At 44.0% G+C, this 144179-nt stretch overlaps 6 protein-coding genes across 11 annotated transcripts; 3 read left to right on the top strand and 3 right to left on the bottom strand.

Annotated features, from left to right (window-relative positions):
* The first annotated feature begins 22655 nt into the window (after positions 1-22655).
* Positions 22656-28341, top strand: LOC125372220 (nuclear pore complex-interacting protein family member B4-like). Its single transcript, XM_048381442.1, has 2 exons — positions 22656-25664; positions 28336-28341. The coding sequence occupies exons 1-2, from the start codon at positions 22656-22658 to the stop codon at positions 28339-28341; spliced, it is 3015 nt and encodes a 1004-aa protein (XP_048237399.1).
* A 3933-nt stretch (positions 28342-32274) lies between these two features.
* Positions 32275-42365, bottom strand: LOC124128647 (RING finger protein 24-like). The gene is made up of 6 exons (XM_046492076.2): positions 42257-42365; positions 37770-37897; positions 37246-37285; positions 35319-35357; positions 35136-35215; positions 32275-33274 (listed from the first exon to the last, which is right to left on the bottom strand). The coding sequence occupies exons 2-6, from the start codon at positions 37868-37870 to the stop codon at positions 33163-33165; spliced, it is 372 nt and encodes a 123-aa protein (XP_046348032.1). The 5' UTR covers positions 37871-37897; positions 42257-42365; the 3' UTR covers positions 32275-33162.
* A 1195-nt stretch (positions 42366-43560) lies between these two features.
* LOC124128646 (F-box/WD repeat-containing protein 4-like) lies at positions 43561-56977 on the top strand. The gene is made up of 9 exons (XM_046492075.2): positions 43561-43941; positions 45134-45226; positions 46504-46686; positions 48027-48162; positions 51305-51402; positions 52949-53014; positions 54286-54426; positions 55053-55188; positions 56618-56977. The coding sequence occupies exons 1-9, from the start codon at positions 43721-43723 to the stop codon at positions 56750-56752; spliced, it is 1209 nt and encodes a 402-aa protein (XP_046348031.1). The 5' UTR covers positions 43561-43720; the 3' UTR covers positions 56753-56977.
* A 20319-nt stretch (positions 56978-77296) lies between these two features.
* On the bottom strand, positions 77297-116813 carry LOC124126760 (glycerophosphocholine acyltransferase 1-like). Of its 3 annotated transcripts, none has more exons than XM_048381516.1 (9): positions 116451-116813; positions 104350-104516; positions 93816-93936; positions 93016-93176; positions 92221-92292; positions 91285-91446; positions 90552-90672; positions 87109-87233; positions 77297-81709 (listed from the first exon to the last, which is right to left on the bottom strand). In XM_048381516.1, the coding sequence occupies exons 1-9, from the start codon at positions 116520-116522 to the stop codon at positions 81475-81477; spliced, it is 1236 nt and encodes a 411-aa protein (XP_048237473.1). In that variant the 5' UTR covers positions 116523-116813; the 3' UTR covers positions 77297-81474. The 3 variants fall into 3 exon arrangements, with proteins under 3 accessions (XP_048237473.1, XP_046346230.2, XP_048237474.1); XM_046490274.2 differs by lacking the exon at positions 116451-116813 and adding an exon at positions 112420-112586; XM_048381517.1 differs by lacking the exons at positions 104350-104516; positions 116451-116813 and adding an exon at positions 96232-96826.
* LOC124126758 lies at positions 112556-139005 on the top strand. Of its 4 annotated transcripts, none has more exons than XM_046490271.2 (6): positions 112556-112690; positions 122407-124358; positions 126749-126863; positions 129637-129735; positions 133978-134143; positions 137830-139005. In XM_046490271.2, exons 2-6 carry the CDS (start codon positions 122463-122465, stop codon positions 137882-137884), a joined length of 2331 nt encoding a protein of 776 aa, XP_046346227.2. In that variant the 5' UTR covers positions 112556-112690; positions 122407-122462; the 3' UTR covers positions 137885-139005. The 4 variants fall into 4 exon arrangements, with proteins under 4 accessions (XP_046346227.2, XP_048237472.1, XP_046346229.2 ...); XM_046490270.2 differs by lacking the exon at positions 112556-112690 and adding an exon at positions 114380-114738; XM_048381515.1 differs by lacking the exons at positions 112556-112690; positions 133978-134143; positions 137830-139005 and adding exons at positions 114378-114738; positions 132325-132522.
* On the bottom strand, positions 138012-139586 carry LOC125372219 (uncharacterized protein FLJ40521-like). The gene is made up of 2 exons (XM_048381441.1): positions 138734-139586; positions 138012-138607 (listed from the first exon to the last, which is right to left on the bottom strand). The coding sequence occupies exons 1-2, from the start codon at positions 139584-139586 to the stop codon at positions 138012-138014; spliced, it is 1449 nt and encodes a 482-aa protein (XP_048237398.1).
* Positions 139587-144179: the final 4593 nt, after the last annotated feature.

Genomic DNA, 144179 nt, shown 5'->3' with positions numbered 1-144179 from the left:
CTTCCCCAGTCCCATCCTCTCCCTTCCTCTCTCCCATCATCTCACCTTCCCCACTCCCATCCTCTCACCTTCCCGACTCCCATCCTCTCCCTTCCCCACTCCCATCCTCTCCCTTCCCAAATCCCATCCTCTCTCATCCCCACTCCCATCCTCTCACCTTCCCCGCTCCCATCCTCTCCTTTCCCAACTACCATCCTCTCTCTACCCCAATCCCATCTTTCCCAGTCCCATCCTCTCCCTTCCCCACTACCATCCTCTCACCTTCCCCACTCCCATCCTCTCACCTTCCCCACTCCCGTCCTCTCCCTTCCCCACTCCCATCCTCTCCCTTCCATAATCCTATCATCTCTGATCCCCACTCCCATCCTCTAACCTTTCCGACTCCCATCTTCCCCCTTCCCAAAGCCCATCCTCTCTCTTCCCCGCTCCCATCCTCTCACCTTCCCCACTCCCACCCTCTCACTTCCCCGCTCCCATCCTCTCACCTTCCGTACTCCCATCCTCTCCCTTCCCCTCTTCCATCCTCTCCCTTCCCAAATCCCATCCTCTCTCTTCCCCACTCCCATCCTCTCACCTTCCCCACTCCCATCCTCTCCCTTCCCCGCTCCCGTCCTCTCACCTTCCATGCTCCCATCCTCTCACCTTCCCCACTCCCATCCTCTCCTTTCCCCACTCCAATCCTCTCCCTTCCCAAATCCCATCCTCTCACCTTTCCCACTCCCATCCTCTCCTTTCCCAACTACCATCCTCTCTCTTCCCCAATCCCATCCTCTCCCTTCCCGAATCCCATCCTCTCACCTTCCCCACTCCCATCCTCTCCCTTCCCCACTCCCATCCTCTCCCTTCCCAAATCCCATCCTCTCCCTTCCCAAATCCCATCCTCTCACCTTCCCCACTCCCATCCCCTCCCTTCCTCACTCCAATCCTCTCCCTTCCCAAATCCCATCCTCTCCCTTCCCAAATCCCATCCTCTCTCATCCCCACTCCCATCCTCTCACCTTTCCCACTCCCATCCTCTCCTTTCCCAACTACCATCCTCTCTCTTCCCCAATCCCATCTTCCCCACTCCCATCCTCTCCCTTCCCGAATCCCATCCTCTCACCTTCCCCACTCCCATCCTCTCCCTTCCCCACTCCCATCCTCTCCCTTCCCAAATCCCATCCTCTCCCTTCCCAAATCTCATCCTCTCTCATCCCCACTCCCATCCTCTCACCTTTCCCACTCCCATCCTCCCCCTTCCCAAATCCCATCCTCTCTCTTCCCCACTCCCATCCTCTCATCTTCCCCGCTCCCATCCTCTCCCTTCCCCACTCCCATCCTCCCCCTTCCCAAATCCCATCCCCTCTCTTCCCCGCTCCCATCCTCTCACCTTCCATACTCCCATCCTCTCCCTTCCCCACTGCCATCCTCTCCTTTCCCAACTACCATCCTCTCTCTACCCCAATCCCATCTTCCCCAGTCCCATCCTCTCCCTTCCCCAGTCCCATCCTCTCACCTTCCCCACTCCCATCCTCTCACCTTCCCCACTCCCGTCCTCTCCCTTCCCCACTCCTATCCTCTACCTTCCATAATCCTATCATCTCTCATCCCCACTCCCATCCTCTCACCTTCCCCACTCCCATCCTCTCACCTTCCCCACTCCCATCCTCTCCCTTCCCCGCTCCCGTCCTCTCACCTTCCATGCTCCCATCCTCTCACCTTCCCCACTCCCATCCTCTCCTTTCCCCACTCCAATCCTCTCCCTTCCCAAATCCCATCCTCTCACCTTTCCCACTCCCATCCTCTCCTTTCCCAACTACCATCCTCTCTCTTCCCCAATCCCATCTTCCCCACTCCCATCCTCTCCCTTCCCGAATCCCATCCTCTCACCTTCCCCACTCCCATCCTCTCCCTTCCCCACTCCCATCCTCTCCCTTCCCAAATCCCATCCTCTCCCTTCCCAAATCCCATCCTCTCACCTTCCCCACTCCCATCCCCTCCCTTCCTCACTCCAATCCTCTCCCTTCCCGAATCCCATCCTCTCCCTTCCCAAATCCCATCCTCTCTCATCCCCACTCCCATCCTCTCACCTTTCCCACTCCGATCCTCTCCTTTCCCAACTACCATCCTCTCTCTTCCCCAATCCCATCTTCCCCACTCCCATCCTCTCCCTTCCCGAATCCCATCCTCTCACCTTCCCCACTCCCATCCTCTCCCTTCCCCACTCCCATCCTCTCCCTTCCCAAATCCCATCCTCTCCCTTCCCAAATCTCATCCTCTCTCATCCCCACTCCCATCCTCTCACCTTTCCCACTCCCATCCTCCCCCTTCCCAAATCCCATCCTCTCTCTTCCCCACTCCCATCCTCTCATCTTCCCCGCTCCCATCCTCTCCCTTCCCCACTCCCATCCTCCCCCTTCCCAAATCCCATCCCCTCTCTTCCCCGCTCCCATCCTCTCACCTTCCCTACTCCCATCCTCTCACTTCCCCACTGCCATCCTCTCCTTTCCCAACTACCATCCTCTCTCTACCCCAATCCCATCTTCCCCAGTCCCATCCTCTCCCTTCCCCACTACCATCCTCTCCCTTCCCCACTACCATCCTCTCGCCTTCCCCACACCCATCCTCTCCCTTCCTCTCTCCCATCATCTCCCTTCCCCTCTCCCATCCTCTCCCTTCCCCAATCACATCCTCCGTTCAGCTCTTTTCTCCACTACCATCCTCTCCTTTCCCCACTGCCATCCTCTCCTTTCCCAACTACCATCCTCTCTCTACCCCAATCCCATCTTCCCCAGTCCCATCCTCTCCCTTCCCCACTACCATCCTCTCACCCTTCCCTCTCCCATCCTCTCACCTTCCCGACTCCCATCCTCTCCCTTCCCCACTCCCATCCTCTCCCTTCCCAAATCCCATCCTCTCTCATCCCCACTCCCATCCTCTCACCTTTCCCACTCCCATCCTCTCCCTTCCCTCCTCCCATCCTCTCTCTACCCCAATCCCATCTTCCCCAGTCCCATCCTCTCCCTTCCCCAGTCCCATTCTCTCCCTTCCCCAGTACCATCCTCTCACCTTCCCCACTCCCATCCTCTTACCTTCCCGACTCCCATCCTCCCCCTTCCCCACTCCCATCCTCTCACCTTCCCAAATCCCATCCTCTCTCTTCCCCGCTCCCATCCTCTCACATTACCTACTCCCATCCTCTCCCTTCCCTTCTTCCATCCTCTCCCTCCCCAAATCCAATCATCTCTCTTCCCCACTCCCATGCTCTCACATTCCCCACTCCCATCCTCTCCCTTCCCAACTACCATCCTCTCTCTACCCCAATCCCATCTTCCCCAGTCCCATCCTCTCCCTTCCTCTCTCCCATCATCTCACCTTCCCCACTCCCATCCTCTCACCTTCCCGACTCCCATCCTCTCCCTTCCCCCACTCCCATCCTCTCCCTTCCCAAATCCCATCCTCTCTCATCCCCACTCCCATCCTCTCACCTTCCCCGCTCCCATCCTCTCCTTTCCCAACTACCATCCTCTCTCTACCCCAATCCCATCTTCCCCAGTCCCATCCTCTCCCTTCCCCACTACCATCCTCTCTCCTTCCCCACTCCCATCCTCTCACCTTCCCCACTCCCGTCCTCTCCCTTCCCCACTCCCATCCTCTCCCTTCCCAAATCCCATCCTCTCTCAACCCCACTCCCATCCTCTCACCTTCCCCGCTCCCATCCTCTCCTTTCCCAACTACCATCCTCTCTCTACCCCAATCCCATCTTCCCCAGTCCCATCCTCTCCCTTCCCCACTACCATCCTCTCTCCTTCCCCACTCCCATCCTCTCACCTTCCCCACTCCCGTCCTCTCCCTTCCCCAGTCCCATCCTCTCCCTTCCCAAATCCCATCCTCTCTCATCCCCACTCCCATCCTCTCACCTTCCCCGCTCCCATCCTCTCCTTTCCCAACTACCATCCTCTCTCTACCCCAATCCCATCTTCCCCAGTCCCATCCTCTCCCTTCCCCACTCCCATCCTCTCCCTTCCCCGCTCCCATCCTCTCACCTTCCATGCTCCCATCCTCTCACCTTCCCCACCTCCCATCCTCTCCCTTCCCCACTCCAATCCTCTCCCTTCCCAAATCCCATCCTCTCTCATCCTCACTCCCATCCTCTCACCTTTCCCACTCCCATCCTCCCCCTTCCCAAATCCCATCCTCTCTCTTCCCCGCTCCAATCCTCTCACCTTCCCTACTCCCATCCTCTCCCTTCCCCTCTTCTATCCTCTCCCTTCCCAAATCCCATCCTCTCTCTTCCCCACTACCATCCTCTCACCTTCCCCACTCCCATCCTCTCACCTTCCCCACTCCCATCCTCTCCCTTCCCCACTCCCACCCTCTCCCTTCCCAAATCCTATCCTCTCTCATCCCCAATCCCATCCTCTCAACTTTCCCACTCCCATCTTCCCCCTTCCCTAATCTTATCCTCTCTCTTCCCCGCTGCCATCCTCTCACCTTCCCTACTCCCATCCTCTCCCTTCCCCTCTTCCATCCTTTCCCTTCCCTAATCCCATCCTCTCACCTTCCCTACTCCCATTCTCTCCCTTCCCCTCTTCCATCCTCTCCCTTCCCTAATCCCATCCTCTCACCTTCCCCACTCCCATCCTCTCCCTTCCCCACTCCCACCCCCTCACCTTGCCCACTCCCATCCTCTCCCTTCCCAAATCCCATCCTCTCTCTTCCCCACTACCATCCTCTCATCTTCCCCACTTCCATCATCTCCCTTCCCCACTCCCATCCTCTCACCTTCCCCACTCCCATCCTCTCCCTTCCCAAATCCCATCCTTTCTCATCCCCACTCCCATCCTCTCACCTTCCCCTCTCCCATCCTCTCCCTTCCCATATCCCATCCTCTCTCTTCCCCGCTTCCATCCTCTCACCTTCCCTACTCCCATCCTCTCCCTTCCCCACTCCCATCCTCTCACCTTCCCCACTCCCATCCTCTCCCTTCCCCACTCCCATCCTCTCCCTTCCCAAATCCCATCCTCTCCCTTCCCAAATCCCATCCTCTCTCATCCCCACTCCCATCCTCTCACCTTTCCCACTCCCATCCTCCCCCTTCCCAAATCCCATCCTCTCTCTTCCCCACTCCCATCCTCTCATCTTCCCCGCTCCCATCCTCTCCCTTCCCCACTCCCATCCTCCCCTTCCCAAATCCCATCCCCCTCTCTTCCCCGCTCCCATCCTCTCACCTTCCCTACTCCCATCCTCTCCCTTCCCCACTGCCATCCTCTCCTTTCCCAACTACCATCCTCTCTCTACCCCAATCCCATCTTCCCCAGTCCCATCCTCTCCCTTCCCACTACCATCCTCTCACCTTCCCCACTCCCATCCTCTCACCTTCCCCACTCCCGTCCTCTCCCTTCCCCACTCCCATCCTCTCCCTTCCATAATCCTATCATCTCTCATCCCCACTCCCATCCTCTCACCTTTCCGACTCCCATCTTCCCCCTTCCCAAAGCCCATTCTCTCTCTTCCCCGCTCCCATCCTCTCACCTTCCCCACTCCCATCCTCTCACTTCCCTGCTCCCATCCTCTCAATTCCCCGCTCCCATCCTCTCACCTTCCCTACTCCCATCCTCTCCCTTCCCCTCTTCCATCCTCTCCCTTCCCAAATCCCATCCTCTCTCTTCCCCACTACCATCCTCTCACCTTCCCCACTCCCGTCCTCTCCCTTCCCCACTCCCATCCTCTCCCTTCCATAATCCTATCATCTCTCATCCCCACTCCCATCCTCTCACCTTTCCGACTCCCATCTTCCCCCTTCACAAAGCCCATTCTCTCTCTTCCCCGCTCCCATCCTCTCACCTTCCCCACTCCCATCCTCTCACTTCCCTGCTCCCATCCTCTCACCTTCCGTACTCCCATCCTCTCCCTTCCCCTCTTCCATCCTCTCCCTTCCCAAATCCCATCCTCTCTCTTCCCTACTCCCATCCTCTCACCTTCCCCACTCCCATCCTCTCCTTTCCCCGCTCCCATCCTCTCACCTTCCATGCTCCCATCCTCTCACCTTCCCCACTCCCATCCTCTCCCTTCCCCACTCCAATCCTCTCCCTTCCCAAATCCCATCCTCTCACCTTCCCCACTCCCATCCCCTCCCTTCCTCACTCCAATCCTCTCCCTTCCCAAATCCCATCCTCTCCCTTCCCAAATCCCATCCTCTCTCATCCCCACTCCCATCCTCTCACCTTTCCCACTCCCATCCTCTCCTTTCCCAACTACCATCCTCTCTCTTCCCCAATCCCATCTTCCCCACTCCCATCCTCTCACCTTCCCGTCTCCCATCCTCTCCCTTCCCCACTCCCATCCTCTCCCTTCCCAAATCCCATCCTCTCCCTTCCCAAATCCCATCCTCTCTCATCCCCACTCCCATCCTCTCACCTTTCCCACTCCCACCCTCCCCCTTCCCAAATCCCATCCTCTCTCTTCCCCACTCCCATCCTCTCATCTTCCCCGCTCCCATCCTCTCCCTTCCCCACTCCCATCCTCCCCCTTCCCAAATCCCATCCCCTCTCTTCCCCGCTCCCATCCTCTCACCTTCCCTACTCCCATCCCCTCCCTTCCCCACTGCCATCCTCTCCTTTCCGAACTACCATCCTCTCTCTACCCCAATCCCATCTTCCCCAGTCCCATCCTCTCCCTTCCCCACTACCATCCTCTCACCTTCCCCACTCCCATCCTCTCATCTTCCCCACTCCCGTCCTGTCCCTTCCCCACTCCCATCCTCTCCCTTCCATAATCCTATCATCTCTCATCCCCACTCCCATCCTCTCACCTTTCCGACTCCCATCTTCCTCCTTCCCAAAGCCCATCCTCTCTCTTCCCCGCTCCCATCCTCTCACCTTCCCCACTCCCATCCTCTCAATTCCCCGCTCCCATCCTCTCACCTTCCCTACTCCCATCCTCTCCCTTCCCCTCTTCCATCCTCTCCCTTCCCAAATCCCATCCTCTCTCTTCCCCACTACCATCCTCTCACCTTCCCCACTCCCATCCTCTCACCTTCCCCACTCCAATCCTCTCCCTTCCCCACTACCATCCTCTCACCTTCCCCACTCCCATCCTCTCATCTTCCCCACTCCCGTCCTGTCCCTTCCCCACTCCCATCCTCTCCCTTCCCAAATCCTATCCTCTCTCATCCCCAATCCCATCCTCTCAACTTTCCCACTCCCATCTTCCCCCTTCCCTAATCTTATCCTCTCTCTTCCCCGCTGCCATCCTCTCACCTTCCCTACTCCCATCCTCTCCCTTCCCCTCTTCCATACTTTCCCTTCCCTAATCCCATCCTCTCACCTTCCCTACTCCCATTCTCTCCCTTCCCCTCTTCCATCCTCTCCCTTCCCTAATCCCATCCTCTCACCTTCCCCACTCCCATCCTCTCCCTTCCTCACTCCCACCCCCTCACCTTGCCCACTCCCATTCTCTCCCTTCCCAAATCCCATCCTCTCTCTTCCCCACTACCATCCTCTCATCTTCCCCACTTCCATCCTCTCCCTTCCCCACTCCCATCCTCTCACCTTCCCCACTCCCATCCTCTCCCTTCCAAAATCCCATCCTTTCTCATCCCCACTCCCATCCTCTCACCTTCCCCTCTCCCATCCTCTCCCTTCCCATATCCCATCCTCTCTCTTCCCCGCTTCCATCCTCTCACCTTCCCCACTCCCATCCTCTCACCTTCCCCACTCCCATCCTCTCCCTTCCCCACTCCCATCCTCTCCCTTCCCAAATCCCATCCTCTCCCTTCCCAAATCCCATCCTCTCTCATCCCCACTCCCATCCTCTCACCTTTCCCACTCCCATCCTCCCCCTTCCCAAATCCCATCCTCTCTCTTCCCCACTCCCATCCTCTCATCTTCCCCGCTCCCATCCTCTCCCTTCCCCACTCCCATCCTCCCCTTCCCAAATCCCATCCCCCTCTCTTCCCCGCTCCCATCCTCTCACCTTCCCTACTCCCATCCTCTCCCTTCCCCACTGCCATCCTCTCCTTTCCCAACTACCATCCTCTCTCTACCCCAATCCCATCTTCCCCAGTCCCATCCTCTCCCTTCCCACTACCATCCTCTCACCTTCCCCACTCCCATCCTCTCACCTTCCCCACTCCCGTCCTCTCCCTTCCCCACTCCCATCCTCTCCCTTCCATAATCCTATCATCTCTCATCCCCACTCCCATCCTCTCACCTTTCCGACTCCCATCTTCCCCCTTCCCAAAGCCCATTCTCTCTCTTCCCCGCTCCCATCCTCTCACCTTCCCCACTCCCATCCTCTCACTTCCCTGCTCCCATCCTCTCACCTTCCGTACTCCCATCCTCTCCCTTCCCCTCTTCCATCCTCTCCCTTCCCAAATCCCATCCTCTCTCTTCCCTACTCCCATCCTCTCACCTTCCCCACTCCCATCCTCTCCTTTCCCCGCTCCCATCCTCTCACCTTCCATGCTCCCATCCTCTCACCTTCCCCACTCCCATCCTCTCCCTTCCCCACTCCAATCCTCTCCCTTCCCAAATCCCATCCTCTCACCTTCCCCACTCCCATCCCCTCCCTTCCTCACTCCCATCCTCTCCCTTCCCAAATCCCATCCTCTCCCTTCCCAAATCCCATCCTCTCTCATCCCCACTCCCATCCTCTCACCTTTCCAACTCCCATCCTCTCCTTTCCCAACTACCATCCTCTCTCTTCCCCAATCCCATCTTCCCCACTCCCATCCTCTCCCTTCCCGAATCCCATCCTCTCACCTTCCCGTCTCCCATCCTCTCCCTTCCCCACTCCCATCCTCTCCCTTCCCAAATCCCATCCTCTCCCTTCCCAAATCCCATCCTCTCTCATCCCCACTCCCATCCTCTCACCTTTCCCACTCCCACCCTCCCCCTTCCCAAATCCCATCCTCTCTCTTCCCCACTCCCATCCTCTCATCTTCCCCGCTCCCATCCTCTCCCTTCCCCACTCCCATCCTCCCCCTTCCCAAATCCCATCCCCTCTCTTCCCCGCTCCCATCCTCTCACCTTCCCTACTCCCATCCCCTCCCTTCCCCACTGCCATCCTCTCCTTTCCGAACTACCATCCTCTCTCTACCCCAATCCCATCTTCCCCAGTCCCATCCTCTCCCTTCCCCACTACCATCCTCTCACCTTCCCCACTCCCATCCTCTCATCTTCCCCACTCCCGTCCTCTCCCTTCCCCACTCCCATCCTCTCCCTTCCATAATCCTATCATCTCTCATCCCCACTCCCATCCTCTCACCTTTCCGACTCCCATCTTCCTCCTTCCCAAAGCCCATCCTCTCTCTTCCCCGCTCCCATCCTCTCACCTTCCCCACTCCCATCCTCTCACTTCCCCGCTCCCATCCTCTCACCTTCCCTACTCCCATCCTCTCCCTTCCCCTCTTCCATCCTCTCCCTTCCCAAATCCCATCCTCTCTCTTCCCCACTCCCATCCTCTCACTTTCCCCACTCCCATCCTCTCCCTTCCCCACTTCAATCCTCTCCCTTCCCAAATCCCATCCTCTCTCATCCTCACTCCCATCCTCTCACCTTTCCCACTCCCATCCTCCCCCTTCCCAAATCCCATCCTCTCTGTTCCCCGCTCGAATCCTCTAACCTTCCCTACTCCCATCTTCTCCCTTCCCCTCTTCCATCCTCTCCCTTCCCAAATCCCATCCTCTCTCTTCCCCACTACCATCCTCTCACCTTCCCCACTCCCATCGTCTCACCTTCCCCACTCCCATCCTCTCCCTTCCCCACTCCCATCCTCTCCCTTCCCAAATACTATCCTCTCTCATCCCCAATCCCATCCTCTCAACTTTCCCACTCCCATCTTCCCCCTCCCCAAATCCCATCCTCTCTCTTCCCCGCTCCCATCCTCTCACCTTCCCTAATCCCATCATCTCCCTTCCCCTCTTCCATCCTCTCCCTTCCCTAATCCCATCCTCTCACCTTCCCCATTCCCATCCTCTCCCTTCCCCATTCCCATCCTCTCCCTTCCCAAATCCTATCCTCTCTCATCCCCAATCCCATCCTCTCACCTTTCCCACTCCCATTTTCCCCCTTCCCAAATCCCATCCTCTCTCTTCCCCGCTCCCATCCTCTCACCTTCCCTACTCCCATCCTCTCCCTTCCCCTCTTCCATCCTCTCCCTTCCCTAATCCCATCCTCTCACCTTCCCCACTCCCATCCTCTCACCTTCCCCACTCCCATCCTCTCCCTTCCCCATTCCCATCCCCTCACCTTGCCCACTCCCATCCTCTCCCTTCCCAAATCCCATCCTCTCCCTTCCCAAATCCCATCATCTCTCTTCCCCACTCCCATCCTCTCACCTTCCCCACTCCCATCCTCTCCCTTCCCCACTCCCATCCTCTCCCTTCCCCACTCCCATCCTCTCCCTTCCCAAATCCCATCCTCTCCCTTCCCAAATATCATCCTCTCTCATCCCCACTCCCATCCTCTCACCTTCCCCACTCCCATCCTCTCCCTTCCCAAATCCATCCTCTCTCATCCCCACTCCCATCCTCTCACCTTTCCGACTCCCATCCTCCCCCTTCTCAAATCCCATCCTCTCTCTTCCCCGCTCCCATTCTTTTTACCTTCCCTACTCCCATGCTCTCCCTTTCCACATCCCATCCTCTCCCTTACCAATATCCCATCCTCTCTCTTCCCAGCTCCCATCCTCTCACCTTCCCTACTCCCATCCTCTTCCTTCCCTTCTTCCATCCTTTCCCTTCCCTAATCCCATCCTCTCACCTTCCCCACTCCCATCCTCTCACCTTCCCCACTCCCATCCTCTCCCTTCCCCGCTCCCATCCTCTCACCTTCCCCACTCCCATCCTCTCCTTTCCCCACTCCCATCCTCTCCCTTCCCAAATCCCATTTTCCCCCTTCCCAAATCCCATCCTCTCACCTTCCCTACTCCCATCCTCTCCCTTCCCTACTCCCATCCTCTCCCTTCCCCTCTTCCATCCTCTCCCTTCCCTAATCCCATCCTCTCACCTTCCCCACTCCCATCCTCTCACCTTCCCCACTCCCATCCTCTCCCTTCCCCACTCCCATCCCCTCACCTTGCCCACTCCCATCCTCTCCCTTCCCAAATCCCATCGTCTCTCTTCCCCACTCCCATGCTCTCACCTTCCCCACTCCCATCCTCTCCCTTCCCCTCTCCCATCCTCTCCCTTCCCCACTCCCATCCTCTCCCTTCCCAAATCCCATCCTCTCCCTTCCCAAATCGCATCCTCTCTCATTCCCACTCCCATCCTCTCACCTTTCCGACTCCCATCCTCCCCCTTCCCAAATCCCATCCTCTCTCTTCCCCGCCCCCATTCTTTTTACCTTCCCTACTCCCATACTCTCCCTTCCCACATCCCATCCTCTCCCTTCCCAATATCCCATCCTCACTCTTCCCCGCTCCCATCCTCTCACCTTCCCTACTCCCATCCTCTCCCTTCCCCTCTTCCATCCTTTCCCTTCCCTAATCCCATCCTCTCACCTTTCCGACTCCCATCCTCCCCCTTCCCAAATCCCATCCTCTCTCTTCCCCGCCCCCATTCTTTTTACCTTCCCTACTCCCATACTCTCCCTTCCCACATCCCATCCTCTCCCTTCCCAATATCCCATCCTCACTCTTCCACGCTCCCATCCTCTCACCTTCCCTACTCCCATCCTCTCCCTTCCCCTCTTCCATCCTTTCCCTTCCCTAATCCCATCCTCTCACCTTCCCCACTCCCATCCTCTCACCTTCCCCACTCCCATCCTCTCCCTTCCCCGCTCCCATCCTCTCACCTTCCCCACTCCCATCCTCTCCCTTCCCAAATCCCATCCTCTCCCTTCCCAAATCCCATCCTCTCTCTTCCCCACTCCCATCCTCTCACCTTCCCCACTCCCATCCTCTCCCTTCCCCACTCCCATCCTCTCACCTTCCCCACTCCCATCCTCTCCCTTCCCCACTCCCATCCTCTCCCTTCCCAAATCCCATCCTCTCCCTTCCCAAATCCCATCCTCTCACCTTCCCTACTCCCAACCTCTCCCTTCCCCTCTTCGATCCTCTCCCTTCCCAAATCCAATCCTCTCTCTTCCCCACTCCCATCCCCTCTCTTCCCCGCTCCCATCCTCTCACCTTCCCTACTCCCATCCTCTCCCTTCCCCTCTTCCATCCTCTCCCTTTCCAAATCCCATCATCTCTCTTCCCCACTCCCATCCTCTCACCTTCCCCACTCCCATCCTGTCCCTTCCCCAATCCCATCCTCTCACCTTCCCAACTCCCATCCTCTCCCTTCCCCACTCCCATCCTCTCCCTTCCCCCCTTCCCCACTCCCATCCTCTCCCTTCCCCACTCCCATCCTCTCCCTTCCCCACTCCCATCCTCTCACTTCCCAAATCCCATCCTCTCCCTTCCCCACTCCCATCCTCTCCCTTCCCCCCTTCCCCACTCCCATCCTCTCCCTTCCCCACTCCCATCCTCTCCCTTCCCCACTGCCATCCTCTCCCTTCCCCACTCCCATTCTCTCACTTTCCCGAATCCCATCATCTCCCTTCCCTACTCCCATCCCCTCCCTTCCCCGGTCCCATCCTCTCACCTTCCATGCTCCCATCCTCTCACCTTCCCCAATCCCATCCTCTCCCTTCCCCACTCCCATTCTCTCCCTTCCTAAATCCCATCCTCTCTCATCCCCACTCCTATCCTCTCACCTTTCCGACTCCCATCCTCCCCCTTCCCAAATCCCATCCTCTCTCTTCCCCGCTCCCATCCTCTCACCTTCCCTACTCCCATCCTCTCCCTTCCCACATCCCATCCTCTCCCTTCCCAAATCCCATCCTTTCTCTTCCCCACTCCCATCCTCTCACCTTCCCCACTCCCATCCTCTCCCTTCCCCACTCCCATCCTCTCTCTTCCCCACTCCCATCCTCTCCCTTCCCAAATCCGATCCTCTCTCTTCCCCACTCCCATCCTCTCACCTCTCCTACTCTTATCCTCTCCCTTCCCCACTCCCATCCCCTCCGTTCCCGAATCCCATCCTCTCTCTTCCCAACTCCCATCCTTTGACCTTTCCCACTCCCATCCTCCCCCTTCCAAAATCCCATCCTCTCTCTTCCCCACTCCCATCCTCTCACCTTCCCTACTCCCATCCTCTCTCTTCCCCACTCCCATCTTCGCCCTTCCCTACTACCATCCTCTCCCTTCCCCACTACCATCCTCTCCCTTCCTAATATCAATCCTGTCTCTTCCCCACTACCACCGTCTCCCTTTCCCACTACCACCCTCTCCCTTCCCCACTGGCATCTTCTCCCTTTTCACCACATCTCCCTTCTACTCCAATCATGTCCCATCCCTATTCCGTTCAGCTCCCTTCTACACTCCCGTCATCTCCATTCCCTACTCCCATCAGCTCCCTTCTCCACTCCCACTTTCTCCCTTCCCCACTTTCATCCTCCCCATTCCCCACTCCCATTATCTCACCTTCCCCGCTACCATCCTCTCACCTTCCCCGCTCCCATCCTCTCCCTTCCCCACTCCCATCCTCTCCCTTCCCCAGTTCCATCCTCTCGGCTTCCCCAATCCCATCCTCTCTCTTCCCCGCTCCCATCCTCTCACCTTCCCTACTCCCATCCTCTCCCTTCCCCTCTTCCATCCTCTCCCTTCCCTAATCCCATCCTCTCACCTTCCCCACTCCCATCCTCTCCCTTCCCAACTCCCATCCCCTCACCTTGCCCACTCCCATCCTCTCCCTTCCCAAATCCCATCCTCTCTCTTCCCCACTACCATCCTCTCATCTTCCCCACTTCCATCCTCTCCCTTCCCCACTCCCATCCTCTCACCTTCCCCACTCCCATCCTCTCCCTTCCCAAATCCCATCCTTTCTCATCCCCACTCCCATCCTCTCACCTTCCCCTCTCCCATCCTCTCCCTCTCCAAATCCCATCCTCTCTCATCCTCACTCCCATCCTCCCACCTTTCCCACTCCAATCCTCCCTCTTTCGAAATCCCATCCTCTCTCTTCCCCGCTCCCATCCTCTCACCTTCCCCACTCCCATCCTCTCCCTTCCCCACTCCCATCCTCTCACCTTCCCCACTCCCATCCTCTCACCTTCCCCACTCCCATCCTCTCCCTTCCCCACTCCCATCCTCTCATCTTCCCCACTTCCATCCTCTCCCTTCCCCGCTCCCATCCTCTCCCTTCCCCACTCCCATCCTCTCACCTTCCCCACTCCCATCCTCTCCCTTCCCCACTCCCATCCTCTCCCTTCCCAAATCCCATCCTCTCCCTTCCCAAATCCCATCCTCTCTCATCCCCACTCCCATCCTCTCACCTTTCCCACTCCCATCCTCCCCCTTCCCAAATCCCATCCTCTCTCTTCCCCACTCCCATCCTCTCATCTTCCCCTCTCCCATCCTCTCCCTTCCCCACTCCCATCCTCCCCCTTCCCAAATCCCATCCCCTCTCTTCCCCGCTCCCATTCTCTCACCTTCCCTACTCCCATCCTCTCCCTTCCCCACTGCCATCCTCTCCTTTCCCAACTACCATCCTCTCTCTACCCCAATCCCATCTTCCCCAGTCCCGTCCTCTCCCTTCCCCACTCCCATCCTCTCCCTTCCATAATCCTATCATCTCTCATCCCCACTCCCATCCTCTCACCTTTCCGACTCCCATCTTCCCCCTTCCCAAAGCCCATCCTCTCTCTTCCCCGCTCCCATCCTCTCACCTTCCCCACTCCCATCCTCTCACTTCCCCGCTCCCATCCTCTCACCTTCCCTACTCCCATCCTCTCCCTTCCCCTCTTCCATCCTCTCCCTTCCCAAATCCCATCCTCTCTCTTCCCCACTCCCATCCTCTCACTTTCCCCACTCCCATCCTCTCCCTTCCCCGCTCCCATCCTCTCACCTTCCATGCTCCCATCCTCTCACCTTCCCCACTCCCATCCTCTCCCTTCCCAAATCCCATCCTCTCTCTTCCCCGCTCCCATCCTCTCACCTTCCCTACTCCCATCCTCTCCCTTCCCCTCTTCCATCCTCTCCCTTCCCTAATCCCATCCTCTCACCTTCCCCACTCCCATCCTCTCACCTTCCCCACTCCCATCCTCTCCCTTCCCCACTCCCATCCCCTCACCTTGCCCACTCCCATCCTCTTCCTTCCCAAATCCCATCCTCTCCCTTCCCAAATCCCATCATCTCTCTTCCCCACTCCCATCCTCTCACCTTCCCCACTCCCATCCTCTCCCTTCCCCACTCCCATCCTCTCACCTTCCCCACTCCCATCCTCTCCCTTCCCAAATCCCATCCTCTCCCTTCCCAAATCCCATCCTCTCTCATCCCCACTCCCATCCTCTCACCTTCCCCACTCCCATCCTCTCCCTTCCCAAATCCCATCCTCTCTCATCCCCACTCCCATCCTCTCAGCTTTCCGACTCCCATCCTCCCCCTTCCCCTCTTCCATCCTTTCCCTTCCCTAATCCCATCCTCTCACCTTCCCCACTCCCATCCTCTCACCTTCCCCACTCCCATCCTCTCCCTTCCCCGCTCCCATCCTCTCACCTTCCCCACTCCCATGCTCTCCCTTCCCACATCCCATCCTGTCCCTTACCAATATCCCATCCTCTCTCTTCCCCGCTCCCATCTTCTCACCTTCCCTACTCCCATCCTCTCCCTTCCCCTTTTCCATCCTTTCCCTTCCCTAATCCCATCCTCTCACCTTCCCCACTCCCATCCTCTCACCTTCCCCACTCCCATCCTCTCCCTTCCCCGCTCCCATCCTCTCACCTTCCCCACTCCCATCCTTTCCCTTCCCAAATCCCATCCTCTCCCTTCCCAAATCCCATCCTCTCTCTTCCCCGCTCCCATCCTCTCACCTTCCCCACTCCCATCCTCTCCCTTCCCCACTCCCATCCTCTCACCTTCCCCACTCCCATCCTCTCCCTTCCCAAATCCCATTTTCCCCCTTCCCATATCCCATCCTCTCACCTTCCCTACTCCCATCCTCTCCCTTCCCTACTCCCATCCTCTCCCTTCCCCTCTTCCATCCTCTCCCTTCCCTAATCCCATCCTCTCACCTTCCCCACTCCCATCCTCTCACCTTCCCCACTCCCATCCTCTCCCTTCCCCACTCCCACCCCCTCACCTTGCCCACTCCCATCCTCTCCCTTCCCAAATCCCATCCTCTCCCTTCCCAAATCCCATCCTCTCTCATCCCCACTCCCATCCTCTCACCTTCCCCGCTCCCATCCTCTCCTTTCCCAACTACCATCCTCTCTCTACCCCAATCCCATCTTCCCCAGTCCCATCCTCTCCCTTCCCCACTACCATCCTCTCACCTTCCCCACTCCCATCCTCTCACCTTCCCCACTCCCGTCCTCTCCCTTCCCCACTCCCATCCTCTCCCTTCCATAATCCTATCATCTCTCATCCCCACTCCCATCCTCTCACCTTTCCCACTCCCATCTTCCCCCTTCCCAAATCCCATCCTCTCTCTTCCCCGCTCCCATCCTCTCACCTTCCTCACTCCCATCCTCTCTCTTCCCCGCTCCCATCCTCTCACCTTCCCTACTCCCATCCTCTCCCTTCCCCTCTTCCATCCTCTCCCTTCCCAAATCCCATCCTCTCTCTTCCCCACTCCCATCCTCTCACCTTCCCCACTCCCATCCTCTCCCTTCCCCGCTCCCATCCTCTCACCTTCCATGCTCCCATCCTCTCCCTTCCCCACTCCAATCCTCTCCCTTCCCAAATCCCATCCTCTCTCATCCTCACTCCCATCCTCTCACCTTTCCCACTCCCATCCTCCCCCTTCCCAAATCCCATCCTCTCTCTTCCCCGCTCCAATCCTCTCACCTTCCCTACTCCCATCCTCTCCCTTCCCCCTCTTCTATCCTCTCCCTTCCCAAATCCCATCCTCTCTCTTCCCCACTACCATCCTCTCACCTTCCCCACTCCCATCCTCTCACCTTCCCCACTCCCATCCTCTCCCTTCCCCACTCCTATCCTCTCCCTTCCCAAATCCTATCCTCTCTCATCCCCAATCCCATCCTCTCAACTTTCCCACTCCCATCTTCCCCCTTCCCTAATCTTATCTTCTCTCTTCCCCGCTCCCATCCTCTCACCTTCCCTACTCCCATCCTCTCCCTTCCCCTCTTCCATCCTTTCCCTTCCCTAATCCCATCCTCTCACCTTCCCCACTCCCATCCTCTCACCTTCCCCACTCCCATCCTCTCCCTTCCCCACTCCCATTTTCCCCCTTCACAAATCCCATCCTCTCTCTTCCCCGCTCCCATCCTCTCACCTTCCCTACTCCCATCCTCTCCCTTCCCCTCTTCCATCCTCTCCCTTCCCTAATCCCATCCTCTCACCTTCCCCACTCCCATCCTCTCCCTTCCCCACTCCCATCCCCTCACCTTGCCCACTCCCATCCTCTCCCTTCCCAAATCCCATCCTCTCTCTTCCCCACTACCATCCTCTCATCTTCCCCACTTCCATCCTCTCCCTTCCCCACTCCCATCCTCTCACCTTCCCCACTCCCATCCTCTCCCTTCCCAAATCCCATCCTTTCTCATCCCCACTCCCATCCTCTCACCTTCCCCTCTCCCATCCTCTCCCTTCCCAAATCCGATGCTCTCTCATCCTCACTCCCATCGTCTCACCTTTCCCACTCCAATCCTCCCTCTTTCGAAATCCCATCCTCTCTCTTCCCCGCTCCCATCCTCTCACCTTCCCCACTCCCATCCTCTCCCTTCCCCACTCCCATCCTCTCACCTTCCCCACTCCCATCCTCTCCCTTCCCCACTCGCATCCTCTCCCTTCCCAAAACCCATCCTCTCCCTTCCCAAATCCCATCCTCTCTCATCCCCACTCCCATCCTCTCACCTTTCCCACTCCCATCCTCCCCCTTCCCAAATCCCATCCTCTCTCTTCCCCACTCCCATCCTCTCATCTTCCCCGCTCCCATCCTCTCCCTTCCCCACTCCCATCCTCCCCCTTCCCAAATCCCATCCCCTCTCTTCCCCGCTCCCATCCTCTCACCTTCCCTACTCCCATCCTCTCCCTTCCCCACTGCCATCCTCTCCTTTCCCAACTACCATCCTCTCTCTACCCCAATCCCATCTTCCCCAGTCCCATCCTCTCCCTTCCCCAGTCCCATCCTCTCACCTTCCCCACTCCCATCCTCTCACCTTCCCCACTCCCGTCCTCTCCCTTCCCCACTCCTATCCTCTCCCTTCCATAATCCTATCATCTCTCATCCCCACTCCCATCCTCTAACCTTTCCGATTCCCATCTTCCCCCTTCCCAAAGCCCATCCTCTCTCTTCCCCGCTCCCATCCTCTCACCTTCCCCACTCCCATCCTCTCACTTCCCCACTCCCATCCTCTCACCTTCCGTACTCCCATCCTCTCCCTTCCCCTCTTCCATCCTCTCCCTTCCCAAATCCCATCCTCTCTCTTCCCCACTCCCATCCTCTCACCTTCCCCACTCCCATCCTCTCCCTTCCCCGCTCCCATCCTCTCACCTTCCATGCTCCCATCCTCTCACCTTCCCCACACCCATCCTCTCCCTTCCCCACTCCCATCCTCTCCCTTCCCGAATCCCATCCTCTCACCTTCCCCACTCCCATCCTCTCCCTTCCCCACTCCCATCCTCTCCCTTCCCAAATCCCATCCTCTCCCTTCCCAAAGCCCATCCTCTCTCATCCCCACTCCCATCCTCTCACCTTTCCCACTCCTATCCTCTCCCTTCCCAAATCCTATCCTCTCTCATCCCCAATCCCATCCTCTCAACTTTCCCACTCCCATCTTCCCCCTTCCCTAATCTTATCTTCTCTCTTCCCCGCTCCCATCCTCTCACCTTCCCTACTCCCATCCTCTCCCTTCCCCTCTTCCATCCTTTCCCTTCCCTAATCCCATCCTCTCACCTTCCCCACTCCCATCCTCTCACCTTCCCCACTCCCATCCTCTCCCTTCCCCACTCCCATTTTCCCCCTTCACAAATCCCATCCTCTCTCTTCCCCGCTCCCATCCTCTCACCTTCCCTACTCCCATCCTCTCCCTTCCCCTCTTCCATCCTCTCCCTTCCCTAATCCCATCCTCTCACCTTCCCCACTCCCATCCTCTCCCTTCCCCACTCCCATCCCCTCACCTTGCCCACTCCCATCCTCTCCCTTCCCAAATCCCATCCTCTCTCTTCCCCACTACCATCCTCTCATCTTCCCCACTTCCATCCTCTCCCTTCCCCACTCCCATCCTCTCACCTTCCCCACTCCCATCCTCTCCCTTCCCAAATCCCATCCTTTCTCATCCCCACTCCCATCCTCTCACCTTCCCCTCTCCCATCCTCTCCCTTCCCAAATCCGATGCTCTCTCATCCTCACTCCCATCGTCTCACCTTTCCCACTCCAATCCTCCCTCTTTCGAAATCCCATCCTCTCTCTTCCCCGCTCCCATCCTCTCACCTTCCCCACTCCCATCCTCTCCCTTCCCCACTCCCATCCTCTCACCTTCCCCACTCCCATCCTCTCCCTTCCCCACTCGCATCCTCTCCCTTCCCAAAACCCATCCTCTCCCTTCCCAAATCCCATCCTCTCTCATCCCCACTCCCATCCTCTCACCTTTCCCACTCCCATCCTCCCCCTTCCCAAATCCCATCCTCTCTCTTCCCCACTCCCATCCTCTCATCTTCCCCGCTCCCATCCTCTCCCTTCCCCACTCCCATCCTCCCCCTTCCCAAATCCCATCCCCTCTCTTCCCCGCTCCCATCCTCTCACCTTCCCTACTCCCATCCTCTCCCTTCCCCACTGCCATCCTCTCCTTTCCCAACTACCATCCTCTCTCTACCCCAATCCCATCTTCCCCAGTCCCATCCTCTCCCTTCCCCAGTCCCATCCTCTCACCTTCCCCACTCCCATCCTCTCACCTTCCCCACTCCCGTCCTCTCCCTTCCCCACTCCTATCCTCTCCCTTCCATAATCCTATCATCTCTCATCCCCACTCCCATCCTCTAACCTTTCCGATTCCCATCTTCCCCCTTCCCAAAGCCCATCCTCTCTCTTCCCCGCTCCCATCCTCTCACCTTCCCCACTCCCATCCTCTCACTTCCCCACTCCCATCCTCTCACCTTCCGTACTCCCATCCTCTCCCTTCCCCTCTTCCATCCTCTCCCTTCCCAAATCCCATCCTCTCTCTTCCCCACTCCCATCCTCTCACCTTCCCCACTCCCATCCTCTCCCTTCCCCGCTCCCATCCTCTCACCTTCCATGCTCCCATCCTCTCACCTTCCCCACACCCATCCTCTCCCTTCCCCACTCCCATCCTCTCCCTTCCCGAATCCCATCCTCTCACCTTCCCCACTCCCATCCTCTCCCTTCCCCACTCCCATCCTCTCCCTTCCCAAATCCCATCCTCTCCCTTCCCAAAGCCCATCCTCTCTCATCCCCACTCCCATCCTCTCACCTTTCCCACTCCCATCCTCCCCCTTCCCAAATCCCATCCTCTCTCTTCCCCACTCCCATCTTCCCCGCTCCCATCCTCTCCCTTCCCCACTCCCATCCTCCCCCTTCCCAAATCACATCCCCTCTCTTCCCCGCTCCCATCCTCTCACCTTCCCTACTCCCATCCCCTCCCTTCCCCACTGCCATCCTCTCCTTTCCGAACTACCATCCTCTCTCTACCCCAATCCCATCTTCCCCAGTCCCATCCTCTCCCTTCCCCACTACCATCCTCTCACCTTCCCCACTCCCATCCTCTCATCTTCCCCACTCCCGTCCTCTCCCTTCCCCACTCCCATCCTCTCCCTTCCATAATCCTATCATCTCTCATCCCCACTCCCATCCTCTCACCTTTCCGACTCCCATCTTCCTCCTTCCCAAAGCCCATCCTCTCTCTTCCCCGCTCCCATCCTCTCACCTTCCCCACTCCCATCCTCTCACTTCCCCGCTCCCATCCTCTCACCTTCCCTACTCCCATCCTCTCCCTTCCCCTCTTCCATCCTCTCCCTTCCCAAATCCCATCCTCTCTCTTCCCCACTCCCATCCTCTCACTTTCCCCACTCCCATCCTCTCCCTTCCCCGCTCCCATCCTCTCACCTTCCATGCTCCCATCCTCTCACCTTCCCCACTCCCATCCTCTCCCTTCCCCACTCTAATCCTCTCCCTTCCCAAATCCCATCCTTTCTCATCCCCACTCCCATCCTCTCACCTTCCCCTCTCCCATCCTCTCCCTTCCCAAATCCCATCCTCTCTCATCTTCACTCCCATCCTCTCACCTTTCCCACTCCAATCCTCCCTCTTTCGAAATCCCATCCTCTCTCTTCCCCGCTCCCATCCTCTCACCTTCCCCACTCCCATCCTCTCCCTTCCCCACTCCCATCCTCTCACCTTCCCCACTCCCATCCTCTCCCTTCCCCGGTCCCATCCTCTCCCTTCCCAAATCCCATCCTCTCCCTTCCCAAATCCCATCCTCTCTCATCCCCACTCCCATCCTCTCCCTTCCCCGCTCCCATCCTCTCACCTTCCATGCTCCCATCCTCTCACCTTCCCCACTCCCATCTTCTCCCTTCCCCACTCCCATCCTCTCCCTTCCCAAATCCCATCCTCTCTCATCCTCACTCCCATCCTCTCACCTTTCCCACTCCCATCCTCCCCCTTCCCAAATCCCATCCTCTCTCTTCCCCGCTCCAATCCTCTAACCTTCCCTACTCCCATCCTCTCCCTTCCCCTCTTCCATCCTCTCCCTTCCCAAATCCCATCCTCTCTCTTCCCCACTACCATCCTCTCACCTTCCCCACTCCCATCGTCTCACCTTCCCCACTCCCATCCTCTCCCTTCCCCACTCCCATCCTCTCCGTTCCCAAATACTATCCTCTCTCATCCCCAATCTCATCCTCTCAACTTTCCCACTCCCATCTTCCCCCTCCCGAAATCCCATCCTCTCTCTTCCCCGCTCCCATCCTCTCACCTTCCCTACTCCCATCCTCTCCCTTCCCCTCTTCCATCCTCTCCCTTCCCTAATCCCATCCTCTCACCTTCCCCACTCCCATCCTCTCACCTTCCCCACTCCCATCCTCTCCCTTCCCCATTCCCATCCCCTCACCTTGCCCACTCCCATCCTCTCCCTTCCCAAATCCCATCATCTCTCTTCCCCACTCCCATCCTCTCACCTTCCCCACTCCCATCCTCTCCCTTCCCCACTCCCATCCTCTCCCTTCCCCACTCCCATCCTCTCCCTTCCCAAATCCCATCCTCTCCCTTCCCAAATATCATCCTCTCTCATCCCCACTCCCATCCTCTCACCTTCCCCACTCCCATCCTCTCCCTTCCCAAATTCCATCCTCTCTCATCCCCACTCCCATCCTCTCACCTTTCCGACTCCCATCCTCCCCTTTCCCAAATCCCATCCTCTCTCTTCCCCGCTCCCATTCTTTTTACCTTCCCTACTCCCATGCTCTCCCTTCCCACATCCCATCCTCTCCCTTACCAATATCCCATCCTCTCTCTTCCCAGCTCCCATCCTCTCACCTTCCCTACTCCCATCCTCTCCCTTCCCCTCTTCCATCCTTTCCCTTCCCTAATCCCATCCTCTCACCTTCCCCACTCCCCTTCTCTCACCTTCCCCACTACCATCATCTCCCTTCCCCACTACCATCATGTCCCTTCCCAAGAAACACCCTGTCCCTTCCCCATTACCATCATGTCTCTTCCTAATATCAATCCTGTGTCTTCCCACTACCACCCTCTCCATTCCCCACTACCACCCTTTCCCTTCCCTCCTGGCATCTGCTCTCTTTTCACCAAATCATCTACCTTCTCTACTCCCATCCTCTCCCTTCCCAAATACCATCCTCTCCCTTCTCTACTCCCATCACCTCCCTTCCACACTCTCCTCTGCCCCCATCATGTCATCATCACCACTCCATTGCCTTGTCCTCCCTCTGCCCCCATCATGTCATCACCACCACTCCATTGCCTTCTCCTCCCTCTGTCCCCATCATGTCATCATCACCACTTCATTGCCTTGTCCTCCCTCTGTCCCCATCACGTCATCATCACCACTCCATTGCCTTCTCCTCCCTCTGTCCCCATCACGTCATCATCACTACCCCATTGCCTTGTCCTCCCTCTGCCCCCATCATGTCATCATCACCACTCCATTGCCGTCTCCTCCCTCTGCCCCCATCACGTCATCATCACCACTCCATTGCCTTCTCCTCCCTCTGCCCCCATCATGTCATCATCACCACTCCATTGCCTTGTCCTCCCTCTGCCCCCATCATGTCATCATCACCACTCCATTGCCTTCTCCTCCCTCTGCCCCCATCACGTCATGATCACCACTCCATTGCCTTGTCCTCCCTCTGCCCCCATCATGTCATCATCACCACTCCATTGCCTTGTCCTCCCTCTGCCCCCATCATGTCATCATCACCACTCCATTGCCTTCTCCTCCCTCTGCCCCCATCACGTCATGATCACCACTCCATTGCCTTGTCCTCCCTCTGCCCCCATCATGTCATCATCACCACTCCATTGCCTTGTCCTCCCTCTGCCCCCATCATGTCATCATCACCACTCCATTGCCTTCTCCTCCCTCTGCCCCCATCATGTCATCATCACCACTCCATTGCCTTGTCCTCCCTCTGTCCCCATCACGTCATCATCACCACTCCATTGCCTTCTCCTCCCTCTGCCCCCATCACGTCATCACCACTCCATTGCCTTGTCCTCCCTCTGTCCCCATTATGTCATCATCACCACTCCATTGCCTTGTCCTCCCTCTGCCCCCATCATGTCATCATCACCACTCCATTGCCTTGTCCTCCCTCTGCCCCCATCATGTCATCACCACCGCTCCATTGCCTTCTCCTCCCTCTGCCCCCATCATGTCATCATCACCACTCCATTGCCTTGTCCTCCCTCTGCCCCCATCATGTCATCATCACCACTCCATTGCCTTGTCCTCCCTCTGCCCCCATCATGTCATCATCACCACTCCATTGCCTTCTCCTCCCTCTGCCCCCATCATGTCATCATCACCACTCCATTGCCTTCTCCTCCCTCTGCCCCCATCACGTCATCACCACTCCATTGCCTTGTCCTCCCTCTGCCCCCATCATGTCATCATCACCACTCCATTGCCTTCTCCTCCCTCTGCCCCCATCACGTCATCATCACCACTCCATTGCCTTGTCCTCCCTCTGCCCCCATCATGTCATCATCACCACTCCATTGCCTTGTCCTCCCTCTGCCCCCATCATGTCATCATCACCACTCCATTGCCTTCTCCTCCCTCTGCCCCCATCATGTCATCATCACCACTCCATTGCCTTGTCCTCCCTCTGTCCCCATCACGTCATCATCACCACTCCATTGCCTTCTCCTCCCTCTGCCCCCATCACGTCATCACCACTCCATTGCCTTGTCCTCCCTCTGCCCCCATTATGTCATCATCACCACTCCATTGCCTTGTCCTCCCTCTGCCCCCATCATGTCATCATCACCACTCCATTGCCTTGTCCTCCCTCTGCCCCCATCATGTCATCACCACCGCCCATTGCCTTCTCCTCCCTCTGCCCCCATCATGTCATCATCACCACTCCATTGCCTTGTCCTCCCTCTGCCCCCATCATGTCATCATCACCACTCCATTGCCTTGTCCTCCCTCTGCCCCCATCATGTCATCATCACCACTCCATTGCCTTCTCCTCCCTCTGCCCCCATCATGTCATCATCACCACTCCATTGCCTTGTCCTCCCTCTGCCCCCCTCATGTCATCACCACGCCATTGCCTTCTCCTCCCTCTGCCCCCATCATGTCATCATCACCACTCCATTGCCTTGTCCTCCCTCTGCCCCCATCATGTCATCATCACCACTCCATTGCCTTGTCCTCCCTCTGCCCCCATCATGTCATCACCACCACTCCATTGCCTTCTCCTCCCTCTGCCCCCATCATGTCATCATCACCACTCCATTGCCTTGTCCTCCCTCTTCCCCCCTCATGTCATCACCACGCCATTGCCTTCTCCTCCCTCTGCCCCCATCATGTCATCATCACCACTTCATTGCCTTGTCCTCCCTCTGTCCCCATCACGTCATCATCACCTCTCCATTGCCTTGTCCTCCCTCTGCCCCCATCATGTCATCACCTCTCCATTGCCTCATCCTCCCTCTGCCCCCATCATGTCATCATCACCACTCCATTGCCTTGTCCTCCCTCTGTCCCCATCACGTCATCACCACTCCATTGCCTTCTCCTCCCTCTGCCCCATCATGTCATCACCACTCCATTGCCTTGTCCTCCCTCTGCCCCCATCATGTCATCATCACCACTCCATTGCCTTGTCCTCCCACTGTCCCCATCACGTCATCACCACTCCATCGCCTTCTCCTCCCTCTGCCCCATCACGTCATCACCACTCCATTGCCTTCTCCTCCCTCTGCCCCATCATGTCATCACCACTCCATTGCCTTGTCCTCCCTCTGCCCCCATCATGTCATCATCACCTCTCCATTGCCTTGTCCTCCCTCTGTCCCCATCACGTCATCACCACTCCATTGCCTTCTCCTCCCTCTGCCCCATCACGTCATCACCACTCCATTGCCTTCTCCTCCCTCTGCCCCATCACGTCATCACCACTCCATTGCCTTCTCCTCCCTCTGCCCCTCACCAGGTCCAGAACAAACCCGGAGACAGGAAAGTGTAATTATTTTATTTAACTGCTTTCAATATTTACATGCAATACATGCAGCATGGTATGGTTTAATAATGCAAGACAATCAAAGAATACAAAGTATCTGAAAGACACATGGTTACAAAGAAATCAAGTCATCACAACATCACTAATAACAGGCAGCGTGGCCTTGTACCCCATTGATATCACCGGAACTAAGAGTCAGAGAACTGTACTCAGACTGTACTGTTACTCCTTCACTTGGTAAGCAGCTTTCCCTTGAACCTGATATTATCTGATTGCAGCAGAATCCTCAGAGAAACAACAACTTATCCCCTTTTCTTGGTTTTGACAAAATAATACAGAGGTCAGGGTTTTGCCTTATTCATTTCTAGGGTCCATACAGGAGATATGAGTCTATGAAATTGTGTAGAGTACTGAAAGATTAGAGAGTTACTTTAATTACAGGAGCTTTATATGTCTTGTCAAGAATTTGGTACAATGAATATTATTGTCTGTCCCTCTGAATATATTTCAGGGGGGTCCATTTTACACATTTGTGTGTACAGGATGCACATTTCTGCATCGCATAGAATCCTGTGAGGTGATTGTCAGGGTTACTCTTCCAATATGGACAAGAATCAGCACCTCAGTGTAGATGTAGCATGACCACTGGATGTTTGTTTGTTTGTTTAGTTTGTTTAGTTTGTTGTTTAACGCTGCACTCAGAAATATTCCAGCTGTATGACGGTGGTCTGTAAATAATCAAGTCTGGACCAGACAATCAAGTAATTGACATCATTGATCCACGCAATTGGGATACGATGAACCAAGTCAGCGAGCCTGACCACTTGATCCCATTAGTTGCCTCTTACAACAAGCATAGTCGCCTTTTACGGCAAGCTTGGGTTGCTGAAGACCTACCGGTATTCTACGCCGGATCTTCATGGGTCCCACTGGATGTAAAATGGCTGTGTCACATTTATGGTAAACAACATTGCAAAATTACAGACAGGATTGTATGATACATGGATCAACTTGATGAAGTAAATAGTTCTACAATTTGCCATTCAACTGACCTATTGGAAACTCAGTGATCACAAACTCAATGCCACTTCTAGGCTGGTTACCTGCCCTTGTGCATTACACCACAGTGAGACAAAAACAGGATGTGATGAACATGAGAGCCATTTCATTAGGGACCGGTCATTTATTACAGAGGGTTGGGTGTAGGTCAGATGTGGTTGATGCACTAACGTACTGAAAATAATGACCCACACCTTATTCTTATCATATTTTTGGATGACCCTCCCCATGTCCTTGTACATTTTTTTCATGACCCCCCGAACATGAAAATGCAAAAGCACTATATATAAGCCCCACCCCCCACGCCATGACAAAATGACCAGTCCCCTTAATATATATATATGAGGATACTTAGGATAGATATTATGTAATATTTAATGCAGGTATATACAAGAGTTCCAAAGACACGGCTACTGTGTTTGACTCACTTTTACTTGACCATCTTTTGTTTGGGACTCTTGATGCTGGCAAAAACCTCATCAATGTCCAATGTCTAGTTTCTGTATTCTTGTGTATTATTTTGAATCACTCATGCATCATGTTTTATCGTATTGCCTCTATATTAGTGACATACGGTTGTATTGCGAGTGTTTTAGAAGTGCCCTTGTCGAAGGCTTCATTGAGGTATTGTTGTTTCAAAGATGCAAATCTAACACTAAGATTAAATATATTACAAAACAACAATGGTGTTTCAAATGAAGTTGCGATGTTACTGCAATGTCATTATGACTGTTATCAGCATTACTTCAGCCATTTCACAGTGACTGTAGTCAGCAATATTTCAGCCATGTCACGACGATTGCAGTCAGCAATATTTCAGCCATGTCACAACGATTGCAATCAGCATTATTTCAGCCATGTCACGACGATTGCAGTCAGCAATATTTCAGCCATGTCACGACGATTGCAGTCAGCAATATTTCAGCCATGTCATCGTGATTGCAATCAGCAATATTTCAGCCATGTCATGGCGACTGCAGTCAGCAATATTTCAGCCATGTCACAACGATTGCAGCCAGCAATATTTCAGCCATGTCACAGCGATTGCAGTCAGCAATATTTCAGCCATGTCACAGCGATTGCAGTCAGCAATATTTTAGCCATGTCACAGCAACTGCAATCAGCAATATTTCAACCATGTCACAGTGACTGCAATCAGCAATATTTTAACCATGTCATGGTGATTGTTTCAGCCATATTTCAGCGATTGTTCTCAGCAATATTTCAGCCATTGCCTGTCATGGAAAGTTGTCTGAGGCAGACACACTGGTGGATGATACTGTCATACCATAGGCAGTACCTTCAAGCCATACATTACCACTGGCCGTCCCCTGCCTTGGGAGACATCAAACACAAACTGCTGCTGCTACAAGCACATACGATGATGGGTGATGCAGCTGAGACACACAGCTACAAACATGCGGCTGCACTGATGACAAGTGTTCACACACACCTAGTTTTGAAAGCTGTGTTTTTTATCAAATTGAAAAACAGATCATATTACAAACATATTATTCACAGATAAACGTTACTCCTGGAAAACCCACACATGATAATGATCGGCACCATGTTACTCTTTGATGGCCTCAGTGATAACATAATCCTTGTTCACAGATTTAGCAGCAACTGTATGTGTTTTCCCATCTCAAGTATAAGGTGGAAAAAGAAAGAGATTATATTTTTTAAATCTAGTCTCCATGAACTGACACTGACAAGGCCAGGTAACATCTGGAATAAGCACAGAAATTTAGTATGGAAATTTTAAAATGTTGCACTCATGTGAGTAAATTGGTTGGACGGCCAATCCATTGGTTAGCCAATCAAACGTCATGGAATCACTTGCAATGTATGTATTACACTGGAGCCATCATCTGTCAATCCTGAATTTGGTTATCCAGACAACTTGGGAACAGTGGTCTGGATAAACAGTGTAGATGCAAGAACCCAAAAACTCTGAAACGCTCGCATCACAGGGAATTTATTGTCAGTGTCATATCGTTAAATGTTTCACACTGAAAGTTTCGTTTGCATCACGAACTGTTAACGTTGAAATGATGCTTCCAGTGACGAAGTGACGAGGTGACGAGGTTTAGAAAAATTTGTGCTCCAACATACTTTCATACAGACTGTGACAATCGGCAGGCAACATGGAGGATCACACAGCACATGAACATCTAATGCATGGAGATTGTGTGCTCAGACCTGATCACATGACAGGAAGAAGTGAAACTGAGGCTTCAATATACATTTCAGATTATACAAAAAAAACTCATTGCTGAAACCTGGGTTTGAACTCACAACCAGCAACCTTACTGGAATTCAAGTCTACATCTATATCCACCGCACCACAGAGAAGCATGAGAGCTCCTGAACAAATTAACATCATAAACCTAATCAATAGAAAAAACTTTCATCTTGGCATATTCAAACAGAGTCTCACAATATAGATCTTTACAGAGGCCATGACCTCTACTAATATATACACTACCCAGGATGTACTGGTAGTCTGGGTTACACCACAATACAAATAACAAATAACAGTACATAACAACTATATACATGGGGTACTACAGAAGATATGAATAATGGCCAGATGTTTTTTGTTCCTTTACAGCATCAACCTTCATTCAACAAAATGTCACTGGCCAATTTGTTGAAAAGTATTTTGGCAATTTTATATGGTTTCTATATCACATGTGGATAATTTGTCTACAAACGATTTATATTGTTTGTAAAAATATTGAAGTATTGAACCAGGATCGTCATTCAGCATGTTCATATAATGTTTGTCTTCTATTTTTTACCTTGCTTATTGTCAAATATCTTACAAGAGACAACAAAATAGAATTAATTATTCTATGGTCTCTGATCTAAGAAAGGAAACTGTAAACAGGAAATCCCCAAACACATCTTGAAAATACACAACCTCAAAACACACAACTCAAAGTTTTCAAATTTGATTAGGAAAAGCAAGTTAAGAAATACCTAAGTAGGAAATGTTTCACCTGCACTGGTGTACCCCAATATGTATTCATCTTGATAGGATACACGATACGGTTCTCCTGTGTTCAGAGAGTGGCATCACAGCACAGCTGCATTAATTTAAACTATGTAGCTTTTTGACAAGCACGAATATATATCATGCAGCATCTGGGCGTATAGTTAATAATACATAAGATGATCGTAGCTCTAAGATCAAATATTATTTAACTTCTTATTTTCTAATTTCGGAGGTTTTTATCATTGTATTCTAACACTGCATTCAATGCAATAACTTGACATATCTACATATAATTATATAGATATATTATTTAGATATATAAACATGAACTGGGAATATCTTAATTCCTATTTGAGAATTTTTGCAGACATTTGCTGCGGGCTTGGAGTGAATAACGGCCTCTGAGCAGGTCGAGATAAATCCCTCTGTATGATAACATATCTTAATATGGTGCACAAAAAACACTCAAACCTTCAATTAATGTCAAAAAGAATTTGGATCAGCAAAATTCAGTTGAGAGAAGTCTGGAGAACGTTTTCACATTGAACAGGTAACAGGTTTTTCCACCGGTGGCCATTGTGAGTTATGTCCCTCCTAGTGACCAAACCTCTCATATCACTTGCATTTGCTTTAAACAAAATGGCGGCACCCAGTTAAGATGATCTGATCGATAATCAAGATCAATATTGTAATATAATGGGTCTTACCCTGCAAAGAGCATCAAATAATTTGAGCACCTTGATTAAAAACTTGAAATGATTTGCAAATTTTCTGTCGACGCCAAGTTGGCGGTACGCATGCTTTGCAAATTCCTGCAGTTGACCAAATTCTGCACATTTAAATCCATGTTATTTACGAACTAGAAGTCTAGTTCATTACATGATTTTGACTGGACTATGCATAGTCTTGTTAGTCCAGGCAAAATGTAATTCCGGAATTCCAGCAAGGGTGGAAACTGGACTTTTATAGTCAGTGTTAATGCCCTTGCATCGGAAAGATGCAGGTTTTGTAACAAATAAACAGTAACAGCTAAACAACAACTATTAATGATATACACAACAAATGAATGAGCCAGTCCAACAACCTACACACAGACACCTAGTTAGTCTGGACCTCGTTAATCCGGAAACCTTGCACTCCAGAATGTCCAATACATACAAAGGACGTCACTGGCTTACAATGATTCACTAAACCAGGCACTTGTTAATGCAGATGGTCATACTTGCAAAGGTACATCCAGAATAACAAGGGTTCACTGTACATCTAGACTTTTCTACTGGTTGTAAAAATATGTCAACACCCATGTTTTCAGCGTATTCTTCTCTCACTGTCGTACTTCTAGGTGTTCAGAGGGCAGTACAAAAATAGTCAGCTTCTGTATATGAATAAGAGTGAGTGAGTGAGTGAGTATGGTTTTACGCCGCTTTTAGCAATATTCCAGCAATATCACGGCGGGGGACACCAGAAATGGGCTTCACACATTGTACCCATGTCGGGAATCGAACCCGGGTCTTCGGCGTGACGAGCGAACGCTTTAACCACCAGGCTACCAGACCGCCCCTTATATGAATAAGAGGCCAAAGAAGTATGAATGCAGTTATTGAGGATAAAGTTTACGATGCATGATAATTGTGGTTCTCTCAAGGTTTCATGTTTTAGCCATAAAAATAAATCACTATGAGCATTTTCTTTTGTTACTTGATAGAAACACCAAATGCTGAGTCACACCAAACAGTCCTGCTTCATGTGAATCACATCTAATGTACTCAGATGCCTTTAACAGTTGGTTTTAATATATACCTAAAAAATAAACAAACCTCCCATTTCTCCTTTTGGAAATATTGGGATGAAAATATAATTAATTTATTATGGCCTACTGTTAACATATACCGTATTCGACATAATAAGTGCCCAGGGCGCTCTCAAAATTAGAAATAGGGAGCTCTTATTAGAATATAATTTTGGTGAGAGATCGTATATTTTGTGGTTTATGCTGACAGCCTGAAATGATACAAAAGAAAAGTCTGTGCATATTATACACGACAAATATATTTTTCCAGAATTTAATTGCCCGTAATTAAGGGTGCATATAACACACGATTGTGTTTTATACACGAATAAATAAGTCTTGTGTACATTGATCAATCGGAAGATCGGATTGTTCACTATCCAATATACATGTATTAGCAAATATCGCCCTGGGTGCTTATTACAGCGGAGCGCTTATTACGTTGAACACGGTATTAGTAATCTTGTCATCAACCAGGGCTTATGCCCTTCATTAAATGTCAGTGGGTAGCCTAGCCTAGTGTTCACTCACCCCACCTAAGTCCGGGGTTCACGTCTCCACATTGAACCAATGTGTGAAGCACAATCTTGGTGTCTCCTGATACAATCTTGTTTGGGAAAATACAACTCACTCACTCACTCTCTTGACAGAGCACCTGCTGGACATTTCCGCCATTATTAGACAGTTGGACTAATTACATGAACATTAACAATTAACTAAACTATTTTATGTTATTTTCTGATTGTGTTTTTTGGCTGTTTGGTTGAATCTGTAAAATAAAAATATGTTGCCTTATTGTTACTCATACATCCTTCACTCAGGATACATATCTGCAAATTAAAATGACTCAATAAAATAATCAATTGTTATCTTATTTTCTAATTTCACCTATACTCAGCTAAATAAATCTATGAACAAAAACACCTGACACATCCTCTACTCTACTGATACAACATCCATTACACATTTAGCACCTTTAAAATCACTTAATTCCATTTTATATTTTATATTTACATATATCAACAAGAACGGTCACCACTCTGTCCACTGTACAGGGAGTTGATTTTTATGTCTCACTTCAAAATTCCTTGTAAAACTGACAAACAGATACTTTTCTTTCCCAGCCAAACAGAATCAACCATACAGGTGAACATACATAAAGTTCTCCTCTGTTCTAATTTACACTGAAGGAATCGTTGTCGTCGTGGTTACTACAGATATTTACCCCAGGTACATTTCATTATACAGAAATGTTCCCTAACCAAAATTAGAACACAGATATACAACTTGAACCGGTTTGAGGAATGGACTCGTATGCCACTTTGGGTACACGGTACTATTCTGATCTTGATCAGGGTACATTTGTGTATGGGTACATATCTGTAGTACCCGTGCCGTCACCCCCTTCAGTTGTAATGTACTGTACAGCAACTGTGAGATACATCTAAGCAGGATATATAGAGGTTATCACGCTACCCATTATATGATATAGTGGATCATTTCCAAACAAGACCCATATCATTCCGTATGACACACGTTGCATAGGTTCTCAACACTTGTGATGTCTCCACCGCCTCCTTTCCAATTGTCTGCAGTCTAGCTTGTCAGGCAGTAGCCTAATAGCACGTTCAAAATGGAGGCTGGACTTGTTTCACAAGGGTGTTGCGCCCTCTATCAAGCTAGTTGTCTCCCCTGCGTTATACTGGACTTTAGCTTTACACATGGGACAAATGTTCCGGTGCTGCAGCCACTGAGTCAGACATCTGGGAAGTAATAAGATAACAAATAAATATCAGTTAAGCAAACCATGAACCAAACTAGTTTCAATATCAAAATGCCTTTTTTGGTCTCTCTGTGACCACCTATTCGTTTAAAACCACGAACTTGCACAATCCAACAATATGACACTGGAATAGTTTTTGTTTGTTATCATCTATAGATATACTTTGTAACTTGTATGTATTTAAGATTGCATGTGAACTATATTCTGTAAACATATTGTTTGTGAACTCCAAAAAGAAATACAATAATATGAAAAAAAATGCCTTTATCCTTCAATTTTAATTAAAAAAAACAGATAGTGTAAACAAAAACACTTTAGCTGGCATATTTTATTGTGACCTTGTCCGTTGACCTTCTCATGACATGACTTTCATTGTTGTTATGGTTACAAACATCAAAGGTGAATTATAGCACATTTGCACTAAAGATTCTGAGTATAAGCTTATTTTAGCAAAACTGGATGCATTGAACAAACTTAAATCAAAATCAAACTTAGGTTTCAGCTTTTTTTCAGAAGAAAACGTTCTAACATTTAATGAAATTTGAAGAATTTCTATTTATTCTTCACCTAAAAGTAAAATCATAAAACTTCAAGAAACATATATGACGTATTTCTGCTTCATCAGTCAAACAGTTTCTGTATTACCCATAATGCAATAGTAAACATGCATGTCACAGACATACCCTACAGGAGATTGGAAGGTTCACATCAGGGCTGGATTTAAGGAACTTGATTTAACTTGCACAATGTTGCAATGGAACCCAAGTTGCACCAAACAAAATCAGGCTGCACCCTGGTCCCATTAATTTATCAAAGTTGAAACATTGGCTGTCCTGTTGCCAGTGTAACATAAATTAATGTTACATTGCTGTAAAACGTAAAGGAAAATGTGCTTATCTTGAAGCACCCACAGTTTGATTACGTCAAACCTAAGAAAGATGAGAAATTACACATAACAGGGATTAGTGATGTAGAATGGTAAACAAACTGTAGAGGTATTGAGTTCAAAGATGGATTTTGTGTGGACACAAACTTGAAATGTTTTGACATGCACTTGGTGAATGTAGACATATATATTTAGCTTGCACTTTTCAAAACTGGGTTGCAATGCTGCATGCTTCACATAGCTAAATCGAGCCCTGCAAACTCCATTCACCAAATGCATGCTTATTAAGTGAATTGCCTATGCAGCGTAATCTGGGCAGAAGAGAGGATATTGTTTATTCACAACGCTTTTGTCGGCTATGTAACAATGGTTGTATTGAGGACGAAGTCCATTGTGTGTTTGTCTGCCCGTTTTACGCATCATTGAGACAAAAGTATATTTCTGTAAGATTCTATAACAATCCATGTATTAATACTTTTAGCAATCTCTTATACAGCCAAAATGACTGTATACTCAGAAATGTAGCTAAGTATGTGAAGGAAGCTCTATTATTATGTACAAAGACCTAATATTATACCCTTGGTATTGTTTTCAATGTAAATTGCCTCAATTGTGTGTTACCATATATAACTGAAATGTACATGGGCCTATGGCCTCCCATACATGAAGAAACATAACGTTGAATGCTCATGCGGTATATTATTATTACCCTGGCTTGAGATCAGTGTGCACTAAAATTACATTCTCAGCTCCCTGGGGAGGATCAGGTGGCACGCTCTGTGACTTGGCTGAATGAGTGACATGTCCCAATGACGTGGATGTGATCTGTTAGCCACTGGTTTGTCTGGTCCAGGTTCAAATCCCAATCATATTTCAAGGTCTAGACATATAATTGAAATACTGTTGAAAGCTAACTCACTCACTCACTCACTCAAGAAACAGCAGTAAAACTCACTTTTGATGGAACTTGTGCTTACAAGGACAGATGGCCAGTGTTTCTTTGTACTTGAACTCCTCCAGGCAGACGGCACATGTCTGAAACAAAGATGGTGGTTTCACAGCCAGAAGACTTACCCTCCATTAGGCCTCTTGTCAACTCTTTACTGATTTTACGATGTTTACATGTTCATAATCTTACCTCAGTTTCAGCTTTCTTCTTTACCTTCACTGTTCGAATCTGTAAAGAAGATATTGGTTTTGATATTTTAATTAAAACAAGAAAACAGCGTTATCCCTAAACCCTGCAATAAGGCACATGAGAAATTTGTTTGCTCATATAGTATTGAATATAAACTATAAAAAAAAAGAGTCTTAAAAAGCCTTGAGAAGAGATTGATCGGTTTATGTTATCAGAAAAAATGATCAAATGTAAAATTAATACACACAAAATATAACTCAGTCATGGTAAGTGTCTGTCAGATAAACTAACTCAGTAGTTTCTGAGAAAACTTGTCCCCATTGCAGACACCTTGTACCAAGTAAAATAACATGGATCAGGGGCCATAACTCTGTAAACAAATGATTTATGGGACCAATTTTGGAACTCAGTCTTGACAAGTATCTCTTAGATAGGCATGCTAACTTTTATTGAAGTAACTGTTTCTGAGAAAACTTGTCCCCGTTTCACACAATATGCACTAAGTTGAAAAACACGGTGCAAGGGCCATAACTCTGCAAGAATTGAATTTACAACACCAATTTTCAAACTCACTTGAGATCATGACCAGTTTGTGTACATTTCATATCTCTGTCTTCAATAGTTTTTGAAAAAATTGGTCCCCTTTGAGAACCGGACAGACAAAGTTCGTTCCAATATCCCCCCATTTTTGTTGTATGAGTGAGGTTTGTTTTAAGCTGCTGTCATATATGAACAGTATTTCAGTTATGTAATTATGTATCATCACCATATATGTATTGTATCACTAACAAAGTATTAACTTTGTATAAACTTTTGTGTTCTATTTCCTGGGATGTGACACTATCACATTTGCAGATGTTGCATTGAATAAAACTCTTAATGTGACAAACTTCTCTTTGCATTGAGCTATTCTTAACCAAATCAGTGGCTTTAGGAGTGTAAAACATTTGGTTATAAACTTCGCGTACATTAATGGAGTGACCATACAGTCAACTACATACAGTGAACTAGGGCAGGGACGGGTAACTGAGGTACCCGGGTCAGGTGGGTACTGAGAAGGACCCAGGTACCCACAAGACGGCCCGGACCCGTGGTTTGTCACGTGATATATTGTTTAATGGCAAAACTGATCTAGAACTCTATGGTTACACTACAACTCACTAATGTTCGCATTTCTTTCTGACTACATGGACTATGCACCCATTTCTTCTGATCTTTATATATTTTGAATAAAGAATTTTGATAGAACTTCAGTCAACTTCAGTGTTTCCATGACCAGATCATTTCATACGCGTATCTGAATACATTTTGCCAGGGCTACGGTCAAACTAATCCCAATCAGACATTTTGTACCCATATCTTAAGACCTATAGTGGGTAGCCAAGTAGTAACTTAGGACTTGTCCCAGCCCTAATATGAACACAACAAAGTGAGCTCCATCAGGCGCGACATGGAAATTTGCAAAGCCTGGTACAATGTAACAATATGCAAACAAATGTTCTAATTGGTTATTTATCCAAAAATAACAATCCTTCACACCTTATCCTTATATTGTCCAAATGAATCATTTTCAACTGTAGAAAAAGTAAATATCTACCAACATTCCAATTATACAGAAGGAGCTCCCCTGAATTTTATTAGTTAACAAAGTATTCATTAAATGTAAACTTTAAAAAGCTTTGGTCAAGATGTAATGCTTTATTTATTCGTGTATGATGTTTTACATATCCATGGTAATGCTCTAGATAAATAACAAATTATAAAAAAATATATTAAAAATTCCATTCATTTTGGGGAGAAAAACTCCCATATAAATTATTTCCCTGTGAAAATCCTAGGCTGTGTTTCAGTCTAATACTGAATAAAGCATTGCATGCACACAATGAAAGGATATTTGTTTCTGAAAGTTATCATTGGAAGCACTTACATTTCTGTACCCCCTCGCTCTCCGCCCGTCCCGCTTCAATCTGTCAACAGAGGTTTATGCAGCACCAGAAACAGTTGTTCACTAAAATTCACTATTAAATTGCTCTGGGAGTTTAAAGATTGACAAAGGGGGGCAAAACCATACCCAACATGTTAAATTTCTTTCAAGAATGATGAAACTAAAACGCCTTTGATAATGGCCACTTGGCAATTATATAGGCGTTTCACACTACACAATATTTCAGTGACCATGGTGACAGTCCTATTGTTCAGGAATCAGGAAGGCTTAGTTGTATGCCATATAGTATGGAAGTCCATTAGGGCCACAAAATTATTATTTTTATCTTGAAAATTTAAGACTAGGTGTCTTGAATTTTTGAATTACGAAAAAATGGTATAGCACTTAAAGGCTTCCATGACAACGACATTTTAAAGACTTAAATATTTTATGTGGTAGGATTAGTTTGTGGAATAGTTTTTTATAATTTGTTGAATTAGTAGAAAGGCAGCTGTGTGTGAACTTACTTCCACATGTAGCAGCAGAAGAGCAGGGAGAGAAGCAGGGTCATGACCCCTACCCCCAGCAAAGGGAGCGACACGTTGAAGGGGATCTGGGACATGTTCATGGCAGCAGCATCGTGGTGTTCCCATAGCTGGAACACAATAACACACATACAGTGACACATTTCTTTAGTCATTGTCTTCCAAAATTCCGTTGCATTGAACATTATTTGATAAAAACAGACAAACAGCTCCGTTCAGGGTACTGACAATTTCTTATAAAAATGTATAAAAATTGCATCCACAGGTCATTATACATAATGATGCCTCCATTTCAGAATGCTGACATATCAGAGGAAGGAGTAAATGCTGGTAACTCGCTCCTTTCGAAACTGACAAGGAACTCCAACCAAACCATTGATCAGGTCAGGTCCCTGGAACAGGTGGTCATTGAGTGACTCTTCACGATACCTCACACTGCAGTCAAAGAACACTCTGATTTTTCCTGGCTTCTTTGGGTTATATACTCCGTGGTGTGGAAGATACCATACATTATCATCATTGAGTTCCGAAGCTGGCACCTCTTCTGCGTGTCCAGACTTGATGATAGTTTCCATGAAGGTGTAATAATCCTTCCAGTATTTGGGGTTCGATAGGAACCTCTGTTTTTGTTGCATCAACCTTTGCAACACCACTGATTTGTTGTTTGGAAGATTGGGTTTAGAGTTTCTGAATGGTGTCACACTCGTAATGATCATCGGCTCTTTGATGGATGCTTTCCTTCAACTTGGAAAGGAATTTTCTGTCATCACAGGACAACATAACATGTTCAGACTTGTGTTCACAGAAATCCAGTTCCATCATTTGTGTCACAACATGTGGCACAATCTCTTCCTTCCTTGTTGTCTTGAATGACACAAACACTCGTTGGACATTCCCTTTCTCCATCGTAGGCGCACGCAACTCAGGGGGAACTTCACATGCCAATACTCTATGGCTTATTCCAATATCATCGCAATTCTCAACTTGTTTGTGATCAAAATTCCCACTATACCCAAGCCTAGATCTGTTCGCTCTCCGTAGGGCTCATTGTCGTTGATAGAAGGAATGACATCGCGAGGCGTCAATGCACGGGAACAGTTATAACCTATTAATAGGCCAACATCAATGTCACTCAGTGGCATGAGCTCATTTGCAATTTTCTGCAAGTGAGGCCATGATCTCGCCTTCTCTGGAGTTGGAATATGATCTTTGTTTGCAGGCATAATTTCCCTTGAATACGTTGTAGGCAAAGAAATGTTAACCCCACAGTTAAATCCACGTACAGTTAGACCACTGATCCTTTTGCTCTCTATTTCTTGGTCCTTAGATGACATGGTAGATAACATCAGATTAACACGAGGACCATCTATGTCCAAAGTATCACAGATACTGTTTAGCACAAAGGTTGTGTCCGATTGAGTGTCCAAGAGAGCGTAAACAAGTCTTTCATGTTCAGGCCGATCACAATGAGACACCCAAACTGGCACTATCATTGAACACTTGTCGCACTGTCCACTGTCATTGTGGTGAGAGACACTTGAATGAGCACTAGTTGCTTTCACAGGTAAAGATACCTGGTTCGGGTGGGGGTAATCGGCTTAGGTTAATCTGTTGTGCAAAGGATTTTGTTATATCTGCCAACTCCTGTGGAACAAATTCCCTGGCAGATGCATCAAGTTTGTAGATGGAAGTAGACCTGGGGTAGGTCTTGGGGTTTCAGTATCAAGATTCCTGCCTGCTGTCTGAACTATAGGAGTGTTCAATTGAGGTGAAGAGTCAATGTCATGTGTGTGCTTCAGTTGTGTGGGAATAGACTCAATATAGTTTGAGAATAATCCATCGCATCCTGGGCCTTAGACACATGTTGGTCAACTGGTGAAATATGCTCTGTATTATCCCTGCCATACATAACTGTATCTTCCAGATGAACTTGTGTAAGGACATGCAATCTAGCTTCTGCCATTGCTAGATTTTTCATAGTTTCAACTTTCCAATTCCGATCTTGTTTTTTCCTCAATACCAACGTACTGTAACTTCCCCTAATGCTGCCACATCAGCAGCCGCATCCGCACGAGATTTACTACTGTGGCTGGATTTCAGACTGGATATCACAGATATCTTATCACTCATTTTGATAGTCCTGTACTGTTGTCAAACAGTAATACATATGAAAATGCTGTTGTCATAATTTGGAATGCCACATGACAGTCAGAAACGAAGTTGAATTGTACTATTCACAGCAGATGAATCACATCATTCCGAAAACAGTCATGTTTACAACCTGCACAATATCCCCTATGCACTTCACGGCAGATTACTGTAATCCGTAACTCTTCGTAATGGGTGAAATAAGCTTTCGCATTCACAGAAAAATAGTTCACTACAAAGTGTTCGATGTAATTACTCACATCCGACAATGTTTTTTACTGTAACGTTTCTTGATTTGGTGGTTTTAGCTTATTGCACATATCTGGTTGATGTTCCATGCTCTTCGTGATGTAACCATGAGACGCAACACTTCATGATTTTTGATGGATTTATTACTGAGACCCGTCATCGTTGGCCACGTAAAAAACATTGTTAGGATTCAGACAAGCATAATACATCATCTCAAACATACACTTTCACTTGACAAGTTCAATGTGTAACGCAATCGTTTTCGCAAATCCCGCACATTTCACCGTATCGCATTCTTCAAATCATAACATGTGCTCTTCCCTACTTCCCAAGCGCGTGACACCTTCGTTACACTCTCGGTAACAGATACATGTTACCGAGAGTAGTATAGAGAGCTCCGCGAACGTGCTATCACTGGGAATGGCTTGCCCACTTCCGTTCAAAGGGATACAACTGGTCCTCGCATACCGCTAATAATAAAATACACATTGCTATATCGTAACACTAAAATATAAATCAACCAACATTACATCTATATTACTTGGCGTATAATGCTTTCATAATTAATCTATTGTGATGTTTGTAAGCCCTTTTGAATGTCTTAAGGTGTTTCAGGTGTTTCACATAGGTGTCAAGTCTCAAAGGTCAGCTGAGAAAGCCCACGTGACAACTATTTTCATAATGTCCACGGTTCTTAAAAAAAATCCATTGAGTTAGATAACAATGAGCAATCAATCAACGTATTATCAGTTAACCTTTTGAACAAAGTATGTTGTTTTTACATTGGCACTTCAAGCCATGATATGAGTGTATTCCGTCTGCTTTAATAAACCTACACATGTAAACACTTACTTTTGACATATCCACTGTGCAAGATAACAGTGATTAATCTATCAATGTATTTTCTGTTGACCCTTTGATGGCTAGGAATGATCCTTTGATTTACAAAAGAGTAAATTGACTGATCATTCATCTCTTGCTGGGCTGCCAAGTGCATATTACATAACACACATTTCACCTCACTTCAAACCTAGATTTTGATTGAATAATTACCCCAGACACAAGAAATGCCAAATGGGAACCTTTCACAGGTAATCTGAGTGGTCCTACCACTAATTATACCTGTAATAACTTCGTTAACTGAGCATCAAGTGAATGACGACAAATACACAAGTGTAGGGTTATCATGGTTATACCAGAAGATATGGATGACAACAAGGGAGTAGTAATCGTGTTGACAACGCAATTCCGAAATCCGAAACTGCTTTCACTGCATGGATACTTTTTTTTATTATTTAACTATAACCAGCAGTGGTATTTCCAAATGACGACATCCAATGATCTCTGCCATTCTTTTCGTCTGTTTTGTTTATGCTGAAGAAATTTATTAACATGCGCCCTCTGTCAAAATCTTCATAGATCACAGGTAAGTTATCAGTGTTCAAAAGTGCTTTAACAAATATTGCCGCCAAGTTTATTTAGCTGTCCTTGCAGATGGTAGCCCAGTCTCTTTGTCACGCTCAGATGCATTAGCAAGCAAATCAACTCACGGCAGCTATGCTCATGATGTCAACCACTGGATTGTCTGGTCCAGACTCGATTATTTACAGACGACCGTCATAAAGCTGGAATATTGCTGAGTGTGGCGTTAAACAACAAACAAACAAACAAACAAACAAACACAGACAGCCGAGAAGAAGCTAGAGATTAGTGCCCCTTTACGTCTGTCACTGGCTGATCACAGCTGATCACAAAAGGGGTGTTTTTAGGCAAAACGAACATTTATAAAGCTAAACACATCATCTCAAAACACAGTACAGTTATGTACATCTAGTGTCATATATGCAGTGAGGACACCCCCCTACTGTTTCCCAACAAGGGATTATCCGATAATCAGCTGGTGAACGCGGTCATCGTGCATCAGCATTTGCAGTTGCACCACGAAACATATAGTCTAACAAGCAGTTAATGCGAAATCAAAACCAAAGTGCATATTGTCAGTTGTCGACATGGACAAAGTTACCATTACTGAAATATCATACACGAAGTAAGAGCCACATTTCTTTACATACCCCTTCAATTGGCAAGTTGTTGGTTTTATAAGCATTCCCATTTGAGCAACTGGCACAGTAAACGAGTCATGTGACCTCGTTGGATTTCAAAACACTGGAACGACAATGTATTGTTGCCATAAATAATATTATCAACTTGATCAAAGTTTATTTTCTGCCAAATATCACGTAAATGGGTTATAATTGTCAGTATAAAATGGTATAATCGATTGTATGTGACACCTTCATTCTTACGATAAACAAAAGGTTTCTGGTAATTCTAGGCTGAACATAGTATCCGCACAACTTCTATCAGTAAAAATCTGACCGCACCAAACGTCTGTTGATTTATGTAAAAGTTTTATGCGACTGTCACTTATTTAAGCGAAGCACTTCAGCGAGTTCTAAGTGAATATTGTTTTACGCCGCATGCAGTCAGTAAGAAACCAGCACCACCACAGTGACCTGGAATGATTTGAATCCAGGCAACATGGCTGACAGCCTCCACAAAAATCACAAACACTCTGTATACCATAAATTTTACTTTAGCAACAAAATCAACATCTTATCATGATAGACAATGCACATACAAAAATGTCATCAGATTTTAGAAAAGTTTGGTTCTGAATTAGCATCCGGACTGCCGATTCTTACCCGGATTTTAACCACGTGGTCAAAACTTGATTATGTTTATCAAAAGACGTGTATATAATGTCTTTGGTTTATCGCAAGCAAAATGAATATTTCTTGGAAAGCACACTCAAATTTGCAATTTGGGTCATTACTTTAAAGTAATATTACTGATCGGTGGAATGGCTTGTTTTCACTTTATAAGTGTTAGCTCACATGCAAGCTGTCTTCGTTAATTTGTGATTCTAGCTGGTTCTAGTGGCGATGACTGCAAAGATCGAAGAGGCACGCGAGATCTGTGAAGCGAAAGCCACAGCAAGCAGCCTATGCCTAGTCGAGCTATATAATTTGCCCCAAGTAAACTGAATTGTTGCCCCTGCAGTTTTTTCATCTACATTCGTACTTCTGTATTTATAATATATTTATCGATAACAATAATATCACTGTTGTTCTTTCTTAGGCATCATTCAGAAGATGAAGAAACACGGTTATTTTCAATAACAAAATCTTAAATCCAAATTTTATTAGTTTCTAATTCCATTTACCGTGGCCATGCCAATGACCAAGAGATGATTATCAGGTAAAATAAGTGAAAAAGTAAATGGTACAAGGACGTACAAATGAAAACATCCCGTATTTTGTTGAATATATGTTATGTTGGAAGCAAATAGTATGATCTATTCATGTCACATGACGTAAACAAGGTGAAAATGGCGGAACGTCTTTCAACATTTTAACTTATGTTTCGAAATATTTCTAAAAATAGAACTAAAATGAACAGATCAGATCTGAAAATTGTCCAGTTTTATTCCTTTGAATATACTCTCTGGTTAAGCACGCTCACAAGCGATTATAATGAAGAAAACTGCAGAAGCAGTAACGAATGCTATGGTTGTCGGGTGGTCAAATCTTACGGTGACAGACCTTCCTGATGACGTGATATTTCTCATTCTGTCCTACCTGGACGTCCCGTCATTAGGCAGAATATGTCAAACATGCACATATCTGAGGGCCCTTGCGTCTTCAGACAGCATTTGGTTGCGATACAGCAAACGACATAACATTATCAAGGATCGGTAAGACACCTGACGGCATATGTTTGGACATGTTGAAATCGCTATGAAAACTAAACATCACTGCAGTGTTGTGTGACACGTTGTTTTGTCAAAAGATCTTTTGTCAAGTTTTTAAAACACTAATATAACTGATTAAAAAAATCTGAAAAGATTCCCGCACGTATCCCCCTCCAAAGATATATACAGAGTTCATTGGTATACTATATGGTCTTGATAATATATTGACATATAGCATGTTTCTTCCAATTGTATATGTTTTTGAGGATGGGATATCTTATGGAATCTCTATAGTATAAACTAAGCATCCCCCTTTGTTAATTTCTCAACACCCAGGGTGCTTATCATAGCAGATACAGTGTGTTAAATTGCTCTCCTTAAAGGGCCCGAACATTGACAGTTCTGAAGCATTGTTTGTTTCCCCTAAACTTACACGGCTGTACTTGCCTTATTCCAGGAGAGAATTATTTTTTGCTCCAGTGAACATTTATTCATTTTTAAGCGTACATTCTTATCCTGAATTAACAATTAAGAACAGACAGGCCTAATGTAAGCCTTCCGGTGCGCTTCACATATTGTTTTGCATAATTATATAGATATTCAACAATAACTGTGACAGTGAAATGCATGACAATTGAGCTTCAAATAAATATGCCAAGAATTTTTTTACATTTTAGTATATTTCCTGGATGAAAGTTATACATTTCATGACATGAATTGTTTATCTAAATTTGTAGTTGAAAGACATATGCAGATCTTGAATAGACTTGGTAAGATATGATGATGTGGCAGAGGTATTCCGGGTTGGAGAGTGCAACGTGATTGACTTCATATGACTGAGGCATTTATGGTGTAATCCAGGCTTTGATACACTGGCTTCTAATCCAATCAAGATGGCAATTGGAATTTTGTGACTCATCCATAAGAACACAACACAAGCTTTCCCTTCAGTTTGCATCTTATAACATGACCGAAGCCAGGTATTCTGTGCAGTACTTGGATTGTCGGCCTCGCTTTGAATCATGCTGGAACTAACTGTGTGAAATCACACTCGGAAATTATTTCTTGCAGGATTTAAAAATACCCAGAACTGTCAAGGTTCTGACCCTTCAATACATATGCTTGTATCACAATGCTAACAACAGAGACAGTTATAATGCACCTGACCATTTATGTTTATCAATTGTTTCTTCAGCTGCTGTGATTCCCTGAAGAACAAATGCAGAGTTGCCCAAAACTGGGCTCAAGGAAAGTTTCAGGAAGTGACGCTGATAAAGAATCCAGTCAGGTAAGCAATCCAAGTTTGTCTGCAAGATGTGCTCGAACATAATTAGACCCATGAACATCCGGGTTAGAACTGGCCTTCAGCAACCTATGGTTGTCGTAAGAGGCGACTAACGGGATCGGATGATCAGGCTTGCTGACTTGGTCGTATTCCAGTTGTGTGGATCGATTCTCATGATATCAAACACTGCATTGTGTGGTCCAGACTTGATTATTTACAGACCGCTGTCATATAGCTGGAATATTGCTGAGTGCGGCGTTAAACAACAAACATTTTTTACCCTGTTATGATGCCAAGGAAGAATGAATTACCGTTTCCCATAAGTGCTAGTCCGCTAGCCCGAGACTACTAAATTGTGCTGAGGGCAAGTAAACATTCAATGATGGTCACCGTCAACTAGTAGCACTTGAGGGCTATCATTCCGAACCAGTTCTCAATGCTTCAGATGTGCTACAAGTTGGAACTGTCTATAACTGGCAGAAAATGTAAACATTTTTTTTCTTCAAGCAGGACTACCGGTAGCTACAAACTCTGAAATAATGTTTAAACTATTCCTCTTGACTAGTCTTGAAAAAAATGAATTTCTAAGACTGGATTATCTTGGATTGCCCTTAGACTATTTTCTTAAATTTGGGTTTTGTTAATATTTCATTGAATGCTAAATTGTCAAACTAAACTTTAAAGCATCTTCTTGTTTATTGGTCCTGTTAGTTGTGAAATGCTAAGTTATAACTGTAATAACATGACTTGGATGTTTTTTCATTCGATTGTTGAAAATTTTACTGACATTTGCTTCAGAACAGGGCCGATTATCAGTCTCTGAGCAGTTCTGGAGAAATCCTTGATTCTAGGCTGACGTGAGTGAGTCGGGTTTAACGCCGCTTTTAACAGTATTCCAGTTATATCGCAGTGTGTCAGCTTAATGTGGGAGGGAAGCCCGAAGTGATGCAGATCTCAGATGTTTACCACTTCGGTGAAACCCACGAGCACAGGTATGGTGACAAACCTAGAAACATAATAAGGATGAACTGGGATTCGAACCCACAATCATAGGTTTCTGACGTGCCCAAGGGACACAACTCTGCACAGCGAATTGCGGTGCCTTAGACGACTGGGCCACCTGTGCCCCCCTAGGCTGACTGCTATAGCTGAAGTTTGGTGACCATGTTGACAGCGACATTAAACAACACTAGACAAGACACTTGACCAGCTCTGACTTGTGGTTCCATGTTGTAGTTGTCAAGCTGACACAGAGTAAACACGATGTTAGTGTTTTGCAGGTTGTTGCCTTGGCTACAGCATGATGACTCGCGGCTGTTTTTTTCATCCAAGAACTGTATCAAGCAGTATCAGGTCCTGAAAAATGGTCACCTCCGAGAGAATTCACAGCGCCATCTACGTGGGCCTAAAGAAGATGTGTGTCGCTTTGTTAACAAGAATAATCTCACAGTCTGTGGATGCAGGTAGGTTTCAGATTTCCAAATGGCTCTTATCAAGTCATTCCATAATTCTATACATTGGTGATTCCAGGATAGGTTAGGTAGCCTCTACCCATGCTTGTTATAAGAGGAAACTACTGGTTGATAAACCCCACAGCAAGGGACGTTGCTCATGATACAGCACTCTGGTTTGTCTGGTCCAGACTTGATTATTTGCATGCCTGGATATATCTTATTGCTGACTGATTGCTGGTGTTACACAACAAACAAACAACTGTGAGAAACTGTTCCAATTCAGGGGATTTTATATGAATGTAAATGTGATTGTTTTCTTGAACGGTTTATAGCTGATAAGTTGTAACTAGAAGTCTGCACTATCGCGTTATCTACAATCAGGTCAAATTGCAAGATGAGATTATCAAGTTTACCACATTTTACCAGTAATTTTACTTTATATGGGAAAACAATCCATGAATATGTCATCAGCATGATGATTGCCAAGCTGTGTGAGGGGCGGTCGGGTAGCCTAGTGGTTAAAGCATTCCCTCATCACAGCGAAGGCCTGGGTTCGATTCCCCACATGATGATTGCCAAGCTGTGTGAGGGGCGGTCGGGTAGCCTAGTGGTTAAAGCATATCCTTGTCACGGGGAAGGCCTGGGTTCGATTCCCCCCATGTGTTCAAAGTGAGAAGCCCGTTTCTGGTGTCCCCTGCCATGATATTGCTGGAATATTGCTAAAAGCGGCATAAAACCATACTCACTCAATTACTCACCAAGCTGTGTGAGATGGACGGTGATGGATGTCAACTAAAATAAGTTCATCTGTAAGAATCCTGTACACATTCTGAACATGGAATGGTTAAAACCCACTTCAATTGACCTCACCACATGTAGATTACGTTTAGGAACAGTCCCTCGATCTTCATCCATTAGTCAAGTCGGGATCTGATGATCGGGGGTGCAAATTCCCTGATACAGGGAGTACAGTCCCTGGTCAACGCTAAATCATGTGTTTCACCAAAGTTATACCATTTACATAAAATCTATGACTATGCTGACTTGCCCTGACTGCACCACGCCATGTGCCCTGCTTTATTTGTTTTTGGTTTGATCAATTTGCAGGGATGAGTATTAGTTGGAAGATGTAAACAAACTTTTATAAGAAACCTTATTTGTCTCGCTCATGTTATATGTACATACGCAATACTTCAATAATTATGAAAATTTCTTCTCGCCGTGTTGATCCTCTGTATCAAAGTTACCTTGTGTATTATTATGAAATACTGTTCAAACTGGCAGTACACAAACTCCCTTAAGTTAACGAGAGTTATCTCCCATTGACCTCTGTTGCTCTCACGACACAGGGATGGTACTGTCATGGGATGGGAGACATCTTCCGGCTGTCAGTTATTCAACTACAAGCTCCACTCCAGTGATGCACAGTGTGTGGACATCATCGAGACCCTGGTTGTGTCAGGATCCAGGGATGCAACGGTCAAGGTAGATAACTCATGTCACTCTGTCAATGTTTCTGCCAAGATATGCTATAAGGCTGTCTGTATTTATTTCTGTTTCCCATCTCTGCTCGCATTAAATTTCTGTTCTAAATAGTAGGGCTGTGTATTGGCAAATATATTGTATTGCAGTATATTGCGAAACAGGTATCTATGTTGCAATACGTATTGCAGTATATTGGGAGCTGAAATGTTTGACAGTGATTGACACTGATCACATGCAGATTCTATTTTTGTACACACTTAAGTAAATATTACTCAACATGCGCAGTCGCCGCCATTTTGTAGTCATGGATACAGGGCAAACAACTTTCTCAAACAACATTCTCAAACAACATGAGAGAAAAATTACTTCTTCCTTTCAGCCATTTTGTCAATCAATTTTGAAGGGAAACATCTTTTGTGAATGAATTTCTGTGTAGGTTAAGCGATACAAATGGTAATTAACCTTGTTATACCCCCGACCGGGGTATATAGTTATACCAAGGTTCCGTCTGTCCGTACGTCTGAAAACTTTGTCCACGCAATTTCTCTTAAACTAGTCAGTGGATTCATCTCAAACTTAGTACATATAATCTGTGTCATATGGAGGGGTGCAGTCAAAAGAATTTTTTTTTTTAATTTTCCATTTTTTTATGAATTTTTCAAACCCTAACCCTATCCATTATTTACTTTGAAACTACTGACACACTAGGCGGGTCGGGGTATTGGTGAGCCACGCCCACTTTTGCCCTTGTTATACTTATTTTACCCAGTATTCAAAACATGGAGAATGTGTTACAATCCCAGTCAGTTGAAAAGTGTATTGCTCTATACCTGCAGTCCTACTGATCAGAAACCAGAAATTTTATGTCAAGCTGAGAATAAAAATGTCCTCCAATCATTTAACAAAATTAAAAATGCAGGTCAGCCTGATCTCTCTTGAGCCATACCGGGGTATTTGTTTTTGAATTTGAATTCACTAATATGCGTTCTTAAACTTATGTTGTGAAATAAATTACGCATTTAGTCGTTTTGTACCCTGTGACTAGCAGGGAAACAGAAAAACTAATCTTTCAACATCTTTTCACTAGATTTAAGTCTTTAAGTGTATCCCCTGCAGGGATTTGCCTGAACCTGCCCAAAGGCAGATATTTGGCCCCAAGTTGGCAGCACAGCAAATGTCAGTAAATTCCCAAATGGAATTTGAATTTCTCAGTCGATTAAAACAACACTAAAAATAGTTGTCCAATCATATTACACTGTTCTTCTATGATTTAAACAAGCAGTAATATGACCAGTACTTGCAACGACTTTGGTGTGCTGTTACAAATACAGATCGGAATGTCTTGTGGCAAAAGAATTCGTTCCCTGTCTTTGTCCACCTACAAAGTCACTCATTGTGTCAGTCATGTGACTTGTTTAAATACATGGAGTGCTTGCTTTTTGAGACCACAATTTTAAATGTAGATCTATGCCAAATCAGAAGAGGGGTTTTGATTGGTTGTTCAAGCTGCCCAAGTGAGAGAGATTCTGTGCTAAGATTGTGATAAAAGGGTTGGAATTGGTGACGCCACATCCAAAATGAACCCGTGGTGATGCCAGTATTAATCATAATAGAGTGGGGAGATGATACACTGGATAATCAAGGATATGCTAGGAAATATAAGCAGACTTGAGTGTTAGACTGGTTTCATTGCCCGTGTGTATGTGTGTGACGTCAATACGCTGTCTCCCTGATTGTGATGTAGGAATGTTGACAGACAGTGTAAAGCTGTACTGACTGGTTTCATTGCCCGTGTGTATGTGTGTGTGAAGTCAATACGGTGTCTCCCTGATTGTGATGTAGGAATGTTGACAGACAGTGTAAAGCTGTACTGACTGGTTTCATTGCCCGTGTGTATGTGTGTGAAGTCAATACGCTGTCTCCCTGATTGTGATGTAGGAATGTTGACAGACAGTGTAAAGCTGTACTGACTGGTTTCATTGCCCGTGTGTATGTGTGTGAAGTCAATACGCTGTCTCCCTGATTGTGATGTAGGAATGTTGACAGACAGTGTAAACCTGTACTGACTGGTTTCATTGCCCGTGTGTATGTGTGTGTGAAGTCAATACGCTGTCTCCCTGATTGTGATGTAGGAATGTTGACAGACAGTGTAAAGCTGTACTGACTGGTTTCATTGCCCGTGTGTATGTGTGTGTGAAGTCAATACGCTGTCTCCCTGATTGTGATGTAGGAATGTTGACAGACAGTGTAAAGCTGTACTGACTGGTTTCATTGCCCGTGTGTATGTGTGTGTGAAGTCAATACGCTGTCTCCCTGATTTTGATGTAGGAATGTTGACAGACAGTGTAAACCTGTACTGACTGGTTTCATTGCCCGTGTGTATGTGTGTGTGAAGTCAATACGCTGTCTCCCTGATTGTGATGTAGGAATGTTGACAGACAGTGTAAAGCTGTACTGACTGGTTTCATTGCCCGTGTGTATGTGTGTGTGAAGTCAATACGCTGTCTCCCTGATTGTGATGTAGGAATGTTGACAGACAGTGTAAAGCTGTACTGACTGGTTTCATTGCCCGTGTGTATGTGTGTGTGAAGTCAATACGCTGTCTCCCTGATAGTGATGTAGGAATGTTGACAGACAGTGTAAAGCTGTACTGACTGGTTTCATTGCCCGTGTGTATGTGTGTGTGACGTCAATACGCTGTCTCCCTGATTGTGATGTAGGAATGTTGACAGACAGTGTAAAGCTGTACTGACTGGTTTCATTGCCCGTGTGTATGTGTGTGAAGTCAATACGCTGTCTCCCTGATTGTGATGTAGGAATGTTGACAGACAGTGTAAAGCTGTACTGACTGGTTGTGATGTAGGAATGTTGACAGACAGTGTAAAGCTGTACTGACTGATTGTGATGTAGGAATGTTGACAGACAGTGTAAAGCTGTACTGACTGGTTGTGATGTAGGAATGTTGACAGACAGTGTAAAGCTGTACTGACTGGTTGTGATGTAGGAATGTTGACAGACAGTGTAAAGCTGTACTGACTGGTTTCATTGCCCGTGTGTATGTGTGTGAAGTCAATACGCTGTCTCCCTGATTGTGATGTAGGAATGTTGACAGACAGTGTAAAGCTGTACTGACTGGCTGCAGGTGACGTCCATGCAGCCTGACGGCAACTACAGCCGATTGAGGAAGACGCTCAACGTGGGAGCCCGAGTTTGGTCTTTAGCTGTTTCATCTCATGGAAGGTATGTCCTGATGGTATTAATAATGTTAATAATGGATACTAATGCATTAATTTTGATGAAGATGGTATCTGCTTTTGAAACATTTTTAAATGTTGATTTCCCGTGACCTAACCAGGTGATCTACTGTGACTACATTGTAGCCTCTATTGTCTAGTGAATAGAGCTTCTGCCTGGCGTTATGGGTTTGATCCCAGTTCGGACTGAACACACCTCTGTAGTTAATAGTTCGGACTGAACACACCTTTGTGGTTAATTGTTCGGACTGAACACACCTTTGTAGTTAATAGTTCGGACTGAACACACCTTTGTAGGTAATAGTTCGGACTGAACACACCTTTGTGGTTAATAGTTCGGACTGAACACACCTTTGTAGTTAATTGTTCGGACTGAACACACCTTTGTGGTTAATAGTTCGGACTGAACACACCTTTGTGGTTAATTGTTCGGACTGAACACACCTTTGTGGTTAATTGTTCGGACTGAACACACCTTTGTAGTTAATTGTTCGGACTGAACACACCTTTGTAGGTAATAGTTCGGACTGAACACACCTTTGTAGTTAATAGTTCGGACTGAACACACCTTTGTAGTTAATAGTTAGGACTGAACACACCTTTGTGGTTAATAGTTCGGACTGAACACACCTTTGTGGTTAATTGTTCGGACTGAACACACCTTTGTGGTTAATAGTTCGGACTGAACACACCTTTGTGGTTAATTGTTTGGACTGAACACACCTTTGTAGTTAATAGTTCGGACTGAACACACCTTTGTAGGTAATAGTTCGGACTGAACACACCTTTGTGGTTAATTGTTCGGACTGAACACACCTTTGTAGTTAATTGTTCGGACTTAACACATCTTTGTAGGTAATAGTTCGGACTGAACACACCTTTGTAGTTAATAGTTCGGACTGAACACACCTTTGTAGGTAATAGTTAGGACTGAACACACCTTTGTGGTTAATTGTTCGGACTGAACACACCTTTGTAGTTAATTGTTCGGACTGAACACACCTTTGTAGGTAATAGTTCGGACTGAACACACCTTTGTAGTTAATAGTTCGGACTGAACACACCTTTGTAGTTAATAGTTAGGACTGAACACACCTTTGTGGTTAATAGTTCGGACTGAACACACCTTTGTAGTTAATTGTTCGGACTGAACACACCTTTGTGGTTAATTGTTCCGACTGAACACACCTTTGTGGTTAATTGTTCGGACTGAACACACCTTTGTAGTTAATAGTTCCGACTGAACACACCTTTGTAGTTAATAGTTCGGACTGAACACACCTTTGTAGTTAATAGTTCGGACTGAACACACCTTTGTAGTTAATTGTTCGGACTGAACACACCTTCGTAGTTAATTGTTCGGACTGAACACACCTTCGTAGTTAATAGTTCTGACTGAACACACCTTTGTAGTTAATAGTTCCGACTGAACACACCTTTGTAGTTAATTGTTCGGACTGAACACACCTTTGTTGTTAATTGTTCGGACTGAACACACCTTTGTAACTAACAGACCCATATGCATGTTGCAGTTTGGTGGCGTCAGGCTCGTCTGGATGTGGTGGAGTGCCTCCAGTCACGATCTGGGATCTCCACAGGTAGGCTCGGTCACATTGTTACACAAGGTGGCACAGTCGTCTAGGCAAGCTCCTTACAGTGATAGCCCGTTTGTGAAGCTCTCTATATATTATCGCTGGCACCAGTCAATGCTCCCGACTGTGATAGATTGCTACAACCCTGCTTGGAGTTGAACTCGCAACCAACTGACCATTATGTTTTCAAACAAATGATGACAGTCGTGACGCCTAAAACTCTCACCCCAACTAATTTATATATATTTTCCTTGTGTGTCAATTTGATTTTCTATTTCATTTCAACTATCATGTTATTGGTATAGTAACAATGTAAGGGTGAAGTTGGGTGATTTTCATCTTCAATCTCCACCCATTCTGATCAAACAAACACAAAGGTAAATTCATCTGGGAAATATGGTCAGTCATGAACCTTTTCAAAATTCACTATGATGGCATTCACCTAAGAAATAAACAAGAGTATAAATGTTACTACATTTGGGATTTCAAGATTCTTGTAATGGCCGCGCCCACAGTGATGGCAGCGATGTAACTGAGACTATAACGAAGGTGTCACGCACTAGGAAGGGGCTTGTTGTATAGGGTGCCATAATTCACTTTGCAGAGTTATGTCCCTTGGCCATGCAGGAAACTTTTTTTTTTGAAAAACCAGATTCACCCTTCTTATGTTTCTAGGTTTGTCAGCACCATACTCTTGCTTGTTGGTTTCACCAAAATGATAAACTGCATCACTTCGGCCTTTCCTCCCACACACAGCTTTCACGCCATGATGTAACTGAAATACTGGTGGTCGGGGTTAAACACAACACACACACACTTTTTGGCCTAGGGAAATCTGCATTTCTAGGTGAAGATTTTTGCGGATGAAGTTAGTGAAACATTTAGGTTGACTTCACAGACTGTAAATGTGTTTGTAACGTCTGAGATTCTGTGTTCCACAAGAAGTGTTCCACACATCTGTTAGTGAAATGTGTGTTGAAATGTGTCTCAAAGGCACTGCTTTTCATCACTTCCACACCGTTAATGTTGGATAGCTGATAATAAAAAATTCATGCAGACAATACCTCTGTAAATAGACTGTTTGTGTTTATTTTTAAGTTGTTGACAATGGTATCTAGGATATCGAACACCAGGAAGGAGGACTTGTTTTTCCCCCAAAACCTAACGGGGTATGTTACATATGAACAGCTTGAATTGAAATGGTCCATGTTTCAGTCAGTTATGAGGATGATGATGATGCTAATGATCATGATGATGATGATGAGGATGTGTTGCAGTGGGGAAGTTGTCAGCCAACTGGGGAGTGACCACAAGAGAGGGGCAGGAGTCCTGGACATGAAGTTTGAATCTCCCTACACGTTGCTGACCTGTGGCCATGACACCTGCCTCCGCCTCTGGGATCTGAGGACTCATACATGGTAATAACTCTGTCTTGATGTCCTCCTTTCTCTCATGGCCTTCGGGGCACGGGTGGCCCAGTCATTTTAGGCGCTGCGAGTTGCGTCCCTTGGGCAGGCCAGAAACCTATGGTTTTAGGTTCGAATCCCGGTTCGCCCCGATTATGTTTCTAGGTTTGTGAACACCATACCCGTGCTCGTGTGTTTCACTAAAGTGGTAAACGTCTGAGACCTGCATCACTTTGGGCTTTCCTCCCATATTAAAGAGGCGTTAAACCCAACTCACACTCACTCACTGACACTCTTATGTCCTTCCTTCTTCTTCTCCATTCTCTTCACTCCTTTCCTTCTCTATCATTTGTTTTCTTCTTTTCTCTACTTATATAATGTGTGAAGCCCATTTCTGGTGTCCCCCGCCGTGATATTGCTGGAATATTGCTAAAAGCGGCGTAAAACCAAACTCACTCACTCACTCACTCTACTTATATCAATAAGAAATAAAGATGCTTGTAAGCTTGTTTTGAAGGGATAGTGTAGTCTTAAAAGGGAATGTTTTCCTTTGCAAACTTGACTTTGTGTATGAACTTCACAAAAAATCATCAATGTTGTTCCTTTGAATATTTGTATGATTCTTTTAATTTATCCAGTGTGTCGACATGGGTGGAGCCGTTTGACTCGGCCTTGTACTGCCTGGCCACCGACAATGACAACGCCATCATGACAGGCACCGCGCGGCACGGCATGACGCGGCGGTGGGACAAGCGCTGCACCAACTCCTTGCAGGTCAGTGGTGTAGTGGAGCTTAGACTTGAAGTTTGTTTGTTGTTTAACGCCACACTCAGCAATATTCCAGTTATATGACCGCGGTCTGTTAATAAACAAGTCAGGACCAGAGAATCCAGTGATTGACATCACGAGCATCAATCTATGCAATTGGGATGCGATGACATGCATCAACCAAGTCAACGAGTCTGACCACCCATTTCTTGAAAGTCGCCTCTTACAAGCATAGTCAATTGTTCTATTCTAACCCTGATTTTCATGGGTCTTGAAGTCACATAGCAAGATTGTCCGCGATTTTCTATGTTAATGTGAAGAGCTCCACTTGGAAGTCTGGTGTTTACGCCAATTTTGTCAGATTCTGGGTTAGGCCCCAACAACATATACTTGTCATCACAGGTGACTAAATGGATTGGGTGGTCCTGCTTTTGGTTAGAACAGATTCCCAGCAACGTAAGAAGTACGACTTCGTGATTTGATGGATTGCATGGTACTGGTAACCACAGAAGTAGAATTTAGAGTGGAATTGAGAGTAGAATTAAATGGATATTGTGGATGATCACACAAGGCACAAGGCTCATTATATCAATTGTTGTTTTTCTGGTCAAGATTTGAGTATATACAGGCCAACCTCATTAATCTGGAATATTGCTGATAGTGGTGTTAAGCAAACATAAAACAGTCTGATGGTTGCCCCTTGGGGTAAGGTGAAGCACTTCGCTGTTCTGAGTTGTGTCCCTTAGCCATGCTAGGATCTGCTTGTCGAGGATCCCTTATTCATCTGCTGTTGGGTTCATGAGTGGGATGAACTTGTTGACCTAGATCATTGGTTGCCATCCTCCCAGCGTTACCTCACATGCTTTGCTGCTGAAGATGGTCTGATTAAAGAACTGATGAAGTACAATGACAATGTTTCTAAGACTTGACTGGAACTCAGCCAATGACCACGGTACCCTTTTCTGATTGGAGTAATATTTTGTTTTACTTTGGTCACAGGCGCCAACTGGTCTAAGATGCTGCAGTTTATCTGCAGTGTTGTATCCCTTCTAATGCCAGGATCTTATGATTCAAGGTGTATCCCCATATCTTTACTCATGGGTTTCACCCCGGGGAAGACCGCCTCCGTGGTCTAGTGGTAGAGGAGAAGGTCCGGGGTTCGATCCCCAGCTGCATCATACCAAAAGATGTTAAAGATGGTACTTCTTGTTACCCTGCCTGGCACTCGGCACAAAGGGGCTAAAACAAGGACTGGTGGACTCGGAGTCGGTATACTGTGTCTAGGCATGCTGAGAGAGAGAGAGGATGTGACCTCACCTCTCCCGGGGAAAACATCTGGAAAATTCATCACTTTGGCTTGTTCTATATATTGTAATACTGATGAATGCAGCGAACAACCCAGCTCCCTCACTAACCCCATGTGTTTGTTGCACAGATGTTCTACACCGGACTGTGCAGCAGCCCCGTCTACTCCCTGGCCTTCAACTCCCGGTGGATGTACGTCGCCCTGGACCTGTGTACAAACATGGTGGACTTCACATCACCGGCCACAAACAATAGAAATAGGTAGTCACGCAGGCCCCACTACATTACAAGCTCCATGTGATATGCATTATATTATCAACTGTTATGTTTAACCAATGTCAATATTGTTCCCAGCCATGAAGTGAAGGGGGATATAGGAATGGGTGCTGTCCGTCCGTCCGTCACGTTTGTTTCTCAAAAACTCAAAAACCATGAGAGATATCTTAACCAAACTTGGCACAAAGCTAGGTCTAGTGGTGAAGTGGTGCCTTTTAATAGTTTCGGATTTAAAAAAAAAAAAGATTTTCGAGTTTCCATGGCTATGACTTTGACTTAGACTTAAAATGGCGGTAGTGCTACTTTCTGGAGCAGATCTTGAAAACTATATTATATTTCTTCACTAAACTTGGCACATAGATATGTCTAGTGGTAAACTGGTGCCTTTTGATAGTTTGGGTTTTTAAAAAAAAAATTTTTTGAGTTTCCATTGCAACAACTATGACATGAAAATGGCAGTCGTGGTCGTTTCCAGAGGGCTAATGCCTTGCACACAACCGGACATGTTATATTGGCTGGGGATATGAGTATTTCATGCTTGTTATATCATTAATCCAACTTCATCGTTGTGTTCAGAGGCTGTTCTTGCATCATTGAGGATGTTTGCTGACTTGTCCTGTGTTCTCAGCCCAGATTGGCGTGTATACCAATATTTATACTGTAAATTTAGTTAATAAAGATTTAAGAAATACCTGTTTCAGAAATAGTTTAATGCCCTGAATACAGAATAGCGGAAATCCTTAGATAGAAATTTAGTTCTTTAGCCTCCAAGATGCCATGTGTTTACCTCTTTATTTCTCTGACAAGTTTCAATCAGAGTAAAACAGGAATGGTTGTTTTATTTCTATTTCTTTTGTTGTCATGTTTTCATACCGGCCCTGTCTGTGAAATAGTTACATAAATGCACCAGTCAGATGTGCTGGTCGTCTCTGTTCCTGCCATTTGACACACTTGCCATAATTAGTGGGGATAGCCAAATGTCGAACAACTGAATGAAATTGTGACTAAATTTGTCCTAATCAGTCATACGTAAACATTAGAGGGGGCATGGGTAGCACAGTGCAGAGTTGCGGCCCTTGGGCTCGGCAGAAACCTATGATTGTGGGTTCAAATCCTGGTTTGCCCCCATTGTGGTTCTAGGTTTGTCAGCACCATAGCCGTGCTTGTTGGTTTCACCAAAAGGTAAACGTCAGACCTGCATCACTTGGGGCTTTCCTCCCACATTAAGTCGACATGCTGTGATATAACTGGAATACTGTTGAAAGCAACGTTAAACCCAACTCACTCTCTCAGACAGCAGAAAGAAATCATGTTATTTATCTGTTTTACTGACAGAGAATGTTTGACAAACAGTATTTGATAAGAACATAAATTGGCCGACCAGTAAGATTACAGGTTTTCAAGTTAACTTTAACCACTAAATATTCAGCTAGCATTGGGTTGGTTTTGGTTTGGTTTGTTGTTTAATGCAACACTCAGCAATATTACAGCTATATGATGGCAATCTGTAAATAAACGAGTCTGGACCAGACAATCCAGTGATTGACATTATGAGCATCGATCCACGAAATTGGGATACGATGACATGCATCAACTAAGTCAGTGAGCCTCACTGCCCGATCCCGTTAGTCGGCTCTTACGACAAGCATAGTCGCCTTTGACAAAAAGAAGGGGTTACTAAAGACCTTTTCTACCCCGGATCTCCACGGGTCTCATTGGGTTGGTAAACTGGCAGGCATGTGTGTTTCTCTGTGTCAGTAGAGGGGATAACGAGGAGTCTGGAATGTGTGTTGCTCCGTGTCAGTAGAGGTGAGAATGAGGAGTCTGGCATGTGTGTTGCTCCGTGTCAGTAGAGGGGATAACGAGGAGTCTGGCATGTGTGTTGCTCCGTGTCAGTAGAGGGGATAACGAGGAGTCTGGCATGTGTGTTGCTCCGTGTCAGTAGAGGGGATAACGAGGAGTCTGGCATGTGTGTTGCTCTGCGTCAGTAGAGGGGATAACGAGGAGTAGACCATTGTAGAATATCCTTTAAATCCTAGTAAAGGATTGTCTCACCAGGATTAGGAGTTGGAGGAAAATAGACAAAGTGTACATACGTAACAAACGTTATATTTGAGTGCACAGAGTGAGGCACCTAATCGCCAGCACACAAAGTCCGCGATCTAACCCACTCAGCCACCGAGGCTTCCACAAAAATGAAAGTCCGACAACTGGTAGTCTAGATCACGTACTTTGTGTACCCCTCTGACATGTGTACATACAACAATGAGATTAGAACTACTTAGGGTCTGCTGGTTCGGGTGTACTTTAACTGCTCGTTGACAGGTTAAGCAGTGGTTTAATTGTTAAATTCACCAGACAAGTAACAGTAAAATTTGACCTTGAGTATTATACACTACATAGGCATTTGAGCACACAATAAAATTATATTACCTGACCCTAACAGAGATATATGTTCTTATCAAATACCTGACAATCTTTTCTCCGAATTCCACCCCTATATTCATAGACAAATATAACAAGTTAAAAAAAATTCCAATACTTCGGAAATTAATGAAAATGTTATGCCATTCTTTACACATTGTCCCCAAAACTGAACGTTTGAAATGGGAAATAATATTATTATTCTTTTGAATTTGTGTCTGTGTGTATTTCAAGTTCAAGTCATAACAGTAGAGCAATACTATCGTCCAGTGGAGGTGCCCCACAATAATGGAACTTGACATGTAGAGCCTTGTATGGTCTGTTGATGTATGTTCAAGTGCCTACAGAAGACTGTGATCTGATGTACCTGCAAGGTTTCCATGCTATTTCTCACAATTTCTCACAAACATGTCTCATGGTATTGTTGAGGTTTGTGCAGAATCTGCCATGGTCTACTGAGACTTTTCTCATTAAACACAATGTTTGAAATGGTTATTAATTCACAATTCTTCATTTAGTTTCCGTTACTTTTGTTTGCATGTTTTGTGACCTTCGTGATATTTCAAGTAAACTTTATTCCTTTCATTATGCTATTACAGTCGGCGGGATTAAAAATGAGAAAAGTCATTGAAATTGTATTTTCATTTTGTTATTTTCCTTGTCGGCGGATCCGTAAGCCAACGAAAAAAACATTAATCACTTTTCAAAAGTGAATTAGATGTCCTTCAGGCATTTGATTTGAAAGATTCATGCTTTGTCAAGAAACGTATAATTCTATTGACTTTAACCTCATGTATGTACATTAGGGTTCAACCTACTCAATGAGTTGCCATGACGATTCGTCACAAGAAACTTGTTTGTACGTTCCAGCATTAAGCCTGTCACCTCATACCTGGTGTTGTGTGATTGCTGTGTCTACAGTGTAGATGTACAGTGTACACCCTGTAGATGTCTGTATCATCATGATGTGTCTCAAGTCTTTAACACTTGGTGTCCATGTTCTGTATTACAGAATAAGCTTTATTTCATTTTTACTGTCTGCTCAGCAGCAATAAATTCAAGTAAAATCACAAAATGTTTGCCATTATTCCTGGGACCTATATACTTTTTTGGCTAAAATGGATAGAATTATCATTAAACCGCCCATATGTTATCAAAAATGAGCGGGCCACTGTAACTTGATGATGCCCTCATATTGCTTGACGACGGGCCATTATCACGCCCATTGTTAGGTGATGACATAGGATAGGGGTAGGTGACGTCACGTTCAATAGTGACGTCATCTGGTTTGTTCTATGACGTTTCCATATTTGTAAAAGTTGGTCAGTGACATTGATGTCGATTGCAGTAAATGTTTCAAAACATTGTTGTTTCTTTTTATTTAATAACAAATTCCATCCATTTTAGCTATGATAACGGTAACGCTATTTTTTAGGGCATAATCATTTGCAGAAGCCCTTGGTCTTTTAAACTGCCCTCCTTTGTCGTGCACTTAATGGAAAACCTTAGGCTTCTGCAATGATACTGTCCTCAAAAATAGCGTTACCGTTATAGTATTGTTTAGTTGCATGTGTGGAATGTAGAGACGAATTGGGGAATATAGGGCTATACATGACTATAGGGGCTATACATGACTATAGGGGCTATACATGACTATAGGGGCTATACATGACTATAGGGGCAATACATGACTATAGGGGCTATACATGACTTTAGGGGCTATACATGACTTTAGGGGCTACACATGACTATAGGGCTATGCATGACTACAGGGGCTATGCATGACTATAGGGGCTATGCATGACTATAGGGGCTATACATGACTACAGGGGCTATGCATGACTATAGGGGCTATGCATGACTACAGGGGCTATGCATGACTTTAGGGGCTATGCATGACTACAGGGGCTATACATGACTATAGGGGCTATACATGACTTTAGGGGCTATGCATGACTTTAGGGGCTATGCATGACTATAGGGGCTATACATGACTATAGTGGCTATACATGACTATAGGGGCTATATACATGACTATAGGGGCTATATACATGACTATAGGGCCTATACATGACTATAGGGGCTATATACATGACTATAGGGGCTATGCATGACTATAGGGGCTATGCATGACTATAGGGGCTATACATGACTATAGGGGCTTTACATGACTACAGGGGCTATGCATGACTATAGGGGCTATGCATGATTACAGGGGCTATGCATGACTATAGGGGCTATGCATGACTACAGGGGCTATGCATGACTAGAGGGGCTATGCATGACTACAGGGGCTATACATGACTACAGGGGCTATGCATGACTATAGGGGCTATGCATGACTATAGGGGCTATGCATGACTACAGGGGCTATGCATGACTACAGGGGCTATGCATGACTAGTGGGGCTATGCATGACTACAGGGGCTATACATGACTACAGGGGCTATGCATGACTACAGGGGCTATGCATGACTATAGGGGCTATGCATGACTACAGGGGCTATGCATGACTATAGGGGCTATGCATGACTACAGGGGCTATGCATGACTAGAGGGGCTATGCATGACTACAGGGGCTATACATGACTACAGGGGCTATGCATGACTATAGGGGCTATGCATGACTATAGGGGCTATGCATGACTACAGGGGCTATGCATGACTACAGGGGCTATGCATGACTATAGGGGCTATGCATGACTACAGGGGCTATGCATGACTATAGGGGCTATGCATGACTATAGGGGCTATGCATGACTACAGGGGCTATGCATGACTATAGGGGCTATGCATGACTATAGGGGCTATGCATGACTACAGGGGCTATGCATGACTATAGGGACTATGCATGACTACAGGGGCTATGCATGACTAGAGGGGCTATGCATGACTACAGGGGCTATGCATGACTACAGGGGCTATGCATGACTATAGGGGCTATGCATGACTACAGGGGCTATGCATGACTTTAGGGGCTATGCATGACTATAGGGGCTATGCATGACTTTAGGGGCAATACATGACAATAGGGCCTATACATGACCCTATAGGGGCTATACATGACTATAGGGCCTATACATGACTATAGGGGCTATACATGACTATAGGGGCTATACATGACTATAGGGGCTTTACATGACTATAGGGGCTATGCATGACTATAGGACCTATACATGTATAAAGATGCATATACAGTGACAAGTAAATAGGGTCATGGGGGAATATTGAGGCATATGCAGGAACATAAAGGTACACTAGAATATGTTAAAGCCTGAATATATGGTATATGCAACAATATAGAGGAATATAGGGGTATATTCAGGAACATAGGGGTATATGAAACAATATAGAGGTATTTGCAGAAATATAGGGGTATATGCAGGAATACACGGGGATGTGCAGGAATATAGGGGTAAATGCTGGAACATAGGGGTATATTCAGGAATACAGGGGTATATTCAGGAATACAGGGGTATATACAGGAATACAGGGGTATATGCAGGAATACAGGGGTATATGCAGGAATTCAGGGGTATATGCAGGAATACAGGGGTATTTGCAGGAATATAGGGGTATATGCAGGAATATAGGGGTATATGCAGGAATACAGGGGTATATGCAGGAATACAGGGGTATATGCAGGAATATAGGGGTATATGCAGGAATACAGGGGTATATGCAGGAATACAGGGGTATATGCAGGAATACAGGGGTATATGCAGGAACAGTGTTGGTTGGTGTGTTGTTTATCACTGCACTCAGCAATATTCCAGCTATATGACGGCGGTCTGAAAATAATCAAGTCGACACCAGACAATCCAGTGATTGACATCATGAGCATTGATTCACACAATTGGGATACGATGACATGCCTCAACCAAGTCAGCAAGTCTGACCACCCGATCCCGTTTGTCTTCTTTTACTACAAGCATAGTCACCTTTTTCGGCAAGCATTGGTTTCTGAAGACCTATTCTACCCCGGATCTTCATGAGTTGCAGGAACATAGGGGTAAATGCAGATATATAGAGGCATATGAAGAAATATAGGGGTATTTGGAGCAATATAGTGGTATATGCAGGAATATGGGGGTATATGCAGGAATGTAGGGGTATATGCAGGAATATAGGGGTAAATGCAGGAACATAGGGGTATATGCATCAATAAAGTGGTATATGCAGGAACATAGGGGTAAATGCAGGAACATAGGGGTATATGCAGGAATATGGGGGTATATGCAGGAATATAGGGGTATATGCAGGAATATAGGGGTAAATGCAGGAACATAGGGGTATATGCAGGAATATAGGGGTAAATGCAGGAACATAGGGGTATATGCAGGAATATGGGGGTATATGCAGGAATATAGGGGTATATGCAGGAATATAGGGGTAAATGCAGGAACATAGGGGTATATGCAGGAATATAGGGGTAAATGCTGGAACATAGGGGTATATGCAGGAATATAGGGGTAAATGTAGGAACATAGGGGTATATGCATCAATAAAGTGGTATATGCAGGAACATAGGGGTAAATGCAGGAACATAGGGGTATATGCGGGAATATGGGGGTATATGCAGGAATATAGGGGTATATGCAGGAACATAGGGGTAAATGCAGGAACATAGGGGTATATGCATCAATAAAGTGGTATATGCAGGAACATAGGGGTAAATGCAGGAACATAGGGGTATATGCAGGAATACAGGGGTATATGCAGGAATATAGGGGTATATGCAGGAATACAGGGGTATATGCACGAATATAGGGGTAAATGCAGGAACATAGGGGTAAATGCCGGAACATAGGGGTATATGCAGGAACGGGTATAAGCAGGAATATGGGGAATTATGCAGGGGTATATGCAGGAACGGGTATAAGCAGGAATATGGGGAATTATGCAGGGGTATATGCAGGAACATATGGGTATATGCAGGAATATAGGGGTATATGCAGCAATATAGGGGTATATGCAGCAATATAGGAGTATATGCAGGAATATAGAGGTATATGCAGGAACATAGGGGTATATGCAGGAAGATAGGGGTATATGCAGGAACATAGGGGTATATGCAGGAATATGGGGGTATATGCAGGAATACAGGGGTATATGCTGGAATATAGGGGTAAATGCAGGAACATAGGGGTAAATGCAGGAACATAGGGGTATATGCAGGAACGGGTATATGCAGGAATATGGGGATATATGCAGGAACATATGGGTAGATGCAGCAATAAATTGGTATATGCAGGAATATAGGGGTATATGCAGCAATATAGGGGTATATGCAGCAATATAGGAGTATATGCAGGAATATAGAGGTATATGCAGGAACATAGGGGTATATGCAGGAATATGGGGGTATATGCAGGAATACAGGGGTATATGCTGGAATATAGGGGTAAATGCAGGAACATAGGGGTAAATGCAGGAACATAGGGGTATATGCAGGAACGGGTATATGCAGGAATATGGGGATATATGCAGGAACATATGGGAAGATGCAGCAATAAATTGGTATATGCAGGAATATAGGGGTATATGCAGCAATATATGACTATATGCAGCAATATAGAGGTATATGCAGGAATATAGGGGTATATTCAGGAATATAGGAGTATATACAGGTAGGGTAACAAGTACCTACTTCTGATGTCTTTTGTTGTGCCACAGCCAGGGATCGAACCATTGAATAAAGATGTTATCAATAAACATTTCAGGTCTTTATGTTCTTCCAGCTTCTAAATATCTATCGAAAACTTGACTTCATTATTACAACCATGCTTACATTATTGATGTTCGATGACGGAAATGCCGCAGTGAGAAGGGTTTTGAGTGCAGGACATAACTCCCAGCAGAAGCTCACTGAGACAAAATCCCCTACAGGTGCCCACTCAGTCAAAAGTCCCTGCAGGTGCCCACTAAGACAATATCCCCTGCAGGTGCCCACTAAGACAATATCCCCTGCAGGCGCCCACTAATACAATATCCCCTGCAGGCGCCTACTGGTATTTAGCCCCTGTGGGCTTCCACTGAGACAGTTCCCTGTCGGCGCCTACTGACACAGAATCCCATAGGGGCTCCCACTGAGACAATATCACCAGATGGAGCCAACTGAGGCTAAATCTCCAGCAATCTCCAGTACAATCACTTATTTTTTTAAGTTTTTAGTGAGAAATATATGTGAGGGATATTTATAACAATAGAATAGTCAAACTTCTGTATTTGAAAAATAAATTAAACATTATTTGCTAGGCATGCTGGCAGTCTTGAAAAATGTAAGATTGTTCGGTTCCACCTATTACAGACAAAATATGTGTACTGAACCAGTGACCTAAGAAGACCCGTGAAGATCCGGGGTAGAATGGTCTTCAGCAACCCATGCTTGCCGTAAAAGGCGACTATGCTTGTGAGAAGTGACTAACGGGATCACGTTGTCAGGCTCGCCGACTTGGTTGATGCATGTCATCGTATCCCAATTGCGTGGATTGATGTTCATGATGTCAATTACTGGATTGTCTGGTCCAGACTCGATTATTTACAGACCGCCGTCATATACTCGTAGCTGGAATATTGCTGAGTGCGGCGTCAAACAACAAAGCAACAAAAGTGACCGAGGGGGATTCAGGGTTAGGTCAGAGGTCCCCAGAAAGCCATGCTTGTCGTAAGATGCCACTTTGCTTGTCGTTTAATGATTGTGGGGATCGGGTGGTCGGGCTCGGAGACTTGGTTGGTGCTTTTCATCTTACCCCAGTTGAGTTGATCATGTTCCAGACTTGATTATTTACAGACCGCCGTCATATTGCTGGAATATTGTTGAGTGCGGCGTGATTGACATCATGGGCATCGATCTACGCAATTGGGATACGATGACATGCGTCGAGCATGGGCCTGACCACCCGATCCCGTTACTAGCCTCTTACGACTACAAACTAGTAAACACCCTGCACTGTAAACAGCATTAGCGTCTTCTTTGTCGCTAAACCAACCAACTGAAGCATAACTCATCAAATAAAATGTAAAAATGGGCAACACAAATTTTTTTTATTATTTATCCAATTAATTTAATTAATTTGCAAAAGTCTGTAACCCACTACATATGAACGAAAGGTGTCCCGCATCACCCTACCGGGCATGTGGTCCAGCACGTGCGATTGTGTACAAACATGGCCCAGACTCTGAACTTCATGTCGGCGACCTTTGATTTGTGTGTCATCTGACGTTATTGCTGTCATACAGATGTAGAACACGGAAACGCGATGTTTACATTCACAGACACATGGCCATGCTGGACTTTGACTCCGGTCTCAGACCAGTACTTTGATCCACACTTCGAACCCCAAGGGAAACTATGTCAGTCACAGATGGTATTGCACCATGGTCGTCACCTCGAGATTGTTTATCTGCTAGTTATTTTGCACCACATCCATCAATATTCCCACTGTGGCCTGTACCTCATTTGAATTTGGGCCAGACAACCAATGATATTATGAGCAACGTCCAATTAGACGCCATCGACGAAGCCTGACCACCCGATCCTCTGAGGGACCATTTGATATTCTTGTGGTAGCCTGGGATGGTTTGGGGAAAAACACACCCACCAAGGTTCTGTTACCGGTTACTATGGCACCAGCCCAGGCGGACATATATCTACAAAATATACGACGAGTGGGAGTTGTTTATCGTCGCATAAAACACTGCGCACAGGGAGAATAAACCACGATGGACGTAGCCCCGAGTGTTTTATTCTCCCGGCAGTGTTTTATTGTACGATAAATAACGACGACGAGTCGTTTATTTCGTATGTAGGAGATGTCAACATTTTGTACAGCCTCTTTAAGGAAGTTAATAAAATGTACTAGCTTTGACAAAATATTCAAGTTAGGATGACTCCCTGAATACAATCCGACCTCGGCAATGTTGGACACGTCTATTTTTATGAAAAGGGGGTTCCGTTTGGTATTTCCCGGATTTTCTAACAATTTTCACGTCGATTATTATACCCCTGTTTACGAAGTAAATCGGGGGTTTATAGCGTTCCGTCCGTCCGTCCGTCCTTCCGTCCGAGCTTTTGTACGACCCATAACTTTTTAACTATGCACCCTAGCTTCACCAAACTTTCTACACACATTAACCACAATGAGTACTTGTGCCTTTTGCTAGTTTGAAGATTCTGAATTTTTTAATTTTTGCCATTTCCATGGACACATTAAGAAACTTAAACTTTTAGGATGGGTGTTTTGTACGGCCCATATCTTTTTAACTATAAATCCTAGCTTCACCAAACTTTCTACACACATTAACCACAATGCGTACTTGTGCCTTTTGCTAGTTTGAAGATTCAGAATTTTTTAATTTTTGCCATTTCCATGGAAACATTAGAAACTTAAACTTTTAGGGTGGGTGTTTTGTACGGCCCATAACTTTTTAACTATAAATCCTAGCTTCATCAAACTTTCTACACACATTAACCACAATGAGTACTTGTGCCTTTTGCTAGTTTGAAGATTCTGAATTTTTTAATTTTTGCCATTTCCATTGAAACATTAGAAACTTAAACTTTAGGGTGGGTGTTTTGTACGGCCCATAACTTTTTAACTATGCATCCTAGCTTCATCAAACTTTCTACACACATTAACCACAATGAGTACTTGTGCCTTTTGCTAGTTTGAAGATTCTGAATTTTTAAATTTTTGCCATTTCCATGGACACATTAAGAAACTTAAACTTTTAGGGTGGGTGTTTTGTACGGCCCATATCTTTTTAACTATAAATTCTAGCTTCATCAAACTTTCTACACACATTAACCACAATGAGTACTTGTGCCTTTTGCTAGTTTGAAGATTCAGAATTTTTTAATTTTTGCCATTTCCATGGAAACATTAGAAACTTAAACTTTTAGGGTGGGTGTTTTGTACGGCCCATATTTTTTTAACTATGCGTCCTAGCTTCATCAAACTTTCTACACACATTAACCACAATGAGTACTTGTGCCTTTTGCTAGTTTGAAGATTCAGAATTTTTTAATTTTTGCCATTTCCATGGAAACATTAGAAACTTAAACTTTCGGGTGGGTGTTTTGTACGGCCCATAACTTTTTAACTATGCATCCTAGCTTCATCAAACTTTCTACACACATTAACCACAATGAGTACTTGTGCCTTTTGCTAGTTTGAAGATTCTGATTTTTTTAATTTTTGCCGTTTCCATGGACACATTAAGAAACTTAAACTTTTAGGGTGGGTGTTTTGTACGGCCCATATCTTTTTAACTATAAATCCTAGCTTCACCAAACTTTCTACACACATTAACCACAATGCGTACTTGTGCCTTTTGCTAGTTTGAAGATTCAGAATTTTTTAATTTTTGCCATTTCCATGGACACATTAAGAAACTTAAACTTTTAGGGTGGGTGTTTTGTACGGCCCATATCTTTTTAACTATAAATCCTAGCTTCACCAAACTTTCTACACACATTAACCACAATGCGGACTTGTGCCTTTTGCTAGTTTGAAGATTCTGAATTTTTTAATTTTTGCCATTTCCATGGAAACATTAGAAACTTAAACTTTTAGGGTGGGTGTTTTGTACGGCCCATAACTTTTTAACTATTCGTCCTAGCTTCATCAAACTTTCTACACACATTAACCACAATGAGTACTTGTGCCTTTTGCTAGCTTGAAGATTCTGAATTTTTTAATTTTTGCCATTTCCATGGAAACATTAGAAACTTAAACTTTTAGGGTGGGTGTTTTGTACGGCCCATAACTTTTTAACTATAAATCCTAGCTTCATCAAACTTTCTACACACATTAACCACAATGAGTACTTGTGCCTTTCGCTAGTTTGAAGATTCTGAATTTTTTAATTTTTGCCGTTTCCATGGACACATTAAGAAACTTAAACTTTTAGGGTGGGTGTTTTGTACGGCCCATATCTTTTTAACTATAAATCCTAGCTTCATCAAACTTTCTACACACATTAACCACAATAAGTACTTGTGCCTTTTGCTAGTTTGAAGATTCTGAATTTTTTAATTTTTGCTATTTCCATGGAAACATTAGAAACTTAAACTTTTAGGGTGGATGTTTTGTACGGCCCATAACTTTTTAACTATGCAGCCTAGCTTCATCAAACTTTCTACACACATTAACCACAATGAGTACTTGTGCCTTTTGCTAGTTTGAAGATTCTGAATTTTTTAATTTTTGTCATTTCCATGGAAACATTAGAAACTTAAACTTTTAGGGTGGGTGTTTTGTACGGCCCATAACTTTTTAACTATGCATCCTAGCTTCATCAAATCTTGCTGTTCCTACTATGATGCAACCAGACCCAGAACAGAAATACATAATTGTGACATGTCTGAATGTGAATTCACTTAAGGCACACCATGTGGACATCAGGCATGATGATAAACTTCTGTCGACAGACATTCTTGCCCTCACTGAATCATGGCTAACACCAAACACAATTCATCAAAATATGATTTGCCTGGATTTGCCCTGTACAGAAGTGATAGACACAGCTGTTACAAGAAGCTGAAACAGTCACTATTGACAAGAGGAGGTGTGCTGCAGTATGTATCCTCAAGCTGGTTTGTGTCAACACATTCTAACAATGAGACGATGGAGATAGAATATCTCACTCTCTCTGTCGGAAGCTCGGTAGATGCTGATACTGATACTCTGTTGTGTGTGACTGTGATATAAGACCTCCATTCATCTCATTCTCAGATTTCATTGACAGATTAAACACTGTGCTTGTAGGCCTACCCATGTTTCAGCAATCCCTAGTTGTTGGAGATTTTAACATTTCTGAGGATGCTTCTCCATCTAAACAAAGACAGCTTGTTGAACTGTTTGACTCATACCAGTATAGATCACTTGATGTAGGACCCACACACATTGCTGGATCCTGCATCGACCATGCTTACCTGAGATCATGCTTACCTGAGATCAAGCTCAACTGCAGATCAAAGAGTTTTCCCAGTCTACTACTCTGACCATAGTGCAGTACAAGTCAAGTTCAATATAAGAAACTAGCAGTCTTAACAAATCAGGTAGTTAGTTTTGGGAGTCATTTTACAAATACTGTATTTCCTCATATGCCCGGCTTTCACTAATTATGGCAGACCTTGATACCGCAGTAGAGATCAGAATGTTTTCATTGAAACTCTGTAATCACCCAACATTTATTGGAGGCAGATTTTTGATAGACGAACTACGGTAATTCTCTTTTGCTCTTTTTCATTTAATGTATAATAAGTATGCGTCATGCTTTGTAGTTAATTTCCAGTATCAAAGGATTCCAAGAATGTATGTTGTGCTAAGCATTGATTATCCCACACTAGATTGAAATATATTTGCAAAAACATGTGTTCATTTCAAACATAATGCATCGTCATGGTATATTTCATTAATTAACAAACTATTTACTATTTGTTGTTGACCAGCGGGGATAACGGGGGTATGTGAGCTTTGCTCACTTCTTTCTTGTTTTTACCTATTCTCCAAATACCTCTCCTGCTTTTGAATGCCATCGTTAGGCCATTGCGTACATCTACTTTGCCCTGCTACATCTATTGTGAACAACAACACTTCCCTCTCAAACATAACGTCGTCCAATTTACTACGTCAGAAAGTTGCGAGCGCATGTTCGAATCTCCAGAAATCTCCAGAACAATATTTATTCGTGAAATCAACCACGCTTCGTTCTTCATAATTCTTTGCAATTTATCGAGTAGCTCTCCAATATATACACATATCACAGTTCTGTTACCATGACACCAGTTCAGATGGACATATAACTGCACATGTAACACAGTTCTGTTACCATGACACCAGTCCAGATGGACATATATTTGTAATGTAACACAGATCTGTTACCATGATACCAGTCCAGATAGACATATATCTGAACATGTCACACAGTTCTGTTACCATGACACCAGTCCAGATGGACATATATCTGTAATGTAACACAGATCTGTTACCATGACACCAGTCCAGATGGACATATATCTGCACGTCACACAGTTCTGTTACCATGACACCAGTCCAGATGGACATATATCGGCACATGTAACACAGATCTGTTACCATGACACCAGTCCAGATGGACATATATCTGCACATGTAACACAGATCTGTTACCATGACACCAGTCCAGATGGACATATATCTGCACGTCACACAGTTCTGTTACCATGACACCAGTCCAGATGGACATATATCGGCACATGTAACACAGATCTGTTACCATGACACCAGTCCAGATGGACATATATCTGCACGTCACACAGTTCTGTTACCATGACACCAGTCCAGATGGACATATATCTGCACGTCACACAGTTCTGTTACCATGACACCAGTCCAGATGGACATATATCGGCACATGTAACACAGTTCTGTTACCATGACACCAGTCCAGATGGACATATATCTGCACATGTACCGGTAACACAGTTCTGTTACCACGACACCAGTCCAGATGGACATATATCTGCACATGTAACACAGTTCTGTGTACATTACTCTCAGACAACATGTGTCCCATGACAAGGGCAAGGCTGTACTCATCAATAAGATCTAGTGAACCAGACAAACCAGTGGTTGATATCATGAACACCATCCCACCCATAGGTGTATGATGATGCATTGAAACCACCTGTCTGTAATGACAAGCTTAGGTTGCAGAGGACCAATTCTGTCCTGGAATATCCACGGGGGACACAAACAAGTACTTGCAATGAAGAGAAACCTTCAATGAGAAGAGATGTGACACACAAATGATTTGTTCAAATATTTTAATGTAAAGGCATAAACATGGCATGTATCTCAGCAGCTTCACCACAAATGACCAAGATGCAATTCCTGAGACTATCCTTGTAACAGGGACAAGATCAGGAAATAGATACTGATTTCCCCCCCTTTTGCATACATTTGTCAATATATATGTTCATTATTTCATTCTGTAATCCCTTACACACAAAAAACGACATTCATATATACGGTCAGTTGTGCAGCTCCATTGACAAGGGTGAGATAGCAATTACAAAGCTAAACGAGTGGGTGGCTGTGTGAGTGGATGAATGAGTGAGTAAGTGAGTGAGTGGGTGGGTGGGTGTTTGGGTTAGTGAACGAGTGGGAAAATGAGTGGTTAAATAGGTGGGTGGGTGGCAGAGAGTACGAAAGAGTGAGTGAGTCAGTCAATCAGTGAAAGTTGTTAAATGAAGCACCAGAGCCTGTAACTAGTTGAGTCTGGGACAGATACACCAGGGCCTGTAACTAGTTGAGTCTGGGACAGATACACCTCAGCCTGTAACTAGTTGAGTCTGGGACAGATACACCAGGGCCTGTAACTAGATGAGTCTGGGACAGATGTAACAGAGCCTGTAACTAGTTGAGTATGGGACAGATACACCAGAGCCTGTAACTAGTTGAGTCTGGGACAGATACACCTCAGCCTGTAACTAGTTGAGTCTGGGACAGATACACCAGAGCCTGTAACTAGTTGAGTCTGGGACAGATACACCAGAGCCTGTAACTAGTTGAGTCTGGGACAGATACACCTCAGCCTGTAACTAGTTGGGTCTGGGACAGATACACCTGAGCCTGTAACTAGTTGAGTCTGGGACAGATACACCAGGGCCTGTAACTAGATGAGTCTGGGACAGATGTAACAGAGCCTGTAACTAGTTGAGTATGGGACAGATACACCAGAGCCTGTAACTAGTTGAGTCTGGGACAGATACACCTCAGCCTGTAACTAGTTGAGTCTGGGACAGATACACCTCATCCTGTAACTAGTTGAGTCTGGGACAGATACACCAGGGCCTGTAACTAGATGAGTCTGGGACAGATGTAACAGAGCCTGTAACTAGTTGAGTATGGGACAGATACACCAGGGCCTGTAACTAGTTGAGTATGGGACAGATACACCAGGGCCTGTAACTAGTTGAGTATGGGACAGATACACCTCAGCCTGTAACTAGTTGAGTCTGGGACAGATACACCAGGGCCTGTAACTAGTTGAGTCTGGGACAGATACACCTCAGCCTGTAACTAGTTGAGTCTGGGACAGATACACCAGGGCCTGTAACTAGTTGAGTATGGGACAGATACACCTGAGCCTGTAACTAGTTGAGTCTGGGACAGATACACCAGGGCCTGTAACTAGTTGAGTATGGGACAGATACACCTGAGCCTGTAACTAGTTGAGTCTGGGACAGATACACAAGGGCCTGTAACTAGTTGAGTGTGGGACAGATACACCAGAGCCTGTAACTAGTTGAGTCTGGGACAGATACACCAGAGCCTGTAACTAGTTGAGAATGGGACAGATACACCAGGGCCTGTAACTAGTTGAGTCTGGGACAGATACACCAGAGCCTGTAACTAGTTGAGTCTGGGACAGATACACCAGAGCCTGTAACTAGTTGAGTCTGGGACAGATACACCAGGGCCTGTAACTAGTTGAGTCTGGGACAGATACACCTCAGCCTGTAACTAGTTGAATCTGGGACAGATACCCCAGAGCCTGTAACTAGTTGAGTCTGGGACAGATACACCTGAGCCTGTAACTAGTTGAGTCTGGGACAGATACACCAGAGCCTGTAACTAGTTGAGTCTGGGACAGATACACCAGGGCCTGTAACTAGTTGAGTCTGGGACAGATGTAACAGAGCCTGTAACTAGTTGAGTCTGGGACAGATACACCAGAGCCTGTAACTAGTTGAGTCTGGGACAGATACACCAGGGCCTGTAACTAGTTGAGTCTGGGACAGATACACCTGAGCCTGTAACTAGTTGAGTCTGGGACAGATACACCAGGGCCTGTAACTAGTTGAGTCTGGGACAGATACACCAGAGCCTGTAACTAGTTGAGTCTGGGACAGATACACCTCAGCCTGTAACTAGTTGAGTCTGGGACAGATACACCAGGGCCTGTAACTAGATGAGTCTGGGACAGATGTAACAGAGCCTGTAACTAGTTGAGAATGGGACAGATACACCAGGGCCTGTATCTAGTTGAGTCTGGGACAGATGTAACAGAGCCTGTAACTAGTTGAGTCTGGAACAGATGTAACAGAGCCTGTAACTAGTTGAGTATGGGACAGATACACAAGGGCCTGTAACTAGTTGAGTCTGGGACAGATACACCAGGGCCTGTAACTAGTTGAGTCTGGGACAGATACACCAGGGCCTGTAACTAGTTGAGTCTGGGACAGATACACCTGAGCCTGTAACTAGTTGAGTCTGGGACAGATGTAACAGAGCCTGTAACTAGTTGAGTCTGGGACAGATACACCAGAGCCTGTAACTAGTTGAGTCTGGGACAGATACACCAGGGCCTGTAACTAGTTGAGCCTGGGACAGATACACCTGAGCCTGTAACTAGTTGAGTCTGGGACAGATACACCAGAGCCTGTAACTAGTTGAGTCTGGGACAGATACACCAGGGCCTGTAACTAGTTGAGTCTGGGACAGATACACCTGAGCCTGTAACTAGTTGAGTCTGGGACAGATACATCAGGGCCTGTAACTAGTTGAGTCTGGGACAGATACACCAGAGCCTGTAACTAGTTGAGTCTGGGACAGATGTAACAGAGCCTGTAACTAGTTGAGTCTGGGACAGATGTAACAGAGCCTGTAACTAGTTGAGTCTGGGACAGATACACCAGAGCCTGTAACTAGTTGAGTCTGGAACAGATGTAACAGAGCCTGTAACTAGTTGAGTATGGGACAGATACACAAGGGCCTGTAACTAGTTGAGTCTGGGACAGATACACCTCAGCCTGTAACTAGTTGAGTCTGGGACAGATACACCAGAGCCTGTAACTAGTTGAGTCTGGGACAGATGTAACAGAGCCTGTAACTAGTTGAGTCTGGGACAGATACACCAGAGCCTGTAACTAGTTGAGTCTGGGACAGATACACCAGGGCCTGTAACTAGTTGAGCCTGGGACAGATACACCTGAGCCTGTAACTAGTTGAGTCTGGGACAGATACACCAGAGCCTGTAACTAGTTGAGTCTGGGACAGATACACCAGGGCCTGTAACTAGTTGAGTCTGGGACAGATGTAACAGAGCCTGTAACTAGTTGAGTCTGGGACAGATACACCAGAGCCTGTAACTAGTTGAGTCTGGGACAGATGTAACAGAGCCTGTAACTAGTTGGGTCTTGGACAGATACACCTCAGCCTGTAACTAGTTGAGTCTGGGACAGATACACCAGAGCCTGTAACTAGTTGAGTCTGGGACAGATGTAACAGAGCCTGTAACTAGTTGGGTCTTGGACAGATACACCTCAGCCTGTAACTAGTTGAGTCTGGGACAGATACACCAGGGCCTGTAACTAGTTGAGTCTGGGACAGATGTAACAGAGCCTGTAACTAGTTGAGTCTGGGACAGATACACCAGAGCCTGTAACTAGTTGAGTCTGGGACAGATACACCAGAGCCTGTAACTAGTTGAGTCTGGGACAGATACACCTGAGCCTGTAACTAGTTGAGTCTGGGACAGATACACCTCAGCCTGTAACTAGTTGAGTCTGGGACAGATACACCAGGGCCTGTAACTAGTTGGGTCTTGGACAGATACACCTCAGCCTGTAACTAGTTGAGTCTGGGACAGATACACCAGGGCCTGTAACTAGTTGAGTCTGGGACAGATACACCTGAGCCTGTAACTAGTTGAGTCTGGGACAGATGTAACAGAGCCTGTAACTAGTTGGGTCTTGGACAGATACACCTCAGCCTGTAACTAGTTGAGTCTGGGACAGATGTAACAGAGCCTGTAACTAGTTGAGTCTGGGACAGATACACCAGAGCCTGTAACTAGTTGAGTCTGGGACAGATACACCAGGGCCTGTAACTAGTTGGGTCTTGGACAGATACACCTCAGCCTGTAACTAGTTGAGTCTGGGACAGATGTAACAGAGCCTGTAACTAGTTGAGTCTGGGACAGATACACCAGAGCCTGTAACTAGTTGAGTCTGGGACAGATGTAACAGAGCCTGTAACTAGTTGAGTCTGGGACAGATGTAACAGAGCCTGTAACTAGTTGAGTCTGGGACAGATGTAACAGAGCCTGTAACTAGTTGGGTCTTGGACAGATACACCAGGGCCTGTAACTAGTTGAGTCTGGGACAGATACACCTGAGCCTGTAACTAGTTGAGTCTGGGACAGATGTAACAGAGCCTGTAACTAGTTGAGTCTGGGACAGATACACCAGAGCCTGTAACTAGTTGAGTCTGGGACAGATGTAACAGAGCCTGTAACTAGTTGAGTCTGGGACAGATGTAACAGAGCCTGTAACTAGTTGAGTCTGGGACAGATACACCAGAGCCTGTAACTAGTTGAGTCTGGGACAGATGTAACAGAGCCTGTAACTAGTTGGGTCTTGGACAGATACACCTCAGCCTGTAACTAGTTGAGTCTGGGACAGATACACCAGTGCCTGTTACTAGTTGAGTCTGGGACAGATACACCAGAGATGATTGATAATTTGATTCACCACTCCCCACAGAGTGTCATGCAATCAATGAAGACACTGAGTCAGACTATATAGTAGCCTTTCCCTGCAAGCATTGGTTCAGGAACATTTGTAAACTAGAAACCTCACTTCACATCCCACATAACATGATTCTTCACATTGTGTATGCAATAACGCTTCAGCAACATTTTTAACTTGTACATAACAAAAAACGTGACATAAATATTTAATTTATTTTATATGAACAACTGTCAAACTGCTGTGACAAACATGACCTAATATCACCTGGTACTATGTATGTGTTGACGTGCATGTAAACATGTATATACAATATTTACATCACATTAAAAACAAATTTAAAATATTCACACAACAGAAACAAAAATATATTAACTTTTGCATTATATCAAAGATACTTGACATTGACAACCATCTTTCCCCAAAAAATATTTGGTTTTGTGTTTATGAGTATCACATGTCATAGAAATATATACATATCGCACAACGGTCACTGCATAGAATGTGTTAAGAAATGATTTCACCATTTTGTAATCTAACTGCTAAAAAAGACTAAATTCACGATATCATCAATTTTGGGAATGATCTTCAATTCTGGTAAATATTTCTATGAAAAAAGAAATAACTTGTGGCTATGATAAAATCAACCACAAAATATATCAATTTGTCAAAGGCACTGTTTTCATGGCATATACTATTTAAATCACAATATTATTCATTGTCAGAACAGATCAGCATTATAACTAATAATATTTCTACTTCTCTGTTGTAAAGATAGACAACAAAGAGATGTGTCATCAATGGAACCACGGGCACTTAATGTGCAATAAGTCACAGTGTAATCGGACATCAAATTAAAACACATATTCTGTCATGAAAATAAGTTCTAAAAGCATACTCTCCTGTAACGTCAATCTCATTCCAATCAGATCATAGTTCTCACAAAGATCGGATGACATTCCATTACGGGTCACGTCAGAACGACCCTTCACGAACTTTGACCTACTAATGAAATCAATAACAAGAAGTCGACATTAGCAAATCAGAAAGCAGCTTTTTCGAAGTATATGGCACTATTTTCAAACTGGGGACATCCATTCCAAATACGAGTTGCATAATATATTGGCAAAAGTCCTGATTAAAAATTTGAAAATTGAACAGAAGAACATTGTGAAATGATTACCAGATGGCCGGGACTACGGCAGTACTTCCCACGGGCTACAGAAAGTCCCTTCCGTTTAAATTCAATTGAAGCGAGGGATAGATAATGATTTTGAGGAAGTCGGTCGTGCAGCCTGTAAATGTTGTTCATAATGCCCCATTTAACCCTTTTGAGGTTGCATGATTAAAAAAACACATTCCGACTCTCACTGTCCTGATTTAGTAAGCGACGTTCTGATTGGTCAGATGGAAGGTCGTTCTGGTGTCACACGTAATGTGATGTCCTCGGATCTGTGTTTAGCGGTAGTGAGCACTAAGATCTGACTTTCATGAGATTGTTGTAACCATGGTAACAGATTTTTGTATTTTGATTGTAGCTTTTTCTGTAGTGAAGAGGTTATATATGAGAATGAAAAAAGCATACTTTCCTGTAACCATGGTAACATAATTTTTTAATTTTGATTGCAGATTATTCTATAGTAGTGACATCATGACCAAGAAAATCAGTGAACAAGAAATCGAATTTGTCTTGCCTTAACTACATGTATGGAAAACATTATTCTTTTGAATAGAATCAATATTTGTTAAATGATATTGAAAGACAAGTTCTTCTTTCACTTAAAAGACCTCATGTAAACTTTCTGAGTCCTCAAAGTGCAAACAAAATCAGTCATGACAAATGCAAGACATTTTTAACCAGTGCAAAACAGCGTATTCACTTCACCATCTCAGAGGATTTACAAGATCCATCTTCTCTAGGCAAGGGAGTTACTGACTGACTGAGTCCAGTTTCCACCCTTGCCGAACTAGGCTGGAATTTCTAGATTTGATCGTAGCGCCACCACTGGCTACTACAAGTTCTATGTCCCTCCTATTGACCAATCAGATTCCACCTCTCATATCACTTGAATTTGCTTCAAACAAAATCACGGCACCCAGTGAAGACGATCTGATTGATAATTGTCTTACTTCACAAAGTACATAAAATTGATTAAAAACATGAAAGGATTTGGAATATATTTGTTGACCCTAAGTTGACAGTACACATGCTGAACAAATCCTGCAATCGGCCAAAATCTGCACGGCAGTTTACGAACATATTGATTTCATTACGCAACTTTGATTGGACTCTGCATAGTCTTGTTAGTCCGGCCAAAATGTAACTCCAGAATTCCAGCCTAGTTCAGCGAGGACGGAAACTGGAATTTTATAGTCACTTAACTCCCTTGCCTCAGACCAGGCATCAATAAAGACAAGAAGGGAATTCGATATGGTTTATGAGAAATAACATCAATAGTTATGGAATGTTAGGATTGCACATTTCACTTTAGTCTTATTGCACTAGACATTGCACACAAGAGGATATATCTCACATTCCTTCAAGACCTTACCTTAATCCAACCTTACCTTAATCCAACCTTACCATAATCCAACCTTACCCTAATCCAGTCAAACAGCAAATATCACCGCTTATTAGCGCCGAGTAGAGAATTTCCGTAAAAACAATAAACCGTGATGTGGAATATATCGTTGTTTGTTTATATTCAAGTTGGTATTTCCACTATCCAAAGCGAGCAGTGAGGCCGTCTTATTATTGATAGTCATTTTAGAGACACATATGCAAAGTTTAATTCATACGAGTAAAGACCACTTGCGTTTTTCGCATTTAATTCCCGTTTACGTTAATTTCAAGATTTACAGTATTTAAACAAAGTCATAGTTCAGGATGAACCTGTTACGTAGGTACAGAACTTACAACATTAATAATGTAGTCATTGAATGGCATTTACAAGTGATACATCCCTAAATCAGTTGTTTTCGAGCCTCACCTTTTTTTTGTGCCCCTAAACAATACTTATCCACACGCTTTATGACATAATCAAGGGTGACGCTTCAAAGCCCCCTGAACACATAGGCTATATGAAAATATGATTTTATATATCAAAATGATATATGCTGCTACAAAAAAAATGACTTTCATCAAAATATTCAATCATAATTTTATGCTGATATAATTTTGTTGTCAAATGAAGCATGTGGAGCCGTCATGGTATTGCAATATTTAGAACTGATGGCCATTTGGGATGAACTTGCTGTCCCAGGATACATGATCGATCACGACAGTATGAATTGTCTTCAATACCTTCTTCTAATTATTTCAAAATGATACCACACAAGCTGATTGGAATAACAGTGCAAGTGTCCAATACATTCGAACAAAGGTTTTAAATGTGCAAAGATAACTTCATAATAGTAATATTAAGTTCGTTCCTGGGCCCTTTCGACAAAGTGATCTTAGCGCTAAGATGATTGTAACTGCCATACTTTAACATGGACTTACGACAGTCGTAGCCCTACGATCTCCTTGTGGAATGGGGGCACAGTACACTACACTAGGCCATGCATGACGGATAAGGTAATATGCTAATTTATATGCTTAAAATTGAATTAAAATTTGGGGTTTGTTCTAAAACATGTAAGAGCATATTAATGAATGGCGAGTTGGAGCCAGGTCCTCACTGTGAGTTCCACATGTTCAACATACGCTGGTCTCCTCATGTACTGGGAATACTGGGGCGCACTGCAACAGTGAGTGAGTGAGTGAGTGAGTGAGTATGGTTTTACGCCGCTTTTAGCAATATTCCAGCAAAATGCCGGCGGGGGACACCAGAAATGGGCTTCACACATTGTACCCATGTCGGGAATCGATCCCGGGTCTTCGGCGTGACGAGCGAACGCTTTAACCACTAGGCTACCCGACTGCCCCTCGCTGCAACCGGTGAAACTGAGAGGCTGTATGACTGAATAATAACATCATTGTGCGTCACGGCCCATCCAACCCACCACACAATGTGATGACTTTCATTTTATTACATTTGTTTAAAGTTACCTATTTTTTCATAAATGTTCATTAAATATTTAAATTCTGTTCCAAGTGTTAACATTTACTTGTTTTCAGCACGTTCAGCCAAGAGTTTAAACTTGAATAAAAAATGACTTAATAAAATATAAAAATGTAAACCCCGTAATTAGCCCAAGGCTTAAATACATGCATTGCTGGAAGCTATCACATGACTATCTATCGTTGGGTTCAACTTTTCATTACAATATATCCGACCCAGGGTGCAACGCAATGCCAGGTTCAGTCATCCCCGGCCAAATCTGGTCAACCTTGACCTAATCTGTGATCAGAAAGTCAACAAGGGCCTCCAGTCACAATAAGACTTGACACTGAGGACCCTAATGAAGGAAAACAATATTAAGGAATTGGTCTCTAAAATTAGTGACTTCTACTCACAACAAGAACATGTACAAAGTTCACAAGAACAAGAACGAGTGACTATATTTTCACTTTCAGCACCCACTCAAACTTTCTTTCATTACATGTGAACAATATTTATGCAAACACTGAAAGCAAAGTCTTCTGGTATGACTGAGAATATCTCATAATAAATAAATGATAAATAATATGTCATGGTTTGCTTCATCAACATCATGTCCGTGGAAGAAACATTCCAGTCACTGAGAGGATAGGACTGTCTCAAGTTCAAGGTCACTCTGTCGTGAGGAGCAGACGGAGTGAGCAGACGTGGACAAACAGATCACTCTACATCAGAGTTGTCAGCCTGAATCTGGCTTTCCTTCTGCAAATGCTTCCTCAACAGGCGGACACTGAACACATCCAGGTAGTAGCAGGCGCCGTTGTAGGTGGCGATGAGCATGACGAAGGAGAGGTAGATGCAGTGAGCGATGAAGTAGTTGTACCACAGGATGCCGACGAGCACAGACAGCAGACAGAAGACCCAGTAGCTCATCAGGTACATCATGTAGCGATACCTGCAACAACATGTGCCACAATGTCACTGACATCCTTGAATCTCAATTCTACCCTATTGCGATAAATACCCTGCACCCATTCGTCACCATAGCTTCAATTTGAGCCCTATTTGAAGGAAATATGTCAAAAATAGTCATCCAAAGGTTACATAAAAAAGTATGACCCGGGTGCATACAACTGTCGAACTGGAACGGAATGGCAGACAAACGAAATCACACCCGACGACATGTACACAGCATCACCAATAGGCGAACAGCCTCACTATTCTTACTATTATTGAACAGCATTCATTCATTACTTTATGACAGTGGGTCCAGGGTATATCACAATAGAATAGAGATAAAATACACCAGATAGTCATGATAATTGGCTGACTGATTACCCATTTAATTTCTACTTTTCGACGAAATACGAAAATTCTGACAAAGGGTATCCCAAGTTTTCAACCCTAAATCAAGCACAGGCTTCCAGTCTCCAGTGTTTCAACTGCCAATGCTATGAGTGCAGGTGTACGTCTAGCAAGTAATCAAGCACAGGCTTCCAGTCTCCAGTGTTTCAACTGTCAATGCTATGAGTGCAGGTGTACGTCTAGCAAGTAATCAAGCAAAGGCTTCCAGTCTCCAGTGTTTCAACTGTCAATGCTATGAGTGCAGGTGTACGTCTAGCAAGTAATCAAGCACAGGCTTCCAGTCTCCAGTGTTTCAACTGCCAATGCTGTGAGTGCAAGTGTACGTCTAGCAAGTAATCAAGCACAGGCTTCCAGTCTCCAGTGTTTCAACTGCCAATGCTGTGAGTGCAAGTGTACGTCTAGCAAGTAATCAAGCAAAGGCTTCCAGTCTCCAGTGTTTCAACTGCCAATGCTGTGAGTGCAAGTGTACGTCTAGCAAGTAATCAAGCACAGGCTTCCAGTCTCCAGTGTTTCAACTGTCAATGCTATGAGTGCAGGTGTACGTCTAGCAAGTAATCAAGCACAGGCTTCCAGTCTCCAGTGTTTCAACTGTCAATGCTGTGAGTGCAGGTGTACGTCTAGCAATCAATCAAGCACAGGCTTCCAGTCTCCAGTGTTTCAACTGCCAATGCTGTGAGTGCAGGTGTACGTCTAGCAAGTAATCAAGCACAGGCTTCCAGTCTCCAGTGTTTCAACTGCCAATGCTATGAGTGCAGGTGTACGTCTAGCAAGTAATCAAGCACAGGCTTCCAGTCTCCAGTGTTTCAACTGTCAATGCTATGAGTGCAGGTGTACGTCTAGCAAGTAATCAAGCACAGGCTTCCAGTCTCCAGTGTTTCAACTGTCAATGCTATGAGTGCAGGTGTACGTCTAGCAATCAATCAAGCACAGGCTTCCAGTCTCCAGTGTTTCAACTGTCAATGCTGTGAGTGCAGGTGTACGTCTAGCAATCAATCAAGCACAGGCTTCCAGTCTCCAGTGTTTCAACTGCCAATGCTATGAGTGCAGGTGTACGTCTAGCAAGTAATCAAGCACAGGCTTCCAGTCTCCAGTGTTTCAACTGTCAATGCTGTGAGTGCAGGTGTACGTCTAGCAATCAATCAAGCACAGGCTTCCAGTCTCCAGTGTTTCAACTGCCAATGCTATGAGTGCAGGTGTACGTCTAGCAAGTAATCAAGCACAGGCTTCCAGTTTCCAGTGTTTCAACTGCCAATGCTGTGAGTGCAAGTGTACGTCTAGCAATCAATCAAGCAACACTATCTTTTGTTTAAGGCTTAAAGAAATAAAAGAATTGCTTGTCCGGCAATGGCTTTTGAAAATATAGTGCGGGCCGACGGTGTTTTTTTTGGTATGTAACCAAATAAACAGTTGTGTAAGCAAATCAACAGTTGTGTAAGCAAACAAACAGTTGTGTAAGCAAATAAACAGTTGTATAAGCAGATAAACAGTTGTGTAAGCAACCAACAGTTGTGTAAGCAAACAAACAGTTGTGTAAGCAAACAAACAGTTGTATAAGCAGATAAACAGTTGTGTAATCAAACAAACAGTTGTGTAATCAAACAAACAGTTGTGAAATCAAACAAACAGTTGTGTAAGCACAACTTCCTCTACTTCACACAACAATACAATGACACGACCCTGTCCTTACTTCCTCTACTTCACATAACAATACACCATGACACGACCCTGTCCTTACTTCCTCTACTTCACACAACAATACACCATGACACGACCCTGTCCTTACTTCCTCTACTTCACACAACAATACACCATGACACGACCCTGTCCTTACTTCCTCTACTTCACACAACAATATACAATGACATGACCCTGTCCTTACTTCCTCTACCTCACACAACAATATACCATGACATGACCCTGTCCTTACTTCCTCTACTTCACACAACAATACACCATGACACGACCCTGTCCTTACTTCCTCTACTTCACACAACAATACAATGACACGACCCTGTCCTTACTTCCTCTACTTCACACAACAATACACCATGACACGACCCTGTCTTACTTCCTCTACTTCACACAACAATACAATGACACGACCCTGTCCTTACTTCCTCTACTTCACACAACAATACAATGACACGACCCTGTCCTTACTTCCTCTACTTCACACAACAATTCACCATGACACGACCCTGTCCTTACTTCCTCTACTTCACACAACAATACAATGACACGACCCCTCCCTTACTTCCTCTACCTCACATAGCAGTACACCATGACACGACCCTGTCCTTACTTCCTCTACTTCACACAACAATACACCATGACACGACCCTGTCCTTACTTCCTCTACCTCACATAGCAGTACACCATGACACGACCCTGTCCTTACTTCCTCTACTTCACACAACAATACAAAGACACGACCCTGTCCTTACTTCCTCTACTTCACACAACAATATACAATGACATGACCCTGTCCTTACTTCCTCTACTTCACACAACAATACACCATGACACGACCCTGTCCTTACTTCCTCTACTTCACACAACAATACACCATGACACGACCCTGTCCTTACTTCCTCTACTTCACACAACAATTCACCATGACACGACCCTGTCCTTACTTCCTCTACTTCACACAACAATACAATGACACGACCCCTCCCTTACTTCCTCTACCTCACATAGCAGTACACCATGACACGACCCTTCCTTACTTCCTCTACTTCACACAACAATACACCATGACACGACCCTGTCCTTACTTCCTCTACCTCACATAGCAGTACACCATGACACGACCCTGTCCTTACTTCCTCTACTTCACATAACAATACACCATGACACGACCCTGTCCTTACTTCCTCTACTTCACACAACAATACACCATGACATGACCCTGTCCTTACTTCCTCTACTTCACACAACAATATACAATGACATGACCCTGTCCTTACTTCCTCTACCTCACACAACAATACACCATGACATGACCCTGTCCTTACTTCCTCTACTTCACACAACAATACACCATGACACGACCCTGTCCTTACTTCCTCTACTTCACACAACAATACAATGACATGACCCTGTCCTTACTTCCTCTACTTCACACAACAATACAATGACACGACCCTGTCCTTACTTCCTCTACTTCACACAACAATATACAATGACATGACCCTGTCCTTACTTCCTCTACTTCACACAACAATACACCATGACACGACCCTGTCCTTACTTCCTCTACTTCACACAACAATACACCATGACACGACCCTGTCCTTACTTCCTCTACTTCACACAACAATTCACCATGACACGACCCTGTCCTTACTTCCTCTACTTCACACAACAATACAATGACACGACCCCTCCCTTACTTCCTCTACCTCACATAGCAGTACACCATGACACGACCCTGTCCTTACTTCCTCTACTTCACACAACAATACACCATGACACGACCCTGTCCTTACTTCCTCTACCTCACATAGCAGTACACCATGACACGACCCTGTCCTTACTTCCTCTACTTCACATAACAATACACCATGACACGACGCCTCCCTTACTTCCTCTACTTCACATAACAATACAATGACACGACCCCTCCCTTACTTCCTCTACTTCACATAACAATACAATGACACGACCCCTCCCTTACTTCCTCTACTTCACATAACAATACAATGACACGACCCCTCCCTTACTTCCTCTACTTCACATAACAATACACCATGACACGACCCCTCCCTTACTTCACACAACAATACAATGACACGACCCCTCCCTTACTTCCTCTACTTCACATAACAATACACAATGACACGACCCCTCCCTTACTTCCTCTACCTCACATAACAATACAATGACACGACCCCTCCCTTACTTCCTCTACTTCACACAACAATACAATGACACGACCCCTCCCTTACTTCCTCTACTTCACATAACAATACAATGACACGACCCTGTCCTTACTTCCTCTACTTCACATAACAATACAATGACACGACCCCTCCCTTACTTCCTCTACTTCACATAACAATACAATGACACGACCCTGTCCTTACTTCCTCTACTTCACATAATACAATGACACGACCCCTCCCTTACTTCCTATACCTCACATAACAATACAATGACACGACCCCTCCCTTACTTCCTCTACTTCACATAACAATACAATGACACGACGCCTCCCTTACTTCCTCTACTTCACATAACAATACAATGACACGACCCCTCCCTTACTTCCTCTACTTCACATAACAATACAATGACACGACCAAGTCCTTGTGACCATCTGGAGGAACATACAGTGTCCCTGTACCCTGTGACTGTACATCATGTATCAGTGGTATCCTGCATATTGGTCAGAATGAGCTCCATGTCATGTAGATATTTCATGGAAATTTGGAGAAAAAGAAAATAAAGGAGGAAAGTGGTGCCAAACTCCCTTCCAGATGTTTACTTGTAAAAACAGAAGAAACATCATTTCCCCAAAGCTCCTGAAATCTTAACCTTAATCACAATAACCTCCAAGTTGACCTTGACCTTTGATAGATCAACCACCAACATGTTAGGATTTGTAAATATACATGCAAATATCCAGGAACCCATGCCTCAGGAACTGTCAGTGATTGAACCATGTTTCTTAAACCTGCAATGTTCACCTTGACCTTTGACTGATTTTGATTAAAACCTTGGTGACCTTGACCATTGACCTCAGGTTATCAATATTCCAGCCATATCACTGACTAAATAAAAGAGTCCAGGCAGACCAGTGGTGGGTAGCACGAGGAGCGATCCAAGATGTCAGGTTACATTGGGATGCAATCGGCCACTGCTAGCCCTCATCCACTCAGCCCAACCAATCTTCATGTAACTTTTATGACAAGCATGGAGTACTGGGGACCCATTCTGCCCAGGAATCCCAACAGAAATCCAACTTCTAATGGTTAGGGAACTTACTTTGGTCCACACATGTCGAACAACAGGAAGCTTTGACTCTTCTCATCGGCTGTAAGGATACGGTAGATGGTCGAATATTCTGGTGTCGGTTTCAGAATTACACTCAACAGCACCGCATTAAACAGCTGAAAACCAAAAATCATACATTTGAACACTTATTAAACCATAGACCCAGAATAAATCAGTATAAAGATTGAACTCCTTTTGGAGTCACTTGGCTGCCAACATGTTTATAATGTTATTGTAGCCGCCATAAAATTTCCAAGTCCCGTGATGGGATTCGAACCACGGACCTTCTGATCAGAGGCCGGACGCCTTGTCCACATGACCAAAGAGGTTAACCCCGTCAGCAAGCTTACAAGGTAAGGATGTCATCTGTGGGATGACTCCACGCCCTGCTACATTATCTTGGCTGAAAAGTGACTTATGGTACACCTTGAAGTCTTCTGTTGTACTTGTAGTTAGTTTGTTCAGTGAATTATGTTTGAGGGGTGACATCCAACCAGCATCCAATACTGAGTCAACATACTAAACCTGCGTAACAAGACAATTAAATCTTATCATCGAAAACTGGCCTCCACTGGAGATATTGCTTGGGTAAGATCAAGCGATCTCTCCTGGGAGATATCACGACAATGTAATTGCATGACATTGCTTCGCAGGCTATTGTGATGTCATTGGTTGATATTTGACAATCAATAATGTCACTAAGGCCTCTGCCACTGAGCCTGATTAGCAGTACCTTTTAGACTCAGGACATTGGCTATCCTATTTACAAACTGAAACGTTGGAGGCATGAGTCTAATAGACATGCAAAGTTTTGTTACAAAGTTTTGAATGGGTTTTGAGTTATGCTCCGGAAACGAACTCTACCCTGTAGAACCTAAGTCCAACTTGTTGCCATGGAAACGTAAAAAACAAAAATTTATAAAATTCCTAAATAGCAAAAGGCACCTGTTCAGTATGTAGTTTAAACCTATGAAAAATAACATGGAGAAATATTCAAAGTTTTTGAGTTCTGCTTCGGAAACTAACATCACTCAAACAGTGAGCCTATGTCCAGCATGCTTTCATGAAAATTAGAAAATAAAAATTGGAAAAATTCCAAAATAGCAAAAGGCACAACTTCACCACTTAAGTGATATAAACGCAAAGTTTGATGAAGAAATATTTAACGTTTTTTTAGTTACGCTCCGGAAACGATTCGGATAGACGGACGGACGGACGGACGGACATGCCCATAGCTATATCCCCTGGCATTATATGCCGGGGGGATAATAAATAGATGAATATAGTACCAGTCCCAAATAAGGCTGGGTTTATACTGTGTGAAATTGAGACATCACGCATATACAAAACTGGAATATGACCTATGTGTGAAACCGGGACAAGACCTATGTGTGAAACCAGGACATGACCTATGTGTGAAACCCGGACATGACCTATGTGTGAAACCAGGACAAGACCTATGTGTGAAACCAGGACAAGACCTATGTGTGAAACCGGGACAAGACCTATGTGTGAAACCAGGACATGACCTATGTGTGAAACCAGGACATGACCTATGTGTGAAACCAGGACATGACCTATGTGTGAAACTGGGACATGACCTACCGTATTAGACATAATAAGCGCCAAGGGCGTTCTCACAATTAGAATAGGGGGCTCTTATTAGAATATTATTTTGGTGAAAAACCACAGAGCTGAAAGAACGTAAATTCCGTGGTTTATGCTGACAGCCTGAAATGTTTATCTACGACAGATATATTTTTCCAGAATTTAATTTCCCATAATTAAGGATGCATATAACACACGTATTATACACAAATAATACACTGTGAAACTGAGACATCACTGGGTGAAATTGAGACATCACTGTGTAAAACTGAGACATCACTTTGTGAAACTGAGACATCACTGTAAAACTGAGACATCACTGGGTGAAACTGAGACATCACTGTGTAAAACTGAGACATCAGTGTGAAACTGAGACATCACTGTGTAAAACTGAGACATCACTGTGTAAAACTGAGACATCAGTGTGTGAAACTGAGACATCACTGTGTGAAACTGAAACATCACTGTGTAAAACTGAGACATCACTGGGTGAAACTGAGACATCACTGGGTGAAACTGAGACATCACTGTGTAAAACTGAGACATCACTGTGTAAAACTGAGACATCACTGTGTGAAACTGAAACATCACTGTGTAAAACTGAGACATCACTGGGTGAAACTGAGACATTACTGTGTAAAACTGAGACATCACTGTGTAAAACTGAGACATCACTGTGTAAAACTGAGACATCACTGTATGAAACTGAGACATCACTGTGTAAAACTGAAACATCACTGTGTGAAACTGAGACATCACTGGGTGAAACTGAGACATCAGTGTAAAACTGAAACATCACTGGGTGAAACTGAGACATCACTGTGTAAAACTGAGACATCACTGTGTAAAACTGAGACATCACTGTGTGAAACTGAAACATCAATGTGTGAAACTGAGACATCACTGGGTGAAACTGAGACATCAGTGTAAAACTGAAACATCACTGGGTGAAACTGAAACATCACCAGGTTATGAAACTCCCAAAAATTTCAGCCAGACCAAAGGACTGGCTAGCTGAAATACTTGCCAGCCCTGACCAAAACCTGCCTGCCCACTATAATCATATGTTTCTCAGGATAAGCTAACGGGATTTCTTTTTGGTTACATTTTATCATTCATCTTTACATGTGAATTAATGATTATCATTGGGAAATATTTAGAATATTGTCACATATGAAATATAACCCGACTGTCGGGCAGGGGGATTTGAAAATCTGGCAGCCCGAGTTGAAATCAACCCGTCTCGGACGGTCGGGCAGGCAGGTATTTCGAACACTGACATCACTGTGTTAAACTGAGACATCACTGGGTGAAACTGAGACATCACTGTGTGAAACTGAAACATCACCTGATTGGTTCTTCATAATTACTGGCTAGGGTAATCATCAACTACTTGAGCTAAAGTTGCCACCTGGCAGGTTCTATAATACTCACACCGTGAACCATATAGCACCCCAAGGGTATGCCGACTAGCCCTCTATAATACTCACACCGTGAACCATATAGCACCCCAAGGGTATGCCGACAAGCCCTCTATAATACTCACACCGTGAACCATATAGCACCCCAAGGGTACACAGACAAGCCCTCTATAATACTCACACCGTGAACCATAAAGCACCCCAAGGGTACGCAGACAAGCCCTCTATAATACTCACACCGTGGACCATATAGCACCCCAAGGGTACACAGACAAGCCCTCTATAATACTCACACCGTGAACCATAAAGCACCCCAAGGGTACGCCGACAAGCCCTCTATAATACTCACACCGTGAACCATATAGCACCCCAAGGGTACACAGACAAGCCCTCTATAATACTCACACCGTGAACCATAAAGCACCCCAAGGGTACGCCGACAAGCCATGCAAAGCTCCAGTCAGCGAAGGTTGGCATCATCTCCTGGTACCACAGCTTAGAGGTCTCTTCTGGGTACCATCGTATCCTGAAACAGATGATGTCAAATCTGAGGTCATTAGAAAAAATACAGTACCAATTTGACGTAATAAGCGCACAGAGCGCATTTCAAATTAGGAATAGCGGGCTCTTATTAGAATATAATTTTGGTGAAAAAAAAAACAGTTGAAAGATCGTAAATTTCATGGTTTATGCTGACAGCCTGAAACGATACAAAAGAAAAGTATATATATTTTTCCAGAATTTAATTGTCCATAATTAAGGGTGCATATAACACACAAGTGTGTATTATACTTGAATAAATAAGTCTTGTGTGCATTGATCAATCAGAAGGGGTGCTAATTGGGGTTGTTCACTAGCCAATATATTAGCAAATATCACCGTGGGTGCTCATTAGAGAGGGGCGCTTTTTACATCGAATACGATGTAATAGAAAAATGATAGTACACCATTATTTTATGTTTAAAGTTGAATACCACAATCCTGAGTCCAGAATACCCTTAAAAATCTGAATCTCACATATCACCATGGGGTGGCAGGCAGTGGGCGCCTTCTCTAATGCCTACCGCGTGGTGCTGGCATGGTGCTGGCATGGTGCTGGCATGGTGCAATAACATAGAAATCATGGTGCTTGACTCACGTGAAGGACAACAGGGCTGGCATCAGGTGGATATATATGGAGACAGTTTTATCAAAGCTGTGGAACACGAGAGAGTTTCGGAACAACACGAGAGCCCATGTGATCGGGCCGTTGGCCAAGGCGAACAACACACAGAAGAACTCCGGCTGTTGGGGGAACGCCCTGGGAAAAAAACACAAAATCACACTGCAGTACAAATAACACACAGAAGAACTCCGGCTGTTGGGGAAAGGCCCTGGGAAATAACACAAAATCACACTGCAGTACAAATAACACACAGAAGAACTCCGGCTGTTGGGGGAACGCCCTGGGAAATAACACAAAATCACACTGCAGTACAAATAACACACAGAAGAACTCCGGCTGTTGGGGGAACGCCCTGGGAAATAACACAAAATCACACTGCAGTACAAATAACACACAGAAGAACTCTGGCTGTTGGGGGAACGCCCTGGGAAATAACACAAAATCACACTGCAGTACAAATAACACACAGAAGAACTCCGGCTGTTGGGGGAACGCCCTGGGAAATAACACAAAATCACACTGCAGTACAAATAACACACAGAAGAACTCCGGCTGTTGGGGGAACGCCCTGGGAAATAACACAAAATCACACTGCAGTACAAATAACAAACTTATTCACAATTTTTTAATGAATCCTAATTTCCAAATCCTGCCATTTAGTGAACGTTGAAACTCCGACAATGAGAACCTGATCTAGTGTTTCTGTGACCCAGTAACTCCATACAGCAGAGATGAGAGGTCAATGTGAGTCAATTAATGTTTTTGTTCATATAAACCAGTTAACATAATTTTCTAAAAATTAACATTTGGTGTTAAATTGTGGAACTTCAAACCATTTTTATTGTATAAAGAAATTAAGACTTGTTTTCAAAAGTAGAGTTCTCACAAGAAGTAGTCTGAGGTACTTACCAAATAAACACATAGCACGTGATGTTTCCGAAGTAACAGAAATCTAGTAAAAAATACTGCCATTTACATAACCTGTAAAGAAAGAAGCTCAAGTTAATATTCATCAATGGTATTTAACACTGCTCATTGAAGCAGGTGCTTGAAATAGAACTACATGGCATGTGAAGTCAGGAGCTCAGCGAGTGAGTTGGTTTACAGAAGGTGACAGTGTGCCTCACATGTGACACTTGGCAGAGATGTTTCCCCACTTTAGTGTTCACGGAATGACACATGGTGCTTTTCACCATAACACTATATTGGCCTTTTAAAACAAATATAATATCACCAACAGGGAGGGAGGGATGTGTGTGTGTTTTGGGGAGGGTGGGGGTGGGGTGGACTCCCCAGTACATGATACACTGGAGGTAGGGTTTTTGGGGGGTTTGGGGGAAGGCGGGGTGGAGTAGGGTGGACTCCCCAGTACATGATACACTGGAGGTAGGGTTTTGTGGGTGTTTTGGGGAGGGTGGGGGTGGGGTGCGGTGGGTGTATTAGGGAAGGTGGGATGGGGTGAACTCCCCAGTACACGGTACACTGGAGGTAGGGTTTTGTGGGTGTTTTGGGGAGGGTGGAGGTGGGGAGGGGTGGGTGTGTTAGGGAGGGTGGGGAGGGGTGGGTGTGTTAGGGAGGGTGTGGTGGGTGTGTTAGGGAGGATGGGGTGGGGTGGACACACCAGTACATGATACACTGGAGGGAGGGTGGGTTGGGGTGCGGTGGGTGTGTTTGGGAGGGTGGGGTGGGGTGGGGTGGACTCACCAGTACATGATACAGCGGATGAGCAGCAGTATGGGGGCGGTGACTGAGTAGAAGTATGGGATGAGGAACTGAGCGGAGATGAGGCTGTGTGTCAACAAGCTGACTGTTGCCACGGACACCACAAACACCACCTTCTCCCTGAAATGCTGCTGCTTCACTACCTGAAAACAACATGGTTCAGTAACAGCTTTATTTAAATTTCAGTTGTTAAAAGACACTCTGGCCTACCACCTGACATGAATAGAAGTGTGGCCCCTTGGAAAGGACAGATGCATTTTGTCAATTTCTGAATGAATGGGTAGGATCTTATACCCCAGCAGAAGACTCCCATAAACAAAATATATATATATACACAAAAACTACAAAATGTTACTTTTCTCTAAAATGAAGCTAGCTAGACTTGCTCTTCTATTATCGAGGTTTTGGTTTCATGAACTACGTATATTCCACAGTCGTGGTGCAGGACCCAACTCAATATAAATTATTCAAAATGCTATACTTAAACCTGTTGCAAATATATCTTAAAGACTTTAAAGCACATCAAATTATGACGAAATGCAAGAGGAAATTGGAATCATTTTTTTTGTTATATTTTGATAGCAGATTCTCCATTTGTGGGCTTTCTGTGTATCGGTGTACAAATTTTGGTGACCCTCCAATCCCCCTCTTTTGCTGTGTCATTCTTTCATGGCGCTCCCCTTCGTCCCACCAGCTCCCCCTCCCCTGTAATAAATGACCGGTACAAAGGAAGAATGGCATAACCCCTGGCATCACATCACATCAGTGGGGTTGTAGCTCACCTTGCCAGAGGACTTCTCCTTCTCCTTTTCGTTGTGTTCTGCCTCCGTAACCAACATCTCCTGCGGGGCGGTGCCGTTCTGGTGGACCTTACCATTCTGCAACAGGTGGCCATTACACTCCCTGAAAGTAAACAAGTGAAGAGTTCAACTTTAACAGCAAAACAGAGAGCAAAGACATGCGTTTTAACATTAAAACTGAGTATACGGTTCGGTTTAAGCAGTAAAACTGAAAGTAGAGGGATCATTTTTAGCAGTAAAACTGAAAGTAGAGGGTTCAGTTTTAGCAGTAAAACAAGAGTGTAGGGTTCAGTTTCATGTTTTCCATGTAAGTTAGATAAAACACTTACACTCAGGTTTTTATGAGGTTTAAAACCCTTGGATCTCATAAAAACCCTCTCACATATTTTAATCCTACATGTAATACTTCTTAGTCACAACAATCACATCAAGCATGGCAAGCATGCCAGCACTTCACAGTGACATAAGTCACATAACTGAAACCTTTGTAAGACTTATGTCAACCGACAATATCCATATTATTATTAAATGTTTGATTAAATTCCTTTGTCAAGTACTCAAGATAAGAAGCAAATCACCTTTCCCTGTAACATAAATTGTACTTTCCTCTAGCTGTATATTCAGCATGTAAATTTAATTGTTTTATCCATCTTGTTTGTATTATGGGCCTAGGGCCTGAAGTAATGCATATCAAATTTACTAATCGATATCATGATACATGCAGAAATGTCTGTGTAATGGGCCAAAATGACATTTTCAATATGGCCGCCATTACAGTTATTAGGGCCGCCATAAGTGGGACCATCCAGAGTTAAACAAGACCATCCAAAGCTAAACAAGTCTTGCAGTTTTATGAGATGTCAACAACAACTGGACAACAGACACGCCACGGAATAAGCTAACTTGACTTTCAGGCAGGTGAGCTTATAATAAATCCACCAAACAAAGCTTCAGTTTAATCAACACGCTTCTATCTCCCTGAAACTGTATACACTTGTACACAAGCCATAATGATAACACACTGATGACAGCATCAAGTGTTTGTTTTGATTGTTATCGCGAACAGGTCAAAAACGTCCACTATGCTTCACACTGATAACCTGCTTCCAATCACACCTTCCATACATTCATTCATTCTAAATGTAACGTTACACAAGCCCCAGAACTTAATTTGTTTGTTTGTTGTTAAACGCCGCACTCAGCAATATTTCAGCTATATGATGGCGTGTAAATAATCGAGTCTGGGCCAGACAATCCAGTGATTGACATCATGAGCATCGATCCAGACAATTCGGATACGATGACATGCATCAACCAAGTCAGTGACACTGACCACCCGATCCCTTTAGTCGCCTCTTACGACAAACATTACATAAGTCGCCTTTTACAGCAAGCATGGGTTCGGAAGAACTATTCTACCCCGGATCTTCGCTGGCCCAATTAATAAAGTTATTAAAATTAATATATTCCTTATAGTATCTAGATCCACCATAATCACCATAAAAAGCACTTTGCTCCATTTTTTTGTTCAAGTTGGTTATTTCAAGTTCTAATTTTAATAAGTACTTCAAAATTGAGTTCAATGCAAAAAATGTTGACAACTGTTCCCTTATCTGTGAAATGCAAGTCACATCCACAAAGCCATTACACTCAGTGTCCGAAATAACTGCCTGCCCACCGGACAGCGGCTGGTAACTTTTCTGTCGGGCTGCATCAATTTTTCCTCCATCTGGAGGACTGTCTGGCAGATAATGTTAAGACTACTTACAATTCAGTTAATAACTCCTTGTAGAATCTCAAGTGATTGTTAACATTACCTTACTGAATCAAGATGTGATTTGTCTCTTAGTTTCTGCGTTGTTCATTGTTCATAATGTAAGACTGTGGGAGGTAACTCAAAGATAGGCAGGCAGCACTTATGGGCCACCTGCCTGACTGTTTCGTTGGGTTTTAAACTTATTTCCAACAATGATAACACTGGTTATAAATATAATAGCATATACTGGAAAATATTTTTAATTCCAATTTGGAAATGTTTACTGAAATTTGCTGCAGACCTGAGCCCTGTTCCACAAAGCAATCGGAGCGCTATGACAGTCGTTAGTCTATGTGATAGTTTGGGAGTTACGATCTCCTTACCCCTACAATCGCTTTGTGCATCAGGGCCCAGGGAATGAACATCGGCCTATTATCAGCCTATGAGGTCTAGGAAAATCTCATACATGCCTAAAATCAAAAACTAATATATAATATATATGTAAACAGACAAATGATCACATACTTGACAACACCATTTCACACTCAACAGTTGTATGAATATTTACAAAATCAAATACCATGATAACGTTGCTTGGTCTGCTGATGTGGGATGAGGCTTCCACTTTTCAGATATACTTACTCAGTATCTATGGTATACGAGGCCGTATCTCCCACTTTGGAGCCCATTTTGAATGTCGAGCAAGAGCCTATTGTCATTATTTGGAAACACAGAAAACCATAGCAACCAACTTGCTCAGTGTGGCGATAGTCAGGCAGCACTGCAACAACTTTCACTGTGTAGAGAGAACTGTTTCTGGTCACAACTCAGGACGCATCACTGTCAAACGTAGCTTGGGATGCTTGTATTAAGTATGCATGTCTCTAAACCTGTTTCACCTCAAGGCAAAGTTATACTCTCTTCTTGACGATACCACTTTCAAAACAAACTACTGTCACCAGCACAACCGTCCATAATCCCATTGAAAAAACAATGGGATCCAAGGGTTAATGGAGGCTGGTCAACAGGGATGTAATCCTTATGAAAACAAACACCCTTCAGTCCTAAAACTGTCAAAGATTATGACACTAGGAAGAGCACTGTGAAAGAGAATCACCACTTTGAGATCCAGTCCCAACGTAATGGCTTGTCTACTGGTGGCACCGAGGAGTCCAGTCCCAACGTCCAGCGACAGTGAGACACGACCTGTACACTGACCGTCAGTCCGGTCCACTGTGTTGACATCCACCAGGAATACACCTGTTATCACCTGATATATATATAATAAGGTCAAAGGTAGCAGTTGATAACAGGAATCCATGTTAGAGCAAGGTGCAATTTGTGAGCCAACGTTAAAAATGCAAAGTACAAGTTCTTCATTGAATATTATTACGTCATCACTGCTTCTTTTAGCTTCAGACAGTCCAAGAATCTGTCGACTGCATCATTCTGTGACTATGCCAAACCTGATTTCATTTTCAGCTTATAACATTCTAGTTATCTGTCACCTTGAAAATTAAAGTGAGAGCCATACTGGTGACGAATATGATTGATGAGGCACGAGGACTTTGTATGGTGAGTGTGATCAAGTGAAGAAGGACAGTGATTTCTTCCATCTGTAGGCACGAGCAGTGTCGCAATATGAATACCACATGAAGCCACATGATACGTGAGTCATGATGTAAGACATCTCGCGATACTTGACTCATGATGTAATACATCTTGCAATACTTTAGTCATAATGTAATACATCTCGCGAAACTTGAGTCATGATGTAATACATCTCGCGAAACTTGAGTCATGATATGATACATATTGCGATACTTGAGTCATGATATGATACATATTGCGATACTTGAGTCATGATATGATACATATTGCGATACTTGAGTCATGATATGATACATATCGCAATTCTTGAGTCATGATGTAATTCATCTCACAAAACTTGAGTCATGATGTAACACATCTCGCGATACTTGAGTCATGATGTCATACATCTCGCGAAACTTGAGTCATGATATGATACATATTGAGATACTTTAGTCATGATGTAACACATCTCGCGAAACTTGAGTCATGATGTAATACATCTCGCGATACTTGAGTCATGATATGATACATATTGCGATACTTGAGTCATGATATGATACATATTGCGATACTTGAGTCATGATATGATACATATTGCAATACTTGAGTCATGATATGATACATATCGCAATTCTTGAGTCATGATGTAACTCATCTCACGAAACTTGAGTCATGATGTAACACATCTCGCGATACTTGAGTCATGATGTAATACATCTCGCGAAACTTGAGTCATGATATGATACATATTGAGATACTTTAGTCATGATGTAATACATCTCGCGATACTTGACTCATGATGTAATACATCTCGTGATACTTGACTCATGATGTAATACATCTCGTGATACTTTAGTCATGATGTAATACATCTCGCGATACTTGACTCATGATGTAATACATCTCGTGATACTTGACTCATGATGTAATACATCTCGTGATACTTTAGTCATGATGTAATACATCTCGTGATACTTGAGTCATGATGTCATACATCTCGCGATACTTGATTCATGATGTAATACATCTCGTGATACTTTAGTCATGATGTAATACGTCTCGTGATACTTGACTCATGTAATACATCTCGCGAAACTTGACTCATGATGTTATACATCTCGCGAAACTTGACTCATGATGTAATACATCTCGTGATACTTGACTCATGATGTAATACATCTCGCGAAACTTGACTCATGATGTTATACATCTCGTGATACTTGACTCATGATGTAATACATCTCAGGATACTTGAGTCATGATGTAATACATCTCGTGATACTTGACTCATGATGTAATACATCTCGTGATACTTGAGTCATGATGTAATACATCTCGTGATACTTTAGTCATGATGTAATACATCTCGTGATACTTGAGTCATCATATGATACATATTGCCATATTTGAGTCATGATATGATACATCCTGCGATACCTGAGTCATGACATGATACATATCGGGATACTTGAGTCATGACATGATACATATCGCGATGCTTAATTTGAACTACTCCATGTAGCTGAAGTACTGTCGGAAATGCTAGAAAACTGCTTTTTGCCTGACTCTGATATGATGATAATAATGTAGTCATTCATTTGACAAAAATTTACTGTAATAAAAATTCAATAAATCTGGTATAGCCTTACATGAAAAATGTTATATTTTAGTATTCATCCATGTCAGCTTACTTCAGAGATTACAACCAACACAGAGATTACTTAGCAAGCTTAAAACACAACAATTGTGCCACCTCTTTATGCCAAAGATTAATTCCAACAACAACATATCAATTAGCATTGTCACATCTTACACAGTAGCCATTTCTAACGACCCTGATGATGCTGAAAAATACAAACAAAAATAACCAACAAATTGAAAAACTTTGGTCTAGACGAACATGAAGAACCTGAATTTCACTACTGTCCCCATTGTCCTCAGCAGGCTTACATTAGACTACAAACATCACGGACTTGGTCGGGCAGACATAATTATCCAGCTTAAAACCCCACAAATATTGCCTTGGGTAGTTGTAATTAGATATTAGCTTTGTTACGTGTTTATACAGTAGCCATTCTTGACGACCCTGGCATTGTAGTGTTAAAACATCTCATCCTGTTCATGTGACTTTGCTGAACCCCAAAGACTGTGTGTCATGACAATAAGTCGCGCAGGCCTACCAATAGTCTGTCTTACAGACCCTGATACAAATATATATCAAATACAGCTCATGCAAGTCTATAATGTTTGGCAAGTCTAGATTACTGCAGTATCAGTATCTGAAAATGAAGAGTCAGTGGGCTCCCTTTTATTATATTTTTATTAAGATAACTGAACAACTGTTTTTTCTGTACGATATGTTCATTTCATAGACTAGATGTTAGTCTAGCCCACCAAGTACAGGAGTGTATGTCACAACAATTGTTGCGCAGGGAAACTGGAAAATTGCATACCCATATTCAGCAGAGGTGTGTCAATTACCGTTGGATTGGAACGACAGAATCACATGCTTCACAATGATACCAAATTCTCTAAATTTGACAGATTTTTCATTGAGATATTAAATCAGCAGGCTAAAGGTTAACTGAACTGACCTGCAAAAGAAAGTATACAATTGAAAATTGGATTTGAGCCAATCGAATAACCACTTCTTGTTCGTCATCGTTAGCTGTCATCAAACACGGGCGTCTACACCAGGCATGGCAGCGTAGGTAGGTAGGCAGGATATTATTTTCTCTATTTTCTTTCTGCAGTAATTAAGTTACAAATATCTAAAGTAGACTTTATTCTAATATATAAGATGCTACGCGATAAATTGCAAAGAACAATGAAGAAGAAAGTATGGCATAGTTCACGTGTGGCAGTTACATATTTTGAATATTTCTTGTATTTTACCTTTTAAGTATAATTCATGTACATAATTAAATGCAGTTGTAGTCATTTTATTTTATTGTTCAGCCTACTTTAAACACTAAACTATCAGTCACAGCACTCTTACTAAGCATGTTTACTGCATGGTTTGTTTGTGAATGTCACACCCCGTGAACTAACACAATAGCCCCAGCCTTCTCCCTACTCAAGCCTTTTGTCTATATGGCCAGCTTGGGTACTCAGCCATGCTGTGTGCTGGACACCTAAGGACTGTGGTCACTCCACGGATAAAGATATATATTCATGTGTTTTTCACAAGGATCGTTTTGGGGAACCTAAGATCAAATTCCAAGGTAAGTATTTTATTCATGAATTGAGGAATTTATTCATTAAATTGTATTTGCAGTATTGTAGATATTGTTTGAATTTGGATATATGTGTGTTTAGACACGAATACATGGAATATGGATTCGTAATTATTATTGAGTTTAACAACCAAATAAGTATCCTACATTCATTAAAACATGTATAAGCATTAAACTAAAAAGTATTTATTTGTGATATAAGAGGTAAGGCTAAGCAAGCATGCATGGGATGAATGAATGTAGGTAAGCTTAAATGAATGAATGAAAGTAAACATAAATGAATGAATGCATGTGGCAGTTTTAATTGGCTAGCGCTTTCAACTCATACCACGTACGAGTCTCATCAGGCCATAACTGAATAACGGACATGAAATACGGAACTTCGCTTGTGGTTTTCTTTTATTGCATGCATGCGCTTCTAAGATCAAAGGACGTATAGCGTAAAAAGATAACTAGTAGAATAATCGTATTTCCGGGACTTGCCACGGATGTTTTCAAACAGATTATTAGAACTCCATTCAGCGATAAACGGTTGATTATGCAATGAGAAGCGTTATGTGCAAATGAACAACGAACAACAATACAATCATGTCTGTGTTAAACTCTCAGTATTAAAAGTGTACATAAATTTTGGGAGCCATGTGTTACCGCGTGTTGTAACCGAAGTAGCGCTTTATCGAAGAGCGCAATAGCGAGCGATCACTGTAGTAACATATAGTTATGTGACGTCATAATATTTAGGAGAACTATGACGTCACAATACCAAGGTGACAATGGACAAATAACTTACGCCTTTACATTTAACTTAGGCGCATATTTATGAATGAAATGTTGCTCTTTTTGAAACAATGTAGGTTCATGATAAAAATTTAGCTTATATAGCAGGAAAACTAAAAAGTTGCCGCTTCGGCATGTGTCTAAATGTTCACTGAGTGGAATCGTGCGGTCATGTGGCTGCTTTATTTGTGAACGGTGAAGATTCATTCTTCTTTTTAATTTAAGTTCTGTCTTTCCGATATACTTTTGATTGCATCCACTACAAACAATCAAGTAAATAACATTTCTAGTATCACAGTATCCTTACTGTCTCGCAAGACGTATTTGTGCCATTGTTTCCGCCTTGCTGAACTTAAGAATTTCCTACTGCATCAAAATTATCCCGCAAAGCTAATTGAAGATAGCATACAGAAGGCCGTCTGTGGACGTCGGACCCAGTCCTGCTACACACGATAAAACATTGTTCTATCCCTGACCGTCATTTCTGGCGATTCAAACAAATGCTCGCAACTTGATGTGATATCATATATTGGACGACATTATTTTTGAGAGGGAAGTATCTATTGAGTTGTTCCCAATACATGTATCCAGGCAATGCAGAAAAACGCAATGGCCAAACGATTGCACCAAAAAGTCAGAGAGATATGAAAGTCCATATTGGGAGGAAAGGTGCAGATAACCTATGTGAAAATTGGCAATACCAAACTTAACCGCCCTGTACATAAAATGGAGTTGTCCGACATTGCCGAGGTCGGATTGTATTCAGGGAGTCATCATTATTTAAATAAGGGAAAATATTTTTAAAGCTTGGACAATTTACTGACCTCCTTAAAAAAGCTGTACAAAATGTTGATATCTCCAATAAGAAATAAACGACTCATGGTCGTTGTTCATCATTCAATAAAACAGTGCAGGGAGTATAAACTACCTGGGGCTGCAGTGTTTCATTGTACGATAGACAACTCCCACTCGTTGTTTCTTGTATTGCTTGCATTTCTTCAGTACAATGTGACCTTGTCTAGCTGCACCCGCTGTGGCTCAAAGTATGTCAGGCAGGTTAGGAGAAACAAGAATGAATGTATTAAATACTTTCAGCATTCTATGACTGTGTGTAAACTCAACTTATACTTAAGTGAACTAATATTGATAAGAATGCTGCTTTTGACAGTATTTCAGCAATTGGGGCATTTTAGCATAATTTGAGAGAAAAATTCCAGTGAGGATGATGACTTTCAGTGTAACCTACAAGCCGACGATAGTACTGTTTTTTTGTTGTTTAACATCACACTTATATTCCAGGTATATGACGGCACCCTGTAAATGATCGAGTCTGGACAAAACAAACCAGTGGTTGACATCATGAGCATTGTCCCACGCAATTGGGATACGATGACATGCATCAACCAAGTCACTGACCCTGTCCACCCTATCCCGTTAGTCGCCTCTTACGACAAGCATAGTCGCCTTTTATGGCAAGCAAGGGTTGCTGAAGACCTATTCTACACCGGAGTTATATGTCCCATGCCTTTGGGTTTCAATGACATGTCTCTGCGCCTGACAAATCAATCCATAACTTCGCCTCATACAACCAGTGTAGGCTGTATAACCAGCAACCAAGTCACACCACCTGATCCAATTTGTCATCTCTTATAACCAACAACCAAGTCACACCACCTGATCCAATTTGTCATCTCTTATAACCAACAACCAAGTCACACCACCTGATCCAATTTGTCATCTCTTATAACTAACAACCAAGTCACACCACCTAATCCAATTTGTCATCTCTTATAACCAGCAACCAAGTCACACCACCTGATCCAATTAGTCATCTCTTATAACCAACAACCAAGTCACACCACCTAATCTAATTTGTCGTCTCTTATAACCAGCAACCAAGTCACACCACCTGATCCAATTAGTCATCTCTTATAACCAACAACCAAGTCACACCACCTAATCCAATTTGTCATCTCTTATAACCAACAACCAAGTCACACCACCTGATCCAATTTGTCATCTCTTATAACCAACAACCAAGTCACACCACCTAATCCAATTTGTCATCTCTTATAACCAACAACCAAGTCACACCACCTAATCCAATTTGTCATCTCTTATAACCAACAACCAAGTCACACCACCTGATCCTATTAGTCGCCTCTTATAACCAGCAACCAATTCACACAACCTGATCCAATTAGTCGCCTCTTATAACCAGCAACCAGGTCTGACCACCTGATCCAATTAGTCGCCTCTTATAACCAACAACCAAGTCACACCACCTAATCCAATTTGTCGTCTCTTATATCCAACAACCAAGTCACACCACCTGATCCTATTAGTCGCCTCTTATAACCAGCAACCAAGTCACACCACCTGATCCAATTTGTCATCTCTTATATCCAACAACCAAGTCACACCTTCTGATCCAATTGGGCGCCTCTTATATCCAACAACCAAGTCACACCACCTGATCCAATTAGTCGCCTCTTATAACCAGCAACTAAGTCACACCACCTGATCCAATTAGTCGCCTCTTATAACCAACAACCAAGTCACACCACCTGATCCAATTTGTCATCTCTTATATCCAACAACCAAGTCACACCACCTGATCCAATTTGTCTCCCCTCACAACCAACAACTAAGTCACACCACCTGATCCAATTAGTTGCCTCTTAAAACCAACAACCAAGTCACACCACCTGATCCAATTTATCATCTCTTATATCCAACAACTAAGTCACACCACCTGATCCAATTAGTCATCTCTTATAACCAACAACCAAGTCACACCACCTGATCCAATTAGTCGCCTCTTATAACCAACAACCAAGTCACACCACCTGATCCAATTAGTCTCCTCTTATAACCAACAACCAAGTCTGACCTGACCACCTGATCCAATTAGTCTCCTCTTATAACCAACAACCAAGTCTGACCACCTGATCCAATTAGTCTCCTCTTATAACCAACAACCAAGTCACACCACCTAATCCAATTTGTCATCTCTTATAACCAACAACCAAGTCACACCACCTGATCCTATTAGTCGCCTCTTATAACCAGCAACTAAGTCACACAACCTGATCCAATTAGTCGCCTCTTATAACCAGCAACCAGGTCACACCACCTGAGGAGGATGACATACCTGTCCATGATGGGTATCATGTTGTTGAGGACTGGTCTGTCGACATCCACTGCGGGGACTTCCAGGGTCGGGACATCCTCCTGACCCGAGTCTCCACCTACGGCTGCTGAGATGCCACCCGTTGTTGTCATGATGTACCCTTGGTTGGTCTCATCCTCATCGTCAGCCTGCAAACATAGAACAAGCAGTTAAATACCACTGCATGATGCATACAGTTAGCATTGTCGGATCATAGGTTTTAGGACATCATATGTTTTCGGATGGGCATGTTTATTGTGATTACTCGCATTATAACAGGGGGTGTAGCATCACACAGACGCTTAAAATACTCAGATGATAGCTTGTTTTGACAGAAAGTTGTCTTTTATAAGTGAATGGGATGTTTTACAGTTGTTCGTGTGATTAGAGTGAACTCTACTAACTTTTCTTAAGCATCTGAAAACTCATAACACAGGGCTACAATACACTATGTAAGTTTGAATCCCAATCTTGGCAAGAAAATTTAAACTACATTTCTCTTTATACAGTTGAGCCTGTCAAAGCTTGACTTTTCAGTAATCCAGATCTCTGTCAATATTTAAGGTCCTGAATTCCTTCCTTCACTTTGGATCCCGGACTGAAATTATCATGATTACAAGTAATCAACGATTTGTAGGACACTCCTTTCCATCAATTTGAAACATCATCAACAGTCTTGATACATCATGCACAGGGAATTGATTCCTGTACAACTTGAAAATACTGTCTGCTATCTTACATGTTCGTGTCATGACAGTAAGGGAAGCAACTCCTACAAAACCTCACTTTCCACACTAATGTCTAAACAGACTAGTCCAGGTTTCGTTTAATAAAAAAATCTTTATACCATGGGATACGTCAAGGTTGACTATTCAAGCTTATGTTATATGCAGTTTGTTCAGAAAACAGGTTATCAGTTGCTTATAAAGGAGAAGTCTGGCAATGGCTCACCAGGTATAACATTCCAAATGATCTCAATGTTACTTGGTGGTTATTTTCATGTGAAACATTAAGCCATCAGCTAAGGAAAGTATGGCTGATATTTTGGCAGGATGATCCAAAAACTTATACTTAAATTTAAAATAAGACTGTCAAGGTTAGAAATATTCAAGTAAAGTATCACCGCATTTGATAAAGCAGTTTGTGAGATACATAAGACTTTGCAACATAATGCACATGTTTGAGTGCAGAAGGTTCAGCTCTGCTAAATTCCTACAAAATTCAATTCAATTCAGGTTGAAGACAAAACGCTTAATTCCTAAATCTAAATGCCATGAGTGAGTAATATGAATCCTTTTGGACATGTTGTAGTGCTACACATCAAGCCTTAGAAATTCAGTTTAAGTAAGTGTAAAAATTTATATTCCACTTCTACCTTTTGGAAATCACAAATCAATAATTCATATTATGATATGTAACAATCGAAGTTTAGGTATCAGATATTTCTTTTGTGATATTGCAAAGGCACACCTTATAATGTATTATGACATGTTTGTAAAGTTTGTGTGCTGAATTCTTCAGGTAAGCCATACATTTGATCAGTTTGGAACTCTATCAATAATTGTTTTATATCATGAAACAGAATTTGTGATAATGAAATAGGGAATAATGGTATGTATGGTACATCATATAGCAGGTTCAGAAGTTACTTTCTTTTACTGTATGACATAATCTAAACAGAATTCATTAATTACATCTTGTGACTTAAATAATTCAAATTATTGAACTAATAAAATATCGCTTAAATAGTAAAACAGCAACTAACGGGTCATGTATTATTGCTGGGGGTGGGGAGTCAGAGGGAATCGGGGAAGGTCACCAAAGAATATTACAGTCTTTAGAGAAGGGTCATAGAAAACAATTGACATATTTGGGGAAGGTTATGGAAAAAATGGACATTTTACAAAAACATAAAGTGCTTTTGCATCGTGTGTTTTCAGGGATTTTCATGAAAACAATGGATGCAAGGACACGGGGAGCAGGTCAAAATGGCCTCACGTCAGAACAGCTCATAAGGCAAAGTCCAAACGCCCACAGAAAAATGTCAAAATGGCCACAAGCCATTATCAAATGAGACACACCAAAAAAAACAAAAAACGGCAACACAGAAAAATAAAGACTACAAAGGATAATTAGGATCAAAGTTTATTCATGTTTTCACAACCGATCTGTACACTGGTCAGCTTTAGAGAAAGGTATTCTTAAACTTTTCAAACTTAAAAGTTTTCTTTAAACTGTTCAATTTCATCTCTAAAATAATTGGAAATTGCCAGTAGGCTTGCCTACCAGCAACGCAATTGTTAATCTAGATATCTGTTTTGCATGCAAATTAAGTGGATGGATTAAAATATGTGATTGCCTCAAGCTATATCTGATTGAAAACACATACCTCATAATAATAATAACAGAGCTCCAGATAAGCTTTTGGTGTTGTGGGTATTTTACCCATGCATTTTAAAATCACTGGGTATCAGTAATTATATCTGGGTATTTAAATTTCTGTTACCCACTAGTTTTTACACATGTGGGTATTTAAGTTAAAAATTTAAAAACACTATTCATGTAGTCCCTGCAAACTGGTGTTGTGTGGGTTCGAGAGCTTTATAGGACTCAAAAATACCATGATACTTCCACAAGAAAGTGTGATGGCAAATAATCATGATGTAACTGTCATCGTGGAGTTTGGCAAGGTTGACGGAATGCCCGTTTATAATTTAAAAATAAGTTGCTGATTTGCTAATCGAATACGCAGGGTTACTTCACAATATTTTTATGATACTCACAAGTTTTATTTTTGTAGCATATCTGTAATGTTCTTTGCATATTTGATATGCTTGGATATTATTTTACTGCGTATTTCTGCATTTCTGATGCGTATTTTACTCAGATACGCAGCTTATCTGGAGCTCTGATAATAAGTCCATTTATACTGCGCCAGATACCATTCACTAAGTTAATGCTCATGGCACCACATAGTTTTAGCAAATAATGCTAATGGAAGTTGATAGTGTTGTCTGAAACGTTGTGTTTTCAGATGAGCCTTAAAGGATGAAAGCGATGGCGACAGCTTAAGATCAGATGGTAGTTTGATCATATAGGTCTTCATCAGTTGCCTATCATCGGCGTAGCAATGATAGCTCAGTAGTCACATCATGGATCTGTGATGCCTTGGTAGAGAACGAGTATCACCAAAAAATGCAATGAAGTCAACATTATTATCTGGCTATTCTGACTTTTTACTTGTGGCGATTATGGCTCAGAGCTACAGATAGGCTGCGTATTGTCGTAAAATACCCCTCACCCTTTCACCCCCGCAAAACTATTCAAAACCAAATTACATTCAATTAACTTGCGTACAGAAACGCATGCATTAAATGGAAAACTCAATTGTTTGAAAACAGCATGCGTAAATTCCCAATGAAGCTTTTTCAGCATTTGTACAACAGAGCTAATTTCAGAAAAACACAATTACAAGCTAATTTACTTTCCAAGTCTAGCCTATATTTAGAATCGTACATACATCTAAACATTATTTCATTTTGTTTTAAATCTAAAAAAACCCAAATAAAGTGATGAAAGGATCGAGGAGTGAAAAAATATTGGTTACCCAATGAAAAATGTTTTGTTTGTTGTTTAACGCTGCTCTCAGCAATATTCCAGCTATATGGAGGTGGTCTGTAAATAATCGAGTCTGGACCAGACAATCCAGTGATTGACATCATGAGCATCAATCCACGCAATTGGGATACAATGATATGCATCAACCAAATCAGCGAGCCTGACCAGCTGATCCCGTTAGTCGCCTCTTACAACAAGCACAGTCGCCATTAATTTTTTGTGGGCATTTTTACCTTTTTGTGGCCGTATTGACGATTGACTTTTGTGGCTGTTCTGAAATCAGGCCGTTTTGACTACAACCCATCCAAATATGACAAGCGTGGAGTAGGATAATATTATAGTTCCAGTATATCAGTGCACCAAAAACCTCTGACGTCAAGTGTTCTTTGAGCTACCATTATCCTAAGTATAGATTGCTGAATCTAACTTCAGAATTACAAGACGTCATATTCCGTACATGGTACAGAAACGCAATGCCTGTAGTAGATTTATATCAGGACCTACAGCAGTTCTATTCCCAATATTCAACCTTCTTTGCATTCAGTCTGATCAGAAAATTAGAATCCAACGCTAAGGCTAGGGGCTGGTGAAGCCCTGTCTCACTTTCAGTCAGAAGTTTTAGTCATCTTTCGGTCTCGTTTTCTAAACGGAAAACAGATCACTTAAGAAATTCATTCGTACCTTAGATTTACCTCATATTAAATTGTTATCATTTACGAACATCGAATCAATCACAGCAATAGTTACGTCCAACTAGCTAACTGCCATCGTTGAGGGAAAAAAACTTTCGTTTACCTGATTAACTGGGTCCCGAGATTACGTGGGCAGTTTATTTCTTTGCATGCGCTTTATAGTTGCGCCACTGTTGACAAATAATGGATTAGTTTGCAGTCATAAAGAAGAAGACGGAGTCAAGTAGAGTGTATCAGCGTGTGAGCGTGTAACAGGTGTAGTAGGGTTCAATCTTGTTATGCCTACAAAACAGCCCTCTCTCTTTAGGGGTCATCGAGTGTGCATAAGCTCCTCCCAGTGATCTATCATCTCTATATGCAATGTCATTAAATACGTCCAATGATGTTGAGAGTTTTGAATATAGGTTTACTAAAAAAAATAATTCGTAATTCAAGTGGCTAAAATGATTTTAAATGGGAACAAATATACAAAAACTATTTTTTCGGTTCATTAATTTTCATTATGATGCACAAGAATGCAGAAACTGTTTATTAATATTAGGTAGGCCTAGATCTATATTATATTGGCGCTGAACACATCCAGATGTCGCAGGTGTTCCGAGTAGGTTACCCCGAACTCTATCCTGAGCCCTTTGTATCCCCTTTTACGATCAATCACCCCTTTACGATCATTAGGGTTAGGTACCCCTTTAGTAGCTATTAGATTACCCGAACTCTATCCTTAGCCCTTGGATCCCCTTTACGATCAATCACCCCTTTACGATCATAAGGGTTAGGTACTCGTTTAGTGGCTGTTATAGATTCTATAGAGGCTCCTAATTTTCTTCACACAAATTTGTCGCCTAAAAAGGATGACATGGTTTTGTGTCGAATATTTTGGCTACTGGCAACTGTCCTGGAACATTCACACAGTACGGATTCAAAAGCGAACTTACTCACCATGCCCATGCCTCCCTCGTTCCTTTCTATTATCCACACCATCCTTACAGTGTTCCCTACCACACTTTTTTGTCACAAAAATGTCATTCATGCATACTCTCGAGTTCGACGTCTGGAAGTGTTTTCAGTCCGCGCCATATCGGCTCATTCCTCACCACTTGGTCTCTTGTAGGTTACGGAATGGGACGAGTGTGCCAAATGGCATCGGGACCATTCGTTAGTGTCCGTAGACTGAACATCATATGAGCATCTATTATAATTGCCATACGATGACATGCACGAACCAAGTCAGCGAGCCTGACCACCCGATCCTGTCAGTCGCTTCTTACGACAAGAACGTACAGTCGCCGACAAGCATGGGTTGCGGAAGCCAGATCTCCACGGGTCTCCCCTGAATTATGAAGAAATAATTGTGTGTGAATATTTTAGAGTTGTTAGTCGTCACAGCTGGGACCATTGATACAAAGTGTCAGCTACATAGGCCAAATAGTTTCAGAGAACCCGTGAAGATCCGGTGTAGAATAGGCCTTCAGCAACCCACGCAACCCTTCAGCAACCCGACTATGCTTGTCGTAAGAGGCGACTAACGGGATCGGGTGGTCAGGCTCGCTGACTTGGTTGATGCATTTCATCGTATCCTAATTGTGTGGATCGATGCTCATGATGTCAATCACTGGATTGTCTGGTCCAGACTCGATTATTTACAGGCCGCCGTCATATAGCTGGAATATTGCTGAGTGCGGCGTTAAACAACGAACAAACAAACAAAGTTTCATATATTAATGGGGTTAATGTGAAAGGTCGTAGCTTGATTAAATATGCAAAACCACCGTATAATGTGTCCAACCACACACTACCTTAACACATACTCATAATGATACATGTGTCATGGTCAGTATGACATAATTATTTATCATCCAAAACTGGCTTCCACAGGAGATATCGCTTGGATAAGATCAAGCGATATCTACACTGTAGATATCGCTGCAGTGAAATTACATCACAATGCTTTGCAGACCATTGTGACGTCACCGGTTACCATGACGTCACAATCAAATGACATCACTAATGGCTCTGCTACTGAAGCTGTTAGCAGTACTTTTTACACTGAAAACACTGCTAATTACTGTCTACAAATTGAAAAAATTGGAAGAATGATGTTGGATGATAAATAAAATCTCACCCTCGTGTCTTTTGATATCAAATATATCAACACTCGTTGATAAAAGTGGCAAAAATCCTCGGGAAGCCTCGGAATTTTTACACTTTTATCAACTCGTGTTGATATATTTGATATCAAAAGACACTCGGGTGAGATTCTCTATATGGCCGCCATGCTTGAACTCGGATCAAAATTCTTTGAGCATGATTTAGAGTGAGTGAGTATGGTTTTACACCGCTTTAAGCAATATTCCAGCAATATCACGGCGGGGGACACTTGAAACCTATGTCGGGAATCGAACCCGGGTCTTCGGCGTGACGAGCGAACGCTTTATAACCACTAGCTACCCGACCGCCCAAGCAGGATTTCGAGACACCATAGCTCAGACAATATGTACAGCGTTTCAACTCCATAAGCATTGCAGTTCCAGAGGAGATTGAACAGTGTACAACGGCCGGACAACGCACCACGACATAAGCTCACTTGACTTTCAATCAGGTGAGCTAAAAAAGACCGTTTTGCTGCCATTCCCAAATTATTGCCAACACGATGTCATAAACCATGTATAGGTTCTCATCTTTGTTGTCGAATAAGTCAGGACGCCTATATGTAAAACTCCCCGATTTACCACAAATACCACGAGTGTATAGCCTCGTTAAGGCTTCCTCTCGACACGCCGAAGACCAAGGTTCGATTCCCAACATGGGTACACTGTGTGAAGCCAAGTCCGGCGTTCCCCGCCTTGATATTGCTGGAATATTGCTAAAAGTGGCGTAAAACAATACTCACCCCATGTCATATGATAGTGATTGCGTGGGCGGTTGTATCTAGCGTCATTTGAACCGGAGGTAAAACAAAGCTACCTGGTAGCGAATGGGTCCTGCTAAGTATGGAGACACACTACACCTGGGATCAAGGAAGCAAATAACCTACAAGGAAAGTTTGTAATCATTTGTTCTCCAACAGGAAATTAAATCACTTATTAATAACTAGCACCATTTGCACACAAGACACCGTATCACTAATGCTGTCATCGATTTTTTCACTTGTAACACGTACAATGAAATGTTCACATATTGCGGGTGGGTTGGGGTAGCCTAGTGGTTACAATTGGTTGTCACTCCGAAGACTCTGATGGATCAAATATTTGATGCTTCTAAGTTCTAACCCCTATGTCTATCCCCCTCCTGTCCGCACCCGGTCAAGACTGCTGTACCCATGGTTACATGAAAGCAATCCTCTAGCTATAACCAGTGTGGGTTCGGATCCAGGATGGGACTCAACCCCCAAAAGTACGAGAATCTGTACTTTACAAACAAGTGTTATCCCAAATATAACATTTGCTACATTTGACCACTTTCTAAATGGCATTGTGTGTTCAAATCTGTAGCTGACACCGTGGGTTGATTGGTTGAAAAGGGCACCGACTGTGCTCAGAATGTGGAGTTGTATAAATTACGCGTGACCTAAAACAATCATTGCAAGGTTACCCTGATAAGAAAGTCCTGACAATGTTTAGTCAATGAAATCAGCAAAAAGACAAAAATGTATTATGTAATTATACATGTTTGTTTAAGAGAAACACTGAAGCAAGAGCAAGCATTGTGGTTGGGAGAGTTTAACACTGACAGGAAAACTCACCAACGTGCACATCGGTGTCGCCGGACAAACAAACGCGGCGATCGTGATTACAGTAAATTGTAAGCGTTGTGTTCCCCCGGAAGCATAGAATTAAACAATGTGATCATGCGTTGTTTCGTCAGCTGACTCACTCGAACTTTCACTCCTGTCACACTTGGGATTCTCGCCTTGACGCGCATGTATACATGGAGTTACCCTAGTGTTAGCCTTGCTTTCAGGCTGTAGTGAAAGAAAGGTCCATGGATGTGTACTAATTCTACCTTCCGAATAAGTAAGTCTAGATAAGGACTCCAGTCTCTTATAGTGACAACTTCTTCTTATTATTAACCGTAATCTAGAAATTGTATTTAAACTAATAATTATTGCCCTAAAGACTTTTGCAAGTGTACCCTAGTGTTAACCGTTCGCCCTGCATTGCACATATAATTTCGGAACATGCAGGCGTCAGTGTTATGTGAGATTGATTCACGACGGGGCACACTACGAGTACACATTGTACCCAGTTGGGGAATCGAAGCCGGGCTTTCTGCTAACGAGCGAACACTTTAACAACAAGGCTGCCTCTGTAGTGATCGAAGTTTAAAAGTCCACGTATAATATAAGTGCATCTGTATGTAATATATGAGTGTGTATCAACAAGTAAGGTACTATTCCCATTTTGCAAAAGTAACAAAGAAAACTACAAGAAGCCATTGACATCAGGAGACCCCAGGAAAGCATGATCCGTGACCAGTGGACCTATCTGCCTAGTGCTTGGGACTTACTGCTTTGATTTCTGTTGGTGCTATTTATTAGGGCTGGGACGGGTAACTCGGGTACCCGGGTCGGGTGTGTACTGAGTAGGACCCGGGTACCCACAGAACTACCCGGACCCGTGGTTAGTCAAGCGATTATATAATTGTTTAATGGCAAAAATTATCTAGAACTCTATGGTCACACTATAAGTGATAAATGTTCACATTTCTTTCTGACTTTGCACACATTCCTTCTGACTGTACATGTTTGCATAATGATAAAACATCAGTCAACTTCAGTGTACGCATGACCAGATCGGTTTATACGTGTATCTTAATTTATTTTGCCAGGGCTACGGTCAATCTATTCCCAATCGGACATGTATTACCATCTCTTGAGACCTACAGCGGGTACCCGGGTAGGGTCGGGTAATAGGGAGGTGGGTACCGGGGTAGTTAATTTGGACTCGTCCCAGCCCTACTATTTATGTAGCTGGCTTCCAGTTGCGCTTTGCTATTTCCATTCTTTAACCTATCAGAGCTAACTACCCCCGGCCTCCCGTTTGCCCATTGCCTATAACCTATCAATGATGACTGGCTTCCTTTGGTGGTGTGTGTGAAAAGAGAAGCAAGTGTTTGATACAAAGTAACTTGTCAATTCGGGATATGTGTCACCCGGGCTATCTAAAACAAGGTTATTCTTTATTATACAAGTTCCAGTGAAAAATGTAAGGCAAGATGTTTAATTTAAGCTTTTAGGCTGTCTTCAATATCGCAGAAGCCAAAACATGATAAAAAATACTACTGTGTCTGGAGAAACAAAATGTGTTTCCAAGTAAAGGAAGCTTGTTATTTCGACATTTTTTAAAAGAAAAACGTACTACTTTATGGATAATTGGTTATGGTTTATTGCATATAGCGACGTTTTTCTTACTCATTCACCCACTTATAGAATGGCAGTCAAACAGAATTTCTTTTAATACAAAAAATATCACATGTGTCCTAAGACAATTAATTCAAACGATTTATACGAAATATGTACTGAAACATGGATATATTTCATGGATTGTTCCGTATTTTTGTGCAGATATATCATTATGTGTTATCAATCTCCAACAAGGTTTGAAATGATCGATCAGTTTACCTAGTGGTTTGTGAAATTGTGATTGACGAGAGTTGCTTCCCTTCCATTGTGTATACTCAAGCTCCTTCCCAGCGCGTGACACCTTCGTTACACTCTCGGTAACATAGTATTGAGAGCTCCGGGAAGGGGCTAACGCTGTGAGGAGCTTGGCGTATACTTCCGCCACGTAAATGATGTTTTCGCGGACTTTAGGTTTCTCGAAATGTATTCGTCAGAGGGGATGAACGTTTTCTTTGCGTGTTTCTGAAATATGCCTGAGCCAGTATTGTAAATGGATATGCGTGACTCAACCATGCGGCGTTTCTTTTCAAAGCGAAAAGACTCTTCCATGTGTTGGTGGCCTTGCCGCCAGGAGCTTTGAAAACCAAACTTATTCCGCGAAGAAAACATCAAAACAAACCTAACTTCAAGTTGAAAAAGATACTCAGAGCTGCAAATTGTGTAAGTATTCACGGCGAATGTTATTTGTACGTTTTATTCTGCATTGTCATCTGACTTGTGTTTTTTTTTTGGTAACAACTGTGAACACTGCAGTCGTAAGCAAGTGAGGTCGGAGGCAGTTTAACGATGTGGTCTTCTGTAAAAGGTCTTCATTGAAGTTTGCAGAAATACTTCCAGATATAACTTATCACCTGACATTACTATATACGTCGGTATGCAAATTCCTTATTCTAGATTGAAACATTATAGATTATTATTTTGAAGGAATCACTTAAATAAAGTATGGTGTTAAATAAAATGTTCATTTTGTATAATAGTCTATATATCATGATATATTATATCCTTGGATCATACGTTTTCGGACATCATACGTTTTCGGACAGACACACTTAACATGATTCTTGTGCTATAACGGGGGGTGGAGCATCACACAGAACTTGTAAATACTCAGATGATGGCTTGGTTTTAAGAGAAAGTTTTTTTATAAGCGAATAAAAATGTTCATGTCGTTAATGAGAAAACTACAACTGCAACTGTTTCTTAAGCATCTGAAAACCCATGACACGGGGATACACTAAATTTCTATGGTGAAGCACAGGAATATGTAACTATACACATGCACCCATGCAGAGAGAGATGATAAATTTGTGTGCACACAGCTACGTAGGGGAATATATGTTTTGGATCCATTATACAATGATACGTTCAATGACTCCACAATATGAATATGTATTTTTTTGTGATCCAACATAGGCAGAATGCTATTAAATAGATGTATAGCTACTGAAAATATTCTTCTGTCTGTTTCCAATGCTACATCGTTCATGGCTTTGGTTACTGTTATCTTTCAAAATGACTTCTCTTTGGAAATCCCCTGTTGCTAAAAATAGCACAAGTAGCATTCGGGCTGTGAAAGGTACAGTATAGATGTAATCGAGATAAGTTATATAGCGTGTTGTAAAGAACAAGTAACTCTTATCAGCAGTACACACGTCATACAACTTCACACCAGGAACTTTTGAGTCCCAAGTCGGGTAATGAGACACGGATACCAGCGTTAGAAATTGGCACTAGTCCTGTAGTCCTTACTAAACTGCCCAATAGTAAAGGTATCCTAGGGACTAGTAGAAATTGGCCCATTTTAAGGGTTTTGTTATATGTTATCATTATAAGGACTAGTGGACAAAAACTGTTAGTTTCTAACCCTGGGATACTCAAGTCCACATTTTGTCTCCCCGTTACCGCTGCCTGTCTTTGTTGACACGAATATGTCTTTTCCATCATCTTTGCCAGGGGACGATTGTCTCTGCTAGGATGCTAAGCTTTGGGTTGTTATAATTTGGGGGAAGGGGCTGACATTTTTATTGAAACAAGATATTTTTTATGTCACTCCTTCTAAATGCCTTATTTCAATCTGTGAATGGATGAATATACAATTTTCTTTTTTTAATAACACTTTTCTATGTGGACACGCAGCATGTCCCATGGACAAGTCTTGTGGGTAAGACCTCAAGTAATTCCTTTCCAGTTTAATTTAGGAACAATTTTAAACAAATCTCACGACTAACAGATTTTAACCTCTTGAACAAAAACATACTGTTACATTACCATGATGATAGGCCACGATGATAATGCGAGATTAGTGCTGACTGGCATTCTTTCGCCATTGCCTACTCATGCACCTCAATGGACACTGCAGAATAGGAACTTACTTTGCTAAATATTTCCAGCTGTCGTCTCCGCAGGTTGAACTCAGGAAAAGTGAAGGGAGGTTCAGGTTCCATGTTAATGTTGGCGGGATGAGCAGTGTCTGTGAAAGGAATAGGTTGATGAGCACAAGCACAAACTGATAAATAAATGGCAACATAGGTAGCGTATCATGTATTGAATTGTTTGGTGAAAATGTATGAACCGTGTCACTCCTAGTAATAATGTTTTTTTAACATATCGTCAGATCACAGGTTTTCGGACAGCCATGTGTCATCACACATACATTGTAAACACTGAGATTGTGGCCTGTTTTTAAGATAAAGTGAGTGAGAGGTTTTACAAGTTATTCTTGTGGTTAATGAGAAAATGATGAATGTTTCTCTGGCGTCTGAAAACCCACAACACGGGGATAATTAGTCTGAGATGTTGTCTGTACATAGAAAATGGTTGTATAAAGGATGTCATGATACAGAAATAATGCTAGCTAGCCAAATAAATAAACAAACCGACCCAAACATAGCTAAAACTACCACACTAGCATACATACACGAAAATTGGCCAAATTGGTGTCACATTTACACGGACGGATCCTCAGATCCGACCTCCAAACACACAGGTTTCGGAGTCCATACCACACAACCAACTAAAACCACACAATCCTTCCGACTCCCAAACAACCAATCAATATTCACGGCAGAACTAATGGGCATGGCCTCAGCCCTCCATAATCAAGAATCCAAAAAACACAAAAAAATCCTAATACTTACCGGCTCCCTAAGTGGACTGCAAGCCCTCCAAAACAAAAATACCAAAAACCGACCTAAATTAATAAATCAAATACTTAAAAGCTCCAACGACCTAACTAAGGCAGGCAAACAAATAACCTCCAAAAAATCAACAGAGTAATCACTAAACTCCAAACAGGACACACCAACCTAAATAACCACCTAAAATTTTTTAAAAAACACACTACAGGTAACTGCCCACACTGCAAACAACCAGAAACCCCAGAACACGCACTCATCCACTGCACACACTACCTAACACATCGAACTGCATTACAAACCACCCTCAATCTAAACAAGGCTCTAACTCTAGAAGCAATACTAAACCCACAAAATAAACTAGAAAACTTCAAGGCCTTAGGCGTATTCTTAATAAAAAAGGAACTAATAAAACGCATCTAAAAACACAATAACCTACCAAATCAAAATCACATAAACAAACAAACATCCACCATACCCAGCTCCCTTAGTTCTCCTCCCCAATCCCATCGGCATCTATTCCAAATCTCAAAATTCCCAAATTCTATATAAGCAACCCCTAAAACCCCCCTCTTGGGTTGCACAGACCACTTTCGTTCCTTTCGGAAACACATTAAATGGCCTGGTCGGGCCCGTGTGCGAAATACGCATCAGTCGGAAAGCGCACGTTAAATCTCCAAAGTAAGTAAGTAAGTAAGAAATAATGCTAGGAAGGGCCCTTGGGTTTTGGGCCCATTATTCTGAAAAAAGGCCCACGTTTTCAAAAGCAGTGGAGTCTTATAACAGAGTATTATATAGGCATGACATGAATTGTTCCAAATTTCACTTATCAGTGCTAAATGGGCCCACATCAGAAAATTCCCAACACGATCCTTGATGATATGTGTGAAATACTGCCAATTTGACTCTAAATTTTAACTCCCCACTCACTCATTATAAGGTATATATATAAATACACATATAAATACACATAAATACAGTTACATACAACAGGTTCTATCATGACTGTTCCATTTCGGAAGTTCAATAAATTATTAATTGCCAAATTATTATTTGAAAAATAGCTACTGTATTAGAATGAAAGTGTCCAGCATAGAAGAAACACAATTGGGGATTTAAAAAATGTGTTTGTGGTTTGATAAAGTCAAATGATGTATGTCATTACTTGACATGTTTCTGACATAGGTGGCCATGAAATAGGTACTAGTGTTAATTTTGTGGTGAACTGAAAGAAACATGTTTTGTCAATATTATAAGAAATATATACTAAAACATGTGATCTGATATCAAAATCAGCTCACCTGTTAGTCCTGAACCTCAAAACAGGTCAAGCTGTTCACCTTCCTTCAAGTTGATTAATTTGGAAAATGCCACCGAAAACTTCATTTTGTGGTAGATAGGCATTATTTGTATCCGTTTACTTTCAGAAGAATCCATTATTTTCCAGGGGTCCGTGGGCAGTGTAGAATTTTATCAACATGATCAAATCCAGAACTTAAAATTAATAATCAACACACACAAATAAAATATCTTCAGGATATGTTTTTTCTTGGGAGGGGGATAATTTTCTTAAATATATTTCTGACATTTTTAACCATTATTATGTTGTTTTTAGAAGGGAGAAAATGGACTCTTCCGAATACTAATTGAGTCGGCAATTATAACATGGATATCTGTGGGTGTATTTTTCATATTATCTAACAGGTGTTGCCCAAATATGGCCTGAATGCCACATGTGGTTGATATTGAAAATGTCATTAGAAGCGTACCATTCAGATGCAGCATATTACACTACTGATGGCCATTAATGGCCGAAACATATTCTGATGGACACAATCATTAATTTAATTGGTGACATGACTTCGGTACTGAAATTGAGTTGCTGGTGTTATTTGTCATGTTCAATGTGTAACCTGTTTGTAACCCCAGTTAGAAGTGTTTTTTATTTAACTGTTTGGGGAGTTTTTAAATATTTTATGATTATAGAGAAGTAACTGAAATCAGAGACCATGAGATCTGCTGAAATAAAGCATTTGGTCGGTGCCATGATGTTTACATGATATAGGGTCTGGTCCATAGTAGTGTAGTTTGCTTGTACTTAACACCAAAGCTATAGAAAACTCCAAAGTAACCATGGCAACTCAGTGCAGGTGTTGTGCACAGTGTGCAAAGGGTTATTATATAACGGAACCAGTCGTTCATTAATTATGCTGGGGTGGTCGGGTAGTCTAGTGGTTAAAGCATTCACTCCTCAAGCCGAAGACCCGGGTTCGATTCCCGACATGGGTACAATGTGTGAAGCCCAATTCTGGTGTCCCCCGCCCTGGTATTGCTATATTGCTAAAAGCGGCGTAAAACCATACTCACCCACGCACTCATTAATTATGCTAGAGACAAATGGCTTTGGGATATTTCCATGATTTTAACAGTTTTTGATAGAACATTCTTCTGTAGCATTAATGGTACCAATTTTCACCTAATCGTTTGGACATTTTGGATGACAATCTCTCAATGTCCTAGAAAATGACCCCATTTTAAAACTAGGCAATCAGTGCAAAAACCTTCGAGTCTGCTGGCCTGAACATTGCTCTTACCATCATTATCAAAAGAGTTTTGTGTTATTGTATGTACTGTGATCGCCTTTAGGTGAGTTTAGCAGACGCACAGAATTTTATTAGATACAGTCGTTGGACTATTGGCTAAAGTTGCAGGCTGACCATGTTTTGTGCATGCATAAATTAATATGACTCCATTTGTAATTGTATGCCTTGTTGGGCACATTGACAAAAATGAGTGGTATTGTGCGTGGTCTGTGATATGTCTGATGGCTTGTTATTGATGTGGATCAATGATTTCTGTCACTGGTTGCTGATTATTTACAAATTGTCGCGATATAGCTGGAATATTGCTGACTGCTGTGTGAAACAGTCCCATTCTCACTCAGGACAATAATGTCTAAAATAGGGATGGTTACTGGAGGTTAAAAAGTGTATCACAATATTTTGCCATGCACAAGGTCGTATTGCGATACGTATCATGATATATTGTTTGATTCTAAATTTTGAATTCAGAAGCCATATGAAACATGAATGTGTTAATTGAAATTCATAAATAGAACAAAACATGATGCTGGTAACCATGGTAATGTACCAACAAATGTATAAAATGGACACATTCATTTTACTAAATTATTGACAGATGTTATTGAGGTCCTATAATCATGATAATTAAAGTAGTGATCGAATCTTACAGTACAGTGCTTAATATTTCTGAGGCTATTCTTTACGTTTGTGGGGGCGGTTGTGTAGCCTAGTGGTTAAAGCGTTAGCTTGTCACGCTGAAGACCCGGGTTCGATTCCCGACATGGGTACAATGTGTGAAGCCCATTTCTGGTGTCCTCCGCTGTGATATTGCTGGAATATTGCTAAAAGCGGCGTAAAACCGAACTCACCACCACCTTTACATTTGTGCGTACTGGACGCACAGTTATGTGTCGCGTAAGACCTTGTGTATTTACGGCAAAATAATGCCCAATGTTATGATTTACATGGCAAAGGACCCGTGAAGATTCCGGGGTAGAATATGTCTTCAGCAACCCATGCTTGCCGTAAAAGGCGACTATGTTAGTCGTAAAAGGCGACTCACGGGATCGGGTGGTCAGGCTCGCTGACTTGGTTGATGCATGTCATCGATCCCAATTGCGTGGATATTAATCACTTGATTGTCTGGGTCAGACTCGATTATTTACAGACCGCCGTCATATAGCTGGAATATTGCTGAGTGCGGCGTTAAACAACAAACAAACCAAACCAAACCAAACATGGCAAAGGTGCCTATTCTATACTTTTCATCTCCGTTTGTCTTGTATCAGTTTCAGATTGTGATTCATTGATAATTAATAATCCTTTGGTATTTCATCTCTTCTGTTTTGTTACATAAATCGGCCTTCTCCTCCACAATCAAATGATGGACACATGAGATCAGCCATTACAACACCATGTAGAGGATCAACCACTGATTGTGTGGGGGATGAAACATGTCTGAGGCCTTTTTGAGATTTAAAACCCTCGGTTGGAATAAACCGAGGTGCATCCCAAGAATAAGAATTTGAAATCTCATAAGAACCCGAGGGGATTCGTGTTATCTTACTTATAAATAAACTGAAAGAAAATATTTATCAACGAGTTTATGTTTCAAACATACTTCCCATGAACATCAGGAAACGGCGTAAAATATCTCTTGCTGATGTAATTATACTTGAAAAAGAGATCTTAAAAGCATTGTGGTTTGTCAGCTCGTCTGTCGCCTAGAAGGTCACATTTGTTGTTTGGTTTTACATAGTTGGGCACATTTCCTGGACTATCATGTGCAGAGTTGCGTCCCTTGGGCCACCAGAAACCTATGATTGTGGGTTTGAATCACGGCACTCCCCAATTATGTCTCTAGGTTTGTCAGCACCATACCCTTGCTCGTGGGTTTCACTGAAGTGGTAAACGTCTGAGACCTGCATCACTTTGGGCTTTCCTCCCATATTAAGCTGATGCGCAGTGATATAACTGGAATACTGTTAAAACCCAACTCACTCACTCACTCACTATTTCAACACTGCTGTTCCAGGTTCAGTGCAGGGGTTGATTTAACTGCTGGCCCGCTGGCCAGTTCAAATTACAAAAGGCTTGCTGAAACATACAATAAATGGCCCGTCGCGCTTGTCAAAATTCCACCCCTTCTCTTTGTTTAATTGCTTTAATTAGACACTGCTTGTGAATCATGCAGTTTTGATGAAAAAATACTTAGGGGGATGAGGTCGTGTTAATGGTTAACTCAAAGATCATATCAGTAGAATGACACAACAAGCGGCCATTTTGTAATGTTCTGACTGTTCAACAACATCATTATGTGCTTATAAAATCGCCACGAAATGCAAATATAGAAGCCAATATTTAATCACAAGAGTGCAGGAAATGATCTTTTAGGGGTGAGGAGTTCTAAAATATTGGGAGCCCCCTGTGTAACTCAGTCATGTCCTCCAACATGAGTTTAGTTAGTTTGAAGAAGGGCAAGTAGCTTTTGAAAGGAGCAAGCCCTGATGGCTACGTTTAAATTTGTTGTTAAATCTGTGGAGAGAAAACATCAAATTCTAATATTTGACTGAATCTTATTCACAAAATATTCATAACCTCTTCTGTTGCAGAAATATGGCCGTAAAGCAGGTATGACAAAGGAAAGATAACTCTGCTTGTTTCCGAAATGAACTGCAGCAGCCTGTCGGAGGTGTCAAGTCTCCATGATGCTGCAGATAGTCCATCGGCTGACATCTCGAGGCTGCTCAACCCATCACTGTCTGATGATAAGGCAGACCAGATCACTTCGGATATTGGTTTGGACTTTGGTGAATCCTCCAAGTTTGACCCTGATTCAGTTTTAGGATCTTCCTATTCTCTGGTCAGAGAAGGTGACGACCCTGATGACCTTGAACTGTCAATTACACCAAATTTTGAGACGGGTCTGTCATGTAGCCCACCATCTTGTTTCGACAATGTATCCGTCTCATCGGCTTCAGCTATCTCAGCCAGTAATAGCTCCTTGCCGATTTCTGTCACTTCAGCCATCCCATCATTAACAGCTGCTTCAACAGGAGGCTCCAGCCATGGCCATGTCCCGGGGGTCCAGCTTCTCAGTCCATTGAACGCCGGACCGGTGGTGATAGGAAACATGACCGCACAGACACTGGTGTCTGCAGTGCTCAATGCCAAGAAGTCCGAGTCTTCACAGTCCGGAATGAACTCGGTATCTGTAACACCGGCCGCTGCAGGAATCTGGCTGCTGAATACTCCACCTATCAATATCAACCCAGACATTCTCAATCTAGTGAAGCCGGTCACACTTACTTCGTCTGTACAATCAATGGCTACTGCTTCTGTCCAGGACGTGGTTAAGATGGGTTCCACTGATATCTGCAAGAGTAGCGCGTGCTACACTGAAACTGTGACGGTACCGATGCCTTCGTCTTATTGCCAGACATCCCTGGGGAGTAGTTTGCTTGGTAAGGAACACTCAAACAAGGATGGAATACATTTTCCTTTTGGATCTTCAAATTCTTCCAAAGGCGTTGCCAATATGACAGAAGTGACTGAGGTCTCTAGTGCACTGCATGAAGGGACGCACATGGTGTTAAAGTCAGAAGACACACACGAAGCTAATCCTACCTCATTCCTTAGATTAGAAGACATTCTAATGAAAAACAACTGCTCAGGCTCAACAAACTTAATTCAAACAGAAATACCTCGGGTTGTCTCAGACAGTGATTTGGACAAAAGCTCAGTGAAACGAATGATTCTTTCAAAGTCTGAAGGTTCAGAATCCAATTCTTTTTCAGAGTTGTTCAGTTTTCAGGACTTGCCATCCAATGGAGGGGTGACCCAAACAAAACAGCTCTCAGACTGCCTCCCCCTGACCAACCTCATGACACTGGCACCTGATCAGCCAATACTCCAGTGCTCATCTTCTGAGGAGCTCCAGGAGATCGAGGACAGGGTGTCAGCTAAAGAAGCACAAAAGGAAAACAAGCCAAATGATGGTAAAGAAGTTGCAAGGACAGTTGAGGTGAGGAGACACTGTGCTCCTTCCACACTGATCATTGAGGGACTTCAGGAAGGGTCGAGGCTGGTCAAGGAGCTGCCGTCTCACAAAGTTCCAATTCTGCCTAAAGATACGGATGGCAAAGAGATAAAGGTGACTGTGCCCATGACGTGCGAGGAGAAATCAACACCAGTTTTAGTACATCTTATCCGTAATAGTGCTTTTTCCAGCAAAGATATCTTGTACTGTCAGAACATCACGACTACTCTGACGGAAGACCTGGGCCATGACATCACAGATGCTGACCTTGAGGACTCCGCAGACGACTTATTAGATGCGGAAGCTGTTGACATGGACGCAGAGAGGGCTGACAGGGAGAGTCATGGCACAGATGAACCTCCTCTTCAGTTGGCTGACATTGTTCCCCAAACTTCACCAACGAGGAAAAAGTATAAACGAGTTGTGGACAAGGACAAGGTCTTCAAGTGTGACTTGTGTAGTGCTCAGTTTGATGTGCTTGGGAATTATACGAGGCATCGGAAAATTCACAAGGTTAACAATGAGGTATGGTGATGTAATGATATGACTAGTTTGGTCCTTAGGAGATGTTGTTGTGTAGAATGTAACACTTAATTCAGCAACCCATTCTTGCAGTAAAAAGGTGACTGCTTGTCATAAGAGGCGACTAACGAGATTGGGTGGTCAGGCTCACTGATTTTGTTGATGCTAATGATATTAATCACTGAATTGTCTGGTTCAGACACGATTTACAGAAATACAGAAATATTGCTGAGTGAGGCGTTAAACAACAAACCAAAAAACTTAATTCATAGTCTTCTGTTTGTACCTCTACTTTGTGAATCGGGATATCATAGAATATTTCTCATAGGTTCAACGGGTTGACAGAAAGGTTAGTGTTATGGCCACATTGTTATTAATTTAGGTTTTATGTGTTAACCCTAAAAGTACAAATGTCATAGTTGTGAAATGTAAGCTAACAAAATGTGTCAGTTAAAGAGTTTATTTATTGCACAAATTTAAACTAAAATGATTGTTCACAATGCTGATTATACTTCACATACATAAGGGGCGGTCGGGTAGCCTAGTGGTTAAAGCGTTCGCTCGTCACACCGAAGACCTGGGTTCGATTCACTCACTCACTCACATACATATTGACAGGAATTGCGCGTCAGTGAACATAATGTTATCTATTGTTATGCATTTAGTGATGAAATACTATATTTCATTCAGGTGAAATAACATGTTATGCAACTTGAGTAAGATAATGAGAACTACTACTACTACTACTACCAACCTGATTTTCCTTCTCAGCTCCCTAGGGAGTATACTTTTACTCTACCTCAATGACACTATGGTAAAATCATGAAAATCATGCAATTAAATACATAATAATAAGAATATTTGAAAAGTCAAACATCCTATGTATTGATTCATTGTTTGATATAACAAGAGCACTGGAATGAATACTTAAGGCAGGAATTTATGTAATCCTGCTCATAGGCTGATAATTGTCCCCAAGTTTACAGAAAATGTCAGAAAAAAATCCCAAATTTGAAATGAATACTTCCCAATTCCTGTTGTGTTGTTATAACTAATATATATAAACTGGAGAACAATAGGATGACGTCACCGGAGGTTTATAAGTTATAACTAAAGCATGTAAAGTTGCTGCTTTGTAGAAGTGCACTGATCTCAGGACCGCCTCCGTGGTCTAGTGGTAGAGTGGAAGGTCTGGGTTTGATCCCCAGTTTGTTGTACCAAAAGATGGTACTTGTTGTTACCCTGTCTGGCACTCGGCATTATGGGCTAAAACACGGACTTGTTGGCTCGGAGTCATTATACTGTGTCTGAGTCAGGTATTCATGTTAAACTGCGACATGGGATATCAGTGGTCTACCAGTATAAATCGGCATCGGTCTGGACTAGTACAAGCAGCTACACACACATACACACACAAGTGCATGCACGTCGCTATATCCGTGCAATAATTTTGGACGCGATGTTAAATCCCATGTCACCTCACCTTTCTGATATAAGAAACAGAGGTTTCAATCCTTAGTTGTATATAATGCCGGTGTATAAAATTCCTCAAAATTGCAGTCAGACAACCGGACTGGCAACTTTGCATAGTTACCAAACCAGATAAAATGTTGCCAGTCCAGAATTTTGTAGACTTACGATCATAAGTAAGAAAAGGGTAAACGTAAGAATAGTACTGTTTAATGTTAGTTCTCAGAAAACACCGATAAACTGCCTGATTGTCAACTTAGTAACTCTAACTCATTGAATATTTTTCCATCAATAATGTGTTAAACATTTACTGTTAACTTAAGCTTCCTCTTACATTGAATTAAAACTAGAATGCTTAGGTATTTTAGGGTATACAACAATAGCCCGACCATCGGGTGTGCAACTTTTCATAACTGATCTCCATCAGCAAAATAGACCGTCTCAGATTGCTGGACAGGTAGGTATTTTAAACACTGCATTATGGGTAGGTATTTTAAACACTGCATTATGGGTAGGTATTTTAAACACTGCATTATGGGTAGGTATTTTAAGCACTGCTTCATGGGTAGGTATTTTAAACACTGCATTATGGGTAGGTATTTTAAACACTGCATTATGGGTAGGTATTTTAAACACTGCATTATGGTTAGGTATTTTTAACACTGCATTATGGGTAGGTATTTTAAACACTGCATTATGGGTAGGTATTTTAAACACTGCATTATGGGTAGGTTTTTTAAACACTGCATTATGGTTAGGTATTTTGAACACTGATAATGCACTGAATGCAGTGTTAAATAAATATCTCTAATTTTAAGATAATAAGAACTGTAAAGAAAATACCAATTACTTGTCAGAGGGACTTAGTTAGGAATCCTAGATACATCCCTGCAAGCACTATCTGTTTTGTTTCATGCTCCCAGAACAAGTACAAATGTCTGACCTGCGAGCGAAGCTTCATCCAGAGGTGTGACATGAAGAGACACATGCTCATCCACACCAAGCAGGAGCCTCACAAGTGTCAAGTGTGTGGCAAAGGTAAGGCTTGAGTCTAGTACTGAGCGCTGCAATTCGCTGTGCAGAGTTGCGTCCCTTGGGCACGCCAGAAACCTATGATGTGGGTTCTAATCCAGGTTTGCCCCAATTTGTTTCTAGGTTTGTCAGCACCATCCATACCTGTGCTGATGGGTTTCACCGAAGTGGTAAACGTCTGAGACCTGCATCACTTCGGGCTTTCCTCCCACATTAAGCTGACACGCCGTGATATAACTGGAATACTGTTAAAAGCGGCGTTAAACCCAACTCACTCACTCATTCTAGTACTGAGAAAATGTACAGGGGTACACTAAGTTTATTCCAGTGTTTCTGGTGGCAGTTTTATCTGCCATTCTTGTGGGTTGGTAGTAAACAAAAATACCGGTATTGGCTAAAATTTACTAGTCCCATGACAGCTGATAAGAGATCCATGTAAGACACGTTTTCAAACAGTCATATTGATAGTCAATTGTCGTGTTATAACGAAAGATGAAACATCATCAAAGCTGCCGACTTGGCAGTCCACACATGGAGTCATATTCATGGAATACTGTACACCTGTCGGAACAGTCTGTCATTCAGAATTGTCATTATGAAAAGGAAATATTTTAGAGAGTAAAATATTGTGAACTCTATAATTTGACAAGCATTCCTAGTTTGTGAATAGGTTCAAGGTGTCACTTACTCTTTGAGCTTTAATGCTGACCTGTAAGATAATGTCGAGACCTGTAAGATAATGTCGAGACCTGTAAGATAATGTCGAGACCTGTAAGATAATGTCGAGAACTGCTCCAAAACAAGGCTGCTCATTCATGGAACTGCACAAAAGTACCAAATCAATCAGGTGTTTGAAGACGGGTGACGTTTGAAACACAGTGATTTAATATTTACAGCGATTCACAGCATATGACATGCGTTCTTCAGCGATTCACAGCATATGACATGCGTTATACAGCGATTCACAGCATATGACATGCGTTCTACAGCGCTTCACAGTATATGACATGCGTTCTTCAGCGCTTCACAGCATATGACATGCGTTCTTCAGCGCTTCACAGCATATGACATGCATTCTTCAGCGCTTCACAGCATATGACATGCGTTCTTCAGCGCTTCACAGCATATGACATGCATTCTTCAGCGCTTCACAGCATATGACATGCGTTCTACAGCGATTCACAGCATATGGCATGCGTTCTACAGCGATTCACAGCATATGATATGCGTTCTACAGCGATTCACAGCATATGACATGCGTTCTACAGCGATTCACAGCATATGGCATGCGTTCTTCAGCGATTCACAGCATATGACATGCGTTCTACAGCGATTCACAGTGATTCACAGCATATGACATGCGTTCTTCAGCAATTCACAGCATATGACATGCGTTCTTCAGCGCTTCACAGCATATGACATGCGTTCTTCAGCGCTTCACAGCATATGACATGCGTTCTTCAGCGATTCACAGCATATGACATGCGTTCTTCAGCGCTTCACAGCATATGACATGCGTTCTACAGCGATTCACAGCATATGGCATGCGTTCTACAGCGATTCACAGCATATGATATGCGTTCTACAGCGATTCACAGCATATGACATGCGTTCTACAGCGATTCACAGCATATGGCATGCGTTCTTCAGCGATTCACAGCATATGACATGCGTTCTACAGCGATTCACAGTGATTCACAGCATATGACATGCGTTCTTCAGCAATTCACAGCATATGACATGCGTTCTTCAGCGATTCACAGCATATGACATGCGTTCTACAGCGATTCACAGCATATGACATGCGTTCTACAGCGATTCACAGCATATGACATGCGTTCTACAGCGATTCACAGCATATGGCATGCGTTCTTCAGCGATTCACAGCATATGACATGCATTCTTCAGCGATTCACAGCATATGACATGCGTTCTACAGCGATTCACAGCATATGACATGCGTTCTACAGCGATTCACAGCATATGACATGCGTTCTTCAGCGATTCACAGCATATGACATGCGTTCTTCAGCGATTCACAGCATATGACATGCGTTCTACAGCGATTCACAGCATATGACATGCATTCTACAGCGATTCACAGCATATGACATGCATTCTACAGAGGAAAGTTCTACCGGACTCTGGGACCGTCCACCTTCAGAGTTATCAGACACATTTAACCGGTCAATGTCTGGTATAAACCGGAGGACAGAAACACGGACATTCTTCCTGTGTGCTCTTTTAACAGAAGTCGTTGTACTGACACCACATCAAGTCTTCGATCATGCTGAAATCCTGCACGTTACCATGGTTTCAACACTAAGTCTTCTGTTTGTGCCATAACTTCGAGGCTTTGTCCCATATTCAACAGATTTTACTGCTGTCATAGTCTTTAGCTAAGCCAGCGTTAGAAATTGGCACTAGTCTTGTAGTCCTTGCCTAACTGCCCAATAGTTAAGGTATCATAAGCACCAGTAGAAATTTGCCCTATTTAAGGGTTTTGCTATTTGTTATCATTATAAGGACTAGTAGACAAAAACAGTTAGTTTCTATCGCTGTTAAACATGTTAAGATTTCTCAGCTGAAAGAAAATTATGGGATTCAGAGTTTGGGGTGAGTGAATAGATTGACCTCATGGAGGGAGTTTAATATGAGTCCTTGAAAAATGTTTTTGTGTCATGGTTTAAATAACAACATGGGTGGTTATATAATGCATGACAAATGCACTGTTTTGTTGCAACTGATTTCACTTCTAAATTAATATCTGTTTCCCCAGGCTATATTCGGAAGAGTGATTTGGTCGTGCACATGCGGTTCCACAGCAAGGATCGGCCCTTCAAGTGTACACAGTGCACTAAGGAGTACTACCAGTCAGGTGGGTGGATCAGGACTGTCCTGAGAGCAGCGTACACAGCCACACATCCCCATCCTCACCCTCACACACCCACACACTCTCACAACCTCACTCTGGCGCTCCCACCCTCACTCACGCTCCCACCCTCACCCCCACCCTCACACGTCAATACACTCTCACCCTCACTCTCTCACCCCCACCCTCACACGTCCACACACACTCTCACACCCCCATCCCCAACCTCACTCTCACCCCCACACCCCCACTCTCACATCCCCACCCTCACTCTCACCCCCACGTCCACACACACCCTCACCCTCACACGTCCACACACACTCTCACACCCCCACCCTCACACCCCCACCCACACTATCACGCCCCCACCTCCACCCTCACTCTCACCCTCACACCCCCACCCTCACTTTCACATGTCCACACACTCTGAACCACCTACCCAGTTCAGGGTGTGGCTCTCACCGACTCTCACTCCCTCACCCCCACTTGCACACCCTTGCTCTCACACCCCACCCACACACCCTTGATCTCATATCCCTCCCTCACTCTCAGGCCCCTCCCTCACTCTTACACCCCTCCCTTACTCTCACATCCCTCCCTCACTATTAAACCCCTCCCTCACTCTCACACCCCTCCCTCACTCTCCTCCCTCACTCTCACACCCCTCCCTTACTCTCACGTCCCTCCCTCACTCTCACACCTCTCCCTTACTCTCACGTCCCTCCCTCACTCTCACACCCCTCCCTTACTCTCACATCCCTCCCTCACTCTCACACCCCTCCCTCACTCTCACACCCCTCCCTCACTCTTACACACCTCCCTTACTCTCACACCCCTCCCTCACTCTCACACCCCTCCCTCCCTCTCACACCCCTCCCTTACTCTCACATCCCTCCCTCACTCTCACACCCCTCCCTTACTCTCACACCCCTCCCTCACTCTCACACCCCTCCCTAACTCTCACACCCCTCCCTTACTCTCACACCCCTCCCTTACTCTCACACCCCTCCCTCACTCTCACACCCCTCCCTCACTCTCACACCCCTCCCTCACTCTCACACCCCTCCTTTACTCTCACACCCCTCCCTCACTCTCACACCCCTCCCTCACTCTCACACCCCTCCCTCACTCTTACACACCTCCCTTACTCTCACACCCCTCCCTCACTCTCACACCCCTCCCTCCCTCTCACACCCCTCCCTCGCTCTCACATCCCTCCCTCACTCTCACATCCCTCCCTCACTATTAAACCCCTCCCTCACTCTCACACCCCTCCCTTACTCTCACACCCCTCCCTCACTCTCACACCCCTCCCTCACTCTCACACCCCTCCTTCACTCTCACACCCCTCCCTTACTCTCACACCCCTCCCTCACTCTCACACCCCTCCCTCACTCTCACACCCCTCCTTCACTCTCACACCCCTCCCTCACTCTCACACCCCTCCCTCACTCTCACACCCCTCCTTCACTCTCACACCCCTCCCTTACTCTCACACCCCTCCTTCACTCTCACACCCCTCCCTCACTCTCACACCCCTCCTTCACTCTCACACCCCTCCCTAGACCGTCCTTACAACCCTATCCCCATCTCAAAGCTCCAGTTGAGTGAGACCTGTTATCTGCACAAACAAGAGCCTCCTGCCCCACCTAACACTGAGTTATGGCCCAACAGCTGTTGGATGTATGTTATGCTTGTTAGAATTGAATGGAGTTGTACACCAGTGAATTTTTGTTTTTTTTATGAACCATTTTTTATGAATATTTGCATCCTGCTGTTGTTGGCCCAGAAGCTGAATTCTTTGGGAGTTATTCAAATAACAAACAATTAACAAAGAGGGAGGGTCACAAGCAGAGAGCTTTAAACAGAACCTTGGTCATCACTGACATTGTTTATGGAGCATGTAATGTCCAACATATCTTCAGTTAGGCCACACGAATACATTTTATCAGTTTCAGGAACAACAACAAACTTCATTTTAACTCCCATGTTCAATATGTGTCAACTTCAGTTAAGAAAATCAATTTTTGTGTGCAATTTTCTATCAGCATATTGGCAGGATAAAAGATGCAAATCCTGAATTTAGTCTGACTTTATCTCAACAAATGTTACAAACGATGGATCCATAAGGCAGGTAATATAAAAGTGGCCTTTTGGGAATTGGACAATCTGATGCAGCAGTCAGCAACAGTCTGGTCAGGGTCGGGTGAGCTGCCTGCATCATCAGTGAATGACCCATGGGGGATGGTGACACAGTCATCCAGGTCACGGAGTGTAACCACCACAGCAGTCGGGTCTTACTACAAGCTTGGGGACTGGAAGCGTGTTATCATACAGTCACATCTTCTGTTGTAGGTGATTTGAAGTGGCACATTCGTGCAGCACACAGCCAAGAGAGCATGTTATCATATAGTCACGTCTTCTGTTGTAGGGGATTTGAAGTGGCACATTCGTGCGGCACACAGCCAAGAGAGCATGTTATCATATAGTCACGTCTTCTGTTGTACTTGTAGGGGATTTGAAGCGGCACATTCGTTTAGCACACAGCCAAGAGAGCATGTTATCATACAGTCACGTCTTCTGTTGTACTTGTAGGGGATTTGAAGCGGCACATTCGTGCAGCACACAGCCAAGAGAGCATGTTATCATACAGTCACGTCTTCTGTTGTACTTGTAGGGGATTTGAAGCGGCACATTCGTTTAGCACACAGCCAAGAGAGCATGTTATCATACAGTCACGTCTTCTGTTGTAGGGGATTTGAAGCAGCACATTCGTGCAGCACACAGCCAAGAGAGCATGTTATCATACAGTCACGTCTTCTGTTGTAGGGGATTTGAAGCAGCACATTCGTGCAGCACACAGCCAAGAGAGCATGTTATCATACAGTCACGTCTTCTGTTGTAGGGGATTTGAAGCGGCACATTCGTTTAGCACACAGTCAAGAGAGCATGTTATACAGTCACGTCTTCTGTTGTAGGGGATTTGAAGCAGCACATTCGTGCAGCACACAGCCAAGAGAGCATGTTATCATAGAGTCACGTCTTCTGTTGTAGGGGATTTGAAGCGGCACATTCGTGCAGCACACAGTCAAGAGAGCATGTTATCATACAGTCACGTCTTCTGTTGTAGGGGATTTGAAGCGGCACATTCGTTTAGCACACAGCCAAGAGAGCATGTTATCATACAGTCACGTCTTCTGTTGTACTTGTAGGGGATTTGAAGCGGCACATTCGTGCAGCACACAGCCAAGAGAGCATGTTATCATACAGTCACGTCTTCTGTTGTACTTGTAGGGGATTTGAAGCGGCACATTCGTGCAGCACACAGCCAAGAGAGCATGTTATCATACAGTCACGTCTTCTGTTGTACTTGTAGGGGATTTGAAGCGGCACATTCGTGCAGCACACAGCCAAGAGAGCATGTTATCATACAGTCACGTCTTCTGTTGTACTTGTAGGGGATTTGAAGCGGCGCATTCGTTTAGCACACAGCCAAGAGAGCATGTTATCATACAGTCACGTCTTCTGTTGTACTTGTAGGGGATTTGAAGCGGCACATTCGTGCAGCACACAGCCAAGAGAGCATGTTATCATACAGTCACGTCTTCTGTTGTACTTGTAGGGGATTTGAAGCGGCACATTCGTGCAGCACACAGCCAAGAGAGCATGTTATCATACAGTCACGTCTTCTGTTGTACTTGTAGGGGATTTGAAGCGGCGCATTCGTTTAGCACACAGCCAAGAGAGCATGTTATCATACAGTCACGTCTTCTGTTGTACTTGTAGGGGATTTGAAGCGGCACATTCGTGCAGCACACAGCCAAGAGAGCATGTTATCATACAGTCACGTCTTCTGTTGTACTTGTAGGGGATTTGAAGCGGCACATTCGTGCAGCACACAGCCAAGAGAGCATGTTATCATACAGTCACGTCTTCTGTTGTAGGGGATTCGAAACGGCACATTCGTGCAGCACACAGCCAAGAGAGCATGTTATCATAGAGTCACGTCTTCTGTTGTAGGGGATTTAAAGCGTCACATTCGTGCAGCACACAGCCAAGAGAGCATGTTATCATACAGTCACGTCTTCTGTTGTAGGGGATTTGAAGCGGCACAGTCGTGCAGCACACAGCCAAGAGAGCATGTTATCATACAGTCACGTCTTCTGTTGTAGGGGATTTGAAGCGGCACATTCGTGCAGCACACAGCCAAGAGAGCATGTTATCATACAGTCACGTCTTCTGTTGTAGGGGATTTGAAGCGGCACATTCGTGCAGCACACAGCCAAGAGAGCATGTTATCGTGCGGTCACTGCCGCCGACAGTATGCGAAGGAGTCGACATTGATCCGCCATATGCAGACTCAGCACAAAGACATCATCCTCAAGTCACTCAACCAGAAACTGGCAGATGAGAAGTAAGAATTTGTTGCATTTTCCTTGAGAACTAGACTGCTCCACTTCCAATCACAAGTTCTAAGTAATGTCTGTGGAAACTGTGACTAGGGCTGCCTGTCTACAGTATACAAATAATACAATGTGTTCAAGATAAAGCCGCCTTAGTTTTGTCCTCTGCAATAAGTATAAAATGTGTCCAAGAGGCTGATTTTAGAGGTTTCATGCAGTGGCCTAATATTTGAACATGAGAAAGTCTTTGAACCCAGCTCATTGTCATGCATGTACATTACAAACATCTGGTAAAACATTCATTTTCGGTTACCGATTTACATATTTTTAGATTTTCATTTGAAGGTAATGCTTTTGCCGGCTGTTTGTGCCGATTTTACTGCTGCTTCATATAATAAGACTTTTCCATTGCATTGAAAATATGATATTCTTATTTCCTCACACCTTTTAGCTTCTCTTTTTAATGGAATGTCGATGCATGTTGGAAATTAAGGGAAATATGTAATGTGCTTGTATTTTAAATTTTATTAACATGATTAATAAAATGGCATAAAAACACATAGAAAGTGTGTTTTCATATAGGTAAACTTTATTTCCATATGTGGATAAATTACTTGTAAAAGTTATATGCTATTGTACTTCTATGCAAAATGTTGTGTATGGTTCCCTGTATGCCCTCATAGTAAAGTGTGACTTAGGTGTGATTGGTAACAAGTAGGACTGCACAGTACGCTTTTCAAATGATGTATACTATGCAAAAATAGTAGGAGATATTTAGTTTTAAGGTGAAAAGACAAGCAAATACACCAATGTCTGGCAATGAAAGTAAATGATTTATGTGGCACGAACATTTCTGAAGCTCCTACACACAACATAATGACAGTCATAAAGTTTGTGACCTCGGACAGCACGTGCAATGGGCGGTATCCTTGATTTACCATTGTCACTCAGACACGGTTGAGAGCAGATGCGTATTGTTTTCATGGAACCAACCGCTCAAAGACACGTTATTAAAGACATTTAATCATTAGGGAAGCAACAGCATAGATCATGCGATGTTTTCAACGTGCTGAACGTTTCCTTGCCATAGGCATGTTGCAGACGGGCACACGTCAGAATATTGTTGCCCAAAACGCTGCATGTTTCTCAATCTGTCATCAGCAGATTGTTGGCCCCATAACAACAAACGCATAATGTCGACGATTGATGTCGCTCTGGACGTCCAAGGGCAACAACTCCTGGACAGATTAGTCCGAACCATGGCACTCAGATAAGGGACCGGTTGCCAGAGGCAACTGGTGTCAGAGTAGATGCCCAGATGGTGAGATATCGTCCGCCCAGATGGTGAGATATCGTCTGCACAGATGGTGAGATATCGTCTGCACAGATGGTGAGATATCGTCTGCACAGATGGTGAGATATCGTCCGCACAGAACAGATGGTGAGATATCGTCCGCACAGATGGTGAGATATCGTCTGCACAGATGGTGAGATATCGTCTGCACAGATGGTGAGATATCGTCTGCACAGATGGTGAGATATCGTCTGCACAGATGGTGAGATATCGTCCGCACAGAACAGATGGTGAGATATCGTCCGCACAGATGGTGAGATATCGTCTGCACAGATGGTGAGATATCGTCTGCACAGATGGTGAGATATCGTCCGCACAGAACAGATGGTGAAATATCGTCCGCACAGATGGTGAGATATCGTCTGCACAGATGGTGAGATATCGTCTGCACAGATGGTGAGATATCATCTGCACAGATGGTGAGATATCGTCTGCACAGATGGTGAGATATCGTCTGCACAGATGGTGAGATATCGTCCGCACAGAACAGATGGTGAGATATCGTCTGCAAAGATGGTGAGATATCGTCTGCACAGATGGTGAGATATCGTCTGCACAGATGGTGAGATATCGTCTGCACAGATGGCTTTTGTGTGCATGACGTCCACGTGTCATCCCACAACTTGCTGCGAGTCATTTGAAGGTGTCAGTGGCAGCAGTGAAGAAGGGATCGTCCGATGAAAGACATTTTAATGTCATGTTTTCTGACGAATCGAGGTTCCCTCTCAACTTTCATATCCAAAGGAATAAAGATTAGAGACGTCCTAATGGGCATTTTATGGACGTTAACGCTGTGCAGCACAGTCAGTTTGGGGGTGGGTCCCTAATGGTATGGGGTGGTATCACAATGACTGGCCGGACTGCGCTCCATATTGTCCATGTCATAGTCACAGGTCAATACTACCGGGACAACATCATTGCACCACTTGTGGTGATATTTGCACAATGTGTAGGGAAACGTATCATCTTTCAAGATGATAATGCATGTGCTCATTGTGCCAGAATTGTGACCCAATTTCTCCAACAGCAAAACATCCATGTCATGCCATGGCCAGCACTCAGTCCTGACCTTCCCTCCACTGAACACGTCTGGACATCAATGGCACATCGTACGTCAACATCAAAGTCCATCCACCACTCTCAATGATCTCGGTGTTGCCCTGACCTTCCCTCCACTGAACACGTCTGGACATCAATGGCACATCGTACGTCAACATCAAAGTCCATCCACCACTCTCAATGATCTCAGTGTTGTCCTGACCTTCCCTCCACTGAACACGTCTGGACATCAATGGCACGTCGTACGTCAACATCAAAGTCCATCCACCACTCTCAATGATCTCGGTGTTGTCCTGACCTTCCCTCCATTGAACACGTCTGGACATCAATGGCACGTCGTACGTCAGCATCAAAGTCCATCCACCACTCTCAATGATCTCGGTTTTGTCCTGACTGATGAGTGGAACAACAGGAGTCAAGCTGACATTGGTCGACTCATCAGAAGTACGCCTTGAAGAATTCATGCATCTCTGGCCAATAGAGGTGTTTTTTACCTGATATTGATGAAGTCTGCAAAATCCATTTTTGGCCATGACCTCTTTAACGCCAAGGGTTGCCACCATCCCATCAGTCCAGCCATTAGAACCCAGTATGTCTGATGGCCGGCTCCCCAGAAGATATGATCGTAACATTTCATTTGCCAGTACCATATGGATCAGAAGATTTGTCTCCATGATTCCAACTGATTCCCCCTACTTTTTTGGCACAGTATATATTGCAGTAGTTTTTCTGTTATCCGGTATATTGAGTGAGAAAATAAAACAATTTTTGTTATTATTTACATCATTCAACCTAAAATCAACCCAGAAATTCCTTCACAGTTGATGTTTCCCTTCGCATTCTTTTTACAAAACGCCCGAAACATGTAAGTGATTTATCTCACATTGTTATCTCCCCTGTATCCATGACTACAAAATGACCGCAAATGACTATGCTGAGTATTATTTATTTCAGTATGTAAGAAACAGGCTCTGCATGTACAATCAGTGTTAATCACTGTCCAACACTTCAGTTCTCAACATGTTGCAATACATATCACAGTAAAGAAACCAACATCGCAATATTTTGCATAAATGTTTTTGGCCAATACACAGCCCTGTGAACAAGTGGGTCTAGCACACTAACCCTCTTCCCTTTTTCATTAGGACAGTTAGGTATTTCTAAAATCTTTATATAATCTATCTTGAGAAAATGTTAAATCCTCTTTTGCCAGACCAGCAGACATCCTGCAGCAGTGGAGAGATCCTGTTGATGTAATAAAGGAATCGTGTCTTCTACTTTCAGGAATAAAGATGACCGTCCCATGGAGCAGGAGGAGTCCATGGAGACCAGCAGCTGATGAAGCCTTGTCACGCCCTGCCTAGAGTGTTGCTGGTGACTGAGACACATCAGCCCTTGCCTGGAGTGTTGCTGGTGACTGAGACACATCACTCCTTGCCTGGAGTGTTGCTGGTGACTGAGACACATCACTCCTTGCCTGGAGTGTTGCTGGTGACTGAGACACCCCTTGTCTGGAGTGTTGCTGGTGACTGAGACACATCAGCCCTTGTCTGGAGTGTTGCTGGTGACTGAGACACATCACTCCTTGTCTGGAGTGTTGCTGGTGACTGAGACACCCCTTGCCTGGAGTGTTGCTGGTGACTGAGACACATCACTCCTTGCCTGGAGTGTTGCTGGTGACTGAGACACCCCTTGCCTGGAGTGTTGCTGGTGACTGAGACACCCCTTGCCTGGAGTGTTGCTGGTGACTGAGACACCCCTTGTCTGGAGTGTTGCTGGTGACTGAGACACCCCTTGTCTGGAGTGTTGCTGGTGACTGAGACACCCCTTGCCTGGAGTGTTGCTGGTGACTGAGACACATCAGCCCTTGTCTGGAGTGTTGCTGGTGACTGAGACACCCCTTGCCTGGAATGTTGCTGGTGACTGAGACACCCCTTGCCTGGAGTGTTGCTGGTGTGAGACACATCTCCCCTTGCCTGGAGTGTTGCTGGTGACTGAGACACCCCTTGTCTGGAGTGTTGCTGGTGACTGAGACACCCCTTGCCTGGAGTGTTGCTGGTGACTGAGACACATCAGCCCTTGTCTGGAGTGTTGCTGGTGACTGAGACACCCCTTGCCTGGAATGTTGCTGGTGACTGAGACACCCCTTGCCTGGAGTGTTGCTGGTGTGAGACACATCTCCCCTTGCCTGGAGTGTTGCTGGTGACTGAGACACCCCTTGTCTGGAGTGTTGCTGGTGACTGAGACACCCCTTGCCTGGAGAGTTGCTGGTGACTCAGACACATCACCCCTTGTCTGGAGTGTTGCTGGTGACTGAGACACCCCTTGCCTGGAGTGATGCTGGTGACTGAGACACCCCTTGCCTGGAGTGTTGCTGGTGACTGAGACACCCCTTGTCTGGAGTGATGCTGGTGACTGAGACACCCCTTGTCTGGAGTGTTGCTGGTGACTGAGACACCCCTTGCCTTGAGTGATGCTGGTGACTGAGACACCCCTTGTCTGGAGTGTTGCTGGTGACTGAGACACCCCTTGTCTGGAGTGTTGCTGGTGACTGAGACACCCCTTGTCTGGAGTGTTGCTGGTGACTGAGACACCCCTTGCCTGGAGTGATGCTGGTGACTGAGACACCCCTTGCCTGGAGTGTTGCTGGTGACTGAGACACCCCTTGTCTGGAGTGATGCTGGTGACTGAGACACCCCTTGTCTGGAGTGTTGCTGGTGACTGAGACACCCCTTGCCTGGAGTGATGCTGGTGACTGAGACACCCCTTGTCTGGAGTGTTGCTGGTGACTGAGACACCCCTTGTCTGGAGTGTTGCTGGTGACTGAGACACCCCTTGCCTGGAGTGATGCTGGTGACTGAGACACCCCTTGCCTGGAGTGTTGCTGGTGACTGAGACACCCCTTGCCTGGAGTGTTGCTGGTGACTGAGACACCCCTTGTCTGGAGTGTTGCTGGTGACTGAGACACCCCTTGCCTGGAGTGTTGCTGGTGACTGAGACACCCCTTGCCTGGAGTGTTGCTGGCTGCTAAATGTGTACATTGCACAAGTCCAACATGTTAACATTACAGATGACATCTAAAATGGAATTATTGTGATAACAATAAACTGTACAAATGCTTGAACTTAGTCAAGATGTAAGAATTTGGGGGTATAATTTTCAGAAGGTATCTCACTAGAAAATTGTCACCAACTTTCCAGAAACGTTTGCAAACATTTCCAAATTATTTACACAAGGAGGTAGGGCTTCCTGAAATGTTTGTTTCCTCAACAGTTGAAATCTGTTTATTTAGAAGCACATTTATTTTGATCTATTTTATGATGTAATGTGGGCCTTGAGTGCTGATTTGAGATGTTGATGTCAGTCCTTAATGCATTGTTTACTTGCTCATAGCTTTGTGATATGGCTTTATTCACAGTTTGTCCAAACGTGGATCATCCTCTATTATCAAGGGTATTATATCTCCATTCAGTTATAAGTTCCCTGGACGCGTTCTCAACAATAGCTTCCTTTAGGAAGTGACTTAGCACAGATTTTTTCTCACTGATGACTAATTTGATTGGATGGCTACTTATAGCATCGGTTATTTTGAATCAGGATTCAAAACGAGGCTTAAGGTGACGAATGGATGAAGGTGTTTCATTGTACAATGTTTGAAATAGACATCAGCCCAAGGGCCTGAGGCTGACAGAGTTGTGCTCAGGCTGATTTTCATTTTCAGTAGGCCCTTTCGGCCTGCAGTCTATTTAAATAATTATTTATTAAGCAATATTTAAGGAATGTGATAACATAACTATCCTATTTATAAACAGTGGGATTAGACCTTTCAAATGGTGAATGACATATAGTCACAAAGATGTTTTACAAGCTGATAATTTCCTGATAAATGTAGGCTTCATTTATCACCACCAAGTCTCTGGGATCTCGGGGTGATAGCAGTAGAAGTTTCTGGTTGACTGGCTGTGTTTTGTAATGTATATTGCAAGAGTATGTCTCCATGCTTCAGCTAAAGCGTTTGGGGCTACAGTTTTTGAAATGTGCTGGCCCTTAATTAAGGCTTTCAGTTTACTCTGCTGAGTTTCAGACACTTATTGTAACAGAATGGAGATGTGATACACTGGAATAGCGAGGATGGATGTGGACGTGGATGTGGATCATTCATGTTGGTCATGCCATTGAAGGTCTTTCTTCTGTGTACCAACACGCTCAGAGTGAATGTGATGTTTGTGTAACTGTCTGTAAGTGTGTGCAGCCGCATGAGAGGGAGTTTATACCAACCTGTGTCCAGGAAGTCTAAAGCTGTGTCGAATGCTTCTCTGAGTCACAACAGAAGTTGCTTGTGTTCAGAGACACTTCTTGTTAAAACACTGACACCAAAGGTTGATGTGTACTGTTTTTGTTATGTTTGGTAAAGTTAATGGAGTGTGTAAAAAGCGAGGATTCTGTTTTTTTTTATTTTGCAGTTTTATCATTACTTGTGTTTATGAAAAGTTCGGTGTTTCTGGTTGTCCGCAATGTTTATGAAGCTGCGTCAGCCAAGACAGCCACTCAGCAGCTGCCACCTCACCTACCTCGTTTGGTTTGTCAATTTTCAGGAAAAAACATCAAATCAAATAATCACACCCCTACTTGGGAAATTTGTAGATTTTTCTTCTAGATCGGGATGGTTAATGTTCAAGTGGGTGATTAGTTGCATATCAAAACAATATATAAAATGGCTGAGAGATAAATTGAAAACAACAATAAAGAATGAAGCATGGTTTATTTATGATAAATCATTTCTTGAGATTCGCATTTAACTCACGCTCGTGTTAATTTCAAGATTTACAGTATGCACTTGCAACCTGATGTCATATATTTGACGACTTGATGTTTGAGAGGGAGGTGTCAAGTTTCCCTTAGATGGAGCTGGACTACAAATGCAGTTGCCGAGCGATCGCATCCAAAATTGGGCGGAATTTGACAATCAGTATTAGGAGAAAAGGTACAGATAATCGACGTGAGGATTGTGAGAATATGCGGGAAATACCAAACTTAACCCACCTGTTCGTAAAATGGACTTGTTGGACATTTCCGAGGTCAGATTCTAGGGAGTCATTCTTATTAATATTTGGGTGAATATTTTTAAAGCTCGCCCATTTTATCAACATCCTTAAAGAGGCTGTACATAATGTTGTTATCTCATAAGAAATAAACAACTAATGGTCGTTTATTGTACAAAAAACACTGCAGGGAGACAGAACTACTCAGGGCTGTGCCCTCATCGTTAACTCTCCCTGCAGTGTTGTATTGTTTGATAAACCACTCCTACTGGGTAGTTTTTATCTTAAATAAAAATGTTTTTCAGTGGGACAGTTGTTAAGGACTGGTGTGAGAAACACAAATAAATGCAGATGGCGTTAAATGGGGATATGTGCTGATACTTATTGATTACTGCACAAGAGTGTATCATACTTTGTTTCCATTATTACACGAGACAGCAGGTATATACAGCAGGTATATACAGCAGGTATATGTTGTACAATAAAGGGACAGGTGTGGTGATGTTTACATGTGTGTATCCTCCTGCTGGGGATATGTAAAGGTATTTAGAGAATCACTAACAAACTACGAGAAATTGCTTGAAGGAAGATCTGTATGGGTAATTCCTTGAATTCGTATGTCTATCTTAGGGACAGGTCATTTAGTATTCTGGGTGAGGGTGTGGGGTTTGTGTTTGAGAAAGACTATATTTCCAATCAGCACTTCAATGCATACAATTAGATTTAGGAAATGAGGAGCCAGACAATTGTTTGGAACCACGACACATTATTTTTTCGAACACCCAGCATGTCCAGTGAAAGGTTGATTTCTGTCCGTAAAAACCTGAAGACAAATAATATTTTGTGCAGTTTTTTCGGGAACAGAATGTGTTTCTAAAACAACCCGGGCCTCCCTACCCCAGAATATCAGTTAACTGACATACACCATGTGGACCAAGAATGAGATGCATTTTTCTTTTCGCAATGAAGCAAAACCATAAACCACGGCTCGCTCCCCTCGTCTCAGACAAAATGTTCGACCTCTCTACATTGCACATGCTAAGGTCATTATGAACAATAACAATCCTCCAGGACAATGACTATGACTCTGCCTAGTGTAATAATGTTAGTTATATCCCAAGAAAATTCTGTGATGGCTGATATATTAATGTTACATCTTGTATGAAATGAAGATCTGTACTATATTGTTGTGAAATACCTCATCTCAAACTACTGAGAACCGACTACAGTGACAATGACATACCTGGTGATATGTATTGTGTTATGTGAACTTCACCTTTGGTTACAGTGTTGATTGATTGAAGCCACAGGTGGGATTCTCCTTCATTACTGGTGATATTGTTTCTGTAAGTGTGTTGAAGGATGTCTATTTACTGTTATACCTGGCTAGACAGGTGTAGGTGTACATGTGTCTAGTGTTATACCTGGCTAGAAAGGTGTATGTGATGATTAACATGTGTCCACTGTTTGTACCTGGCTAGACAGGTGTAGGTGTGTCTCTTTGTTATACCTGGCTAGACAGGCGTGGTGTCTACTGTTTGTACCTGGCTAGACAGGTGTAGGTGTGTCTCTTTGTTATACCTGGCTAGACAGGTGCATGTGTCTACTGTTTGTACCTGGCTAGACAGGTGTAGGTGTGTCTCTTTGTTATACCTGGCTAGACAGGCGTGGTGTCTACTGTTTGTACCTGGCTAGATAGGTGTAGGTATACACATTGTAATAATTGTTATGGCTCCTTTGAAACTTTGTCAATAAATCTGTACAAATAAATATGTTTTTCTACATCTACTTCATTTGTTATTGTTTACAAGACATGATGCATTACAAAAAAATTCATTTTGCACTCATTTAGATCTAATGTTGTTATACTCACCCCAGATAAGCTGCATATTTGCATAAAATATGCAAAATATATCACCAATAGCCAAAAAATAAATCACCGAGAGATAGTTATTTCTGCCTCTGCACAAACCAACAGTGCAATAACACTCTGCATAATTACCCAATATATATTTTTCAACTTGTTAAACTGTTTTTTTTGCATATCTATATTTACTGATTGAATGCAAGCATTGGCACATCAAAGACCTCAACTGCCGTGCAGAATGCTAATAGAAGTGCACGGTCTTGCTCAGTGTGTGGTAGCAGAGACCATATAATAGATCTATTATATGGTCCCTGGTGGTAGCCCTGTATATTGCTGTTGAGTGTATACAACAAAAATGTTACACACTTGGTAAAACACGAAGAGATACGAATTAGAAGTCGCCTTAACAGCATTTTCAGCAGAATTATTTAAAAAAAATAAATAAATACTCAATGGCTGAAAACAGCTGGAGCATCTACTTGTAATCAACATAATAATACTTTGTATAGCACTAAGTCCACACCACCAGCATACAGTTAATAGTTAAGTCAACAAATCAGGGAACACTCAGTTTTAGGATGTATCTGAGGAGTGAAGTCAGATGCTGGTAGGTTTTTACCACTGGACCACCGGAGATTCACATGGTAATTAAGTAGTAAATAGGGATGCTATTTCTACAAAGATTCCAAAGAGTCCTACGACTCTTGCTCCAAAGTTGTTTGATC

This window comes from Haliotis rufescens, unplaced genomic scaffold (genome assembly GCF_023055435.1).
Source record: "Haliotis rufescens isolate VD_foot unplaced genomic scaffold, xgHalRufe1.0.p SCAF_39, whole genome shotgun sequence".
In the NCBI taxonomy this organism is placed as follows: Eukaryota; Metazoa; Mollusca; class Gastropoda; order Lepetellida; family Haliotidae; genus Haliotis; species Haliotis rufescens.
The sequence above is the reverse complement of the archived record's forward strand: the minus strand, read 5'-3'. Positions and strand labels throughout refer to the sequence as shown.

Excerpts from the sequence above, each read along its gene's own strand:
- LOC124126760 (XM_048381516.1), bottom strand. The coding sequence starts at position 116,522 with ATGGAACCTGAACCTCCCTTCACTTTTCCTGAGTTCAACCTGCGGAGA. Across the intron at positions 104,517-116,450 it reads AGCTGGAAATATTTAGCAAA|GCTGACGATGAGGATGAGAC; the intron begins GTAAGTTCCTAT and ends CTATGTTTGCAG. Across the intron at positions 93,177-93,815 it reads AGGAGAAGTCCTCTGGCAAG|GTAGTGAAGCAGCAGCATTT; the intron begins GTGAGCTACAAC and ends TGTTGTTTTCAG.
- LOC124126758 (XM_046490271.2), top strand. The coding sequence starts at position 122,463 with ATGAACTGCAGCAGCCTGTCGGAGGTGTCAAGTCTCCATGATGCTGCA. Across the intron at positions 124,359-126,748 it reads TTCACAAGGTTAACAATGAG|AACAAGTACAAATGTCTGAC; the intron begins GTATGGTGATGT and ends TCATGCTCCCAG. Across the intron at positions 129,736-133,977 it reads TAAGGAGTACTACCAGTCAG|GGGATTTGAAGCGGCACATT; the intron begins GTGGGTGGATCA and ends CTTCTGTTGTAG.
- LOC125372219 (XM_048381441.1), bottom strand. The coding sequence starts at position 139,586 with ATGTACACATTTAGCAGCCAGCAACACTCCAGGCAAGGGGTGTCTCAG. Across the intron at positions 138,608-138,733 it reads AGTCACCAGCAACACTCCAG|TCACCAGCAACACTCCAGGC; the intron begins GCAAGGGGAGAT and ends GATGTGTCTCAG.
- LOC124128646 (XM_046492075.2), top strand. The coding sequence starts at position 43,721 with ATGAAGAAAACTGCAGAAGCAGTAACGAATGCTATGGTTGTCGGGTGG. Across the intron at positions 43,942-45,133 it reads CATAACATTATCAAGGATCG|CTGCTGTGATTCCCTGAAGA; the intron begins GTAAGACACCTG and ends TTGTTTCTTCAG. Across the intron at positions 53,015-54,285 it reads ACGATCTGGGATCTCCACAG|TGGGGAAGTTGTCAGCCAAC; the intron begins GTAGGCTCGGTC and ends GATGTGTTGCAG.
- LOC124128647 (XM_046492076.2), bottom strand. The coding sequence starts at position 37,870 with ATGAACATGTCCCAGATCCCCTTCAACGTGTCGCTCCCTTTGCTGGGG. Across the intron at positions 37,286-37,769 it reads TTCTGCTGCTACATGTGGAA|ATTGAAGCGGGACGGGCGGA; the intron begins GTAAGTTCACAC and ends CTCTGTTGACAG. Across the intron at positions 33,275-35,135 it reads AAGCACAAGTTCCATCAAAA|ATGTCTGACTCAGTGGCTGC; the intron begins GTGAGTTTTACT and ends ATTACTTCCCAG.
- LOC125372220 (XM_048381442.1), top strand. The coding sequence starts at position 22,656 with ATGTCTCTTCCTAATATCAATCCTGTGTCTTCCCACTACCACCCTCTC.